The sequence below is a fragment of the Mobula birostris genome, chromosome 7 (genome assembly GCF_030028105.1).
Source record: "Mobula birostris isolate sMobBir1 chromosome 7, sMobBir1.hap1, whole genome shotgun sequence".
NCBI classification, from domain to species: domain Eukaryota; kingdom Metazoa; phylum Chordata; class Chondrichthyes; order Myliobatiformes; family Myliobatidae; genus Mobula; species Mobula birostris.
Window position 1 is genome coordinate 6,312,064 of NC_092376.1, and position 144,179 is coordinate 6,456,242.

General features: G+C 46.2%; 1 protein-coding gene across 2 annotated transcripts; it reads right to left on the reverse strand.

Annotated features, from left to right (window-relative positions):
• Positions 1–658: 658 nt before the first annotated feature.
• slco2b1 (solute carrier organic anion transporter family, member 2B1) lies at positions 659–97,121 on the reverse strand. Of its 2 annotated transcripts, XM_072262545.1 has the most exons (15): positions 96,950–97,121; positions 56,984–57,157; positions 55,204–55,341; positions 46,076–46,238; positions 43,098–43,319; positions 41,369–41,467; positions 38,948–39,078; positions 32,734–32,842; positions 24,305–24,469; positions 22,241–22,436; positions 21,079–21,229; positions 18,743–18,903; positions 12,767–12,831; positions 8,057–8,177; positions 659–5,509 (listed from the first exon to the last, which is right to left on the reverse strand). In XM_072262545.1, exons 2-15 carry the CDS (start codon positions 57,074–57,076, stop codon positions 5,308–5,310), a joined length of 2,016 nt encoding a protein of 671 aa, XP_072118646.1. In that variant the 5' UTR covers positions 57,077–57,157; positions 96,950–97,121; the 3' UTR covers positions 659–5,307. The 2 variants fall into 2 exon arrangements, with proteins under 2 accessions (XP_072118646.1, XP_072118647.1); XM_072262546.1 differs by lacking the exon at positions 8,057–8,177 and having other exon boundaries at positions 5,372–5,509.
• Positions 97,122–144,179: the final 47,058 nt, after the last annotated feature.

Consider the following 144,179-nt stretch of genomic DNA (forward strand, 5'->3'; position numbering starts at 1 on the left):
ACTCTCCCTCAGTACCACCCCTCCTGCAGTGTGACCATCCGTCAGTACCGCCCCTCCTGCAGTGTGACCCTCCCTCAGTACCACCCCTCCCACAGTGTGACCCTCTCTCAGTACCACCCCTCCCGCAGTGTGACTCTCCCTCAGTACCACCCCTCCCACAGTGTGACCCTCCCTCAGTACCACCCCTCCCACAGTGCCACCCCTCACATTGTGCAACACTCTCTCAGTATTGTCCTGTTTCACCAAATAATCTCTCCATGGGAGATTTGTCCTGAGAGCAACTCCTTGGAGAGAGGGTCCCAGCTGTGAAGCTAGAAAGAGGATCAGGAGTAACTCCCATTTTCACAATCCTACAAGGATATACCATCATCGAACTCCAAGGCTCAGTATAGCACAGACAAAAGAGTCAGTAACATCATAAAGGATCCACCCACCCTGCTCATGGACTGCTTGACAGGGAGGTTACGTAGCATCCACACCAGGACCACCGGACTCAAAAGCGGTTACTTTCCCCAAGCAGTAAGGTTGATCAACACCTCCGCCCACTAACCCACCCCTCCACACCCCCAACCACCACTACTTTATCATTACCTGTCAGAGTCACCTGATGTACAGACACTCCTGTACCTAGTGTCAATTTATAGACATACAATCAATGTACATAAACTAACATATATTTATTGTGATTTTTTTTTCAACTCAAGCTTGTAAAACCCGAGGTACGGGCATAGGCAAGCACACTCATTTCTCAATTGCTGGGAACTTTCAGAGTATTCTAGTGGTGTTTAGTATTGTGGCTTTCTGATCATTAACATAGACATTGTTTAATGCTATTGTGTAGTGACTTTAGGATGATACCAGTTGTAGATATTACTTGCAGGACAAAGTATACCCTGTTCATGTTTCATAGTCTTTCAATTTCTTCTTTTAATTCAGCATATATCTGGTGTTTCTCACTGATTGATTTCTGTGTGTTATATGTGTTTGGAATGGCTGTATCTATTAAATAAGTTGTTGCTTGTTTATCCTGAATTATTGTGTCCGGTTATTATGGATTGTCCTACTTGCAATGATGGAACGGTTGTAATATAATCTGTGGAACTCTGACTCTAAAACTGAACCAGGCTTGTATTTATAGTAAGGTACGGTTTCTTTTACGAGCTTGTATTTTAAAGCAAGAGTTTGGTGAATGATATTTGCACTTGATTGTGCCTGTGTAAGTAATTAGATTGAGTTAAACTGCTTCAGAATTCTGTAATGTGTTGGATTGCTTCTGGTTTCTCTTGGCATTTTCTGCCTTTAGCACCTTAAATTGTTGGTCTTTTATTTGTATTTTTAATTTTTTGTGTTAACCACCTGGTCCTTTGCTGCCACAAGGAACATTTCTGTTTCCAGAGGGCTGTACCCTCCAAATATCCGGACCAGCCTCTCGTTTTTTTTTGCACTACCTTACTTTCCATTTTCTATTTATGATTTACAATGTCAATTTTTAATATTTACTATCAATTTGTACTCCAGGGAGCAGGAAGCGCAGAATCAAATATCACTGTGATGATTGTACATTCTGGTATCAATTGTTTGGTGACAATAAAGTATAAAGTATAAAGGTCTCCAACTCTAAGCCAGGCATATGACGCTTCCTTATCAACATCTAGTCTGCTCAGATCATGGGGATGTCTTCCATTGGTTAACTTTTTCTTCTGCAGTGGTAATTTCTTCATTTGTCTAGGTTGTGGTTTTATTTAAATTCAATGGTGTGTACTTCTTATCAGAATTTTATATGCGCGTGGGACTGCTGAATCCTGTTGATTATTATTATTGTGTATTTTTTGTGCTGCATCAGATCCGGAGTAATAATGACTTTGTTTTCCTTTACAACTTGTGTACTAAAAATGACAGTAAACAATCTTGAATCTTGAGATCCTTATTCACATTTTGAACCCCCTTTCAAATGATAAATGTCAGAATTGAAAACGTCTCACAGTTTCATATCTCACAGTTGAATGATAAATGTACTAAAATACATCTGTAAGCAATACAGTTCATGAAAGTTTAAAAGAGGAATTAATGCTTTGCTGTGATCAACATGGTCTAAAGTTCACTGTGCTATATACAAAGGAAATTGAGTTTTAAATTCCAAGGCAGCATTCCAAGATTGGGGTTTGCAGCAGAAACACATAACATGTGGAGCAAAGATCTCTTGAAGGTCAGTAGCAGGCGGGTGGTGCACAGAACTATGATCTGAGACAGCAGGGTCCAGAGTTGGGGAGAACCTCTCCTCCGCCTCCCTCCCTAGCTCACTCAATAACATCCTCCATTTCTACCATCCCTTCTGTGTAGTTGGGTATTTATCAAGGTTCAAGGTAAATTTATTATCAAAGTACATATATATCACCATCCAGGGCATGCTCTCTTCTTGCAGCTGCCATCGGGGAGGAGGTACAGAACCCTCAGGACCCACACCACCAGGTTCAGGAACAGTTATTACCCTTCAAAAGTCTGGCTCCTGAACTTCAATCATCTCAATGCTAAACTGATTCTACAACCTACAGATTCATTTTCAAGGACTCTACTACTTATGCTCTCAGTATGATTTATTTAGTATTAGTCTTTTTTTTGTATTTACACAATTTGTCGACTGTTTATTCATTTCCATAAATGTTATCTGAGCTGCCGAGTTCCTTCAGCATTTTGTGTCTGCTGCCAAGTGTTCTACATAATACTGTTGAAGACATCACCTGATAGCTCAGTGGATGTGTGTGTGCGCAGAGAGGGAATGAGGAACTGCATTTCTATAGCATCATGCACATCTTCAGCCCATAAAATGCAGCAGCAAAGTGAAATCAGGCGATAAGCTGGCTCAATGGACAGGAATACAGGAATGAGATAGATCGGCTGGTCCAGTGGAGTCACAACAACCACCTTGTCAGTGAGACCAAGGAACCGATGGTGGACTTCAGGAAGTGGAGATTGAGGGTACACATGTAAGTCATCATTGAGGGGTCAGCAATGGAAAGAATGAGCAGATCCAAGCTCATCTCAGAAGATCCATTCTGGCATGTCCATGTCAACTCTCATCAATTTTTGTCAACGTCTCTGAAGGTCTATCCTGGGCCCAAAATATTGATGCAAACATGAAGAAGGCATACCAGCAGGGGGTTTGAGACTTGGTATGTCATGAAAGACTTGCAAATTTCTGTGGATGTTCTGTGGAGGGAATCCTGACTGGTTGCATCACTGTCTGGCATGGAGGCTCCAACGTGCGGGACCAAAAGAGGCTGCGGAGGGCTGTAGACTCAAGTCAGTTCCATCACGGCATGGGGGACATCTTCACGAGGCAATACCTCACTATCTGGGACATCTTCTTTCATTAGTACCATCAGGGAGGAGGTAAAGGAGCCTGAAGATTCACACTCAGTGATTGAGGAAGAGCTTCTTCACCTCTGTCATTAGATTTCTAAATGGTCCATAAACTCATGAAGACTACCTCTCTATTGCTTTCTTTCTTTAATGTTGGTTGTTGACACAAATGATGCATTTGACTGTATGTTTCAATGTACATGTGATAAATAAACCTGAATCCAAACACCCATGCACATGGATAAACCATGGGCAGGGAGACACGATGGTATAACTTCAATGAGGACAGTGTATACTTGAGTAATTTTGGAAAGCGTCCAGTGACAACTATAGGACCATGGGAGAGCACACTCTCCCCACTGCCCTGTCACAAATACCTTCACGGGTATCATGGCTCTGAGTGGCAATATTATATGACCAGCATTTCAGAAGCAATCCCATTTGAACTTTTGGAGGGATTTGAGGTTTGAGGATTTCGGTCAAGATGGCACCAAACTTTGGTCTCCATCAAGACTGTGGCTCAGTCCTATTTGCACTTTTAAGTTTGTATGGATAGTTTTGGGGACAGAGAGGAGAGTTGGGGTAAGATTAGGGATTAGTGAAGAGTTCAAAATCAGATTAGGTTTTAGGCACAGTGATGTGGACAGTTGATTAAGGACAACTGGGCTATAGGCCTCCGGTCCACAGTTGAAAGCTAGTGATGTGGTTGTGGGACGAAGAACATCTGGAGTCCAGGCTTCCGCCCCACAGTTGAAAGCTAGTGACATTGTTGTGTGACGAAGAACATCTGGAATCTAAGTCTCTGTTCCACGCTGAAGGCCAGCAATGTGGACATCTGTAGAAGTTGGGCTCTTTCAGTTCAGTGGGTCCTGGCATCAGATGCCTATTGCGAGCAGGAAGAACGAGGGCCGGTGAGCCGGCGGGCCCAGATTTCAAACCTGGAGTTCAGGGTCCCATCGTCAGCTGGTCCAGGGGTCAATACCGAAGGCTGAAGGGTGATCAGGAGAGTGGAAATTGAAACACAATGGCTGAAGCCTGGAGACTGGAGGCTGGAGGCCTGTCCTGGAGTTGGAGGACTGTCCCTGTGTGTGGGAGGGAGGAAAGGCACTCACTTTCCTGTTGTTTTGTTACTTGTTGTATTTTGTGTTTTTTTTCTCAATTTATTGTATTTAGAGTTGCAACGTGGAAGAAAGAGGCCTCTTCTGGCTCAATGAGTCGCACAACTCAGCAACCCACCTATTTAACTCTAGTCTAATCACGGAACGATTTCCAGTGATCAATTAACGCACTAACTGATACGTTGCCTTTGGACTGTGGAAGGAAACACTCACAGTTCACGGGGAGGAACGTACAAACTCCTTACAGATGGCGCCAGAATTGATCTCTGCACTCCGACAACCTGAGCTGTGATAGTATTGTGCTAACTGCAAGCATTGTGGGTTTGCCATACTGGTGCCAGAATATGTGGCAACACTTGCAGGCTGCTCCCAGCACATCCTTGGGATGTGTTGGCTGTTAGCGCAAACAGCGCATTTCACAGTATGTTTTGAAATAAATCTGTACTTTAACGGTGTCACTAACCATTGGTTGGAATTGTTTTCGGCATTTTCTTTCACTAACCAGGGTCAAGGCCTGTGTCAAACCCTGAATTCTTTTTTTTTTTGAGCCAGGATACTTTCTTGATGCACCCAGGAACTGTCGGGGAATTGCGCAGGGATAGAAACCCCTACCCAGCGTTGGACACGTGAACAAGAGGTGGTTTCCCTTTGTCTCCTCAGAGATTATCCTCACACAGTTCTCTCCCAAGATGGAACATTGGGGTAAATACCATATCACAGACTATTAGACAGTGGGGGCTGTCTGGGATTGACAGAAATTGAGCACCTCTTGCTGCTGGCACTGGAGATTATATACAGATTATATGACCAGCTGCGTCTGGATGTCCTCTCACACCTTCGGCTGGGAGATGGCGTTAGAGCCCTGATCCATCAGCGTCTCCCTCTCCTCCACCTCCTTTGGGTGAGGACGAATTTCAGTCAATGGCTTCTCTTGCTTCTCCTGTCTCAGTAAGTTCCTCTGGAGGAAGTAGTAGGCCATTAGGAAGAACAGGAAGCCAGCACACTGGAATAATATCTGGAGCCCGATGTACCTGGGTGGCCAAACAGAAAAGGGACAACGTTACTTTTAGCAGAATGTCACAGCTCACCTCACTGCCTTTGTAACGCAGGATGACATCATCAAAAACACATGAGATTCTGCAGAAGCTGGAATCTTTAGCAATACAGACACGAAGCCCTGGAGGAATGCTTGTACAATCAGATGGACCCTTAGCTTCTTTATGATATTGGACTTTTTACTGTTGGACTTCGGCCACATTCCACCTTGATACAACACTGGGTAGCACGGGAGGTCTTTCCTGCCTGTGGCCGTCGAACGTGCAGCTCCTCTCGTGGGGGGTCAGACACCCTGAGCCAATAGTCTGCTCCTGGACTTATTTTCCATCTGGCATAGTTTGCATTTTGTTGTTTGATTGTTTGTGGTTTTTGTATTGCTATATTTATGCTCTATTCTTGGTTGGTGAGGCTGTAACGAAACCAAATTTCCCTCGGGATTAATAAAGTATATCTATCTATCTATGATCTTGCACTTTTATCATTTACCTGCATAGCACTTTTTTTTTACTAGCTGTGACACTTTATTCTGCATTGTTATTGTTTTAGGGTGTATGGGATGTCCAGGGAGGGGCAGTACCTCCAGTGGTGGGCTTGTCGTGCTCTGCCCGGGGGTAGTTCACCCAGCTTTGGCCCCCACCTGCTCCCCAGCTCTCACCTGTGGCTCCAAGCGACTGTTTGCATACAACAGTGGCCACACTCCGGTACAGCACTTCAACAGGCGGGGTAAACCGGGTGAGGGTAGCCAGGAACCTCCAACCCCGGTGAGACAGGGAAAAGCCTACGAAACCTGTTCTGACAGACTGGGCAGACCTACTACAAGATCCAACAGCCAAGAAGGTGGTGCTGCCACGCTTCGTGGAGAGCGAAGGGTGCGACAAAGCACAGAAGGCGTCATAGCTATCCACTGCAGCTGAGGAGGTCTCCAGTCGTGACAATTTTTTGTACCATTGGACCAAGATTTTTGAGGCCGAAAGAGAGGAACTGGGCTTTTTCATTACAAAACTCCTCCCTCGCAGGTTACGTCACCATCGGTCATGAAAGGCAACCAACAGTTATTGTTCCATCTTGTTCTACCTCAATGCTATGTGTGATGCTATGTATAAACAGTGTGCAAGAGAAACTTGTCACTATTTCTTGGTACATGTGACAATAGTAAACCAAAGCAATTCCAAAAAGGCACTGGAGGAACTTGGTGGCTCAGTCAGCATCTTGGGAGGGAAACGGACCGTCGATGTTTCAAGTCTTTTAAAGATTAGCTTTATTTGTCACACGTATATCAACACATACAGTGAAATGCCGTTTGCATCAAATCAAATCACCCAGGATAATGCTGGGGGCAGCCAGCAAGTGCCGAAATGCTTCTGGAGCTAACATAGCATGCCCACAACTAACCCGGAAACCTATGGAATGTTGGAGGAAACCCACATGGTCACATGGAGAACGTACAAGCTCCTTACAGACGGTGGTGGGAATCGAACCCCAGTCAGTGATCACTGGCACCATAAAGCGATTACACTGATGGTTACACTACTGTAATCCTTCATCTGAAAATTCCAGATTCGTTAGTACAGACTAAGGGTCCCCACCTGAAACACTGACTACCGACTTTCCTCCCACGGATGCTGACTAACTTGCTGAGTCCATCTAGTGGCTTTGTGTGTCTCCTTTATTAGGCACGCCTGCTCATTAATGCAAATATCTAATCAGCCAATCATGTGGCAGCAACTCCATGCATTAAAGCATGCAGACGTGGTCAAGAGGTTCAGTTGTTGCTCAGACCAACATCAGAATGGGGAAGAAATGTGATCTAGGTGACTTTGACTATGGAATGACTGTTGGTGCCAGATGGGGTGAGTTGAGTGGCTCAGGAACTGCTGATCTCCTGGGATTTTCACGCACAACAGTCTCTAGAGTTTACAGGGAATGGTGTGAAAAAAAATCAAAAAACATCCAGTGAGTGGCAGTTCTGTGGGTGAAAACCACTTGTTAATGAGAGAGGTCAGAGGAGAACGGCCAGACTGGTTCAAGCTGACAGGAAGGTGACAGTAACTCAAATAACCACCCGTTACAACAGTGGTGTGCAGAAGGGCATCTCTGTAAGCATGAAATGTCAAACCTTGAAGTAAGAACATAAGAAATAGGAGCGGGAGTCGGCCATCTGACCAGTCGAGCCTGCTCTGCCATTCAATAAGATCTTGGCTGATCTGACCATGGACTCATCTCCACTTTTTCCCATAACCCTTAATTCCCCTACTATGCAAAAATCTATCCAACCGTGTCTTAAATATATTTACTGAGGTAGCCTCCACTGCCTCATTGAAGTAGATGGGTTAGATCAGCAGAAAACCATGAACATACACTGAGTGGACACTTTATTAGGAACAGGAGGTAGAGTGCAGCACTTGCTGTCTCCTGTGACTCTGGATCTGACGGGCTAAGGGAGTGGAGAGAGGGGCTCCCGGGAATCCCCAGCCAATCCCCAACCTATTCAACAAGGGGTTAATAAGGTGATGCATCTGTACCGAGTTCGGAAGAGATCAAGGTTGTAGTATCGACACGCTGCCTTGGTCTTGCATTTGCTCTCCCATCGGATACACGTGCTATCGATCGTGCTTCCATAGAGGACTGGTCCAGGCAACCAGGCTATGAGAGAACATGGGCAAGTGAGGGAGCGAGTTTGTCAAGAACAACGACTAGAGAACACCAATAAAGGCATTTCCTGCAACTCTCCCCCCACCCACCGAAACCCCTCCCGCAGCCCACAGCCGCTCTCCAGCATGGTTCATTGATGGTCTGAGTGGAAGTGATGAGAGTGTTTCTGTGGTGTGACTTCACTCACACAGCACTCCCTCCACACCGGACATTTCCAATACGTATGCTCTTCAGTGCACAACTTCCTCTGGGGAATTGTGGTCAGTGTGGTGACCCATTAGCTGTGGCCAGCCACAGTGTCCCATATAGACAAACTCCTGGTTTCAAAGTTCACAGCTCAAAGTAAATTTACTGTCAAAGCACCATATACAACCCTGAGAGTCATTACCTAGTGGGCATTCACAGTAGAACAAAGAATTACAATAGAATCAATGAAAATCTACACACAAAGGCAATCAATGTGCAAAAAAAAAGACAAACTCAGTAAATATAAAATCAATAATATTGAGAATGTGAGTTATGGAGTCATTGAAGACCAGGTGAGCGAGGGGTAGGTGAGAGAGGTCGAGTAATTCACAATGTCAAGTGCTGTAGGGAGACTGTGAGGCTGCACCAGTCACCATGTTTGGTATGTCACTCTTACATTGAGGAAATCTTCAAAAGGCGATGCCTCAGAAAGGTGGCATCCATCATTAAGGACACTCATCACCCAGGACATGCCCAGTTCTCATTGCTACCATCACAGAGGAGATACAGGAGCTGAGGACCCACACTCAATGATTCATCAGGAACAGCTCCTTCCCCCTCCACTGTCAGACTTCTAAATGGACAATGAACCCATGAACACTAACTCACTATTTTCACTTTCTTTTTACATTTCTTGTTGTAGTTGATAGTTTTGTTATGTGTTGCATTGTTCTATTACTGTAGAACAAATATCACAACGTACAGTATATGTGGGATTGTTAATAAACCTGAGTCTGATCCATATTATCAAGGATCACTTTTCTTCACCATATGCATTTACATGTACGGGGGATTTGCTGTGGTGTGTTGATCAGGGCATGGCATCCAACAAAAAAAAAACAACATTCAACAAGAGTAAAGAAAAAAGACATATAAAAATAAAGTTAGAGGTTAAACTACAGATAAGGAACAAAATGTGCATAAATACATAAAGACCAGCATGTATTTACAATGGAAACAGCATTATAGAAAGCATTACGATCAAGGAACGTGTCTGTAGCCCGGATATTGAACTTTTTGCTGTTGGACTCCGGCCATATTATTTGCCAAGGGAAATTTCACATTCAATTGTGGTTGTTGTGTACATCCCTTCCTCTGCCAACCCGACGTCGGCGTGTAACATCATCTACACCGCTGGGCACAGGAGTACATTCAGCCAGAGACTCATTCCACCGGGATGCAGCACTGAGCATCATGGGAAGTCATTCCTGCTAGTGGCCATCCAACCTTGCAGCTCCTCCCTTGGAGGGTCGGACACCCTGAGCCAATAGGCTGGTCCTGGACTTATTTTCATCTGGCATGGTTTACATATTATTATTTGATTGTTTGTGGTTTTGTATTGCTATGTTTCTACTCTGTTCTTGGTGGGTGCAGCTGTAACGAAACCCAATTAACCTCGGGATCAATAAAGTATATCTATCCATCTACTTACAGTGCACTGACAGGGGGGTAATAGATAGAGGGGGTGGGTGAGGGCTAACAAGAATGGCTGATCAGATTAATTGTCTGGGGGAAAAAACTTTTATATTGGTGTGAGGTTTTTGTTTTAATAGTCTGATAGATGAGGTGGTGTGAGGTTGGTGTGAGGTTTTTGTTTTAATAGTCTGGTTTGCAGATGAGAGCTTATGGGAAAAGAAATTTTCTGGGTGGATAGTGTCCACAATTTCAAGAGACCTAGAATATAAAAGCAAGGATTTAATGGTGAGGCTTTACGAGGTATTGGTCAGACCGCACTTGGGAGTACTGTGAGCAGTTTTGGGCCCCTTATTGAAGAAAGCTGAAAATATCACATACAGATAGAGTAACTAATGAGACAGTACTCCAACGTGCCCATACTAAAAGATCTTTAATGAGAACATTAAAAGGGAGGAAACTTAAATTCCTGGGCCATGTCATCAGAAAGGGAGAAATACGTTACAAGGCCGTATGCCCGGGAAACGCGAAAGAGGAAGGCAATGAAGAAAATATATGGACACTGTGAAAGAACTAACAGATCTAAGAGTGTGAGATATCATTGACACTGCGTGGGATCCTTCGATGTGGAAAGCCATGATTGCCGAAGCGTGTAACACACAAGGCACATGCAGAAGAAGATCTAAGGAAGAATGTGCTGCATTGGAGGAGGTTCAGAGAAGGCTCACAAGGATGATTCTCAGAGTGAAAGCGTTGACGTATGTGGAATACTTGCTGGCTGTCGATCCTGTACTCGCTGGAGTTTAGAAGAATGAGAGGGAGATCCCATTGAAGCATATCGAATGTTGAAAGGCAAAGACAGGGTGGATGTGGAGAAGACGTTTCCAATAGTGGGGGAGCTCAGGGCCAGTGGGCACAGCCTCAGAATACGAGGATGCCTCTTAGAACGGTTATGAGAAGGAACTTTGTCAGCCAGAGGGTGGTGAATCTGTGCAATTCATTGCCAGAAATGGCCGTGGAGGCCAAGTCATTGGGTATATTTAAGGTGCAGGTTGAAAGATTCTTGACCAGTCAGGGTGTCAAAGGATATGGGGAGAAGGCAGGAGAAAGGGGTTGAGAGGGATAATAAATCAGCCATGAAGGAATGGTGGAGCAGACTCATTCGGCTGAATGCCCAAATTGTGCTCCCATGCTTTATAGTCTTATGGTGTGCTTTTGCTTGCACTCCCCACCCTCGTTCTCCTCTCCCCACTCTCATTCTCCTCTCCCCACTCTCATCATTCCATCTAATATGGTCTTACTTTCTCCCTCCTTGCCTCAACTCATAAGAGCAGTCCGCCTCGTCTCACTCAACAGTGTTAAGATCAAGAGGGTTGAGAGCTGCGAGTTCCTAGGAGTGAACATTACCAGTAGCCCATCCTGGTCTAACCCCAGACACCACGACCAAGAAAGCTCACCACTGTCACCACCTTCTCCTGAGGCTGAAGTAATTCGGCACGTCCCTGTCGACCCTCACCAAATCTTGCTGATGCGCCATAGAAAACCATAGGTAAATTGTGGTTTGGTACGGGAAATGATCTGCCCAACTCCACAAGGAAGAGCAGAGAGTTGTGGAGAGAGCTCAGCACATCACAGAAACCAGCCTCCCCTCACAGACTCTGTCTAGACTGCTCACTGTCTCAGTAAAGCAGCCAAAATTATCAAAGACCACTCCCGAATCCCCAGACATTTTCTGTTCTCCTCCTTCCCATCAGGCAGAAGATACAATAGTCTGAAAGCCAGGCTCAAGGACAGCTTTATATAACCATATAACAATTACAGCACGGAAACAGGCCATCTCGGCCCTTCTAGTCTGTGCCGAACTCTTACCCTATCCTAGTCCCACCGAACTGCACTCAGCCCATAACCCTCCATTCCTTTCTTGTCCATATATCTATCCAATTTAACTTTAAACAACAACATCGAACCTGCCTCAACCACTTCTGCTGGAAGCTCGTTCCACACAGCTACCACTTGCTGAGTAAAGAAGTTCCCCCTCATGTTACCCCTAAACTTTTGTCCTTTAACTCTCAACTCATTAAAGCTTCAACCCCACTGAACTCAGACAATTTAAAATGTTACATACAAGCCACATGCACACTTTCCACGCTCTTGTAATCAATCTGAATAGTCCCCTAGTGTGATAAGATGGACTCTTGACCTCACAGTCTATCTCATCGTGGCCTTGCACCTTATTGTCTGCCCGCACTGCACTTTCTCTGCAACTGGAACGCTCGATTCTGAGTTCTGTAATCATTTTCCCTCGTGCTACCTCAATGTGAAATGAAATGATAAACACAGGACATCCGGAATCCCTCCGTTTGCTGAGCTCAACCGTGGGTGTTGTATCCTAGCTGCCTACATTCGACACACAAGCCAGGGCAGTGTGATATGGAGAGCAAGCTGTTGCCCATGCAGAAGGCTCCCCCTCTACACACAGATAATGAATCCACAGGAGCGGCAGAGACCTGTACAGTTTGGTTCCAGTGGTGACGCAGGAATTGCTAGTCAGTGTTGAACTCAATGTAGGACTACTACCTAATGGTTTCCAGCTCCAGATCCTTTCCCTCGGGGTTTACTCCCAAAGCCTTGCCCATGAGTGGGTATAGCCACAAGGCAGTGGAGTTTTGAGGTCAGAGTATTCCTTCTGGTTGAGCTGCCAAACAGGGCTGATAAGCCCCACCTATTCAGACGGTTTAAAGAATGGATATGAAAGTCACCAGTAAAACAGTCCGTTACCAGGCAGAAAGTCTGCGGGATGGATTGTTTGTGAGTATTCATTTTCCCCACATTTGATTCTCCCGCGTAGGTCAGTCAGTGCCTCACTGGGAAACATACACACACCCACTCTGTGCGTCACCCCAAAGCCACCTTGTACATACCTAGAACTCGGAATAACATGAATTGAATTCCTATTGCAAAGGACTTATCTTCAGGCTTCACCGACCTGCAAATCAACAGACAAGAATGGAATGTAAATGTGTGGATTATTTACAAACTGTGGGTTTGTTAATAACATTGTTTAATGTTATTTCCAGTCTTCATGGCGCATCGGATGACAACCTTGCTGTTTCTTTAGCATTTTTGCCTGAGGCCAAGTTGCTGGCTTGACTCTCAGCTCAACATCGATGGGAATCGTGCAAGGAGCCGGCCGGATTCGAACCCGGAACCACTCAGTGCTAATGCCACAAAACCAACAGCCAGCTATGTCATTTCCAGTACACAAGTGTAAAGAGGGGATGACGAGACGGCCTACAGGGACGAGGTCCAGCACCTGGCCGTGTGGTGTGCCAACAACAACCTGGCCCTCAACACCCAGAAGACCAAGGAGATCATTGTGAACTTCAGGCATGCTAGAAGCCACACTCACATCCCCATCTACATCAACGGAGCTGTCGTGGAGCGTGTATCAAGCTTCAAACTCCTTGGTGTCCACATTTCCAAGGATCTCACCTGGTCCCTGAACTCCTCCATCCTGATCAAAAAGGCGCAACATTCCTGTGGAGCATCAAGAAAGCTCACCTCTGTCCCAGGATACTGACAGACTTTTACCGCTATACTCATTGAGAGTATACTCAACTGCATCTCAGTGTGGCATGGCAATTGTCCCGTATCAGACCACAAAGCACTCCAGCATGTGGTGAAAACTGCCCAGCGGATTATCGGCACCCAATTGCCCACCATTGAGAACATCTACCATAAACGCTGCCTGGGCAGGGTGAAAAGCATTATCAAGGATGCATCTCACCCTAACCATGGACTTTTTACTCTCCTCCCATCCGGTAGGCGCTACAGGAGCCTCCGCTCCCGCACCAGCAGGCACAGGAAGAGCTTCTTCCCTGAGGCTGTGACCCTGCTGAACCTCACATCACAGCGCTAAGCAGTATTGCACCCATACTGTACTGTCTCAGTACTTTTATATTTGTGTGCTGTAGCACTTACTTTTTATTCGCAGTTATTTTGTAAATAACACTATTCTTTGCATTTCTGGTCAGATGCTAACTGCATTTCATTGGCTTTGTATCTGTACTCGGCACAATGCCAATAAAGTTGAATCTAATCGAATTTAATCTAAAGGAGAACAAAATAATTGTTACCCCAGATCCAATGCAGAATAAAAAAACTATGCAATAAGATAAAGAACAATAAATATAAATACATAAGATAGCTTGTATACACTGATTGTATGTCCATTAAGTGACGCTGGGCACAGGAATGTCTGCACACAAGGTGACTCTGACAGAAATTGATAAAGTAGTGGTGGTTGGGGGTGTGGAGGGGTGGGTTGGTGGGTGGAGGTGTTGATCAGCCTTACTGCTTGAGGAAAGTAACTGTTTTTGAGACTGGTGATCCTGGTGTGGACGCTACACACCTGATGGGAGTGGGACAAACAGTCCATGAGCAGGGTGGGTGGGATCCCTCATGAAGTTACTGGCCCTTTTCAGGCACTTTTCTGTATATACGTCCTTGATGGTGGATAGGCTGATGCTGGTGATGCATTGGGCAGTTTTGACTACCCATTGTCGAGCCTTCCTGTCTGCCCTAATGCAATTTCTGTACCATGCAGCCTCATTCACTGAATAACAAAGAAAGGTTCTACAGAATTGGGCTGTTTTGGAGTGTTGGATGCTGAGCAGCGATCTGATAAAAGTTTATGAAGTTATGGGGGGAATAGATATGACAGACAGTCAGGAACTTTCTCCCAGAGTAGAAATGTCAAGTCAGAATCAAAGTCGGAATCAAAATCAGGATCAGGTTTAATATCACCGGTATATGTCGTGAAATTTGTTGTCCTTGCGGCAGCAGTGGAATGCATTACATAATAATAGAGAAAAACGTGAATTACCGTACAGTATGTACATGTATATCAAAGAGTTAATAAGTAGTCCAAAAAAAGTAGAGAGGTTCTGTTCACGGGTTCAATGCCCATTCAGAAATCGGATGGCAGAGGGGAAGAAGCTGTTCCTGAATCGTTGAGTGTGTGCCTTCAGGCTCCTGTACCTCCTCCCTGTTGGCAGCAATGAGAAGAGGGCATGTCCTGGATGTTGGGGGTCCTTAAGGATGGACTCCGCCTTTTTGAGGCATCGCTCCTTGAAGATGTCCTGGATACTATGGAGGCTGGTGCCTGTGATGGAGCTGACTAAGTTTACAACTCTCTGCCGCTTAGTTCAATCGTGCAGTAGCCGCTCCCCCCACCCGTATACCAGCCTAGGAGAGATGCATTTAAGGTGAGAGGTGAAAGTTTAAAAGAGAGATGCATGGACTATTTGTTTTTTACCTACTAACCTGTACTTTGGAACGTGGGAGGAACCCGGAACAGCCACAGGAATGGGTGGAATGTGCAAACTCCTTACAGAGAGCGGTGGGATTGAACCTGTGTAACGGCGTTATGCTGACCGCAACGCTGCTGTGCCACTTCCTCTCTCCCAGAGTCGGGAAATCAAGAACGAGAGGGCGTGGGTTCAGGGTGACACGGAAAAGGATTAATAGGAACTTGAGGGGCAAATTCATTTTTCTAAACAAAGTAGGTGATGAACGTACGGAATAAGGGGCTAAATGAAGTGGTCAATGCAGGCACAAAACCAACTTTTAAAGGAGTATTGGGCAGGGGCAGGCACATGGAGACACAAGAGACGCTGCTGAAGGCAGAAATCTGGAGCAGAACACAAAACGCTGGAGGAACTCAGCAGGTCAGGCAGCATCTATGAAGGGAAATGAAAAGTCAATGTTCAGATGGGTCCAGGTGAAGGGTCTTGGCACAGTTCATTTCCCCCCCACCCCCCATAGGCCTGCCAAGTTCCTCCTGCATTATTTCTTTGTGTGGGCAGAAACATGGCTTGGAAAGGTTTACCGTGATCCCCAGCCATTTTTGTGCCAAGGAGCCCTGCTGTTAACTGAGGCGTCTGTGGATCCCAGGTTGGGAAACCCCAGTTTAGAGGGAAGTGGTTCAAACATGGGCAAATGTGACTAATTTAGATGGGTATATTGTTTGGCATGGACCAGTTGGGTCAAAGGGCCTGTTTCTATACAGTTGGACTCTATAACTGTGACTCTACAACCGGAGGAAAGAGAAGGGAGATGTCAAATGTGATTTTTGTTTACACAAAGTGGTGGGGGTAGTGGTACAAGAATCTTAAATAGGCACCCGGATGAAAGGAAAATGGCGGGCCATATGAGAGACAGGGGTTAGACTGATCCTGGAGTATGTTAAAAGGATGGCACAACAGCGCGGGCAGAAGGGCCTGTACTGTGTTGCAGTGTTCCATGTTAACAGGACCATGTGGGTTTCCTCTGGGTTCTCTGGTTTCCTCCCACAGTCCAAAGACGTACTGGTTAGTAGGTTAATTGATCATTATATAGTGTCCTGTGATCAGGCTAGAGTTAAATAGGTGGGTTGCTGGCCGTTACAGTTCATTGAGCTGGAAGGACCTGTTCTACACTATATCTCCAAATAAATACTTAAATAGATAGATATGTAGCTATTTAGACATCTTAGATAGATAGACAGAAAAAATAACTCCATAACTCACATATGCTACAGTTCCTTCTTACTGGGAAATGTTACATTTTTTTATATGGCATAGAAGTTCACACACATTTATACAAGGGTCACCAGTCCTAAAACTGGATGTGGCACCGATTTCTGGTTCCTACCCTGAAGACATGGAATTAGTGAGGCTTTAGAGCCTGAGGGTTGTTCATCTAAGTCCACATTGACAATCCATTTCCCATTTAAAGTTTAAAACGATTTGGGCCAAACATGGGCAAATGGACTAGCATGGACCAGATGGGCCAAAGGGCCTGTTTACATGCAATGAGATTCATAGAGTAACCGGGCCCGTTCACACAACGAGCATGGTGCCCACCAGCCTCTATCCTATTCCTGCATTTGGCAAGAACATTGCTCAGACTGCAATGAACTAATTCTCCGCTAACCCGCCCCACAGCAGCACAGCAGCTGGCGCGACACTCTTACAGCTGGGGGCGTTTGGAGTTTGGAGTTCAACTCTGGTGCTGTCTGTAAGGAGTGAACTGCATGGGTTTCCTCTGGGTGCTCTGGTTTTCTCCCATGGTCTAAAGATGTACCAGTTGGTAGGTTATAAACACAAAAAGAGTTTCAGCAGATGCTGGAAATCTGGAGCAACAGAAATACACAAAATGCTGGTGGAACTCAGCAGGACATGCAGCATCAAAGCAGGGGAATAAACAGTCGACATTTTGGACCAAGACCCTTCATCAGTTAGTAGGTTAATTGGTCGTTGTAAATTGTCCTCTAAAGGGTTAAATAGTTACATTGCTGCGCAATGCAGCTTGTTGGGTCGGTAGGGGCTATCCCACACTGTATCTCTAAAAAGAAAATCTATGTACTTATCAAAGTGAACTGAACGGTGAATTTACTACTGATTCTATTTTTCAGGTTCTTGCACTCCCGAACTTGATGTGAAGGGCAGCTGCAAGTGATCAAAAAAAGCTGCAGATCGTTGTAGACTTAGTTTGCACCAGATTCCCCAGCGTCCAGGACATCTTCGAAAGGTGATGCCTCAAAAAGGCAGCATCCACCATTAAGGACCCACAACATGCAGGGCGTGCCCTCTTCTCATTGCTACCATCAGGGAGGAGGTACAGGAGTCTGAAGACACACACACTCACTGATTCAACTACAGCTTCTTCCCCTCTGCCATCAGATTTCTGAACAGACATTGAACCCATTGACACCTCAATTTTTTTTCTCTCTTCTTGCACTAATTTAATTAAAAATATACACTTATTATAGTAATTAAGTTTTTTTATTATGTATTGCAACGTACTGGATTTAAGTTTCCATCAAACTCAATATACAAGTTCGCTGATGACACAACAATTGTAGGCTGTATCTCGGGTAATGATGAGTTTGAGTACAGAGAGGAAATTAAGAACCTGGTGGCATGGTGCGAAGACAATAACCTATCCCTCAACGTCAGCAAGACGAAGGAATTGGTTGTTGACTTCAGAAGGAGTAGTGGACCGCACGACCCAATTTACATCGGTGGTGTGCAAGTGGAGCAGGTCAAAAGCTTTAAGTTCCTCGGGGTCAATATTACAAATGACCTGACTTGGTCTAACCAAGCAGAGTTCACCGCCAAGAAGGCCCACCAGCACCTTCACTCCCTGAGAAAGCTAAAGAAATTTGGCCTGTCCCCTAAAACCCTCACTAATTTTTATAGATGCACCGTAGAAAGCATTCTTCTAGGGTGCATCACAACCTGGTATGGAAGTTGTCCTGTCCAAGACCGAAAGAAGCTGCAGAAGATCGTGAACACGGCGCAGGGCATCACACAAATCAATCTTCCGTCTTTGGACTCATTTTGCACCGCACGCTGTCGGAGCAGTGCTGCCAGGATAATCAAGGACACGATCCATCCAGCCAACACACTTTTCATCCCTCTTCCCTCCAGGAGAAGGCTCAGGAGCTTGAAGACTTGTATGGCCAGATTTGAGAACAGCTTCTTTCCAACTGTGATAAGAATGCTGAACAGATTCTGACCCGGATCTGGGCCGTACCCTCCAAATATCCGGACCTGCCTCTCGGTTTTTTTGCACTACCTTACTTTCCATTTTTCTATTTTCTATCTATGATTTATAATTTAAATTTTTAATATTTACTAATTTTTACTATTTTTAATATTCGTAATCCAGGGAGCAGGAAAGCGCAGAATCAAATATCGCTGTGATGATTGTACGTTCTAGTATCAATTGTTTGGCGACAATAAAGTATAAAGTACTGTTCCCACAAAGCAACAAATTTCATGACATGTGCAGGTGATATTAAAGTTGATTCTGATTCTGAGATCGAAGACGGGGCAGGGAGGTGGGCTTACCTTAGCACCAGCATGAATGATGGCGTCTGGCAAAGCGTGGCCACAAAACCGGTCAGCGTCAGGAAGAACATGAAGGGCGGGAGAAGGTGATAACACCCCGTACGACAGGTGCCCGGCAGTACCTGTAATTGGTCAGGAACACAACTGCAGTTGCTGTAAGCCTTCAGAGGGGAGACGGAGAAAAAAAGGGTTAAATTCCCTCCGGATGACCTGTGGTAATAAATTCCACAAACTCACCACCCTCTGGTTAAAGAAATTTCTTCGCTTCTCTGTCTTAAATGAATGCCCCTCTGTCCTGAGGCTGTGCCTTCTTGTCCTACACTCCCCCATCACGGGAAACATCCTTTCCACATCTACTCTGTCTAGGCCTTTCAACATTTGAATTGTTTCAATGAGATCCCCTCATCCTTCTGAATTCCAGTGAGTACAGACCCAGAGCCATCAAATGTTCTTCATTCCCAGCATCATCCTTGCAAAACCTTCTCCAATGCCAGCACATCTTTTCTAAGATGAGGAGCTCAAAACTGTTCACAATACTCAAGGTGAAGCCTCACCAGTGCCTTACAAAGCCTCAGCATCACACCCCTGCTCTTGTATTCTAGACCTCCTGAAATGAATGCTAACATTGCATTTGCCTTCCTCACCACCAACTCAACCTGCAAATTAACCTTTAGGGTGATCTGCTCAAGGACTCCCAAGTCCCTTTACATCTCAGATTTTTTGGATTTTCTCCCCGTTAAGAAAATAGTCCACACATTTATTTCTATTACTAAAGTGCATGACCATGCATTTTCCAACATTGTATTTCACTTGCCACTTCCTTGCCCATTCTCCTAATCTATCTAAGTCCTTCTGCATCCTACCTGATTCTTCAACACTACCTGCTCCTCCACCAATCTTTGTATCATCTGTAAACTTGGCAACAAAGCCATCTATTCTATCATCTAAATCATTTATATACAGCATAAAAAGAAGTGGTCCCAACACCGACCCTTGCAGAACAACACGAGTCACTGGCACCCAACCAGAGAAGGATCCTTTTATTCCTACTCGCTGCCTCCTACCTATCAGCCAATGCTCTAACCATCTTAGTAACTATCCTTAATACCATAGGCTCTTAACTTGGTAAGCAGCCTCATGTGTGGCACCTTGTCAAAGGCCCTCTGAAAGTCCAAAGAACTTCCTCTGCATTCCCTTTATCTATCCTACTTGTAATATCATCAAAGAATTCCAACAGGTTTGTCAGACAGGACTTTCCCTGAAGGGAACCATGTTGACTTTGTACTATCTTGTCCTGTGTCACCAAGTACTCCATCACTTCATCCTTAACAATTGATTCCAACATCTTCCCAACCTCTGAGGTTAGGCCAACTGGTCTATAATTTCCTTTCTGTTGCTTTCCTCCTTTCTTAAAGAGTGGAGTAACATTTGCAATTTTCCAGTCCTCTGGCACCATGCCAGAGTCCAATGATTTCTGAAAGATCATTTCTAATGCCACCACAATCTCTAACGCTACCTCTTTCAGAACCCTAGGGTGCAGTTCATCTGGTCCAGGTGACTTAGGTACCTTTAGGTCTTTCAGCTTTTTGAGCACCTTCTCCCTTGTAATAGTAACTGCACCCACTTCTCTTCCTTCACACACTACAACATCAGGCATACTGCTCGTGTCTTCAAGTGAAGACTGATGCAAAATACTCATTTAGTTCATCAGCCATCTCCTTGTCCCCCGTTATTATTCCTCCTGCCTCATTTTCTAGTGGTCCTATATCCACTCTCATTTCTCTAATGTGCGTTACTCTAATTAATGTCCATATCCCTCCAATCTCTGCAAGTTCAGACAGCTTCCTATGGTATCTGCCTCCACCACCACCTCTGATAGTATAAAAATTTTTACCCTGCACACCTCATTTGAACTTACTCTCTCTCACCTTAATTGCATGCCCATTAGTATTAGATACTTTGACCCAGGAAAAGTTCTGTCGGTCTCCTCTATCCGTACCTCTCATCATCTATCGGGTCTCCCCTCAGCCTCACCCATTCCAGAGAAAACAACCCAAGTTTGTCCAACCACTCCTTAACGCTCACACCCTCTAATGCAGGCAGTGTCATGGTGAACCTCTTCTGCATCCTCTCCAAGGCCTCTACATCCTTCCTACAGTGGGGTGACCAGAACTCGAAGCATTACACTAGATGCAGCCTAACCAGAACTCTCTCAATGCACGATTTCTGTATACATTGCAGCAGATTTGATGTGTCCAGTTTATCTGTGGGTACAACCTTCCAAACCGCTTGCTGCACCAGATCATCGCAATTCAGACCCATGAGTCCATGCTCACCGAAACACTTCTTTGACCGTCCAGCACAACGTTCTGACAACCAGCATGACACGGAGAGATGAACTCAATGTCATTGCCAGCACAGACGGGGTTGTAGACTTGATCCCGGCAAGAACATCCCTGATTACAGCTCATCCTAATGTCCAATGTGCTGGAAATTAGAGAGGAAAGGTTTTTAAGTGGATAATAATTATTTCCCTCTCTTAATCACCAAATGACACAGTGTAAGGTCAGTACTACTATGTCTCTTGGTTTACTCAGTGCTATTTGTGTTAATTACCTCCATCACACATAAGAGCAGAATTAGTCTATTTGGCCCATTGAGTCTGCTCCACCGTTTCATCACGGCTGATTTATTATCCCACTCAGTCCCATTCTCCTGCCTTCTCCCCATAATCTTTGATGTCCTTACTAATCAAGAACCTATCAACTTCAACTTTAAATATACCCAATGATTTGACCTCCACAGCCATCTGGCGCAATGAATTCCACAGATTCACCTCCCTTTGGCTAAAGAAATTCCTCCTCATCCCCATTCTAGATGGATGACCCTCTTTTCTGAGGCTGTGCCCTTTGGTCCTAGACTCCCCAACTATAGGAAACATCCTCTCCACATCCACCTTATCTTGGCTTTTCAATATTCAATAGGTTTCAGTGAGATCCCCACCCCCTCATTCTTTTAAAATCCAGTGAGTACAGGCCCAGATCTGTCACAAGTTCCTCATATGTTAACCCTTTCATTCTTGTGCTCATTCTCTTGAACCTTCTCTGGACCTTCTTCAATGAAAGCATATCCTTTCTTAGATAAGGGACCAAAACTGCTCACCACATTTCGTGCAGTCTGACCAATGCTTTTTAAAGCCTCAGCATTACATTCTAATCCTCTTGAGATGAATGCTAAAATTGCATTTGCCTTCCTTACCACTGACTCTAACTGTAAGTTAACCTTTAGGGAATCCCAAGTCCCAAGACCTTTAGGGATCTGTGTCACATTGGGGAGACTAACAATTATTGCCCACTGCCCGATAGTAGCGAGAAGAGGGTATGAGTTGTAGAGACCTTGAAAGTTTCCTTGGTACATGTGTGTGAAGACTAAGAATTTCAGGTTGTATACTGTGTACGTTCTCTGACAATAAATTGAATTTACCAATTTTTGCCGTACCTATTCAGAGGGTAGTTGACTCCTGCGACCGTCTGTGTGGCACATCCGAGGATGAGGAGTGGAGCAGCAGTACAGATGGACAGGAAGATGGCCAGGCAACACATTACAGCCGAGCCTCGGAGAGTGATGCTGAGCCTTCTCATGATCATCCCCCCCACGAGGATGCCCAGCACAGCCCCAGGGGCATGAACGCTTCCTTCAGACAGAACAGATCGACAGCCGTCAAACACTCCTCCACAGCACATAGTCTCATTTCCCCTCTTCCATCAGGCAAAAGATACAGAGCCCAAAAGCACATTCCACCCGGCTCAAGGCCAGCTTCTGCCCCACTGTTGTAAAACTCTTGAATGGACCTCTCGTAATTTCTCAATTGACCTCGTTATGGGCTTTGCACCTTATTGTCTACCTGACAGCGTCCACCCTGCTGTTAGAAGACTATTAAATAATTCTTTCATATGATAGCTGGACTCTTGTCCTAACAATCTACCTCGTTATGATCTTGCACCTTATTGTCTACCTGCACTGCACTTTCTCAGTAACCGTTACACTTCATTCTCCATTCTGTTATTGTTTTACCTTGTTCTACCTCAATGCTCTGTGTAACGATTTGATCAGTACGCAGGACAAGCTCTTTATTTGGTACATGTGACAAAATAAGGGAGGGACGGAGGGGAGGGGAGGGAACGTCGACTCAGACCATGAGAGGCCTGCGTCGGGCATTTTCGTGCCTTACGAGGCGCAGATTGGAAGTCTGTGTGGGGCGCCACGCCTCGCACAGACTAGAGCGATGTGTGGTTAAGTGCCTTGCTCAAAGGCACAAACACGCTGCCACAGCTGAGGCTCGAACTAGCGACCTTTAGAGAACTATAAACGTTTGTAGACGAACGCCTTAACCACTTAGCCATATGCCCAACACAAAATAAACAATTAGTTACCAATTACTTTCTCTGCAACTGTAACACTATTCCGCATTCCTGTTTTCCCTGTGTACCAGCCTGATGTAATTATGTATGAAATGATCTGTCTGGATGGTACACAAAAAAACCCACTACGTACACATAAGAGATTCTACAGTTGCTGGAAATCCAGAGCAACACACACAAACTACTGGAAGAACTCAGCAGGTCAGGCAGCATCTATGGAGATGAATAAACAGTGGGTGTTTCAGGCTGAGACCCTTCTTCTGGGGTCAGAATTAGGCCATTTGGTATGTCGTGTCTGCTCTGCCATTCAATCACGACTGAAATTGATCGTATCAACAACAGGATATTATTGCTAATATCATGGGACATCATTTTATGTTGGATGGAGGGATGTATAGGGGGATGTCGGAGGTGAGATATTTTTACACAGAGAGTGGTGGGTGTATGGACTGCCCTTCCTGGGCGGGGGGAGGTAGAGGCAGATACATTAGGGACATTTAAAAGACTCTTAGACACATGGATGATAGAAAAATGGAGGGCTATGTGGGAGGGAAGGGTGAGACTGATCTTAGAGCAGGTTAAAAGGTCAGCACAGCATTGTGGGCCGAAGGGCCTGTACTGTGTTGTACTATGTTCCAGTACGCAATACAAGCTTTTCACTGTGACTCATTACATGCGGCAATAATGAACCAAATAAAGCCAGTCGCTTCGAGCAGACGGGGCTCGTCAGCCGTGGCTGGCAGCTCATCTAGGAGAAGGAAAACTCTGATCTCAAGCCTTGTGGCTACACCCACTCATGAGAAAGGCTTTGGGAGTAAACCACAAGGGAAAAAATCAGTCCTACACTAAGTTCCACGTCAATTGTCAACTCCAACAATGCTGGTGCCAAACTCTAACAGTCTCTGTCATTCCTTTGGATTCATCAACTGTGTGGAGAGGGGGAGCTTGCACATGGACAGCAGCTTGCTCTCCACATTGTACTGCCCTGGTTTTGCCTGTCAATGGACGGTACAGCTAGGAAGCAGCGTCCATGGTCGATCCCAACCAGCGGAGGGCCCCACCTCTAAGACAAGCTTTTGACTGCATCTCGGAACGTGAGAACAATAAACTAACTCCAGTTCCGCTCCCCAAAGGCGCTCACCGATCAAGAGGTTTGCAAACGAGGCCGTCATGGAGAACTGCTGCTCCAGGAACTTGGAGATGAAGACACTGAGGCCAGACATCAGGGCCGACAGACACACCTGGGCCAAGACCACCATCAGGTAAACCTGGCTCCTCAGAGTCCGCACCAGGATACGGGGGAAGCCTGCCAGAGGGAAGAACGCAAGTTACCAACGTATATAGGGGGCAACTCGGCCCCTCAAGTCCACACTGTCGTTCAACAAAACCGCGGCTGATCAGGTTGTAAGTTCAACCAGCTTTGCCGCATTGACCCCCATTTGTGCATTTAACATTGTGGTTGTAGGTGCCACGTATCTATTTTCTGTCTGCCTGTATTATATTTTGTGTTGCGTGTTTATTGTGGGTAATTTGTCTAAATACAAGTCAATACTGTGTTAATCACTCTCTGGCAAACAATCATCACAAGCAAGAGTCTGTAACTTTCCTTTGGACTTGAAGGCAATTCAATGTGACAGGACCAAGGCGAGGCAGCGGGTCCGTCGCTTAGAGTGAGGAAGACTGGAGAGGTTCGATTGACAGCATCAGGCTGAATTTGAAAAGTTAGGTACAGGCTGAATCAAGGCAGTGGGGTCCAGGCCCTAGAGCATATTGAAGCGACTGAACCCAATATTTGGATGGCAACTTAGGCGCAGGGCTGGATTGGGAAAGTCAAGTACAGGCCGAATCGAGGCAGTGGGGTCCAGGCCCCAGAGTGTATCGATGGGGAAGGTCAGGGTGTCAGGGCCCAAGGCGATGGATGGGCCAGTACAGCTCGCTGCTCCACATCGTCTCCTCAGCTCAGTGCTGAACTAAGTGCCTGTGGACAAACTCTTTGTGCCCTTCAGTTCAGAATGTTGGTTGCCAGTGTTACTGTGTGCGGTTTTGTTTCTTCTGCACACTGGGTGTTTGATGATCTCATTTTTAATGGCTTGTTTTGGGTATCTTCGTCTTGTGGCTGTCTGCTACGAGAAGAATCTCAGGGTTGTATGATGTATGCATACTTTGATAATGAACGCACTTTGAACTTTGAACATGGACGGGGCATGGTAGAAGCAAATGTGTATAGTTACGCATTCTCACCTTATCTTAGTCAGTGACAGAGCGTGAGCCAGAAATTATACTTTTTGTTGATCGCTTAATTTTGCTTATATTGTTTATTTACGATCTTCGCTTATTTAGGTTAATTTGAACACTAACTACTCTTATTTTGCTTCATCGTTAATTTAGTTTTGTTAGTTTTTTTAAAATCGCTATAAGATAGTCTTTGCTAGTTTTGTACTAAAGGACCTAAGATATTTCTTTTGCCTTGGAACTCAGTATTTGGAAGCACGTCACACAGTGATAACTCTCATTCTCAGTGGCTCTGGTTTGTTTTCAGCTAACCCCGACAGAAGTCTTTACACCTCCTGCATAATTTTGAATCAGTAACGTTTCTTTTATGTTTCTCTTGTGATAGTTGTCCCTAATGACAAAGTCAAACTTTGTTCGTTATGTGCTGTGTTGTACAACATGGGCGATCGTGGTCTTTCCGTGACTGTGATTGATATTGGCAAATTTTTCCGCAGAAGTGGTTTGACATTGTCTTCTTCTGGGCAGTGTCTTTACAAGATGGGACACCCCAGCCATTATCAAAACTCTTCAGAGATTGTCTGCCTCCCGTCTAGGTGGTAAGGGTGAAGGTGTCTGGGTGGTGAGGGGCAGGGGAGAGCGTGTCTGGTGGTGAGGGCGAGGGGAGAGCGTGTCTGGGCGGTGAGGGTGAGGGGAGAGCATGTCCGGGTGGTGCGGGGAGAGCGTGTCTGGGCGGTGAGGGCAGAAGAGAGTGTGTCTGGGTGGTGAGGGTCCTCAATGATGAATGCTGATTTCATGTAGATGTGCTTAATGGTTGGGAGGTCTTTGCCTGTGATGGACTGCACTGTAACAACTACTTTTTGCAGACTTCTCCATTCTTGGGCATTGGTGCTTCCATACTAGGCCATGATGCAACCAGTCAGGAACCAAAATTAGGCCATTCGGTCCATCGATCACAGCTGATTAATTTATGCTTCTGGTGTGAGAGGTCTTCAATCTATAGCAAGTTAATGAGGAAAAGGCCAGAGAGTGGAGAGACCAGGCAAAGATTAACCATAATCCTATTGAAGAGTGCTGCAAGTTTGAGGACAGATGGCTTCCAGTTATGAGCACATCTACAAGGAGCACTGCCACAACTGAACGGTACCCATCATCAAAGACCCTCAGCATCCAGACCATGCTCTCTTCTGGGAAGAAGGTACAGCAGCTTTAGGTCCTACACTACTGGATACTGTACACAAAAAGCTGTTACTCTTCAATCATGCTGAAAATGTGTGGATAACTTCACTCACCTCAACTCTGGACTGATCCCATAACCTAGAGACTCATTCGTTTTTAGTCACAGAATGCTGCAAGCGCAGAAACAGGCCATTCGGCCCATCTAGTCTATGCTGAACTGTTATTTTGCCAAGTTCCATTGACCCACACCTGGACCATAGACCTCCCCCCCATACCCGTCCCAACCATGTACCTGTCCAAACTTCTCAAATCAAACCTGTACCCACCATTTCCACTGACAGCTCGTTCCACCCTCTCACCACCCTCTGAGTGAAGAAGTTCCCCTCAGAGTCTCCTTAACCTATGACCTTTAGCTCTTTTCACACCCAACCTCAGTGGAAAAGGCCTACTTGCATTTATCCTATATATACCCCTCATAATTTTGCATACCACTATCAAATCTCCCCTCATCTTCCAACGCTCCAGGGAGTACATTCCCAACCTATTCAACCTTTCCCTATAATAACTTTGTAACACGTTTTTTTTGCTTGTTTTGTCTTCTTTTGCACATTGGTTGATTGTCAGTCTTTATGTACAGCTTTTCATTGATTCTGTTATATTTCTGTAAATGCCTGCAAGAAAGTGAATCTCAGAATAGTATATGGCGACACACACTCAGTGGCCACTCTATTAGGTACACCTGTACACCTGCTCGTTAATGCAAACATCTAATCAGCCAATCACGTGGCAGCAACTCAATGCATAAAAGCATGCAGACATGGTCAAGAGGTTCAGTTGTTGTTCAGACCAAACATCAGAATGGGGAAGAAACGTGATCTAAAGTGACTTTGACCATGGCATGATTGTTAGTGTCAGACAGGTGGTTTGGAGTATCTCAGAAACTACTGATTTCCTGGAATTTTCACGTACAACAGTCGCTAGAGTTTACAGAGAATGGTGCAAAAAGCAACAAAAAAAAACATCCAGTGAATGGTAGTTCTGCAGGCAAAAGATGAATAGAGAGGTCAGAGGAAGATGTCCAGACTGGTTCAAGTTGACAGGAAGGCGACAGTAACTCAAATAACCACATATTACAACACGGATGTGCAGAAGAGCATCTCTGAATGCACACGTCGAACCTTCAAGTGGATGGGCTACAGCAGCAGAAGACCAGGCGGTCATCTGAAAAAGTGGCCACAGATACTGTACGTGCTTAGATAATAAGCTTGAACTTTAAACTTTGACCTTGCTTCTCATTTCTATGTACTTGTGAAAGAGGCTCAGAAATGTCACGCTTTCTGTGCTCTCATGTGAAGGGATATTTTGCACACTGGCTACTGAAAGGTATGAACATCTACAGTTGTTTGTTTGCCTGTGAAGGTGTTTTCATTCCAGACTGAATGGTCCATGTGTGGTAGCTTGATTTTATGAAGATAATGACAAGGCACTGACTGATCAAAGCAAGGATTCACTCCCAGTCTCTCAGCTGGACTACAGATATGCACCATATTATCAACATGCTGCCTGGTCTCTGTCACCCACTGCGACCCCTACACCCCTCCCTGTCTCTGTAACCCCTCCAGTCCCTACACCCCTCCCTGTCTCTGTAACCCCTCCAGTCTCTGCACCCCTCCCTGTCTCTGTAACCTCTCCAGTCTCTGCACCCCTCCCTATCTCTGTAAACCCCTGTGGCCCCGACACCCCTCCCTGTCTCTGTAACCCCTCCAGTCTCTGCACCCCTCCCTATCTCTGTAAACCCCTGTGGCCCCGACACCCCTCCCTGTCTCTGTAACCCCTCCAGTCTCTGCACCCCTCCCTATCTCTATAAACCCCTCCAGCCCCTACACCCCTCCCTGTCTCTGTAACCCCTCCAGCCCCTACACCCCTCCCTGTCTTTGTAACCCCCCCTCAGGTGCCCACCATCGAGAACATCTTTGAGAACTGGTGCCTTAAGAAGGCGGCATCATCACTAAGGACCTTTACCACCTGAGACATCCTCTCTTCCCATTGCTAACATCAGGGAGGATGTACAGGAGCCTGAAGACACACATTTAACCATTCAGGAATGGCTTCTTCCCCTCTGCCATCAGATTTCCGAATGGTCCATGAACACAAACATTAGTATGTTATCCCTTTTTTCAAACTATTTGCTTACTTTAGTAATTTAATGTCTTTACGGTCTTTGCACTGTCCTTCTTCAACATATTACCAGCTCCAGCCTACCCACCATCAAGTACGTATATACAGAAAAGGGCCAGTAACATCATGAAGGATCCTGCCCACCCTGCTCATGGACCGTTTGTCCCGCTCCCATCAGGGAGGGGGCTACATAGCATCCGCACACAGACTGAACAACAGTTATTTTCCCCAAGCAGTAAGGCTCCACCCACTAATCCACCCCTCCACACCCCCAACCACACCCCCATTTCCTGTCAGAGTCACCTTGCCTACAGACACTCCTGTGCCCAGCGTCACTTTATGGACGTACAATCTCTGCGCATAAACTAACTTTATTGTGTTCTTTATCTTATTGGGTTTTGTTTGTGCTGCATCAGATCCAGAATAACAATTATTTCATTCACTTGTGTACTGGAAAAGACATTAAACAATCTGGAACATGAACTCTCTCTTTGTGCTTCTGTACCTTTGCACTGAACTGCTGCCATAAAACAACAAAACTGGGCAATAACATATCTGATTCTGATGTCCAGGACCCAGAAGCCTGCACTTGCGTGTGTTAATTCTGAGATTGCTGCATGAACCTACGGAAACATCTGCTGAGTCCACGTTAGTCAACCATCTCACTCAGCAAGAATGGACATGTCTGGAAGGCTTTTCAGTGAAGCAGTAGTAAGCCAGCGTAGTTTCACAATAACACCCCTCAGGCTTCAGGCTGATGCAAAACCATTATCAGATTTCCTTTAGTTTCTGTCAAGAGATTCCCATTGGGTTTCAGCCTCAGGAAACCTACCTCATTCTATGATGTACTTCTTGGCAGGACATTCGGTTTAGTTTGTATAGAGGTATAGGGCACTTCGGCCCATCTATTCCATGCCAACCTGCTACTCTGCCTAGTCTTATTGATTCTACAGCCCTCCACACCATTCCCATTTACGCACTTACCCAAATTTCTCTTAAATTTCTGCATCTATTGTTTGCACCATCAGCTCGTCTTGCACTCTTACCACCCTCTGAGTGAAAAGTTTCCCCTCGGGTTCCCCTTAAACATTTCACCTTTCACTCTTAACTTAACCCATGACCCCTAGTTCTAATTTCAGCCATCCTCCGTGGCAGAAGTCCGTTTGCACTTTTTATACCCCTCATAATTTTGTATGCCTCTATCAAATCACCCCTCATTCTCCAGGGGATAAAGTCCAAACCTATTCAACCTTTCCTTAATAAGCAGGTCGTCAAGTCCCAGCAACATCCTTGTCAATTTCCTCTGTGCTCTTTCAAACTTAATGATATCTTTCCTGTAGGTACGTGACCAGGACTGCACAGAATACTCCGAATATGGCCTTACAAACAAATGTCTTGTACAACTTCAGCACAGAACTCAATACTCAGATTTATGAAGATCGTCATTTCTGAAACAGCAGACCCAAGGATGTCCTAATGGACAGCAACGGGTCAGAAAGGCTTGGAAGGTTATGGGCCAAATGTCGGAAACTGGTTCTAGTTAATGGACACCGTAGTCAGCATCAATGAGTTGGGCCGAAGGGCCTGTTTTTATTCTGCCTAACTCTAGAATAATACAGCATAGAAACAGGCCCTTCGGCCCAACAGGCCCATGCTGGGTACAGTGCCTGTGATGCTAGTCACACTTCCCTGTGCTTGGCCCATCTCACTCTAAACCACTCCTATCCATGTGTTTATCAAAAAGGCTCCTAATGTATCCATCTCTTAACTGGCTCCTCAACTCAGGGGGAATCCAGGACTGGACAACAGGTGGTAGCCTCTTCTGTCAGAGAGATGGGAAAACTAGTTTGTTGTCACTTTCAAAAAGCCACACAGAGATATGGCAATGCCTTCCATCCTAAATCCAACAGGGCTGAATCAGAGTTAAATTCACGGTCCTATGTGATGTGAAATTTGTTTTGCACCAAAAGATAAAGCTTTATTTGTCACATGTACATCTGGATCATACAGTGAGATGTGATGTTTGCATCCAGTCAAGACAACGAAGATTCTGCTGAGCGCAGCCCGTAAGTACCGCCACGTTTCCGGCGCCAACGTAACATGCTTAGAACTTATTCACCTTAATCAGTACGTCTTCGGTCTGTGGAAGGAAAACCAGAGCACCGAGGGGAAACCCACAGGGTCACAGGGAGAACGCACGAACTCCTTACGAAACCCACGCGGTCACAGGGAGAACGCACGAACTCCTTACGAAACCCAAGCGGTCACAGGGAGAACGCACGAACTCCTTACGAAACCCACGCGGTCACAGGAAGAACGCACAGACTCCTTACGAAACCCACGCGGTCACAGGGAGAACACACAGACTCCTTACGAAACCCACGCGGTCACAGGGAGAACACACAGACTCCTTACGAAACCCACGCGGTCACAAGGAGAACGCACAGACTCCTTACGAAACCCACGCGGTCACAAGGAGAACGCACAGACTCCTTACGAAACCCACGCGGTCACAGGGAGAACGCACGAACTCCTTACGAAACCCACGCGGTCACAGGAAGAACGCACAGACTCCTTACGAAACCCACGCGGTCACAGGGAGAACGCACAAACTCCTTACGAAACCCACGCGGTCACAGGAAGAACGCACAGACTCCTTACGAAACCCACGCGGTCACAGGGAGAACGCACAGACTCCTTACGAAACCCACGCGGTCACAGGGAGAACGCACAGACTCCTTACGAAACCCACGCGGTCACAGGGAGAACGCACGGACTCCTTACGAAACCCACGCGGTCACAGGGAGAACACACAGACTCCTTACGAAACCCACGCGGTCACAGGGAGAACGCACAGACTCCTTACGAAACCCACGCGGTCACAAGGAGAACGCACACAGACTCGTTACGAAACACACGCGGTCACAAGGAGAACGCACAGACTCCTTACGAAACACACGCGGTCACAGGGAGAACGCACAGACTCCTTACGAAACCCACGCGGTCACAGGGAGAACGCACGAACTCCTTACGAAACCCACGCGGTCACAGGGAGAACGCACGAACTCCTTACGAAACCCACGCGGTCACAGGGAGAACGCACAGACTCCTTACAAAACCCACGCGGTCACAGGGAGAACGCACAGACTCCTTACGAAACCCACGCGGTCACAGGGAGAACGCACGAACTCCTTACGAAACCCACGCGGTCACAGGGAGAACGCACGGACTCCTTACGAAACCCACGCGGTCACAGGGAGAACGCACGGACTCCTTACGAAACCCACGCGGTCACAGGGAGAACGCACGGACTCCTTACGAAACCCACGCGGTCACAGGGAGAACGCACGGACTCCTTACGAAACCCACGCGGTCACAGGGAGAACGCACGGACTCCTTACGAAACCCACGCGGTCACAGGGAGAACGCACGGACTCCTTACGAAACCCACGCGGTCACAGGGAGAACGCACAGACGCCTTTCGAAACCCACGCGGTCACAGGAAGAACGCACGAACTCCTTACGAAAGCCACGCGGTCACAGGGAGAGCGCACGGACTCCTTACGAAACCCACGCGGTCACCGGGAGAACGCACGAACTCCTTGCAGGTAGTGGCTGGGATCAAATCTTGTTCGGTGATCACTAGTGCTGTACAGCCATTGTGCTAACTGCTACTCTACCATGGTGACCTTACAATATAAAGACATAAAATTACTATAAATTATGTAAGTAAATAAATATTGGCGTTCATGGACTGTTGAGAAATCTGAAGGGAGAGGGTGGAAGCTAGTGCTGCATCATCAGGTTCCTGTACTTCCTCCTCAATGGTAGTAATGAGAAGAGGGCATGTCCCAGATGATGAGGGTCCTTAATCACGTTCGTTGCCTTCCTGAGGCAGTTGCTCTTGAAGGTCTCGATGGTGAAGAGGGTGGTGAGTGAGATGAGTCTGCAACTGTTTGCCGCCTGGGTATCAGGAACACTTACTTTTGATAAACTGCAACAATGACATATTCTCCATTGCACCTTTCTGCTTGGCTTTAGTCTCCTCCAATTTTTTTTCCATGTTGGCGTCACTTTGGTGATCCCTGGAGCCCTGAGGAAAAAGAATCAGTGAGAATTGAATTAGGTTTGCCCAGATTTATGCCATATCGACTCACAGTCTACCTCGTTATGACCTGGTACTATATTGTTTACTTGCACCACTGTTCTCTGTAACCGTTACACTTCATTCCATGTTATGCTACTGAAGTCCTGATTAAGGATCTCGGCCAAAATGACGATTCTATTTTCTGTGTGTTGATTTGGATTTCCAGCAACTGTAAGATCTCTTGTGTTTACAATATTCCAAATGCAGCTTTAATGACATCATCTTCCCTCAGCTGGATCCAACTGTCTCGCCTCTCTTACCTCTTTGTATCGCAAACCACCCCTCTACACCCTCAGTCTAGATGTACCTTATTTAACCTTTCCTCCTCCTCCACGGGTGCTGCCTGCACCTTATTGTACCTTCCCTGTAACCGCTACACTGTATTCCGCATTCTGTTATTGTTCTACCTCAATGCACTGGGAAACCATCTGATCTGTATGAACAGTCTGCAAGTCACGCTTTCCACTGTACGTGTGACAATTCTGGTAACAGGTAGCCAAAACTGCCCAACCCATCACCACCACCAGCCTACCCGCCATCAAGGACATAAACACAGAAAGGAGCCAGACTAGGGCCATTAACGTGGTGAAGGATCCCACCCACTCTGCTCCTGATGAAGGGTCTCGCCCGAAACGTCGACCATACCTCTTCCTATAGATGCTGCCTGGCCTGCTGCGTTCACCAGCATTTTTTGTGTGTGTTGCTGCTCCTGGGCTGTTTGTCCCACTCCTATTGGAGAGGAGGTTACATAGCTTCCACGTCAGGACCACTAGACTCAAAAACAGTTACTTTCCCCAAGCAGTGAGGCCAGCAACACCTCCACCCACTAACCCACCCCTCCACACCCCCAACCACCACTACTTTATCATTTCCTGTCAGAGTCACCTTGCGTGCAGACACTTCTGGGCCTAATGTCACTTTATGGACATACAATCAATCAGTGTATAGAAGCTATCTTATATATTTGTATCTATTGTGCTCCTTGCTGTGTTTTCTTTGTGTTGCATTGGATGTATTGATTGAGATACAGAGCGGAACAGACTCTTCCGGCCCTTCGAGCCACACCGCCCAGCAACCCCCCGATTTAATCCTAGCCTAATCACTGGACAATTAATAATGATAATCAAGGTGACTAAACGGTACATCTTGAGAATGTGGGAGGAAATTGGACCACCATGAGGAAACCCACATAGTCACGGGGAGAACGTACAAACTCCTTGAAGCAGTGGCGGGAACTGAAGCCTTCACTGGTACTGTAAGGCTTTCTGCTAACCACCACGCTGCTGTGCTGCCCCATACACTGCTGCACGAGATCCGGAGTAACAATTACTTGACACCCCTTTACACTAAACAATGACATTAAACAATTTTGAATCTTGAAACAGCGGGTTCAGAAAGAATGGAATACAACAAGAAATTCCACACAATATTCCCACACTAATTGACTGATTTTAAAAGCTTTGCAGCTGATAGAGAGGGCTTGCTATAAACAAGGGAATTTCCAATTCTGCATTTTTGCTTTGTTCATAGATAGGTAGATAGATGGATAGATATACTTTATTGATCCCGAGGGAAATTTGGTTTCATTACAGCCGCACCAACCAGGAATAGAGCGTAAATATAACAATACAAAAACCACAAACAATCAAACAACAAAATGCAAACTATGCCAGATGGAAATAAGTCCAGGACCAGTCTATTGGCTCAGGGTGTCTGACCCTCCACGGGAGGAGCTGTAAAGTTCGATGGCCACAGGCAGGAACAACCTCCCGTGACGCCCAGTGTTGTATCTCGGTGGAATATGGCCGGAGTCCAACAGCAAAAAGTTCAATATCCGGTCTACAAACACGTTCCTCGATCATAATATGACCCGGATTGCACCATCCATTGTTAACCAGAACAGCAAGCCCCCAACTCCTTTACGCTTATCGCTCTCAGTGCACTTCCGGTCAGCCGGAACGGTCTGGAAGCCGTCAATGGAAAAGTTTTGGTCGGGTATGTCCTCGTGCAGCCACGTTTCAGTAAAACACATAACACTGCACTCCCCAAGTGTTCTCTGACGCCTGGCTAGCGCTGTCAACTTGTCCATTTTATTACCCAGTGAACTCCTCTTCTCCATAAGTCTCTGTTGTCTCGACCCGGTCCTCTTTCCTCAACTTTGTGATCCCCCTCTGCATCCTCTGTGTGTTTTCCTCCAGATTTCAGCAGGGGAGTCCGCCACTCTGCTCGCCAAACCAGCCGGCATAAGCTCAGTCAGCTGGTCCCTGGAATAAACAATGCAACCATGCTTCTGCCCCGCTAATGAGACGTGTCGGAATGTAACTGTTTCCAGCGCTAAAAACCCAAATAAAACTCTCTCCACCAGCATGTTAGAGAGGGTGCAGCTTCAACGTGTTACCGAGAGAAAAAAAATAACGTAAGTTAAAAAAGTAAGGAGAAAAAAGTAAGAATACTGGCCGGAACGGCTGTAACAGGCTGCATGCACGACCAGCGCATGCGCACGTTTCATATTTCAATGTGTCGAAGAGAGTGGCCACCCAGCCCATCGAGTGTATGCCAGCTCTCGGAGCAATCACACCCCCTCTTCCTTTTCTTGCAACCTCTCGGCCACTAGCACACCCACTTTGCACCAGTGTCTGCTCGTCCACCAACCCACGCGTCTCTGGGAAGTGGGGATATGGGCTCAATGTGGCCAAGCGGGATCAGCACAGCATTGCAAGAGACCGCAGAGGGATGTCAACTCAGCCCACTCCACTGCAGGCACATCACACCCCACCATCGATCACGTATTCAGAAAGTGACGAGCAAGAAGGCGGCATTTGTCATGAAGGACCCAAATCTTGGTACACACATGCCCTCTTGTCATTACCACCATCAGCGAGGGGGTACAGGAGCCTTAAGATAGAAACTCATTGTTTTAGGAACAGCTTCTTCCCCTCGGCCATTAGATTTCTAAACAGACAATGAACCCATAAACATAAACACGTATCATAAACACAAGAGACTCTGCAGATGAAACAGACACAAAATGCTGGAGGAACTTAGCATTTATGGAGAGGAATAAACAACCAACATTTATACCTCTTTATTCCTTTTTCCTGCACTATCAACTTAATTTTGAGATTTATAGAAATTTAATGTCTTTGCACTGTACTGTCATTGCTAAAAACAAAAAAATTCACACCATCCAAGTCAGTGATGATAAATCCAATCCTGAATCAGAGCTTCAATGGGTGTCTTGGTCAGCACAAGACCAAAAGGGTAGAAGCAGAATTAGGCCATTCAGCCCATTGAGTCTGCTCTGCAAATCCATCATGGCTGATGTTTTATCCCTCTGAAAACCATTTTCTTGTCCCCTCCCCCATAACTTTTGATCCCATTATTAATCAAGGCACCCTTACGATACAGTTTGGTACCAGCAGCGTCACAGGAGTTGCCAGGCAGCATTGAACTCGATGTAGGACTGCCTTAGGCACTCCAGCTCCGGAATCTTCCCTTGGGCTTTACTTCCAGACCTTGCTCATGAGTGGGTTTAGCCGCAAGGTAGCAGAGGTTTGAGATCAGAGTTTTCCTTCTCCTAGATAAGCTGCCAACCACAGCTTTATTAGCTGCATCTGCCCATAGCGACTGAATTAGGGTGTCAGTAACCCACCTTTGCCCCTTCTCCTGTCAGTAGAAATGGTTCCACCAGGCTTAGTAACTAAGCCACGTGTGGAAGCCAGGAGCTGGACTTGGTAGTCAGAGACTGTTAGAGACACACACCACTACATTTAATAGGTAGTGGGAACTAATTTCCATTACCACCCCAGCTATGACAACCTTAAGGAACCACCATCATTAAACACCAAATGAGGTGACTCCCCCCCCACCCACCCCTTCAGGGATGTCCCCATCATTCCAATCACCTTCTCTAGACCTGGACTAACATACTTGGCTTTTCCCTCCAGTTCGGTTGTATCTGAAATGTTAACTGTTTCTCTCTCCACAGATGCTGCCAGGCCGACTGCATCATATAATATTCTGTCGTCTTATCAGATTTCCAGCACCTGCAATAATTTTGATTTTGATTTGCTGTGGATAGTTTTCCAGTGGTTATATTGCGGGAAACACATTGCAAATGGAGGTAATTAAAGATCAGTTCAAAGTAAGTTTACTATCAAAGCACATATACATCAACCTTGAGGTTCATTTTCTTACAGGTATTCACAGTAGTACATAGAAATAAAATAGATCTGGTTGCATCATTATAGGAAGGATGTGGAAGTTTTAGAGAGGGTGCAGAGGAGATGTACCAGGATGCTGCCTGGATTAGAGAGCATGTCTCATGAGGAAAGGTTGACGAGCTAGGGCTTTTCTCTTTGGATGAAGGAAGATGAGTGATGACTTGATAGAGTACAAGATGATGAGAGGCGTAGATCGAGTAGACAGCCAGAGACTTTTTCCCCGAGGCCTGAAATGGCTAATTGGTATTGCATAAATTGGGGGACCACTTCATCGAGCACCTCCGCACCACCCGCCACAGGCGGGACTTCCCAGTCGCCAAACATTTTAATTCCCATTGCCATTCTGAAGTGTCGATCTATGGCTTCCTCTTGTACCAAGATGAAGCTACCTTCAGGGTAGAGAATCAAAACCTTATAGTCCATCTGGGTACTCTCCAACTTAATAGCCTGAATGTCAATTTCTCCTTCCAGTGAACAAATTCACCCCCCAACCCCGATTCCGCACTCTGACCTTTTACTTCTTCTCACCTGCCTATTCTCCCCCCCGCCCCCCCCCCCCCGGGTGCCCTTCTCCTTTCTCCAGCCCTTGACCTTTCCCGCCCACCTGGCTTCACCTACCACCTTCCAGCTGGCCTCCTTCCCCTCCCCCACCTTTATATTCTGGCGTCTTCCACCTTCCTTCTCAGTCTTGATGAAGAGTCGTAGCCCAAAACGTTGACTGTTTATTCTTTAAATAGATGCTGCCCAACCTGAAGAGGTCCTCCGGCATTTTGTGGGTGTTACATGATTTTGAGATGATTGGAGGAAAGTATAGGGGAGATGTCAGACAGCATACACAAAATGCTGGTGGAACGCAGCAGGCCAGGCAGCATCTGCAGGAAGAAGTACAGTCGACGTTTTGGGCCGAGACCCTTCATCAGGACTAACTGAAAGAAAAGGTAGTAAGAGATTTGAAAGTGGGAGAGGGAGGGGGAGATCCAAAATGATAGGAGAAGACAGGAGGGGAGGGATGGAGCCAAGAGCTGGAAAGTTGATTGGCAAAAGGGATACGAGGCTGGAGAAGGGAGAGGATCATGGGACGGGAGGCCTAGGGAGAAAGAAAGGGGGCGGGGAGCACCAGAGGAAGATGGAGAGCAGGCAAGGAGTTATTGTGGGAGGGACAGAGAGAGAAAAAGGAATAATTAATTAATTAATTAATTAATTAATAAGGGATGGGGTAAGGGGGGCAGCGGCATTAACGGAAGTGAGAGAAGTCAATGTTCATGCCATCAGGTTGGAGGCTACCCAGACGGAATATAAGGTGTTGTTCCTCCAACCTGAGTGTGGCTTCATCTTGACAGTAGAGGAGGCCATGGATAGACATATCAGAATGGGAATGGGACGTGGAATTAAAACGTGTGGCCACTGGGAGATCCTGCTTTCTCTGGCGGATACAGCGTAGGTGCTCAGCGAAACGGTCTCCCAGTCTGCGTCGGGTCTCGCCAATGTATAGAAGAGATGTCAGAGGTAGTTTTTTCATCCACACTGAGAATGGTAGGTGCGTGGACGCTCTGCCAGGTGTGATGGTAGAAGCAGATACATTAGGGAGATTTAAGAAATTCTTAAGACCGACAAATGGATGATAGAAAAATGGAGGGCTTTGTGCGAGGGAAGGGTTAGATTGATCTTGGGGTAGATCATAATGCGCAGAAGGGCCTATGCTGTTCTAGGTTCTGTGTTGTATGTTCCACGTCCTATGTAAATGACTGCATTGGGCCATAGATTGGACACGGTCTCTCCTTGATTTCTGGCGCTTCCCTTGGACAGACACCTCAGCCAACAGACCTACCTCCTTGGGCATCTCCCTTGGGAAGAAGAAGTAAGGAAGGGAGAAGATGAGGACACAGCTGGCTGCCATGAGGAAGCCTATCCACCAGGCCCCCAACCAGTGAGGGTCTCCAAACTTCGGAACCATGTCCTCTGTAACAGAGAGAAAGCACAAAATAAGAATATAGAATGGAGAACAGTACAACACAGGAACAGGCCAAATTAAACTCAATCTCTTTGGACTGTACATGGTCTCTATCCATACTTCCCCTTCATATTCATGTGATTATGTAAAAGCCTTATAAATAGCACAATTGTATTGGCTTTCACCTTCTGTGCCTGAGACCATGTTCTCTTCTTGCTGCCATCAGGAAGAAAAGTACAGGAGCCAGTTCAGGAACAGTTATTACCCCTCAGCCATCAAGCTCCTGAACAAAGGTGATAACTTTACCCAGCTTTACTTGCCCCATCACTGAAATGTTCCCACAACCCATGGGCTCACTTTCAATGACACTTCATCTCATGTTCTTGATATTTATTGTTTATTTATTTTTATTATTTTTTTATTTTTCTCAGTTCAAGCTGGTAAAACCTGAGGTATGGGCATAGCCAAGTACACTTATTTGTCAATTGCTAGGAACTTTCGGACTATTCTAGTGGTGTTTGGTATTGTGGCTTTCTCAACATTAACATAGATATTACTGTGTAGCACTAGTTGTTTAATGCTATTGTGTAGTCCTTTGGGATGACACCAGTTGTAGATATTACTATTGGGACAATGTATACCCTGTTCATGTTCCAAAGTCTTTCGATTTCCTCTTTTAATTCAGCATATTTCTCGTGTCTTTCACTTACTGATTTCTGTAAGTTGTGTGTGTTTGGAATGGATAAATCTATTAAATAAGTTGTTCTTGCTTGTTTATCCTGTATTATTATATCTGAACGGATATTATAGATTGTCCTATCTGTAATGACTGATCATTATTATTATTTCTCTTTTTTTCTCTCTTTTTGTATCTTCACAGTGTGTTGTCTTATGTACATTGGTCATTGAGTGTCCTGTGTTGGGTGTGGTCCTTCATTGATTCTATTGTGCCTCTTCATATTTACCGTGAATGCCTGCAAGAAAATGAATCTCCGGGTTGTATATGGTGACATATATGACTTTGATAATAAATTTACTTTGAACTACTCATGGAATCCTGCTCCAGGCATCCACCCCTCTCCATGTAAACAAAAATTGCTCCATACATCTCCTTTAAACTGTCCCCTGGGCACAGGAGTTCCCAACATGTGGTCCATGGACCCCTCAGTTAGTGGTCAGTGTCCATGGCATAAAAAAGGTTGGGAACCTCTGACTCAGAGCCTCAGCCATGAGGTCATCTTGGACGCAGCGGCTTGTCGCAGCCTCGCGGGAGAGAGAGCAGGGGACTACACTGGGCACATTGGAATCGTGCTGGGTTGGGAGCTGGCCACTCCTGTCCAAGCTTCTCTCCAGTGTTCGCTCAACACACCAACTCAGCTAGTCAGGCTCAGGCAGCATCGACCGCCAGGAAGGGTGAAGAAGCCAGAATAAGAAGGTGGCCAGGTAGGAATACAAATTGGCAAATAACACACACAAAATGCTGGAGGAACCCAACTGATCAGGCAACAGCTCCTGAAGTGAATAAACCATCAACGTTTCGAGCTGAGACCCTTCATCAGGGCATGAAGTCAGAGCCTGGCCTGCTGAGTTCCTCCAGCATTTTGTGTGCATTGCTCTGGATGCCCGCATTTGCAGAATATCTTGTGTTTGAGATAGGTGAGACCAGGTGAGGGGGAAGATGGGTGGGTGGCGGGGAAAGGATGAAATAAGAGCCCAAAAGGTGATAGGCGGAAGGGGAAAAGAGCTGAAAAAGGAGGAATCTGATAGGAGAGACGAATGGACCATGGGAAGAAGGGAAACTCCATGGGAGGAGAGCCAGAAGGAGCTGTTGAGCAGGTGAGGAGAAGAGAAAGGGTGAGAGGGGAACGAGAATGGAGAATGGGGAAAAAGAGAATGACTGGGGAGGGAGAAATCACCGGAAGTTAGAGAAATCAATGTTCATGCCGTCAGGTTGGAAACTACTCCAGACGGAACATGAGGTGTTGCTCCTTCAACCGGAGAGTGGCCTCATCGTGGCAGCAGAGGCGGCAATGGACCAACATGCCGGAACGGGAATGGACAGTGGAGTTGAAATGCTGACCACCGGAAATCCTGCCTGTCATGGCGGACAGAGCGATGAATTCTTGAGAATGGCAGGAATGCAGATTTGAGATGTCAACACAACCTCGTCAAGTGGCTGTGCTGGCAAGGCATCCGCCTTTATCATTGAATCGGAGCCAGGGTGGGCTCAGTTGGGACTGAGCCAGCCTGAGTTCACCCCATTAGTTACAGGTGAAAGTGCTTGGCGGAAACACTCACCTGCTGATATCTTGTCAATGTCAATGAAGATGCGGAGAACAGATGCACCCAACACAAACCCAAAGGCAGGGCCCAGAACAGTCACGGCAAACAAAATCCCTGTGAATGGAAGAAGATTCAGAGTGAAGACACACACTGCCCAAAGGAGCCTCCTTCAAACAAGGTAAATGCAATGTTCGCATTTCCAGAGGACTGAAACATAAAAACAAAGATGTAATGCTGAGGCTTTATAAGGCACTGGAGAGTATTGTAAGCAGTTTTGGGTCCCTATCTAAGAAAGGATGTGCTGGTATTGGAGAGGGTCCAGAGGAGGTTCATGAGAGAGATCCCAGGAATGAAAGGATTAACATATGAGGGATGATTGATAGCTCTGGGCTTGTACTCACTGAAGTTTAGAAGAATGAAACCTAGCGAATGTTGAAAGGTCTAGATGAGTGGATGTGGAGAGGTTGTTTCCTATAGTGGAGGAGCCTAGGACTAGAGGGCACAGCCTCAAAATAGAGGGATGGTCATTTAGAAAAGAGATGAGGAAGAATTTCTTTAGCCAGAGGGTGGAAAGATTAGCCTGGCTTTGCCTTTATACCTTGGAGTAGGGGAATTCAAGATTCAAGATTGTTTAATGTCATTTCCTGTACACAAGTGTAAAGGAGAACAAAATAATTGTTACTCTGGATCCGATATAGCACAAAAAAAACACAATAAAATAAAGAACATAATAACTTTTAAAAACACAGTAAATACAAATACATAAGATAGCTTACACACACTGATTGATTGTATACCCAGTAAGTGATGCTAGGTACAGGAGTGTCAGTACATAAGGTGACTCTGACAGGAAATGATAAAGCAGTGGTGGTGGGGGTGTGGAGCGGTGGGTTAGTGGGTGGAGAAGTTGGTCTGTAATCTTGATGTGGGTGCTACGTAGCCTCCTCCCTGATGGGAGTGGGACAAACAGTCCATGAGCAGGGTGGGTGGGATCCTTCATGATGTTACTGGCCCTTTTCTGGCACCTTTCTGTATGTATGTCCTTGATGGCGGGTAGTCTGGTGCCAGTGATGAATTGGGCAGTTTGACTGCCCGTTGTCGAGCCTGTTGTCCATCGCAGAGGTGTTTCCGTACCATGCAGTGATGGATCTCTTTTTGACCCCTTCAGAAAAGCAGCAGCGTTGGTAAGCTTTCCTGATTATGCAGAATATGTCCTGGGACCATAAGAGGTCGTGTGAGATGTGCTCTCCCAGGAGTTTGAAACCGCTCGCAGTTTCCACTGCTTTGCTGTCAATGTAATGAGGGGTGTGAGTGGTGTGTTTTCTCCTGAAGTCAACAACCATCTCCTTTGCCTTGTTGACATTGAGGAAGAGCCAATGAGAGATGACCTTATGCTTAAAACTATGAGAGGCATAGATAAAGTGGACGGTGGCAGTCTCGTCCCCGGGGTAGGGGAGTCCAAAACCTGGGGAACTTAAGTTTAGAGTGAGAGGGGAAAGATTTAAAAGGGACCTGAGGGACAATATTTTCACACAGGGGGTGGTGAGTACATGGAATGAGCTGCCAGAGGAAGTGTTTGAGGCAGAGACAATAGCATCGTTTAAGAAGCTCTCGGAAACATGGAAGGAGGGGTGGATACAGGCCAAATGCAGGAAATCGGGTGGGCACTGTGGTTGGGCCAAATGGCCTGTGTCTGTGTGACGTTGCTCTGTGGAGAGGTGATATAGATCCTCCTTCGACTTACCAAGATACAGTGGAGAATTCCTGTTGCTGGCATAGTCATCCACGTACGATATCCCGAAGGGCTGGATGGGGACTCCACCAATGCCCAACAACAGCTGTCCGACCATCAGGAGGGACAACATGTAGTGGTCACTTTGAATACTGCCCGTCTCACAGGTCTCATTCTTCAGTTGCTGAGCCGTTGACGCCAACTGGCAGGTATCGTTAAAACCGTCATCGTGGTCTGGGGTAGAACAGGCAATTTATAGTAAACCAGATACCTCGAGTTCTCTCCACTCTGCTGCATATGGAGACTCTCACTCAACAGATATACAGATGTTGCCAGAGTTGGACTTATACAATGAGCAGTTCAGCTCTGAGGTGTGTGGTGCTACAAAAATATCTGAGAATACTGCTCCAAAATTCCTTGAAAGTGGCATCACAGGTAGCTAGAGTTGTAAAGAAAGCTTGTGGCACCTTGGCCTTCATAAATCACAGTGTTGAGTACAGGACTGGTGATGTTACGTTGAAGTTGTATGAAACATTGGTGAGGTCAAATTTTGAACCTTGAGAGTAGTTCTGGTCACCTCCTGACAGGAAATATATTAGTAAGAATGAGGAACACTCACAACATGCTGGAGAAACTCAGCAAGTCAGGCAGCATCACTGGATACGATGAGTCGATGTTTCCAGCCGGAATCCTTCGTCAGGACTGAAGAGGGAAGGGGCAGAGGCCCTATAAAGAAGGTGGGGGAGGGTTGGAAAGAGAAGGCTGGTAGGTTCAGTTGAAAAACCAGTAATTTGAAAGACAAAGGGGTGGGGGAGGGGAAGCAGGGAGGTGATAGGCGGGAAAACAATGGGTAGTAGAAGGAGGCTGAACCAATCCAATGAGAGGGATGTTGTTCTTTCTTGTGGGTCTGGGAGCAGGGATTTCACGGTCTTTTTTTGCTGGGGAGAGATGAGGAGAGAAGACGCGAATGGAGAGAGTTGGTAGACTGCTGGATGGGGTGGAATTGGAGCAAGGGTGCGAAGGTCAGCGATGCTCGGAGGAGGTCGATGATGGATAAACAGCCCTATCAGTGAGCTCCAACATTGCACATTAGAGTGTTTCATGAGAATGGGCCCTTTTCTTTTTTCTTTTACTAACCACATAGTCAAATTAAGAATTATAAAGCTCAATCGTTTAATTGCGTATTGCATACTGTTTGTCATTTCGTGGTTCTGATTTGTAACAGGGGACACATCACGCAGCATGTTTGGGTGGGTCGAGGGCTGTCTTCCTCTAGGTTAAGTCGCTAGCCGAACCAAGAGTTACATAGGTTAGGATTTTATTCCCCAGAGTGTAGGAGATTGTGAGGAGATTTGATAGAGGTATACAAAATTATGAGGGTTATAGATAGGGTGAATGTAACCAGGCTTTTTCCACTGAGATTTGGTGTCTATCAACTAGAGGTCATGGGTCAAGGGTGAAAGGTGAAATGTTTAAGGGGAACCTTGGGGGAGGGGGGACTTCTTCACTCAGAGGGTGGTGAGAGTGTGGAACAGAGGCTAAATCGCTGAATCTATTCAAGTCCAACGGCATGGTATGAAGCCAGCAGCTGGTCCCTCTGCATCGGCAAAACAAAAGCTGGTCATTGACCTCAGGAAGCAGTGAGGTGCAAATGCCCTTCTCTGAGGTGGAGAAAGATTCATAGAGACATAGAAAAGTACAGTAACATGCCCTTCAGCCCATCTAGATGGTTGTTAACTTCAAGTTCACGGATATAAAATGTCACTGGCATCTTGTTCTGGTCCAGCCACGTAGGTAATATGGCCAAGAGAGCACACCAGTGTCCCAGCTTCCTCAGAAAGCCACAGAAACTCGGCAGATCCCCATTAACCATCACCATCGGAGCATTACAGCATTGTAAGACCGCAGGGAAGCGCAGACAGCTGTGGACACAACTCAGCACATCACAGAAACCAGCCTCCCCTCCGTGGACTCTGTCCACAGTGCAGCATTCAACATAATCAAAGACCACACCACCTCAGATATCGTTGCTTCTCCCCCACACCACCCCTCCCATCGGGCAGAAGATGCAAAAGCCCGTAAGCACATATCTAAATTAATATGTCAGATCTACAATAACCCCAAGATCAAAATCTCCCCCATGCTTCTTTCTTGTTGCAGTCAACTGCTTCCCATAGGCCCTTTGGCCCACTGAAACTGTGATATCACCCACCCATTTACACTGACCCCATTTTATTCCTTCCCACATTCCTATCAGCACCCCCCCTCCAAGATTCTACCCCTCACACACACTCTAGAGGGGAATTAATAGCGGCCAATTAACCCACTGACTCCACATCACATCGGTATTTTCTGAGATAGAGATTCAGCACAGAATAGGCCCTTCCAACCCACTGAGCCATGCCACCCAACACCACCCCGATTTAACCCTACCCTAACCACGGGACAATTTACAATGACCCATTAACCTGCTAACTGGTATGTCCTTGGACTTGTGGGAGGAAACTGGAGCATCCCAAGGGAACCCACGCGCACACGGGAAGAAACGTACTTACAGAGGACACCGGAGCTGAACTCTGAACTCCAGCACCCCAAGCTGTAATTATGTCCATAAGACATAGGAGCAGAATTAGGCCATTCAGCCCATCGAGTCTGCTCCGCCATTCCATCATGGCTGATCCCAGATCCCACTCAACCCCATACACCTGCCTTCTCGCCATATCCTTTGATGCCCCGACCGGTCACGAAGCGATCAACTTCTAACCACTATGTTACCGTGGCAACCCATGGGATGTGGGAGGAAACTGGAGCACTGAGGAGAAGGCTGGGCGGTCACAGAGAAAGCGTGCAAACTCCACACACTAGCAGCGCCCAAGGTTGGGATCTGAACCCGAGCCACTGCTATAATTCCTCATTTTCCAATGGAATTCTGCCCAGTCATTGAATCCCTCTCCGGAAAACAAGTAAGTGCGGAAGGAGGAGGTACTCACCCGAGAAAGTGCTGTCGTACGTGTAGCGACCCATGAGGAAGTGGGGAAGGGCCATGGTGAAGGTAGCCACACTGACCACGATCCCTCCGCAGCCAATCAGCCGTGGCCGGTGAACCCGGCTCCCAAAGTAACTGATAAAGATGATGAACACTATGCTCCCAATCTGAAACAACAGAACAGAAAGAAAAAAAGGTGTTGAAAAGACTCGCAGGGACATTAGAGGGCTTGAGTCACAAGGACAGACTGGACAGGCCAGGACAGTATTCCCTGAAGTGAAGGAGGCCGAGGGACTTTATAGAATCAGGCAGAATGGATGAATAGATGAAAGATCACATTTAATGTGACAGGCACATCGCAACACATGGTGCACGGGATGTGCTGGGAGCAGCCTGCAAGTGTCACCACGCTTCCGGCGCCAACAAAGCATGCCCTCAACCCCCTAACCCTAACCCATACGTGTTTGGCCTGTGGGAGGAAACCTGAGCACTCGGAGGACTTTGACTTTTAAGGTGGGGAAGTTGCCTTCAAAGGTGACATATGTTTATTATTTATTTAGAGGGAGAGTGCAGACCAGACCCTTCCAGCCCAATGAACTTGACCGTCCAGCGTCCCCCGCTTTTTAACCCTAGCCTAATCATAGGACAATTTACAATGACCAACCAAGCTACTAAACGGTTTGTTTTCAGAATGTGGGAGGAAACCTGAGCTCCCAGAGGAATCCCATGTGCTCACGGGGAGGAACATACAAACTCCTTGTGGGTATCGTCGGAATTGAACTCCCAGCTCTGACACCTCGAGTTGTAATGGCGTGGCGCTAACTGTTATGCTACCGTGGCACCCAGGAGCGAACTTGTAGACCACAGAGCGTGTCCTGTGACGGCTCTCAGATGGCGACGGGATGGCATATGGGAGGAAGATAGATCAGCTGGTCGAGTGGTGCCGCGCCAACATCCTCGCACTCAATATTAACAGGACCAAGGGAGTGATTGTGAACTTCAGGAAAGGGAAGTCAGGAGGACACACACCAATCCTCATTGAGGGGTCAACAGTGGAAAAGGTGAACAGCTTCAACATCTCAGAGGATCTGTCCTGGGCCCAACATATTGATATAATCACAAAGAACGAACAACAGTGGCTATACTTCGTTAAGAGTTTCAGGTCACCAAAGACTCTAGCAAATTTCTACAGATGTACCAGGGAGAACACTCTGACTGTCTGGGATGGAGGCTCCAATGAAAGGATCACAAGAGGCTTCAAAGAGCTACAGACTCAGCTATCTCCATCACAGGCACAGCCCAGCCCATCATCACGGACACCTTCAACAGGTGATGCCTCAAGAAGACGGCATCCATTACAAAGGACCCTCACCACCCAAGACATGCCCTCTTCTCATTGTTAGCATCAGGGACGAGGTACAGGAGCCACGAGACACACGTCCAACGATTCAGGAACAGTTTCTTTCCCTCCGCCATCAGAATTCTGAATGGACAATGAACCCATGGACACTACCTCACAATTCCTCGTTTACCCTACTTATTTGTTCAGAAACCACACACAAGATGCAGGAGGAACTCAGCGAGTCAGGTAGCATCCATGGAGAGGAACACACAGTTGTTACGGGGTCCTGAATTACCAGAATGAACTGTGCTCGGTTATCCCCATGATCTGTGCTTTTGAAAAGAGAGAGAGTTATTTAACACCGACATCCTTGTTTTTAAGAGAGAGAGGTGAAGACTGCTCACAGTATGTTTACATTTCTATAAGGACACTGTCTGCTTGGAAATTCTTACAGACAGAGAAGGGAGGAGCTGTTTAAAAGACAGTTGGTACTCAGCACGGGGAGATAAATAGAAGGTCAGATGATAGACCTCAGACACATGGTTTTGGACACTGAATGAGCTTTGTTGTGCCCGCAGAAAAAGTGGGTTTTGGAGGATCGATCAGGCAGATCGATCAGTGGCTCTTGCAGTGTGAACAGGGCATGACCGGTGGGGAGTTATTTGTGTATCCAACCCTCGCCTGGGTTGATAGCTCCACACAGAAGAATGGTCCCCTTTTGTTGTGGTCACAGTCGGTGACTTCTAAAGCAAGGGTCCCCAAGCTTTTTTTGCACTATGGACCAGTTTAAAATTGACAATATTCTTGCGGACCGGCTGACCTGGGGCGGGGGGGTGGGGTAGGGTTGCCAACAGACAAGAGTAGCAGTCAAATACGTTGTGTTTACCCAGGGAAAGACTACAATGACCATGAAGCCTTGCGCGGGCACCAGTGCGCATGCGTGACCTGCGCGTGCGTGTACCTGCCGATTTTTTTTCTGCAAGTCGTTTTCGGTGATTCTGTTCGGGGGGGGTGTTAATCATGACCGGAATATAGGTGATAAGTGGCTAATACACTCAATTTCGTTTCTAAAAAGGGTTTATCTAACGAATTTAATATTAAACACACAACGCATATTTTCCTTGCATAGATATAGTGATAAGTCAATTATCAGGGGAGGACAGGGGAGCTTGAAGTAAGTATTGAACGAACTTCCAGTAGAAGTGGTAGAAGCAGAGATATTATCATTTAAAGAAAAATTGGATGGGTATATGGACAGGAAAGGAATGGAGGGTTATGGGCTGAGTGCAGGTCGGTGGGACTAGGTGAGAGTAGCGTTCGGCACGGACTAGAAGGGCAGAGATGGCCTATTTCCGTGCTGTAATTGTTATATGGTTATATAAGTCACTTATAAGTCAATAGCATCATAACATTTTATGTAATGTTTGGATATTAAACACACAGCACATATTTTCCCTGTATGAACATATAAAATCATTGCAACACACCAAGATCACTGAATCAGATGTGAATCAGTTTTCCTGCAACAACAGGGTCCTATCTAGGGATGATGGGAGACAGCGATACTCGAAGGGGGTTCCTTATGTCCAGTCTATTCCGCAATTTAATTTTCATTGCATTCATTGCAGAAAACTCCGCTTCACAGAAAAATGTTGGAAATGGAAGCAACGTTTTCAGTGCTTTCGTGACTATCTCAGGATAATTAGACTTGACTTTGATCCAGAATGCCGGCAGAGATGTTATGTCAAACATACTTCTCAGCCTGCAGTCATTTGCAAGCTCGAGGAGTTGATCTCCTTCCTGCGCTGATATGGATGACGCGCGGGTAATGACCTCGCGTGTGTTCAGGCTCAACAATGCGTGACAGGGAATGAGGAAAGGTGCAGCTGACTCATATTGCCAAATCATATCGTTTCCTCGTGGCCCGGTAGCACATGCTTTGCGGCCCAGTGGTTGGGGACCGCTGTAAAGGATTTCGGAGGACAATGGGAAGATCGACGGCGTCATCTCACCTGAAGACTCAAATCTCTCCCTCTCTCTCTCTCTCCATCACTATTCAACTCAATACCACAAACTGAACTGAACTTTACTCATCATCATGAGACTGTATTTATTTACCCCTAGACTTGAAGAAGCTTGGTTTTCATATATTTCCACACTTACTGATATACTTACTTATACATATTCATTGCTAATCTGTTTGACATATCTGCATTTATATTACTGTATTGAGTAGTTACTAATAAATATTATTAGTTAATAGCAATACCGGACTCCAAAGTGTTTTCCATCTCTGCTGGATCTTTAACCCGTCACGGGGTACGTAACACAGTCGACAACATTTTTTTTTGTTTGTTGTAACTTACAGTAATTTTGCTACACCTGCACTGTACCGCGACCAAAAAACGGCACATATCACAAACTAAGTCAAGTATAATGAAGCTGATCATGAGGGCCTTTAGTATGAGTGAGAACTTAAATCAGAGAACAAAAGCAGTACAACAGTCAACCCACAATTGCTGCTAATTTAAACTGCATGTTTAGACAGCCAGATAAAGGTGCTGAGAACAGAGAGAAATGGACAATACACAGGCAGAAGGGAATACTTTACTATGGCACCAATAGCTTATTTGTTCTGGCACAGTATTGTGGGAAACAGGCCTGTACAAGTGTGGTCAGGTTCCACCTGCCAGCACCTCACTGTGTCTCTCATTCTTGCCTGCTCACGTCTCTGTCATGGAGCCTCGTGAATTTAAAGGTCAGGATGAGCTTAATATATCACACCGAAACAGTCAGTGAAATGCGTCACAGTGCGTGAATGATGGAGACAGTCTACGGACTGACCCGGGGGCAGCCTGCAAGTATCGCCGTGTTTCAGGAGTCAGCAGAGCATGCCCACAACATGCTAATCAGTACTTCCTTGGAAAGTGGGAGGGAACCCAGCTCCTTTAGGAACCCACGTACAAACTCCTCAGCGGCAGGTGGGTGCAGTTGAACCCGATCGGTGATCAGTGGCACTGGAAGGCAGTTCACTTACCATTGTGTTAAGAGGGTTTATTTCTACTTCTATCACTTCCCCTGGGCCCTGTCAGCCAGGTCTAGGCACCCATCATTCTCTGTTCCCCGTCACCCAACTCTCCATGTTTCCCATCACCCACCCAACTCCCCGTGTTCCCCGTCACCCACCCACCACCTCGTGTTCCCTGTCACCCACCCAACTCCCCGTGTTCCCTGTCACCCTCCCAACTCTCCGCTTTCCCCGTCACCCACCTCTCCGTGTTCCCTGTCACCCACCCACCACCTCGTGTTCCCTGTCACCCACCCAACTCCCCGTGTTCCCTGTCACCCTCCCAACTCTCCGCTTTCCCCGTCACCCACCTCTCCGTGTTCCCTGTCACCCACCCACCACCTCGTGTTCCCTGTCACCCACCCAACTCCCCGTGTTCCCTGTCACCCTCCCAACTCTCCGCTTTCCCCGTCACCCACCTCTCCGTGTTCCCCGTCACCCACCCACCACCTCGTGTTCCCTGTCACCCACCCAACTCCCCGTGTTCCATCACCCTCCCAACTCTCCGCTTTCCCCGTCACCCACCTCTCCGTGTTCCCTGTCACCCACCCACCACCTCGTGTTCCCTGTCACCCACCCAACTCCCCGTGTTCCCTGTCACCCTCCCAACTCTCCGCTTTCCCCGTCACCCACCTCTCCGTGTTCCCTGTCACCCACCCACCACCTCGTGTTCCCTGTCACCCACCCAACTCCCCATGTTCCCTGTCACCCTCCCAACTCTCCGCTTTCCCCGTCACCCACCTCACCATGTTCCCTGTCACCCACCCACCACCTCATGTTCCCCGTCACCCACCCATCTCTCCACGTTCCCCGTCACCCTCCCAACTCTCCGCATTCCCCGTCACCCACCTCTCCGTGTTCCCCGTCACCCACCCAACTCTCCACGTTCCCCGTCACCCTCCCAACTCCCCGTGTTCTCTGTCACCCTCCCAAATCTCCACGTTCCCTGTCACCCACCTCTCCGTGTTCCCCGTCGTCCACCTCTCTGTATTCCCCATCACCCACCCACCGTCTCGTGTTCCCTGTCACCCACCCACCACCTCGTGTTCCCCATCACCCACCTCTCCGTGTTCCCCGTCAACCACCCACCGCCTCGTGTTCCCCGTCAACCACCCACCGCCTCGTGTTCCCCGTCACCTACCCAACTCTCCACGTTCGCTGTCACCCATCCACTGCCTCGTGTTCCCCATCACCCACCCACCTCTCCACGTTCCCCGTCACCCTCCCAAATCCCCGTGTTCTCTGTCACCTTCCCAAATCTCCACGTTCCCCGTCACCCACCTCTCCGTGTTCCCCGTCGCCCACCTCTCCGTATTCCCCATCACCCACCCACCGTCTCGTGCTCCCCGTCACCCACCCACCACCTTGTGTTCCCCATCACCCACCTCTCCGTGTTCCCCGTCAATCACCCACCACCTCGTGTTCCCCGTCACCCACCCACCTCTCCATGTTCTCTGTCACCCTCCCAACTCTCCGCGTTCCCCGTCACCCATCCACCTCTCCGTGTTCCCCGTCACCCATACAACTCTCCGCGTTCCCTGTCACCGACCGCCTCGTGTTCCCCATCACCCACCGCCTCGTGTTCCCCATCACCCATCCATCTCTCCGTATTCCCCGTCACCCACCCAACTCTCCGCGTTCCCCGTCACCCACCACCTCGTGTTCCCTGTCACCCATCCATCTCTCCGCGTTCCCCATCACCCACCCATCTCTCCGTGTTCCCCGTCACCCACCCATCTCTCCGCGTTCCTCGTCACCCACCCAACGCTCCGCGTTCCCCGTCACCCTCCCAACTCTCTGCATTCCCCATCACCCACCTCTCCGTGTTCCCCGTCACCCACCCACCGCCTCGTGTTCCACGTCACTCATCTCTCCGCGTTCCCCGTCACCCACCTCTCCGCGTTCTCCGTCACCCACCCATCGCCTCGTGTTCCCCATCACCCACCTCTCCGCGTTCTCCGTCACCCACCCATCTCTCCGTGTTCTCCGTCACCCACCCAACGCTCCGCGTTCCTTGTCACCCACCCAACTCTCCGCGTTCCCCATCACCCACCTCTCCGCGTTCTCTATCACCCACCCAACTCTCTGCGTTCCCCGTCACCCACCTCTCCGTGTTCTCCATCACCAACCCATTTCTCTGCATTCCCTGTCACCCACCCACCGCCTCGTGTTCCCCATCACCCATCTCTCCGCGTTCCCCATCACCCACCACACTCTCTTCCAGCCACCCACCGCTCTCTGCTCTCCACACCCACCACTCTTTGTTCTGGACACACACCACTCTCTGAGTAAAGAAGCCCCCATGTGAATCTTTTTCAAACTTTGCCCACTGCGTCCTCTGGTATTTGACATTCTCTCTCCTGGGAGGAAGATACTGTCTGTCCAGTCTACCTATGCCTATCATAACGTTAATCACTTCTCTCAGTCGTCCCCTCAGTCCCTGCTGCTCCAGAGAAAATAATTCCCAATCAGAATCATATCACTAACGTTGTGAAATTTGTTGTTTTGTAGGATAATACATTTCAATACTTAAAACATACTAGATTATAATAAGAAATGCAAAAAAATAAATAAGTAGTACCAAAAGGGAGCAGAAAATACCGAGGTAGTGCTCATGGGTTCAGAAATCTGATGGCGGAGGGGAAGGATCTGTTCCTAAGACGCTGAGTGTGAGTGTTCAGGCTCCTGTGCCTCCTCCCTGATGGTAGCAATGAGGAGAGTGCCCAGTATCCAAGTTTGTCACAAAAATACACCAAACACTTGAAAGGAAGTTGGACGGCAACACAGATAGGAAAAGTTTAGAGGGAATGGGACAGGCACTGTCCCTCTATCAGGGTAAGGGATTAGCCTGGATTAGTTTTCGATCAGCATGGATCAATTGGGCCGAATAGTCTTTTCCCATAGTGATTAAATTTACAGATTATCTTTATTTGTCCACATGTACATCGAAATATCAAAAGATAGAGAAACGTGTCTTTGTATCAACAACCAACACAGTCCAAGGATGTGCTGGGGGCAGCTCACAAGCATCGTGATTCCAGTGTCAACCCAGCACGCGCACAACTCACTAACACTAACCGGCACGTGTTTGGAAAGTGGAAGGAATCTGGAGCACACGGAGGAAACACACACAGTTAGGAGAACGTGCAAACGCCTTGCAGACAGTGGCAGGAATTGAACCCAGGTCGCTGGCACTCTTACAGCGTTACCTGAACCGCTACATTCCGGTGCTTCCCTATGAATCTGATGCGTGTCTGTTGCAGTTCCTTCTCCCACGAATGGTTTTACATGGCAGGAAGTTACTAGTCACCAGTCATACTTCAGATGGGTGTGGGTTTCTGATTTCCACACTGAATACACGGAATTAGGGTTTCAGTTACAGAGCCAAAATTAATCATCTGAGTCCAGATTAACTATCCATACCCTTTCAACGCCAAATCCTGCATCACTCCTACACAAATCCCATTTCACTCTCCCCATGTTCCCACCAACTGCAACCCCCACCCCAATTTCCACCACTTGCCCACGCGCTAGGGGCAATTTGCAGCGTCCAGTTAACCCACCGACTCTGCACGTCTTTGGGAGACACACGAGACCACAGACGCTGGAGTCTGGAGCAACGAGGCACAACCAGGGCAGCACAGCCGCATAGTAGTTAGCACAGCGCACCACAAAGCCTGCGACCCGGGTTCGATTCCCGCTGCTGTCTGTAAGGAGTTTGAACAATCTCCCCTGTGACCGTGCGGGTTTCCTCTGGGTGCTCAGGATTCCTCCCATAGTCCAACGGTTTACTGGTTAGTAGATTAATTGGTCACATTGGTGTAATCGGCTCGTTGGGCCAGAAGGGCCTGTTGCAATTCTGTACTCCAAAATTACAAAAAGTAAAAAGCCATCTGCTGGGGAACTCAACGGGTCGAGCAGCATCTGTGGGAGGTGTGGGGGGGGGGGAAGAACTATTGATGTTTCAGGTTGAAACCTTGCATCAGGATTAATGGGAAAGGGAGAGGGGAGATGGCCAGCACACAGGCACCTCCTGTACCTAATAAAGTGGCCATTGAGTGAATGTTTCTGCTGCTGAAGCCCATCCACTTCAAGGATTGATGTGTTAAGCACACCATTGCTGTAACAGTGAGTATTTCAGTTACTATCGCCTTCCTGTCAGCTTGAACCAATATGGCCATTCTCCTCTGACCTCCCTCATTAACAAGGCATTTTCACCCACAGAACTGCGCACAGGAAAAAAACACTAGATTTTTTTTTGGCTTTCATAGCATTCTCTGTAAACTCTACAGACTGTTTTGCGTGAAAATCCCAGGAGATCAGCTGTTTCTGAGATACTCAAACCACCCCGTCTGGCACCAAGAATCATTCCACAGTCACTTTGATCACATTTCTTCCCCATTCTGATGTTGGTTTGAACAACAACTGAACCTCTTGACCACGTCTGCATGCGCTTATGCATTGAGTAGCTGCCACGTGATTGGCTGATTTGATATTTGCATTAATGAGCAGGTGTACAAGTGCACTTAATAAAGTGGCCACTGCGGGTACATTCCACAAGGGTCTTTTGAACTTCAGAAATCATTGGAGAAGTCCTCTGGATCTCCAGCTTGGTAAAGTAGCGACACCAAGGATGGGTCAGGGTGCAGGAGTGTCCTGGAATTTTGTTATGATTCTACAGCCTGCCGCCCACCTCCCCCACCACTCAGCCTCTGACAGATACCTCATTGAGGGAGGAGAGCATCCCCGAGTTCTGGCTGGTCATCCCAAATCGCTTCTCAACGGTAGAGATGATGCTCTTCATGTACCCAGACACCAGGAGCTGGGAGAGCTGCAGGAGTCCGTGACACAGAACGAAAAACTGGAGCAGGAAGAAAGATAAGAGAGAGGTCATTCTGAGTTAGAAATATCCTGCTGTCCCTGGCAGATCAAGTTTTAAAAGTATTTATTTATTGATTTAGAGATACAGTGCGTAACAGGCCCCTCCAACCCAACAGGCCACACTGCCCAGCAACCCACCTATTTGACCCTAACCTAATCACATGACCAATTAATCTGCTAACCGACTCTTGTTTGGACTGTGGGAAGAAACCAGAGAACCCAGAGGAAGCCCGTGATAAGGAACCTACAAACTTGCTTACAGAGGACAACGGAATTGAGCTCCGAACTCCGATGCCCGAAGCCGCAATACTGCGCTAACCGCTAGGCTACCATCACGCCCCCCGCAGAGTGTTCCGCAATGCCTGAGAAAGTCCATGAGGTGACTTGCCTTTATAGTCAATGGAGGGGCAAGGTGAGGCTATAGAGAGCAGGATATCAAGGACTGTGCTGGGGGCAGCCTGTTCCGACGGCCACACTGCATGGCCACAACTCAGTAACCCTAGCCCGTACCATCTTTGGACTATGGGAGGAAACCCACGTGGTCACTGGAAGAACGTATAATCTCCTTACAGACGGCAGCAGGGATCCTGCTGTGGGGTGAGTGAAGAGCACAGCTCTTGGTGTGCACATAATGGACGATCTAACCTGGATCCATAGCTCCTCCTCATTAGTCAAGAAGGCACAGCAGCGACTACACTTTCTGAGGAGATGGAGGCTCTCCCGCCCCCTTCTAACAAACTTCCACAGAGGCACCATCAAGAGTACCCTGTCTGGCTGCATCACTGTGTGGAAGGGAAGCAGCAAGGCATCGGATCGCAAGACCGTACAGAGGACAGTATAAACTGCCGTGAGGATCACCGGGGTCTTGTCTCACAGTTGTGACATTTAACCCAGGCAATGTTCCTGGGTTAATACAGATAGCAGGGTGCTATTAGCCAATGGGTATTCATGTTATCGTTTTTTTCGGGTGATAATGCTGTATCATATGACTGGGGACGGGGTTTTTGGCGGAGAGTCGGCGGAGAGTTGGAGGAGAGACGGGGAGTTGGAGGAGAGACGGGGAGGACGGCGGACATGCGGAAAGGCTCCGGTTGATCACTCCGGGTGGTCCTGAGCCGTGAGTCGACAGGATCCGGGTGGTCATCAGGAATTGATTGAGTTCCAACGGATGTGCACGAAGAACTTGGACTTTGATAAGTCTGGCCCCTTTTTTTTTCCATTACTTCCTTTCCTGTATTGAATTTATATTAATTTCATAGACTTAGTAATATCTACAAAGTGTACTTGGTAAAACGTACTGGGTGTACTGGCTGATTGATGTTTGGGATTGATTCCAGTGGCAGTGATGCAGCAACCGACTCCGTGGGAAGCATTGAGGCAGGTGCTGGGTGGGATTTCCCCTAGACATATACGAGCCAATATAGCTGAGCGTTACATGTATTTATGTACAGTCAGATGAGAATAAATTGCCTTCTTCAATGTCTGAGAAAATCCGCAAGAGGACCTTCTTTCATATTCAATGGAGGGGTGAGGTGAAGTTATAGAACATAAAAGGTAACAGGGAGCAAAACCTGGGAGGTGTGAAGCCCAGGGCAGTTATGTTCTACGGACTCTGCACTCACCTTTATGCTGTTGAAAGGGTTGACACTGCATCTTCTGGGCCTCTTCTCCTGGCTGGACTTGGACACAACAGGTGGATGTCCCGTAATCCCCATCCTGACAAAAGGTGTCACTCCGTCACCTGAGAGAGAGAGAGATAGAGAGAGAGAGACGAGAGGGAGAGAGAGACTGAGAGACTGAGGGGAGAGTTGGTGGAGAGAAACAGAGACCGAAGAGAGTGTAGAGAGAATGTGGGAGAGAGAGAGACGGGGCAGCGACAGACAGAGTGCGAGAGGGAGTGTGAACAAGAGAGGGTGCGAGGGGGGAGGGAGCGAAGGGGTGGGAGAAAGAGAGAGAAAGAGAGAAAGAGAAAAAGAGGATTGGGGTGAGAATAGTTATTTTAGTTGTAGTTTAACTTTATGCTTGTATTTTTATAAATCACTTATATACATGTAATTGTTCTATAATTTTTCCCGTAATTATGATACAGATGCTTTTTTTAAAAAACTTCTTAGTTTTCAGTAGCAGGTGTCACTCAACATGATTCTGGCCATGTCACAGGATAATTGTTATCATTGGAAATATTTGTTAAATCTAATCTGAGATTGAGATAACCACCACTCCTTTTTCCTTTGTCTTTTCTTGTGCTCTCAGCTCCTCCCCCTCGTTTGTTCTCCTTTCCCGTTACATTTCTTAAAACGTAGACAAGCAACAAGTTTGGGTGGCACGGTAGCGTCAGAGTTCAACCCCGGCATCCTCTGTCAGCAGTATGAACATTCAGCCATGAGCACATGGGTTCTTTCCCAGGTGATCTGGATTCATCTCACATTCCTCTGACTAGTCTAGGGTTAAATCGGCAGGTATCGGACAGAGTGGCTTGAAGGGCCAATTCCACGTTGTATCCGAATAATAAATATATAAATGCATTCCAAAGATGTACCAGTCAGCAGGTTAATTGGTCATTGTAAATTGTCCTGTAATTAGGCCAGGGTACCCCATCCGTTATTTATTTATATACACACTTTCTTTTTCTCTCTCTCCTTTTTCTCCCTCTGTCCCTCTGACTATACCCCTTGCCCATCCTCTGGGTTCCCCCCTCCCCCTTTTCCTTCTCCCTGGGCCTCCTGTCCCATGATCCTCTCATATCCCTTTTGCCAATCACCTGTCCAGCTCTTGGCTCCATCCCTCCCCCTCCTGTCTTCTCCTATCATTTTGGATCTCCCCCTCCCCCTCCCACTTTCAAATCTCTTACTAGCTCTTCCTTCAGTTAGTCCTGACAAAGGGTCTCGGCCCGAAATGTCGACTGTACCTCTTCCTAGAGATGCTGCCTGGCCTGCTGCGTTCACCAGCAACTTTGATATGTGTGGCTTGAATTTCCAGCAGCCGTGGATTTCCTCGCGTCAGGGTTAAATAGGTGGCTTGCTGGGTATGTGTCTCACTGGGCTGGAAGGGCCTGTTCTACACTGTATCTCCAAACAAAAAGTAAAAATAATGGTCATAACGACCCAAGACACAGGAGAAAAATAAGGAACTGGCAGTGAATTCTGGAAAATAGGAAGAAAGAAAAATTCAGAAAGAGCTACTGATGTCATCATGTGATGATTATGTGAAGCAAAGAGGTGTAGTCAGAGTGGACAGCCAGTATCCTTTCCCCAGAGCAGTAATATCATATATGAGCAGGCACAATTTTAAAGTGGTGAGAGGAAAGAGGGCCCGTACCCACAGCACCGGGGGGGGGTCCTGTACCAATGTGCACCTGGAGGGCCCGTACCCACAGCACCGGATGGGTCTATACCGACCGCACCAGACACGTCTGTACTGAGCTGTCCTATGTACACCCGTGCCAGAATTTTTGCCACTGCCCCAGATCTCCTGAAGACATATCACTTGCCACAGTAATGTGGGAGTGGGAAGGAGATTTGAAGAAAAATGTAATGAAAAATGTGACAGAGACTTCAAAAATGGCCAGTAATTGACCAAAGAACGTGCTATAAAATCAGCACAACATCACCGGCTGAAGGGCCTGGACTGCACTGTACTGCAATATGTTCCACACTCAGTTGCCACTTCATTAGGTACACCCTGCATGCCTGCTCATTAATGCAAATATCTAATCAGCCAATCATGTGGCAGCCACTCAATCCATAAAAGCATGCAGACATGGTCAAGAGGTTCAGTTGTTGTTCAGACCAAACATCAGAACGGGGAGGAAATGTGATCTAAGTGACTTTGTCTGTGGAATGATTGCTGGTGCCAGACAGGGTGGTTTGAGTATCTCAGAAACTGCTGATCTGGGATTTTCATGCACAACAGTCTGCACAAAACTATCCAGTGAGCTGCAGCTCTATGGGCAAAAACGCCTTGTTAATGAGAGAGGTCAGAGGAGAATGGCCAGACTGGTTCACACTGACAGGAAGGTGACGGTAACTCAAATAAACACCCGTTACAGAACAGAATCTTTGAATGCACAACGTGTCGAACCTTGAAGTGGACAGGCTACAACAACAGAAGGCCATGATCATACACTCTGCATCCACTTTATTAGGTACAGGAGATACACAATGGAGTGGCAATTGAGTGTAGGTTCACTGCATTCCTTCATGGGAAATACATCCTTACATGGATTAGGAGATGGCAACAGTACACTATACCTCAGGCGCTCTCTCACCGAGCCCTGTGTAATTGTGCATCAACATTTCACAGTTTACTACCATTCAAGCAACTCTCTTCCAATATTTCTTCACTATGTCAGAATTTGATTCATCGTCGACAGATACTAAGCCAAGTGTTAATCACTACCTGCATTACACAACTCCGCGGTGAAGAACAGGTCAAAATCAGAATCAGATTTATTAACGCTGGCCTCTGTCATGAAATTTGCGGATTTGCAGCAGCAGTACAATCTTGGTGGCTGCCCAGCGTGGCCATCAATGACAGGTGTCACGTGACTGGCAACAATGAATATAGAATAGAGTCAGGCTTTATAAAACCAATCAAACATTTATTAAACTCTGCTCAATATAAAAAATAAACAAACGAAAATCTTAACCGGAAGTAAACTGCTATGCGGCCATTTAACAAACCGCTAAACTCAGTACTAGTTCTTAAAGCGATAAATGCGAAAACAGTTCTTAAAGTGGTAAATTCAAAAACAGTTCCTAGAATGGTAAATTCGAAAGTCCAAGAGATTTATACAGTCAATTAGGAGAGACATTCCTGAAGTAAAGAATTCCTCAAAGACACGATGTCACTGCCAATCCCAGTCGGATCCTGCCTTGTCCGTAGGATTCATGATGGCAGAAGTAAAACAGTTTAAAGGCACTGACCTTTCCCTCTGGACACTAGATACCGCACAACCTTTCTGCTACTTTTAGCAGAGGCTATCTCATGCAGATCACTCTTTCTTGAATGAATTCAATAATGGTCGATCCTTTCAAGCATCGAACGACTCCTTCAGGTTCCCATCTTCACTCTCCAATACTACTGAAAAGGTACATCAACAAATCTGGCAGCTGTTGGTTAAACTGCTGGCCCAACACTCTTGTACCTAACAATAGAATGTAAAACTCCGTTTTAAATCGAAACTGTGTCATAAGGCAAAGACGCGGCGGAGCGGAGTCTCTGGCTAACGCTCTAACCGGAAAACTAACTGCGTCACCAGGGATCTACACTTATATACCTGGTGAGAACAAGTCATCACGTGACCTCACATCGGCGGGAAAATTACATTATGTGACCTCCACAAGACCATTACATCATCCTCACAAGACAGTCACATGATATCCATGAGGTATGTAACACAGGACACCCCTGCAGGAGAGCCTTTCAAATGGAAAAGGCCATTGCACTGGGGCAGTTCCAGTCGCACGACCTCAGACGTCCGAGTCCAGTGCTACAAACAAGTATCACAAACCTGGGACGTCCTTGGTTGCAGTGGATGACCATGATGTCTTCTATATCCTGTCATGCCCTTCGCTCTCCACGAAGCATTGTGGAACCGCCGTCCTGGCCGTTGGATCTCACTGTAGATCTCATCTGCCCAGTCCGCCAGAGCTGACTTTACGCACCAGGACAGGGATGTCCTTACCTCACTGGTGCAAGGCCTGTCGGCTATCCTCACCTGCTTTAGCCCACCGGTCGAAGCGGTGTACCGGGGTGGGGTGGCTGTCGCATGCAAACAGCTACTTCGAGCCACAGGTGAGAGCCGAGTGTCCAGTGGGGCCCAAAGGTGAAAGAGCTGCCCCTTCACCAGAGGTGCTACCCCTCCCTGGACACCCCACACACTACAGCAGTACAGCGCAACACAAAAATAACTAAAAATTACAATAAGAAATATATATGTAGAACAGAGACTAGTACAGCACAGAAACAGATCCTTCAGCCCACAATATTCTGTCAAATCAATTAAATAAGTAATCAAAATACACAATTTAATTTTTTTATATCAGTATGCAGGTGTCCCCCGCTTTTCAAACTTTCGCTTTACGAAACCTCACTGTTACGAAAGACCTACATTAGTACCCTGTTTTCGCTTTCAGAAGGTGTTTTCACTGTTATGAAGAAAGGCAGCGCGTGATAAAAAATCAGCGTGTGCCCCGAGCAGCCGCTCTGCCCCGGATTCGGAACAGCAATGCTTTAACACGGTGCATTGAGCAGCCATTAGCAAGATGAGTTCTAAGGTGTCGGAAAAGCCTGAAAGAGTGAGGGTGTTACACTTCGCGTAAAACTAGACATAATTAAGCATTTCAATCGTGGTGAACGAAGCAAGGACAAAGTGAGTTTGGCTTGTGGAAGTTGACGAAGATGATGTTGGATGCAATTTTAACCAATTTCCCCCGGGATCAATAAAGTATGACTATGACTATGATCTGCGCCGACATTTACGCACCGGGCAGCACCTAATTAATTAGCATGTTTATTTCGGCTTTTTTCTTAAAGGTGTGCTGTGTGCCTCCCGGCTACCGCTGCGTTCTTCGCAGCAATGTATCGGGTCGGCGGCCCGGAGAGTGGGGGCCACTGCACCACCCAGCCTGCGATGACTCAGTCTAACGCACCATCATCAGTGTGCTCGGCGCTGTTTCCCCAATTCCGGTAAGTGATACTACACTGTACATACATTATTTCTACTTTATATAGGCTGTGTATTTTTACGTGTTGTTTGGTAGATTTGGCAACTTCATAGTTTAAAGGTTACTGGAGAGCGCGTTTATGCCAACAGCGCTTGCGTGAGATTTTCACTACGGAGATCTGTGCAGGCAATCGTTGTAGAGAAGTATTTCTACTTTATATAGGCTGTGTATTTATCATATCATTCCCGCTTTTACTATATGTTACTGTTATTTTAGGTTTTATGTGTTATTTGGCATGATTTGATAGGTTATCTTTGGGTCTGCGAACGCTCACAAAATTTTCCCATATAAATAAATGGTAATTGCTCCTTCGCTTTACGACATTTCGGCTTACGAACCGTTTCATAGGAACGCTGTACCTTCGGATGGCAGAGGAAACCTGTATAAATTTGATTAAATAAGTAGTGCCAAAAAAAAGTCAAAAATAGTGAGGTAGTGCCCTTGGGTTCATTGTCCATTGAGAAATCTGACAGTGGAGAGGAAGAAGCTGGTCCTGAAACATTGAGCGTAGGTCTTCGGGCTCCGGTACCTCCTCCTTGATGGTAGTAATAAAATGAGGGCACAGTCCGCACGGTGGGTACGTAAATCATCAAATGTTGCAAGTCAAACCGGTCAAGCAGCTGAAACTGGTTTCTCCACCCGGAGGTACTAACTAATCTGATGAGATTTCTAGCATTTCCCGTATTTGTTTCAGATTTCCATCATCTACAGAATTATCCTATTCAGCAATTAGTTTCTCTTTCTACAGACCTGAGTTCCTTCGGTATTCAGGATCCACGTCATTATATTAAAAGGTTATTCAGTCTCTGGAACTGATTTTAAAAGATTAAAGATCAAAGCATAAGGTGAAATGCATCGTTTGCATCAACATCCAACACAGTCCGAGGATTGTTTTGGGTAGGGGCAGCTGGCAAGTATCGTCACGCTTCTGCCGCCAACATATCACACCCACAACTCACTAACCCTAACCTATTCATCTTTAGAATGTGGCAGGTATTTGGAGAACCCAGAGGAAATCCACGTGGTCACGGGGAGAGTGTGCAAACAGGCAGTGATGGGAATTGAACCCTGACCACTGTGCTGTAAAGCCATTACACTAAACACAGCTTTACCGTGCAAAGAGCAAACATCGGCCCAGATTTAGATTCACTTCTTTCTCACACGTACATCGAAACACACAGTGAAACGCATCATTTGCATCAATGACCAACACAGCCCGAGTATCAGGTGGGGGCAGCCTGCAGGTGTCAGCACACACCTGGTGCAAACATAGCTCTCCCACAACCACGCCAACCTGTATGTCTTTGGACTGTGGGAGGAAACCAGGGCACGTGGAGAAAACCCACGCGGTCACGGGGAGAACGTACAAACTCTGTACAGGCAGTGCCAGGAATTGAAACCCCATTGGAGATTGCTGGTGCGGTCAAGGGACTGCGCTAACCGCTATGATGCTGTGACAACCCTTAAATAATCTGCCTCTGCTTTCAGGCAGCAAGATGCAAGAGATTGCAGATACTGGAATCCAGAGCAAGAAAAAAAGGCTGGAGGAACTCAATGGACCTGCTGCATCTGTAGGGTACAGAGTGAGAGTCCACACCCTCAGTACTGATGCGGAGTCTTCACCCAAAATGCTAACCATCTCTTTGCCTCCACAGATCCTGCCTAACCTGCCGAGTTCTTCCAGCAAAAGTTCAAAGTAACGTCCTTATCAAAGTATGTATGTCACCATATATAATCTGGAGATCCATTTTCTTGCGAGCATTCACAGTAACACGACACGCAACAGAGTCAATGAAAAGACTGCACACGAGATGGACACACAACCAGTATGCCAAAAACAACAAAATGAAAAAAAAAACAAAATAATAATAATAAATGGGGAACGTTGACTCAGACCATGACAGGCCTGCGTCGGGCATTTTCATGCCTTACAAGGCGCAGATTGGAAGTCTGTGTGGGGCGCCACTCCTCGCACAGACACTAGAGCAATGTGTGATTAAATACCTTGCTCAAGGACACAAACACACTGCCACAGCTGAGGCTCGAACTAGCAACCTTCAGATCACTAAATGAATGCCTTAACCATTTGGCCACGCGCCCAACACTATGAATAATATAGAAATGAGTAATTAATATCAGGAACATGAGATGAAGAGCCCTTGAAAGTGAGTCCATAGGTTATGGGAACAGTTTAGTGATGGGGTGAGTGAATTTGAGTGATGTTATCCCCTCTGGTCCGGGAGCTTGATGATTGAGGGGCAATAACTGTTCCTAAACCTGGTGGTGTGGGTCCTGAGGCTTCTGTACCTTCTTCCTGATGGCAGCAGCGAGAAAAGAACTTTGCCTGGGTGGTGGGGGTCCCTGATGATGGATGTTGCTTTCCTGCGACAGTGTTTCATGCAGATGTGCTCAATGGTGGGGAGGGCTTTACCTGTGATGGACTGGGCCCTATCCACTACCTTTTCCATTCAATCTGCATCAGTGTTTCCATACCAGGCTGTGATGCAACTAGTCAAAAATGATTGCTACTGCAGATCAGATGCAGCACAAAAAAAAACACGATAAGATAAAGACACAATAACTGAAGAACCCACAATAAATATAAATACATAAGTTAAGCTTACGTACACCAATTGATTGTAAGTCCATAAAGTGACGCTAGGCACAGGAGTGTCTGTACAGAAAGTGACTGACAGGAAATGATAAGATAGTGGTGTTTGAGGGTGTAGAGAGGTAGGTTAGTGTCCTTTATTTTTATTGAGACACAGTGTGGAATAGGCCCTTCTGCCCCTTCGAGCCATACCGTCCCAAAACCCTCGATTTGACCCTGATCACAGGACAACTTACAACGACCAATTAACCAACCAACCGGTACATCTTTGGACTGTGGGAGGAAACCAGAGCACCAGGAGAAAACCCACACGGTTAGAGTCCTGAGGGGCAACTTCTTCAGACAGAGGGTGATGGGTGTGTTAAAGGAGTTCTTATTACCATGACCATAGAGTGTTATCATCTACTAGTGTCTGGCCAATCCTGGTTGTAGAGATTTGGTTTCCCACTTTTCCCTTCCAACCCCTGGCAAGACACAATCACAGCTGGATGACATTCCAAAAAAAAAAATCCCCTTTTCCTTAAAATCTCTTGAGGGATCATTTTGTTTTCTTTGGTCTGAAAAACTGGGAGAATTTAAGATACAAAATCCAAATAAATTTATGATCAAAGTATGCATACGTTACCATATACTACCTTCAGATTCATTTGCTCCAGGCATTTACAGGAAAAATAGAGGAATACAATAGAATTTATGAAAAACTACCCATGTCCCAAAGACAAACTGAAAGAAAAAAGAAACAAATAATAATAATAATAATAGGGTGATAGGGTGGAGGTACATCTCCACCAAAGGAGGTGTAAGCCACTCCTTCCCTCCACTAGCCTGCAGGTCACCCTTGGGCAAGGTGTCGCACCTGCTTAGCCCCCCCAAATCAGGGTCACGTGAAACCATGGGAACAGGTGGTGGATGGTCGTATGAGCAACTGGTACATATCACAAGTCCTGGTTATGCGACCACTGACACCAGACAATCTCTGAAGAGTATTGACAATGGCTGGGGTCACTCATCTTGCAAAGACACTGCCCAGGAGAAGGCAACAGCAAACCACTTCTGTAGAAAAATTTGCCCCAAGAACATTCATGGTCAAAAGACCATGATCGTCAACGTCATATGACATGGCATATAATGGTGATGATATTTATGAATATTTAATTAATTAATTAATATTGAGAACACTTGAGTTGTAGGGTCCTAGTGAGTCCACAGGTTGTGGGATCAGTTCAGAGTTCAGGTGAGTGAAGTTATCCATGCTGGCTCAGGAGCTTGATAGTAGAAGAGTAAAAGCTGTTCCTGAATCTGGCTTTGTGAGACCTAAGGTTCTTGTAACTCTTGCTCGATGGCAGTAGTGAGAAGAGAGCATGGCCTGGACGGTAAGGACCCCTGACGAAGGATGCTGCTTTCCTGTGGTTTAGAGGCATATGGGCTAAATATGGGCAAATAGGAATGCGCATCTTGGTCAGAATGACCAAGTTGGGCTGAAGGGCCTGTTTCTGTGCTCCATCACTTTATGCCTGGGGCTCCGATCCGTGAACTGCGCTCCGTGGAATCTGAGCTGCCAGAAGCCCTGACCCATGGACTTTGAGCATTTCCTTATCATCGAAACACTTCAATGGAATATGTTTGAGAGGTAATCTTTCATCGCAATCTCACACCGCGTTGAATTTGAGTGCGGATACAAGATTTATTTCACATTATCTGTTTACCAAAACACCACCCAACCATTGTTAATATTATGGTCTAAACAAAGATCTCCCTGTGTGCCAGCTCAGGCTAATTACTCATTAACCTGGAAACCGTACAGATCGGGCCAGAGTAACACACACACACACACACACACACAACATGCTGGAGGAACTCAGCAGGTCAGGCAGCATTTGTGGAAAGGAATAAAGAGTAACATTTCGTGCCAAAGTCCTTCATCAGGACTGGGCCCAGACCTTAATGGTGGGGAAGGATGTGCTGGCTGAGTCTACAAAGCTCTGCAGCTTTTCTCTGATCCTGCGCATTTGAGACTCTGTACCAGACGATGGTGCAACCAGTCGGAACACATCTGTAGAAATTGCAAGTGTCTGGTGACATACCAAATCTCTACAAACTCCTAATGAAACAGAGCCATGGTTATAACTTTTCCAACAGACATTTAATTTTAATTTTATTTAGAGATACAGCGTGGAGTGGGACCTTCAGGCCCTTCGAGGCACGCTGCCCCAGCAACCCCACAACCCAGTTACCCCTAACCTAATCACGGGACAATTTACAATGACCTTCTTGGTACATCTTTGGTGGGAGGGAACTGGAGCACCCATGTGTTCCACAGGGAGGAGGTACAAGCTCCATACAAAGGTTGCTGGGACTGAACTGGATTGGAAAAGGTAGAGGCAGGAAGCATGTTCCCAATGTTGGAGGAGTCCAGAACCAGAGGCCACAGTTTAAGAATAAGGGGTAGGCCATTTAGAACGGAGTTGAGGAAAACTTTTTCACCCAGAGAGTTGTGGATCTGTGGAATGCTCTGCCTCAGAAGGCAGTGGAGGCCAATTCTCTGGATTTTTTCAAGAAAGAGTTAGATAGAGCTCTTAATGATAGCGGAGTCAGGGGATATGGGGAGAAGGCAGGAACTGGATACTGTGGATGATTAGCCATGATCACAGTGAATGGCGGTGCTGGCTCAAAGGGCTGAATGGCCTACTCCTTCACCTATTGTCTATTGAACTCTGAACTCCAATCACTAAACTACCATGGCGCCGTAATACACTGGGATTACACCATCATTTATCCATCTTGCTGGCATTCAAAGTAAATACGAAGAAACACAATAGAATCAATGAATAACTGCACACAAAGACTGATAATCAACCAGTGACATCTTCTACGGTGAGCTGCCTTCAGGCATGAGAAGCACTGGCCACCCACAACTGCTCTACAAGGATGTCTGCAAGCAGGACAGGGAGGTGCTGGACATCAACAATGAGCCCTGGGAGGAACGAGCAGCCGACCACACCAGATGGAGAAGCACCCTCAAACAACACCTTCAGTCAGGAGAGGAGAAATTTCTGAAAGCGGCAGAACACAAACGGGCCCATAGAAAGGAATGCTGCATCTCCAGCAGAGCTGAGATGGGAATGATTCCAGGAATGAAAGGTTTATTGTATGAGGAGCATTTGATGGCTCTGGGCCTTTACTTACTGTAGCTTAGAAGAATGAGGGGAGATCTTATCGAAACCTATCAAATGTTGGAAAGGTCTATTTAGAGTGAATGTGGAGAGGATGTTTCCTATGGTGGGTGAGTCTAGGACCGGGGGGCACAGCCTCATAATAGACACATAGAAACCTACAGCACAGTACAGGCCCTTCAGCCCACAATGTTGTGCCGACCATGTAACCTACTCTAGAAACTGCCTAGAATTATCCTACCGCATAGCCCTCTATTTTTCTAAGCTCCATGGCCCTATCTAACAGTCCCTTAAAATACCCTATTGTATCTGACTTTACCACCTTCACTGGCAATGCATTCCACACACCCAGCACTCTCTGTGTGAAAAACTTTACTGTATTGTCACCAAACTATTGATACTAGAGCGTACAATCATCACAGCGATATTTGATTCTGCACATACTTATCTCTGACATCTCCCTTGTACCTACTTCTAAGCACCTTAAAACTATGTCCCCTCATGTGAGCTATTCCAGCCCTGGGAAAAAGCCTCTCACTATCCACACGATTAATGCCTCTTATCTTCAAATACACCTCTATCAGGTCACCTCTCATTCCCCGTCACTCCCAGGAGAAAAGGCCAAGTTCACTCAACCTACTATCATAAAGCGTGCTCCCCAATCCAGGCAACATCCTTTTAGAACAGAGATGAGGAGGAATTTCTTTAGCCAGAGGCTGGTGAATCTGTGGAATTCGTTGCCACAGGCGGATGTGGAGGCCAAGTCACTGGGTGTACTTAGGGCAGATTGGTTGGAAAAGGCGTGAAAGGTTATTGGGAGAAGGCAGGAGATTGGGGCTGAGAGAGATATGGATCAGCCATGATGAAATGGCGGAGCACTGTCGATGAGCTGAACAGTCCAACCCTGCTCCTATGTCTTATGGAGGTAACTTATTGATGTCAATCTCACATTAGTCTCGTCAGCCACAGACGGCACTGCACTAACATAGATACTGTAGCTAGGACGCAACATCCATAGTTGACCTCGACCAACGGTGGGCCACTGTATTATATTACTCTATGAGTACATCCTGGACAAAGATTATTATAGAAACATAGAAAAACCTACAGCACAATACATGCCCTTTGGTCCACAAAGCTGTGCCGAACATGTCCTTACCTCAGAAATTACCTAGGGTTACCCATAGCCCTCTATTTTACGAAGCTCCATGTACCTCTCCAGGAGTCTCTTAAAAGACCCTGTCGTATCCGCCTCCACCACCATCGCTGGCAGCCCATTCCACGCACTCACCACTCTCTGCATAAAAACTTACCCCTGACATCTCCTCTGTACCTACTTTCAAGCACCTTAAAACTATGGTCTCTCATGCTAGCCATTTCAGTGCTGGGAAAAAGCCTCTGACTATTCACATGATCAATGCCTCTCATCATCTTATACACCTCTGTCCTCCGTCGTTCCAAGGAGAAAAGGCCAAATTCACTTGACCTATTCTCATAAAGCATGCTCCCCAATCCAGGCAACATCCCTGTAAATCTCCTCTGCACCCTTTCTATGGTTTCCACATCCTTCCTGTAGTGAGGCAACCAGAACTGAGCACAGTACTCCAAGTGGGGTCTGACCAGGATCCTATATAGCTGCAACATTACCTCTCGGCTCTTAAACTCAATCCCATGATTGATGAAGGCCAATGCACCGTACGCCTTCTTAACCACAGAGTGAACCTGCGCAGCAGCTTTGAGTGTCCTATGGATTCGGACCTCAAGATCCCTCTGATCCTCAACACTGCCAAGAGTCTTACCATTAATATTATATTCTGCCATCATATTTGACCTACCAAAATGAACCACCTCACCCTTATCTGGGTTGAACTCCATCTACCACTTCTCAGCCCAGTTTTGCATCCTATCAATGTCCCGCTGTAACCTCTGACAGCCCTCCACACTATCCACAACACCCCCAACCTTTGTGTCATCAGCAAATTTACTAACCTATCCCTCCACTTCTTCATCCAGGTCATTTATAAAAATCACGAAGAGTAAGTGTCCCAGAACAGATCCCCGAGGCTCACCACTGGTCACCGACCTCCATGCAGAATATGACCCGTCTACAACCACTCTTTGTCTTTTGTGGGCAAGCCAGTTCAGGATCCACAAGGCAATTTCCCCTTGAATCCCATGCCTCCTTACTTTCTCAATAAGCCTGGCATGGGGTACCTTGTCAAATGCCTTCCTGAAATCCATATACAGTACATCTACTGCTCTACCTTCATCAATATGTTGAGTCACATCCTCAAAAAATTAAAATGAGGCTCGTAAGGCATGACCTGCCTTTGACAAAGCCATGCTGACTATTCTTAATCATATTATGCCTCTCCAAATGTTCATAAATCCTGCCTCTCAGGATCTTCTCCATCAACTTACCAACCACTGAAGTAAGACTCACTGGTCTATAATTTCCTGGGCTACCCCTACTCCCTTTCTTGAATAAGGGAACAACATCCACAACCCTCCAATCCTCCGGAACCTCTCCCGTCCCCATTGATGATGCAAAGATCATCACCAGAGGTTCAGCAATCTCCTCCCTCGCCTCCCACAGTAGCCTGGGGTACATCCCATCCGGTCCCGGCGACTTATCCAACTTGATGCTTTCCAAAAGCTCCAGCACATCCTCTTCCTTAATATCTACATGCTCAAGCTTTTCAGTTCGTTGTAAGTCATCCCTACAATCGCCAAGATCCTTTTCCGTAGTGAATACTGAAGCAAAGTATTCATTAAGTATCTCTGCTATCTCTGTTATTATGTTTTAATCAGATGACTATTTATCTGCACAGAATTGAGAATAATGTAAATAGTGTAAATATGTTAATAAATCTTAACTTAAAATAGACTCAAAGGGCAGGATTAAACTGCAATAGTGAGCTAGCAGTTCTATTAAATATGTCATCATGCTGATGATGATTAATTTAAAATGCTGTAAATATGAAAATATAGTTAAAAATAAGAAGCAAAAATAATAAAGTTGAAAATAAAACCAGAAGTCATAAACAGAGATGTATTGCACTAGAAACACAAGGGAATCTGCAGATGAAAGATCTTGGCCCAAAACCTTAACAGTTCAATCATTTCCATAGCTGCTGCTGGGCCTACTGAGTCCCTCCGGCATTTTGTGTGTGTTGCAATGCATTGCAGTATACTGCTACCACAAAGCAACAAATTTAAATTTCACAACATAGGGGAAATCAAGGACTTGGGCTATTCTGTATTTAATATTTAAGTAATATTTGAGTGATCCTCTGAGTGTGTGTACTATATTATATAGTAAGTATTCTAGTTTGTTTATGTAATTCATTAGAGACTATATGTAAAAATACGTTAATTGCATATATCATCACTCTACCACGTAACACGTCCACGCCTCGCTTAAAGTAAACTCAAAGATAAACATGCATTCCGGACTCCCGTGTCTTCCTTTGAATTAGTTTAATGTTTACAAGTTACAAAACAGAATATATATTCTGATTCTGATGGGACTTGTTACTGTGGGCTGACATAGGAAGAGTGGGATTTTCCTAGAATTCATTCGTAAATTCCACCTCCTTCTTGTGAATTGGGACAGGATTCCACATGAAGGGGCAGAAAGGGGAAGAGATCATTGGCAGGCAATGGTAAATCAATTCTGATGTCGCTTCACAAGAAGGCAGAGAGCCCAGACGCAAAGTGCCAGAGCAACAGTCTCAATATCAGCAAAAGAAAAGAACTGGTTATTGACACAAGAGATTCTGCAGAAGCTGGAAATCCAGAGGAACATACACACAATGCTGGAGGAACTCAGCAGGTCAGGTAGTATCTATAGAAATAAATAAACAGTCGATGTTTCGGGCCAACTACTGTTGAAAGGTTTCGGCCCAAAACATCGATAGTTTATTCCTTTCCAGTCCTGATGAAGTGTCTCCACATGAAATGTCAACTGTTTATTCTTCTCAAATCCAGATCAAGGGTCTTGCCTGAAACATCGACTATTTATTTATTTCTGTAGATGCTGCCTGACCTTCTCAGTTCTTCCAGCATTTTGTCTGTGATAAGCTGAGTATTTGCTTTAGGAAGCAGGACAGTGTACATCCCCTATCCCCACCCCGTGCTGACGGTTGACAGCTTTGTGGCCCCAGGTAAAAACTTCTTATTTATTTAGAGATACAGCACGGTAACATGTCCTAAGGCCCAACAATCATGCGCAGCCCAATCACACCCATGTGACCAATTGATTTACTAACTCAAACCTCCTTGGACTGTGAGAGGAAACCAGAGCACCTGGAGGAAACTAACATGGTCATGTGGAGACCATACAAACTCCTTACAGACAGCAGAATGAATTGAACCCAGGTCTTTGGCCTGTAATCGTGTTACGCCAACCACTACACCACTGTGCCATCTATTGTACTCCCCTTGGGAAGGGAGAGCCATTAAGTCAGCAGAAGTGGTGGATGCAGGTTCAATTGCAACATTAAGTTCTAATAAAATCACAGAGCGCAACAGCACAAAGACACAGGCCCTTTAGCACATCTAGTCCATGACAAACTATTATTCTGACTAATCCTGTTGACATGCACCTGAACCATAGCCTCCATAGCCCTCCCATCCATGTACATATCCAAACTTATCTTGAATGTTGAAATCAAACCCAGTTCCACTTCCACTGGCAGCTCGCTTCACAGTCTCACCACCCTCTGAATGAGGAAGTTCCCCTTCATGTTCCCTTTAAATATTTCACCTTTCACCCTTAACCCATGAACTCTAGCTCTAGTTTCACCCAATCTGATTGGGGAAAAGCCTGTTTGCATTTACCCTATCTGTACCCCTCATAATTTTGTATACCTCTGTCAAATCTCCTCTCAATCTCCTATGCTAAGGAGTAAAGTCCTAACCTATTCAACTTTTCACTATAACTTGGGCCCTCCAGTCCCAATAGCATCATTAATTTTTTTTCTCTGTATTCATTCAATCTTACTGATATTTTTTCTGTAGGTAAGTGACATTGTTTGAGTGTGTCATGACACACTAAATGCTGGAGGAGCCCAACAGGTCAGGCAGCATCTATGGAGGGGATTAAATAGTTGACGTATCAGGCCAAGACCCTTCATCAGGGCTGGAAAGGAAGGGAAGAAGGTGGGAGGAAAGTTTTAGGTGAGACCAGGTGGGGGGGGGGGGGAAGGTGGGTGGGGGAGGGGAGGGGAGGATGAGGTAAGAAGCTGGGAGGTGATAGATGGAAAAGGTAAAGGGCTGAAGAGGGAATCTGAAAGGAGAGTGGGAGAAAGAGAAGAGGTGGGGGGAATCAGAGGGCAGGTGAAGAGGTTCTCAGAGGTCCAGAAGAAGGGTCATGGCCCAAAGCGTCGACTGTTGATTCATTTCCATAGATGCTGCCTGACCTGCTGAGTTCCTCCAGCATTTTAAGTGCGCTGCTCTGAGAGTACACACTTGGCTCAGATGTTACAAGTTTACTGCAGTCAGTTTGAACATAGATGGAGTAGATTTTGATCATCTTACAGAGCAAGATGTAATATGGCTTTGTATCCAAACCATTTTCCCTGCAACTGTTTGCCCAGCTCTGTCTCTCTCGAGGTGTTTATTCCTTGTCAAATTATACATCGTGTGTCAGAACCTGGATGGTGTAATAGTGTCAACTCTGGTTTATTTTCTACGGGTAGTTTACCAGGATTAGGGAGCATGTCTGAGTGAGCTAGGGTTTTCTCTTTGGGGGGAAAGGAGGTTGAGAGGTGACTTGATAGAGGTGTACAAGACAAGAGGCATAGATCCTGTTATCCCATGGTGGAAATGACTAATACAAAAAGGCATAACTTTAAGATGATTGGAGGAGAGTATACGGGAGATATCAGATGAAGACAGCTTTTTCCAGAATGAGTGTGGGTGAGTGGAATGCATAGTCATGGGTAGTAACAGAGGCAGATACATTAGCAATTATATAAGAGAGTTAGGTTATTTATTTATTAGAGACAGCATGGAACAGGCCTTTCTGGTCCTTCAAGCCACACTGCCAAAAAAAACACCTACTTAACCCTAGGCTAAAGACAGGGAAATTCACAATGAACTATCAACCTACTAACCAATACATCTTTGGACTGTGGGAGGAAACTGGAGCACCCAGAGGAAACCCACACATTCCACGGCGAGGACGTAGAAAGAAGACACGGGGATTGAACCCCGAGCTCTGACGCCCGAAGCTGTAACAGCGGCGGCACGGTACTGTAGCGGTGAGCACAGCACTTTACGGTACCAGTGACCCAGGTTCAATTCCCACCGCTGCCTGTAACGAGTTTGTACGTTCTCCCTGTGACCACGTGGGTTTCCTCAGGGTGCTCTGCTTTCCTCACACAGTCCAAAAACATACCAGTGAGTGGGTTAACTGATCAGCGTAAATTGTCCTGTGATTAGGCTAGGATTGTTGGGCAGAGTGGCTTAAAAGCAGGAAGGGCCTATTCCACGCTGTAAATTATGAGGAGCACAGATCACATGGACAGCCAGAGACTTTTCCCCATTATTTTCCTGCACTGTATTAACATAAAGTCAACACTACGCTTTTTGACTTGATGGAGGTGTATAGCGGCTGTTGGGACGGAGATACATCTCTACCAAAGGAGGTGCAGTGCGCTCCTTCCCTCCGCTTCACCTTTGGGCAAGGTGTAGCACCCTGCTTAGCAAACCCAACCCCTCCCCCCCCCGGCACCCCTGGATCAGGGTCAGGTGAAGCCACGGGAGCAGGTGGCGGATGGTTGTATGAACAGCCGGTGCAGACCACAAGTCCTGGTTCTGTGACCGCTGACACCAGGCAGACAATCTCTGAAGAGTGTTGATAATGGCCGGTGTCACCCGCCTTGTAAAGACACTGTCCAGGGGAAGGCAATGGCAAAGCACTGGTTCACGTTGTGAAATGTGTTGTTTTGTGGCAGCAGTACAGTGCAAGACATAAAAAACTATCAATTACAAAAATAGATGAGTGGAAAGGAGGAATAGCACGATCATGTTCATGGGTTTATGGACCATTCAGAAATCAGAGGTATCTGTTCCTGTCTTCAGGCTCTTATACAGGTCGCCTTCGTTTTCCGAACGTTCGCTTTACAACAGCTCACTGTTACGAAAGACCTACGTTAGTTGCCTGTTTTCGCTAACCGGTGCTTTCGCTTTTACGAAAAAAGGCAGCGCACGCACGCCCTGAGCAGCCAAGCTCCTCCCCCGGAACTGCATTCTAGCCGCCATAGCTTAAACACGTGTCTGTGAGCATCTGTGCTTTATCTGGATTTATTTTGTGCCTCCGTTAGCAAGATGAGTCCTAAGGTACAGTACCTCCTTCCTGATGGTAGCAATGGCAAGAGGGCATGTCCTAGATGGTGAAGCTCTCCGATGATGGATGCCGTCTTCTCGCAGCACCCTCTTTTTGAAGATGTCCTCAATGGTGGGGAGGCTTGTGGCTGTGATGGAGCTGTGGCCCACTCTACAACCCTCTGCAGCCACCTATGTATCGGAGACTCCGTACTAGATGGTAATGCAACCAGTTAGACTGTGTATCAATGGAAACGCGCAAGAGTTGTTGGCGCCATACCGGATCTCCTCAAACTGCTAGTGAAGTTGAGCCGCAGGCGTGCCCTTGTATGGGAATTGGGGACGGAGGGAGGGTGATGGAAACGTGTGGGAGGTAACTGTTATGTGATAATAAATGCTAGCATGCAGCCAAGAAGCCAAATGGCCTCAACTTTGCTGTAACCTCTGATGATAAATCCACAAAATATTGCTGGGGAAAAAAAACCTCCTAAAGTAGAGTTTTCTTTCCCACCACTGACATATCTTGGCCCGTTCCAGATCTCTGCATAATGGGAGTATTTTAAACTGTTCTTTCCAAAGCAATCTAGCCCACGAATCCAACGTCATAGAAATGTGATTGAGAAACCACCCCTGAAGCAATACAGAGCAATCCTTTTGGCCATTCTCTACTCCTTCCCATTCTCCCATGGTCCACCATCAGGAAGGTGTTACAGGCTTGTCTATCACGTAGACAGCTAGGCCACAACATCAATGGTCAACCCAGTCCAACAGACAGACATCCCACCTCTCCCGGAACTTCCGGGAGTCTCCCACATAATAATAGTGGCTCCCTGATGCCCGCAAATTATACACAATGTCCTGGAAATTGATTTTTTTTGAAAGCGAGCGTGAGAGAACACGCGAGAAAGAGCGAGAGAGCGAGCGCAAGAGCAAGAAAGCAAACGCGAGTGAGAGCGACCGCGAGAGAGCGAGAGCAAGAGCGAGAGAGAGAGAGCGAAAGCAAGAGCGAAAGAGCGAGCACGAGAGAGAGAGAGCGAGAGCAAGAGCGAGACCGAGTGCGAGAGCGACCGTGAGAGAGAGCGAGAGCAAGAGCCTGAAAGCAAGAGAGAGCGAGCGTGAGTGAGAGCGACCGCGAGAGAGAGTGAGAGTGAGAGAGTTCCAAAAAAAGTCAGAGTAGCAGAGTGCTCCAAAAAAAAATATAAAACGTACGTCACCCCAGACTACACTAAAGTTTACCCCTGCCTAATAGGGGTCAAAAATAATGACAGTGTTGCTCGCTGCACTGTTTGCAACAGTGACTTTTCTATTGCCCATGGTGGGTTAAGACTGTAAAGGACATGTTGAGGTGAGTTTAACAGGTGTCATTCGTTCATTAGCATAGCTAACGTTATTTAAACTAGCTGGCTAGCTGCTAAGGAGCTACTGTATTGCAGACATCCCACCTCTCCCGGAAGTCTCCCACAAATTGATGGTGCTACCTCCCTGAAATGAGTTTTTGCAGGGTGGGATGTCTGAACAGAAGCCTTAATCTGATAATTCTGATAATAAATTCACTTAGAACTCTGACTTGATAATGGCCACCCAGTGTATATTGTGTGTGCGAGTCCGTGTGATTGCATTTCTTGTTGTAATTTATAGTATGTTTTATGTATTACAATGTACTGCAGTGCAAAACTACAAATTTCATGATATATTTCACTGATATTAAATCTGATATTGATACACTGGCCAATTTCCCTCTCCCCTTCCGGTCCTGGTGCTGGGTTTCAACAATTCTCTTTCCCCCAGCTCCACCAGCAGACTGTGAATTGCTCCACATGCCAGTGTCTGCAGTCACTGTATCTCCAAGTTCCCCCAGTCACACATACACTCAGTGGCCACTCTATCAGGTACACCTGCTCGTTAATGCAAATATCTCATCAGCCAATCACGTGACAGCAACTCAATGCATAAAAGCATGCAGACATGGTCAAGAGGTTCAGTTGCTGTTCAGACCAAACATCAGAATGGGGAAGAAATGTGATCTAACTGGTTTTGACTGTAGAATAATTGTTGGTGCCATTCAGGGTGGTTTGCGTATCTGAGAAACTGCTGATCTCTTGGGATTTTCACACATAAGTTTCTAGGATTAACAGGGAATGGTGCGAAAAACAAAAAAAAACCCAGTGGGTGGCAGTTCTGTTGGCAAAAATATCTTCATAACGAGAGAAGTCAGAGGATAATATCTAAACTGTGGAGTGATTGTTGACGCCAGACAGCACTCGTCCACTCACTCACAATAGTTAATTAACTCCCAGCTGGGCATCTTCGGGATGAGGAAGAAGGCCAAGAACCCGTTTTCCCGGCTCTGTTCCTCCAGAGTTCTTTCCCATACCATTCAGTTCTGGTCACCCCCATTACAAGAACAATGTGGAGGCTTTGCAGAGGGAGCAGCGGAGGCTGACCGGGACGTTGTCTGGGTTACAGAGTATGAGGTACAAGGACAGGTTGGACAATCTTGAGTTGCTTTCTCAGGAGCAGCGGAGGCAGGGAGAAGACCTGACCATAAAAGCATAACACATACGAGCAGAATAAAACTCGATTCAGGCCGAGTCCACTCTGTTATGTAACCATGGATGATATATTTTCCCTCTCAACCCCATTCTCCTGCCTTTTCCCCGTAACCTTTAACATCCTTACTAATCAAGACCTATCAAACTATGACAGGGTGGCGAAGCACAGCCCCAATGCCTTATTCAAGTTTGCTGATGATACCACTGTTGGCGGCCAAATCATATGGCGTATAGCTCCAGGTTTGTGCTCCAAATGTTTTTTTTTCTCTTTTTTTTTGTTTGTTAGCTGGGTTTTTTTTGTTTTAGTTAGTAGGGGTTCTTTTTCCCTTCTTTCTTTTTTCAAAATTATTTAAAATTATTATTATTGATATATTGCTTAGCTTGGTTAATAGTTTGACTCTTATACATATTGATATATTGACTTGATTATTTTAATGTATTTTTTTTGTTGTCAATTTTCAACAATAATTAATAAAAAGATTTAAAAATGGAGGCCAAATCAAAGGTGATGATGAATCAGCACCCAGGAGGGAGATTAAAAATCTGGCTGAGTGGTGTAATAACAACCACCTCTCACTCAACGTCAGCAAGACCAAGGAACTGATTAGAGGGAAACCAGGTCTTCATCGGAGGATCAGAAGTGGAGAGGGTTAGTAACTTTAAATTCTTGGGTGTTATAATTGTAATTGAGAAGAAAGCACGCCAATGCATCTAGTTCCTAGGGAGTCCATAGAGATTCGGCATGACATCTAAAACTTTGACAAACCTCTATAGGTGTGTAGCGAAGAGTGTTTTGAATGGCTGCATTATGGCCTGGTATTGAAAGGTAGTGGATTTGGCCCAGTACCTCATGGGTAAAGCCCTCCCAACCATTGAGCGCATCTACATGAAATGCTCTCGTAGGAAAGCAACATCCATCACCAGGTATCCCCACCACCCAGGCCATGCTCTCTTCTCACTGCTCCCATCAGATAGAAGGTACAAGAGCCTCAGGACTTGCACCACCAGCTTCAAAAACAGTTCCCACCCTTCAACCACCAGGCTCTTGAATAAAAGGGGATAACTACACTACCTGCCTCATCATTGAAATGTTCCCACAGCCAATGATCTCACTTTAAGAACTCTTTATCTCATTACCTCATGTTCTCGATATATATTGCTATTTACTTATATTTGCAATTGCAGAGTTTGTTGTCTTCTGCACTCTGCTTGATCTTTCATTGACCCTGTTATGGTTACTATTCTATAGATTTGCTTAGTATGCCTACAGAAAAACGAATCTCAGGGTTGTATAGTGACATATATGTACTTTGATAATAAAATTCACTTTGAACTTTAAATGTACCCAGTGACTCAGCCTTCACAGCTATCTGTGACAATGAATTCCACAGATTCACTATCTTTTGGCTAAAGAAATTGTTCCTCATCTCTGTTCTAAAGGGACATCCCTCTGGTCTTAGACTCCCCCACTATAGGAAATATCCTCTCTATCTATCTATTCAATATTTGATAGGTTTCAATGAGATTTCCCCCCCCCATTCTTCTGAACTCAAGTGAGGACACGCCCAGAGCCAACACTTCCATTCTTGAGATTATTCTTGTAAACCTCCTCTCGACTCTCTCCGATGCCAACATATCCTTTCTTAGTTAACTGCTTACAACACACATCAGCCTCCAGCTTTCAGTGATACCATCCACCCTTGCTAGCATTATGTGGAGACTGTGATCATTCACCTTTCTACAACCCTCCTGCCTTTATAAACCTCGAAGGTCACCCCTCAGTCTCCTAGACTCCATGGAAACAGTCCCAGCCTATCACAGCTCTCATTACTCAGGCTCTCCAGTCTCTTGTGAATCCTTTCCAGCTTAATTACATCCTTCCTCTAGTTGGACAACTAGAAATGCACACAATGCACCAATGGCTTATACGGTCACCACATGGCATCCCACATTTTGTACTCACTGTGCTGATTGATGAAGGCAAGTGTACCAAATGTCTTCTTCACCAGCTCATTATTGGCCAGAAAGAATTAAAATCAGCGAACAGGATTGAGGCAAGGGCAGTGGAATCAAACAATGGAAATATCTTCATTCTTGCCAAATGGTCGAAGGAATAGAAGTGGCCATTTTGTGAACTGTTCTTTCAAACGCCATTTTGTGAACTGATTTTTGCTCAGAGATAGTCTAATCCGAACAATTAACAGTAGACACAATGAATTTCTTGCTAATGATCTGCTGAACCTGAGACCATTTCCGGGTGAGAAGTTCATTTAGTTACGGGGAAATTGCAGGCTTGTAGAAAGTTTAGCCTGTAATCTGAATAATCCTGAGCCCAGTGTTTGGCTGACCTAACTGAACTGGTTTGAATGGCCTGATTTGATAAAGAAGAAAGGAAATTGCTTAAGGCACAATATACTGCTGTGGCTTTGGGCCAGGTCCAAGCAGAAGCTGACACCGGTCAAACGAGCTTGAGCCAACAAAATTAAAACATAATGGATTGATCTAATAAGGAAAAGAATGAGAATGGAGGAACTTGGGAGCAGAGGCAGTGTCAGTGTCAATTCTGTAGAGACCAACAAGCATGGAAGTGACATCAGAAACATGGAGATTATAATGGAATCAAGAGGAAAGTCTGGTCAGCGTTGACTGATAGCACACAGGAAGGATTTGGACATGGTATCTCCAGAAGAGATTAGTTAGCCTCAAGAGCATAAGACATAGGAGCAGAATTAGGCCATTCAGCCCATCGAGTCTGCTCTGCCATTCCATCACAGCTGATCCCGGATCCCACTCAACCCCATATATCTGCCTTCTCGCCATATCCTTTAATGTCCTGACTGGTCAGGAAATTATCAAAGTCCGCTTTGAATATACCCATGGACATGGCCTCCACTGCAGTCTGTGGCAGAGCATTCCACAGATTCACTACTCTCTGGCTAAAAAAATTCCTCTTTACCTCCGTTCTAAAAGGTCACCCCTCAAGTTTGAGTTGTGCCCTCTAGTTCTGGCTACCTCCACCATAGGAAACATCCTCTCCAGTCCTTTCAACATTCGGTAGGTTTCAATGAGATCACCCCACATTCTTCTAAATTCCAGTCAGTACAGGCCCAAAGCTGCCAAACGCTCCTCATATGTTAACCCCTTCATTTCTGGAATCATTGTGAACCTCCTCTGGACTCTCTCCAAGGACAATACATCCTTTCTGAGAAATGGAGCCCAAAACTGTTGACAATACTCCAAGTGTGGCCTAACTAGTGCCTCATAAAACCTCGAGATTATCTCTTTGCTTTTATATTCTAAATAATGCTATTTGATTACTAATTTAATTTGTTCGGCATAACATTGTGGGCCAAAAGGCCTGTTATTATGCTGTACTGTTCCATGTCCTAATAGTTTAACCAAACATACCGTTTACTTGGATCATTTGATTAGCTGCCCTGCTGCGCGAGAAACTGGTTTGATCCCAACACCCAACGCTGTCTCTCCGGGTGGTGTGTGTGTGTGTGTGTGTGTGTGTAGTAGAATCCAGGTGAGTTTGATGACCATCAAATGTGATCGGCATAAGTGTGAGATTGATAGTCACCACGAGCTAGGAGAGCTGAAGAGCCTGCTGCTGTTGGGATGGTATGTTGAAATTGTAAACTTAGTCCGGAAATTTGTGGATGACACCAAGACTGGGGGTGTAGTGGACAGCGAGAAAGACCATCATAGCTTGCAGCAGGATCTGGACCAGCTGGAAAAGTGGGCTGAAAAATGGCAGATAGAATTTAATGTAGACAAGTGTGAGGTGTTGCACTTTGGAAGGACCAACCAGGGCAGGACTTACACCATGAACAAAAGGGCACCGAAGAGTGTGGTAGAACGGATTATACAGATCCATTAATTCCTTGAAAGTAGCGTCACAAATAGACAGGGGTGTAAAGAGAGTCTTTGGCACATTTGTCTTCATAAATCAAAGTACTGAGTACAGGAGTTGGGATGTTATGCTGAAGTTGTATAAGACGTTGGTGAGGCCAAATTTGGAGTATTGTGTACAGTTCTGGTCACCTACCTACAGGAAAGACGTCAATAAGATTCCAAAGAGTATAGAGAAAACTTACAAGGATGTTATAGGTATTCAATGACTCTATACAATTTGAATAAAAAGGACATGGTAATATTTTTCATACATTTCCTATCTTCATGGAGTTATAAAATAAAGAAACAGGCCATTCAGCCTATTACAACCAGACTGACCAATTAATCCCAACTACCAGCTCATAGCGTCACAGAGGAAGACAGCACAGATACAGGCCCTGCCTGTTCATTCTGCTGTGTTGTGGCAGTACTCCATGTAGATTGTGCTCAATGGTGGGGAGTGCTTCGCCTTTGATGAACTGGGCCGTATCCGCCGCCTTTGAACACAGAACAGTATTCACAGAAACAGGTCCTTTGTCCCACTTTGTGCTCAAGCAACTAGTAATCAAATGGCCAATTAAACTAATCTCTTCTGTCCACACAATGTCCACATCCTTCCATTTTCCTCACACTCATGTGCCCTTCTAAACGTCTCTTTAAAAATACCTTATGTACCTGCCTCTACCACCACCCCAGGCAGTGTATTCCTGGCACCCACCACTCTCTGGGTAAAGAAGCTTGCCACTCACATCTTCTTTGAAATTACCCTGTCATGTTAAATGCACGCCCTCTGCTATTAGACATTACAATCCTGGGAAAAAGACACTGTTAACTTTATCTATGCCTCTCATAATGTTACAAAACTCTATCAGATCTCCCCTCAGTCAGTGAAAACAACCCAAGTTTGTCCAACCTCTTGTGATGGCACATGCCTCCTAATCCAGGCAGCAGCTTGGTATACCTCCTCCGCACCCTCTCCAAAGCCTCGACAACCTTCCCATAATGGGGCACACAGAACTGAATACAATTCTCCAGCTGTGGCCTAACCAGAGTTTTATAAATTTGCAACTTCCTTCCTTGTTGCTAAGTTAGCAAGGAGCACATTGTACCACCCAGTAATTCCTGAGATGTTTCATGCTCTACAAAATATTTATACTGCATGGTTTTTGCAAAGTATCTTGGCCCACAAATTCTTATATTCCATCTGGGTAGCCTCCAACCTGATGGCATGAACATCGACTTCTCTAACTTCCGCTAGGCCCCACCTCCCCCTCGTACCCCATCTGTTACTTATTTTTATGCACACATTCTTTCTCTCACTCTCCTTTTTCTCCCTCTATCCCTCTGAATATACCTCTTGCCCATCCTCTGGGTCCCCCCCCCCTTGTCTTTCTTCCCGGACCTCCTGTCCCATGATCCTCTCGTATCCCCTTTTGCCAATCACCTGTCCAGCTCTTGGCTCCATCCCTCCCTCTCTTGTCTTCTCCTATCATTTTGGATCTCCCCCTCCCCCTCCAACTTTCAAATCCCTTACTCACTCTTCCTTCAGTTAGTCCTGATGAAGGGTCTCGGCCTGAAACGTCGACTGCACCTCTTCCTACAGATGTTGCCTGGCCTGCTGCGTTCACCAGCAACTTTGATGTGTGTTGCTTGAATTTCCAGCATCTGCAGAATTCCTGTTGTTGGCCCACAAATGTTTTCTTACTTTATGTGGCTGTAGACCACCAACTTCAAACAACACACTATCCCAATTTGGGAATATAGTCAACATATCTTCACCATCACCAGGTCTAAATCAGATTTAGTGTTCAGAATCAGATTTAGTGTTGCTGACTAATGTCATGACATTTGTTGTTTTGTGGCAGCAGTACACTGTAACACATTAAATTTTCTATAAATTACAATCATAAGTACACCATCATTATGTAGTGTGTCATATGATATGGGTGATCATGCACTACATGACAATGATTGTTCTTGACAAATTTTTCTTCAGAAGTGGTTTGCCATCGTCTCCTTCTGGGCAGTGTCTTTACAAGACGAGTGACCCCAGCCATTATCAATAGTCTTCAGAAATTGTCTGCCTGGCGTCAGTGGTTGCAGAACCAGGACTTGTGACATGCACCAGTTGCTCGTACGACCATCCACCACGCCTGCTCCCAAGGCTTCACGTGCTACACCTTGCCTAAAGGTGACCCGCAGGCCAGCGGAGTGAAAGAGTAACCTACACCTCCTTTGGTAGAGATCTATCTCCACCTCGCCACCTAATTAAGTACTTACATAAAGTAAGTTTTGCAAAAGGAGAGCAAATTTAGTGAGGTAATGTTCATGGGTTCAATGTCCATTCAGAAGTCAGATGGCAGAGGGGAAGAAGCTGTTCCTGAAGTATTGAGATTGTAGTAATGAGAGGAGGGCATGATGTGGGTAATGAGGGTCCTTAATGATGGGTGCCACCTTCTTGAGGCATCACTTTTTGAAGATGTCCTCAATGCTGGGGAGGCCAGTGCCCATGATGGAGCTGGCTGAGCTTACACATTTCTGCAGTTTTTCTTTTATCCTGTGCAGTGGCCCGTCCCCCATACCAGACGGCGATGCAACCAACTGGAAAGCTCTCCATGGTACATCTGTGGAAAGATAGTGGATACGGCCCAGTGCATCACCGATCAAGCCCTCCCCACCACTGAGCAAATCTACATGAAACACTTTCTCAGGAAAGAGCATCCATCATCAGGGACCCCCACCACCCAGTCACGCTTTCTTCTCGCTGCTGCCATCAACATGGTACAGGAGCCTCAGAACTCACGCCAACAGGTCCAGGAACAGCAGGCTCCTGAACCAGAGGGAATAACTTCACTCAACTTCACTCGCCCTGTCACTGAATTGTTACCACAAACTAAGGACTCACTTTCAAAGACTCTTCACCTCATGCTCTCAATATTTATTGTTTATTCATTTATTATAATTATTTCTTTTTTGTATTTGTGCAGTTTGTTGTCTTCTGCACTGGTTGAACATCTTTCAATGATTCTGTTATAGTTATTATTCTATGAAATTATTGAGTATGCCCACACGAAAATGAATCTCAGGGTTGTATATGGTGACATATATGTACTTGATAATAAATTTGCTTTGAACTTAAAGTTATATGACCTGCAAGAATAGCATGAAAGACATGCTTTTTGCTACATCTCGGAATGTGTAACAATAATATGCAAGGGGACATAATTTGAAGGTGATTGGAGGAAAGTATAGAGGGGATGTCAGAGGTATAGTAAGCTTTTTTTTACACAGTGGGTGGATGGAACATGCTGCTAGGGTGGTGCTAGAGGCAGATACATTAAGCACATTTAAGAGAACCTTAGACAGGTACATGTATGATAGAAAAATGGAGGGTTATGTAGGAGGAAGGGGTTAGATTGATCTTGGAGTGCGTTAAAATGTTGGCACATCATCATGAGCTGAAGGGTCAGGGTGCCCAAGACCTTTCCACAGCTCCAAAAACCTCATCCCTCATTTAACTTCGTTATTAGGAGCTCCTTTACCTGTACAATTAGCCAAAATTTCTATTCTAAATATAAATCCTATGATTAATCAATCATTACGAATCTGGTACCAGTTTTGTAAGTTTTTTAATCTTAAAAAATTTAACCTTTTTAGTTTAATTTATCAAAACTATTTATTTAAACCTTCACTTAGTGATCCTACCTTTTCCCTTTGGAGGAATAAAGGAATTTTTTCCTTTATGGACTTGTTTCAAGAAGGCCGATTGATGTCCTTTGAGAAATTAGTAACTAAATACTCTCTCTCATATTCACATTTTTTGCAATATCTTGGATAGCTTGGAAGAGGCCTTTGAAAGGAAGCTCTCCAAGTACGCAGGTCTGGTCAGCAACTGTCAGCAGGCTGGATGGAGAGCGAGGTGTCTCCCAGTGGAGGTTGGTTGTAGGGGATTCGCAGCCCGTTCCTCAGTTAGAGCCTTCAGCATTTTGGGCATCGAGGGAGAGAGGAAGAGGAGAGCCATCCGCAGTACCACCGATGCGGCAGGGAGGGCCTCAAGATGGCTGTGGCTCAAAAGAGGGGAGCCATGGAGTCGTAAGTAGCTAGCCATCTGGACACAAGCTGGGGTCTGATCAGCCCCGGCTGGGTCACCTGGAGGAGGGTGTATGATGTTGAAAGACCCGAAACACCCGATGATTCCAGGAACATCACTGAAGATGTGTCCAGAAGTATCAATAGATGTATGTACACAGCAGGTCAGACATTTCTTACAAGAAAATTTAAGTAATTTTCCATATATATAAGACTCTGACCTGTTAGACATTATTTTAAAAATGAACCCTTCAGTGAAAGGTTTCACTGGGAAAATTTATAATTTACTATTACAACAGGAAAAACCTCATTCCTGAGAGAGATAAGATTTTCGCCTACAGGACGTACGAAGTTGTGTGGTGAAACAGAAACTACAGGGCCAATCAACTTTCTACCCGCCCAGGACAGAGGACTCTGGTGAGCTGCTGTCGGCAGCCTACACCCCAGTGGGGGTGATGGGCCCAAGAAGAAGAACCCCTTTGACTGTGAGTGTACTCCATTAATTGTGCTGTATCCCACGAGTGTCATAGATTCATACAGCACAGAAACAGGCCCTTTGGCCCACTTGCTTCATGCTGCCCAAGATTGGTCCATAGCCCCCTAAACCTTTCTTATTCACAAACCTATCCAACTGTCTTTCAGGTGCTGCTAATGCCCCCTAGCAGTTCATTCTGTATACAAACTACTCTCTAGAGCAGGAGTTCCCAACTTTTTTTATGCCATGGACCCCTACCATTAACCGAGGGGTCTGTGGGCCCCAGGTTCGGAACCACTGCTCTAAGGAAACACAGTACCATAGCGGTTGGCACAAGGCTTTGCAGCGCCAGCCGTAAGATGAGGGTTCAATTCCCGCCACTGACCGTAAGAAACATAGAAACATAGAAACATAGATAATAGGTGCAGGAGTAGGCCATTCGGCCCTTCAAGCCTGCACTGCCATTTATTATGATCATGGCTGATCATCCAACTCAGAACCCCGCCCCAGCCTTCCCTCCATACCCCCTGATCCCCGTAGCCACAAGGGCCATATCTAACTCCCTCTTAAATATAGCCAATGAACTGGCCTCAACTGTTTCCTGTGGCAGAGAATTCCACAGATTCACCACTCTCTGTGTGAAGAAGTTTTTCCTAATCTCGGTCCTAAAAGGTTTCCCTTTTATCCTCAAACTGTGACCCCTTGTTCTGGACTTCCCCAACATCGGGAACAATCTTCCTGCATCTAGCCTGTCCAATCCCTTTAGGATTTTATAGGTTTCAATCAGATCCCCCCTCAATCGTCTAAATTCCAAAGAGTACAAGCCCAGTTCATCCAGTCTTTCTTCATATGAAAGTCCTGCCATCCCAGGAATCAATCTGGTGAACCTTCTTTGTACTCCCTCTATGGCAAGGATGTCTTTCCTCAGATTAGGGGACCAAAACTGCACACAATACTCCAGGTGTGGTCTCACCAAGGCCTTGTACAACTGCAGTAGTACCTCCCTGCTCCTGTACTCGAATCCTCTCGCTATAAATGCCAGCATACCATTCACCTTTTTCACCGCCTGCTGTACCTGCATGCCCACTTTCAATGACTGGTGTATAATGACACCCAGGTCTCGTTGCACCTCCCCTTTTCCTAATCGGCCACCATTCAGATAATAATCTGTTTTCCTATTTTTGCCACCAAAGTGGATAACTTCACATTTATCCACATTAAATTGCATCTGCCATGAATTTGCCCACTCACCCAACCTATCCAAGTCACTCTGCATCCTCTTAGCATCCTCCTCACAGCTAACACTGCCACCCAGCTTCGTGTCATCCGCAAACTTGGAGATGCTGCATTTAATTCCCTCATCCAAGTCATTAATATATATTGTAAACAACTGGGGTCCCAGCACTGAGCCTTGCGGTACCCCACTAGTCACCACCTGCCATTCTGAAAAGGTCCCGTTTATTCTCACTCTTTGCTTCCTGTCTGCTAACCAATTCTCCATCCACATCAATACCTTACCCCCAATACCGTGTGCTTTAAGTTTGCACACTAATCTCCTGTGTGGGACCTTGTCAAAAGCCTTTTGAAAATCCAAATATACCACATCCACTGGTTCTCCCCTATCCACTCTACTAGTTACATCCTCAAAAAATTCTCTGAGATTCGTCAGACATGATTTTCCTTTCACAAATCCATGCTGACTTTGTCCGATGATTTTACCGCTTTCCAAATGTGCTGTTACCACATCATTGATAACTGACTCCAACAGTTTCTCCACCACTGAAGTTAGGCTAACCGGTCTATAATTCCCTGGTTTCTCTCTCCCTCCTTTTTTAAAAAGTGGGGTTACATTAGCCGCCCTCCAATCCTCAGGAACTAGTCCAGAATCTAACGAGTTTTGAAAAATTATCACTAATGCATCCACTATTTCTTGGGCTACTTCCTTAAGCACTCTAGGATGCAGACCATCTGGCCCTGGGGATTTATCTGCCTTCAATCCCTTCAATTTACCTAACACCACTTCCCTACTAACATGTATTTCGCTCAGTTCCTCCATCTCACTGGACCCTCTGTCCCCTACTATTTCTGGAAGATTATTTATGTCCTCCTTAGTGAAGACAGAACCAAAGTAATTATTCAATTGGTCTGCCATGTCCTTGCTCCCCATAATCAATTCACCTGTTTCTGTCTGTAGGGGACCTACATTTGTCTTTACCAGTCTTTTCCTTTTTACATATCTATAAAAGCTTTTACAGTCAGTTTTTATGTTCCCTGACAGTTTTCTCTCATAATCTTTTTTCCCCTTCCTAATTAAGCCCTTTGTCCTCCTCTGCTGAACTCTGACTTTCTCCCAGTCCTCACTTTCTCCTTGTAACTACGTGGGTTTCCTCCAGGTGCTCTGGTTTCCTCCCACATTGCAAATATAAACGGATGAGGGCTAGTGAGCTTTGGGTATACTGGAAGCGTGGCGACACTTTCGAGCTGCCCCCCCCCCAACACATCCCCACGGATTTGTTTTGATGCAAATGACACATTTCACTGCATACACAAGAGGTACTGCAGATGCTGAAAACCTAGAGCAATGCACACAATGTGCTGGGGGAGCTCAGCAGGTCGGACAGCGTCTATGGATGAGAATAAACAGTCGATGTTTCAGGCTGAGACCCTTCATCAGTCATTTTAGACAATGTTTGCTGGCGGGTGGAGATACGTCTCTACCAAGGGGGTGTAAGGCACTCCTTCCCTCCACTAGCCTATAGGTCACCCTTGAGCAAAATGTAGCACCTGCTTAACCCCCCCCCCCAACCAATCAGGGTCACGTGAAGCCATGGGAGCAGGTGGTGGATGGTCGTATGAGCGGTTGGCGCATATCATAAACGCTGGTTATGCGACCACTGACACCAGGCAGTCAATCTCTGAACAGCACTGATAATGACTTGCAAAGGCACTGCCTAGAAGGCAGCGATGGCAAACCGCTTTTGTCGAAAAGTTTGCCAAGAACAATCATGGTCATGGAAGGACCATGATCGCCCACCTCATGCATCACAGCACATAATGAACGAGGGGAGACTAAAACTAGAAACTAGAGCACATGGATTAAAGGTGAAAGGGGAAAGGTTTCAAAGGGAGCTGAGGGGGTAACTTTTGCACACAGAAGAGTGAAGCTGAAGATGATATTCTAAGTACGGCCTCACCACAGCATCTCAACTCTAACATTCAAAGCCCTAACTGATGACGGCCAGAGCTCCAAACCCCTTCTTCACCACCCTGTTTACCTGTGAAGCTCATTTTCAGGGAATTGGGCAATCACACTCCTACGCCCCTCTATTGAAGAACATTCTCTAAGGCCCTGCCACTCACTGTGACTATCCACCCTGATTCATCGACCAAAAATGCAACATCACAAACCTGTTTAACTAAACACCATTTGCTATTCCCCAGCATGGTTCCTCAGCCAATCTGAACAAGTTTCACGTCAAATCAGAATCAGTTCAAAGTAAATTTATTTACAAAGTACATATATGTCACCATATACATACTAGCCTGAGATTAATTTTCTTGCAGACATTTACAGGAAAATAAAGAAATACCATTGAATTTATGAAAATCTATATATAAAAAGACGGATGACGAACCAGTGCACAAAAGATGGCAAATTATGCAAATATTTTTTTAAAAATAAATAATACTGAGAACATGACCCTTGAAAGTGAGTCTACATGTTGTACACTCAGTTCAGAGTTGTGGTGAGTGAAGTTATCCCAACTGGTCCAATAGTCTAATGGCTGAGGGGCAATAACAGTTCCGAAACCTGGTGCTGTGGGACCAGAGACTCCTGTACCTCCTTCCCCACAGCAGCCGTGAGAGGACAGCACGGCCCGGATGATGGACGCTGCTCTCTTGTGGCAGTGCTCCTTGCAAATATGCTCAACGATGGGGAGGGCTTTGCCTGTGACGGACCGGGCCGTATCCATCACTCTCTGCAGATCTTCCCATTCCTGGGTATTGGTGTTTTACGAATTGAAAAGTGAAGTTTTGCAGCGGCAGTACAGTGGAAAAAAGTTATTAAAAACTACAAACATAAATAAATAGTGTTCATAGGTTAACAGGCTGTTCAGAAATCTGATAGTGGAGGGGAAGAAGTTGTTCCTGAATTGTCGAATGTGGGGCTTCAGGCTCAGGTACTACCTCCCTGATGGTAAGTAACGAGAAGACAGTATGTTCCAGATGGTGGGAGTCCTTCGCCATGGACGCTGCCTTCTTAAGGCACAGCCTCAAGAAAGCAGCATCAATCACTAAGATTAATGAAGATTATCTTTAAAATTATTGAGGTCCAATAATTTAGTGACAATATGGAGATACAAGAGATTCTGCAGGTGCTGGAAGTCTTGAGGAACACACATTAGAAGCTAGAGGAACTCAGAAAGTTAGGCAGCATCTATGGAGGAGGATAAGTAGACCTCTCTCTCAGCTTGGAATGTTGACTGCTTATTTCCCAAAAACACAAAAGGTTCTGCAGGTAGATGCTGGAAATCCAGAGCAACACACACAAAATGCTGGAGGAACCCAGCAGGCCGAGCAGCCTCCATGCATATACCTATCCAAACTTCTCTGAAATGTTGAAATCAAGTTCACATACACCACTTGCACTGGCAGCTCGATCCACACTCTCGCTCTCATGATGAATAAATCTGATTCTGAGTGGAAAAGGATCCAGCGCTTTCCTGGCATATATGACAAATAACCTCTCTCGGGCTTCCAGCTGGCTATCCAACCAAAAGTCCGAGAAGAGTTTATTCCTGATTCTGAATCATTACTGCAAACATCTACACTGAAACAGTTGCTATGTTTCTTCACCAAAAGTAAGGCTGAACACTCGGACAGAAATTTGAGGTGTTACACTATCTGCCGCACTATGGTGCTGCCCAACATTTGAAAAGCACCTTATGTTATGTTATATGAGAGTAGAGGGAATTTATCTTTGCAAATAAATCAAGAGTTAAAGATTGGGTAACAAGTATGCACATGTTCAAGTATAATATGGAACATACAGCACCATCACAGGAAGAGAGCATTAGATAAACAGAGTTCACAGGAAAAACAAACAGGGGTTATACTATTTTTTTTACAAGACCACAATTAAAACAAAAAAAAAATCCATTTCCCTGCAGTGATCAGAGATCATAGTGTTGCTAAACTGCAGAGATTAAGATTTAAGAGCCACAGAGGAGTCCCACATAGGAAATTAGTGGGCAAAATTAGGGTACATGGTATTGGGGGCAGAGTACTGACATAGATTGAAAATTGGCTGGCTGACAGCAAACAAAGAGTAGCGATTAACGGGTCCCTTGCAGAATGGCAGGTGGTGACCAGTGGGGTACCGCAGGGTTCAGTGCTGGGACCACAGCTGTTTACAATATATATTAATGATTTAGATGAAGGGATTAAAAGTAACATTAGCAAATTTGCAGATGACACAAAGCTGGGTGGCAGTGTGAAATGTGAGGAAGATGTTATGATAATGCAGGGTGACTTGGACAGGCTGGGTGAGTGGGCGGATGCATGGCAGATGCAGTTTAATGTGGATAAATGTGAGGTTATCCACTTTGGTGGTAAGAACGGGAAGGCAGATTATTACCTAAATGGAATCAAGTTAGGAAAAGGGGAAGCACATTGAGATATAGGTGTTCTTGTACATCAGTCACTGAAAGCAAGCATGCAAGTACAGCAGGCAGTGAAGAAAGCTAACGGCATGCTGGCCTTCATAACAAGGGGAATTGAGTATAGGAGCAAAGAGGTCCTTCTGCAGTTGTACAGGACTCTGGTGAGACCACACCTGGAGTACTGTGTGCAGTTTTGGTCTCCAAATTTGAGGAAGGACATTCTTGCTATTGAGGGAGTGCAGCGTAGGTTCACAAGGTTAATTCCCAGGACGGAGGGACTGTCATATGTTGAAAGATTGGAACGACCGGGCTTGTATACACTGGAATTTAGAAGGATGAGGAGAGCTTATTGAAACATATAAGATTATTAAGGGATTGGACATGCTGGAGGCAGGAAGCATGTTCCCGCTGATGGGTGAGTCCAGAACCAGAGGCCACAATTTAAGAATAAGGGGTAGGTCATTTAGAATGGAGCTGAGGAAAAAACTTTTTCACCCAGAGAGTGGTGGATATGTGGAATGTTCTGCCCCAGAAGGCAGTGGAGGCCAAGTCTCTGGATGCTTTCAAGAAAGAGATGGATAGAGCTCTTAAAGATAGTGGAATCAAAGGTTATGGGGATAAGGCAGGAACTGGATATTGATTGTGGATGATCAGCCATGATCACAGTGAATGGCAGTGCTGGCTCGAAGGGCCGAATGGCCTACTCCTGCACCTATTGTCTATAGAACACTACAGCACACAAAACAGGCCCTTCGACCCATCTGTGTCGAACTAATATGCCCAGTCTCATCGTCCTGCATCCAGATCACAGCCCTCCATGCCCCTCCCATCCAGGTACCTATTCGTGTTCAGATCAAACCCACATCCATCACTTCCGCTGGCAGATCAATCCACATTCTCACCACCCTCTGAGTGAAGAAGTTCCTTCTTCGTGTTCCCCTGAAACATTTCACCGTCCACCCTTAACCCACGAGCTCTAGTTCTAGTTTCACCCACTCGACATGGAGAAAGCTTGCTTGTATTTACCCTATCTGCCGTGGCCGCTCCTCTCCGTGTCTTGTGGCGCATCTTGCCACTTCTTTAGCATTTATCTGTTCCTTACGAGGCCGAGTTGCTAGCTCAACGCTCAGCCCAGCACGGATGGAAAGTGTGCAAGGAGCCGGCCGGATTTGAACCCAGGACCACTTGCTTCGAAGTCGGGTACGGATGCTATGATACCACCGGCTGGCGATTTAACCTATCTATGCCCTCCTAATTATAGTATACCTCTACCAAACATCCACTCCCTCTTCTACGCTCTGGGGAGTAAAGTCCTGACACATCTGGCCTCCCCCTATAACTCCGCTTTGCTGGCTGGTGCAGGAACCGAATGGTAGAAGGGAAGTTGCTGCTCCTGAACCTGGTGGTGTGGGACTTCAGGCTTCTGTACCTCCTGCCCGATGGAAGCTGTGAGAAGATGACACGGCCCGGATGGTGGGGGATCTTTGATGACAGGTGTTGTCTCCATGAGGAAGAACTTCCTATTAAATACCACCAAAGGTGAGGAGGGATTCTGATGTTCCGTGCAGAATCCACTGTGGTGTATTACTCCCTGGAGCGTAGGAGACTGAGGTTTGATCACACAGAGGTTTATAAAACCATGAGGGGCATAGAAAGGATGTGATTTTTCAATTTATTTATTGAGATACAGCACAGAATAGGCCCTCCTGCCCCTTCGAGCCACACCGCCAAGCAACCCATAATTTAACCCTAGCCTAATGATGGCCAACTAACCTACCAACCAGAATGGCTTTGGAACACAGGAGGAAAATGGAGCACCTGGAGGAAGCCCACACGTCACGGGGAGATTATACAAACGCATTACAGACAGCTGTGGCAATTAAACCCGGCTCGCTGCTGTCGTAAAGCATTACACTACCGTGCTGCCCCTTTTTCCAGGATTCGGAAATCAAAAACTAGAGGACATATTGTAGTTTCAAGGTTAGAGGTGAGCGGTGTAACAAGAACCAGAAGAAGGTGGCGCCAGCAAACAACAGTAACGCAAGCAACACTCTCCAGATGGTCCACAAAATTGTTTCTTTCGCTTCTTTCACATCTTCTTTTACCGTTAAGTGTGGTTCTGGTACTGTTGGAGCCGGCAATCTACAGTTTATGGAGTGTTCTCGGGCCGATTGAGCAATCTGACCTCTCTGCTGTCTCCAAGAATGTTCCGAGAGACACGCAACTTTGAGGGCAAGAAGCTTAGAGACCGAGAAGCTTAGACGACCCCACCTCTCGCCTGTTGTAGCGTGGATGAAATCACCAGAGAGACAGAGTCACTGGTAGATACAAAGCAGCTTCTTTATTCGACACAAGAAGGTACAGTAGGCATCATACGGATGGAGACGCTTTCGGTAGAAAGGTCTGCTAGCCCAATGTGGGCTTGATATTTATGTGCTAAATACAAAGGCAATCGCTACTTAAAAAGTTATAGACAATGCTCCCTATTGAAGCTACATACAAAATATCACACCACCTAACTCCATCCTTTCCTTTCGACACCAACATGTCTGGGTTGGTATCCACAGCCTTTAGGAATGCAATTAAATCCACAATACATTTATTTGGCATTTTACGTGCTAACATAGAAGATGATTAATATTTATAATGTTTAGATAATACTGTCTTCCAAACTACAGCATCTGGTCAAACTACTGTGCCAGAAGCATCTGGTATTCACACATTCCTTAGGAAGCGCATTGTTGTGGACTCAATCCACAGTACTTCAAATAGTCAAATAGAAGTCTGGTGGCCAAAGTCATTTAAGTGTAAACAAATCATCTACCCAAAAAAACTCACTCTAACATCGCCGATCTTGCCAATTAAAGCATCAAGGCAAAAAGGGAATATATAGGTTAAATTAAATAAGTAGTACAAAAAAGGGGGATAAAAAGTAGTGATGTAGTGACCATGGGTTCAATGTCCGTTCAGAGATCGGCTGGCAGAGGGGAAGAAGCTTTTCCTGAATCGTTGAGTTTGAGCCTTCGGGCTCCTCTACCTCCTTCCTGATGGTAACAATGAGAGACTGGTGGGACTCCTTAATGATGGACACTAACTTTCTGAGGCATCGCTCCTTGAAGATGTCCAGGATACTATGGAGACTAGTGCCCATGATGGAGCTGACCAAGTTTACAACTCTCTGCAGCTTACTTCGATCCTGTGCTGTAGCCCCCTCCCACCCCATTCCAGATAGTGAAGCAGCCAGTTCGAATGCTGTCCGTGATACATTTGTAGAAATTTGCAAGTGTTTTTTTTTGTGACATAGCAAACCTCAGCAAACTCCTTATGAAATATAGCCGCTGTCTTGCCTTCTTTATAACTGCACCAGTATGTTGTGTCCAGGTTAGATCCTCAGAGATCTTGACACCCAGGAACTTGAAACTGCTCACTCTCTCCACTTCTGATCCCTCTATGATGACTGGTGTGTGTTCCCTCATCTTGCCCTTTCTGAGGTCCACAATCAGTTCTTCTGGTCTGACTGACGTTGAATATAAAGTCATTGCTGTGTCACCACTCAACCAGCCATAGTCCACATATAACAGTAGCAGTAAACATACAGTCACAAAACACTATGTATTAGGAATATTCTCCTTTTCTCAGTCTGTCAGTGGGCACATGGCCAAGTGGTTAAGGCTTTGGACTAGCGACCTGAAGGCTGTGAGTTCCAGCCCCAGCTGAGGCAACGTGTTGTGTTCACACAGTGCTCTGCGACGACACCGGTGCCAAGCAAGGACACCTTGCCCTTCCCTTGGACAACATCGGTGTCGTGGAGAGGGGAGACTTGCAGCATGGGCAACCGCTGGTCTTCCATACAACCCTGCCCAGGCCTGCGCCCTGGAGAGTGAAGACTTTCCAGGCGCAGATCCATGGTCTCGCAAGACTAACGGATGCCTTTGTAGTCTTGTCACCTCAACTGCGGCAAAGACTATGAACAGCTGTTCGCCAGAGTCCTCTGTCCTACACCTGGACTAAGATGTTAACCGTCCTGTGCTATCACCAGTGGGATCATCAATTGATCTGCCATCTGTCTTCAGGAATTTCTGCCCACCTCCCACTGGTGAGCTTAAAAGCTTGGCGTCTGCCTGTATATAAATAATAGAATAATCATTTTAACCCTGTCAATCCCGGTTAAGCGGAAGACGGGGTCTCCAACTAAAGCAACATTTCCTCAATCATACTTCCCTACTGCCCATTACACTGCTGGTGTTCAGGGCAGCAATGAAGGTCCCTCCATCTCTGGCGGTGTTCAGGGTGTCCCTAGCTGTTTTCACTACTGTCAGTCGTGCCCCAGGTGGAGACTCAGGAATGCCTACGCATTCAGATGTAGAATGCATCTGTTTCCATAACGATTTTGTTTTACTAGTCAGGGTTGTTAGCCCTGAGCTGGAGGACAGGTGAATCACTCTTAGTCTGGTCTTTATCTTTTGACTTGTCTGGCATGGGTGACCCTACCAAGAGCCAAAGCACCGACCAACTCAGCCCTCCCGGGCCACTGAGGCACGCAAGCCTCCAAACCGTCGGAAAAGGCTGTCGCCTTCTAAAAGGCTAAACCACACTGGGAGACCCGGAATGTCCAAGACCCCAGCTCAGCAGACTCAACAGACTATTTCAAGTATGCTCGGCGCTCTTTTCTGCCTTCGAACAGCAAATTGAGCTTTAAACTCGGAATTTCTCCTTCTCTGCGTCACTCTTAAGGTAAAAAAAAACACGCGCAGACAAGATGCTGGAAAACCTCAGCAGGTCAGGCAGCATCTATGGAAAGGGATAAGGTACAAACTAGTATTTCAAAAAAGAGTTCCTCGGAAATGTCTACAGTATCGCTTCGCAACACCTCGGAGGAAGTTTCAATTTATCGATACTTTTGCTTTGGAAGTGGAGTACTGGAAATGTAAACTATAAAGTTGAATGATATCAACAACTCCACAACTTCGATACTCCGAAAAAGAGCCTTATCTAGTCCTTGCAAAGTTTAGTTTCTTCAGATTTGTGTAATAAATAATCTTGGATATTAAACACCAGAATAACTTACATGTCCCACGCTCGACTTTCTCTTTCTCTCTCGCTCGGGAGCTGTAGACTCTACGGCTGATATGAGAAAGGTTCAGCGGGAGTTTGGTGAAAGCCGCTGACGGTTCATCCCGAGACAAGCAACCGCCAGCATGAACCTACCCCTGGTGAATCGGAAATGCGGACGGGGGGGGGGGGGGAGGAAGAGGGAGACGGAGTGGGAGGGAAGAAGGCGGGAGGGGAAATGGCAGGAGAGGGAAGGTGGAGTGGGAGGGGAGGGAAGGTAGTGGAGAGGAGGAGGGGGAAGAGCAGGGGGAGTGGGGGGAGTGGGGAGGGGAGGGGGAAGAGGAGAAGAGGTGGGAAGGGGAGGGGGAAGAAGAGAAGAGGTGGGAAGGGGAGGGGGAAGAGAGGAGGTGGGGAGAGAGGAGAGGAGGGGAAGAAAGGAGGGGAGAGGGGAGAGAGAGAGAGGGGAGAGGGGAGAGAGGGAGGGGAGGGGGGAGGGGGAGGGAGAGGGGAGAGGGAGGGAGGAGAGGGGGAGGGGAGGGGAGAGGGGAGAGGAGAGGGGGGAGGGAGAGGGGGGAGGGGGAGGGGAGAGGGAGGGAGGGGGGAGAGGGGGAGGGGAGGGGAGAGGGAGGGAGGGGGGAGGGGGGAGAGGGGGAGGGGAGGGGAGGGGGGAGAGGGGGAGGGGAGAGGGAGGGAGAGGGGGGAGGGGAGAGGGAGGGAGGGGGAGGGAGGAGAGAGAGGGAGGGGAGGGAGAGGGAGAGGGGGAGGGAGGGGGATCAGAGGGAGGAGGAGGGGGAGGAAGAGGAGGAGGGATGGGGAGGTGGAGGGGGAGCGTGAGGGGGAGAAGGAGGGAGGGTGAGGTGGAGGGAGGGGAGTTGGAGGGGAGGAGGAGGGAGAGGAGGTGGAGGGAGGGTTGGAGGGGGAGGGGACAGGGGAGGAAAGGAGGGAAGGAGAGGGAGGAGGGAGGGAAGGGGAGGGGAGAGGAGGGAGGGGAAGGAAGGTGGAGGAGGAGGGGGAGGAAGGGAGGGGAGGGACAGGAAGGGGAGGGAGAAAGGGAGGGGTGGGGGCAGGGAAGGAGGATTGGGAGGGAGGGAAGGAGAGAAGGAGAGGGAGAGAGGTGTGAAAGGGGGAGGGAGAGGCGGGAATTACAGAACACAGCGATACAACTAATCTAATGGGCTATCCCACACTTTCTTTCCATTCGCCCACACAGTTCTGTGGCGTGAAACGACTGAGAGTACAAGACTCCCCCGCCATCCCCCGATAGGATGCCAGTCTATTGCGAGGTTAACCCCCAGAATTTTGCCGGTACCCATTCTCAGCTGAGTGGACAGGAGCATTGTGTGGTTAAGTGCCTTGCTGAAGGACACAACACACTGCCTCAGCTGGGGCTCAAACTCACGAACTTCAGATCGCTAGTCCAACGCCTTAACCACTTGGCCACAAGCCACACATCTGTGAATACAGGTCCATAATTCCTTGGACACAGGTAGATGGGGTCATAAAGAGAACTTTTGGCACATTGGCCTTCATAAATCAAAGTGTTGAGTACAGGAATTGGGATATTATGTTGAAGTTGTACAAGGCTTGTTGAGGCCTAAATTGGAGAATTGTGCGCTGTTCTGCTCACACACATATGTACAGAAAGATTGAAAGAGTGTAGACAAAATTTACAAAGATGTTGCAAGGATTTGAGCACCTGAGTTATGCGAAAGGTTGAATAGTTTAGGACTAGGAAAATGAGAGGAGATTTGATAGAGGTATACAAAATTATGAGGGGAGCAGTATAGATCAGGTAAATACAAGCAGGCGTTTTCCACTGAGGTTGGGTGAGACTAGAACTAGAGGTCATGGGTTAAGGGTGAAAGGTGAGATGTTTAGGGAGAACCTGAGGGGAAGCTTCTTCTCTCAGAGTGTGGCGTGAGTGTGGAACGAGCTGAGAGCACAAGTAGTGGACGTGGGTTCGAATGCAACATGTAAGAGAAGTTTGGATGAGTACTGTATGTGGATGGGAGGGGAAAGGAGGGATAGGGTCCTGCTGTGGGTTGATGGAAACTGCGCAGATTAACAGTTTGATGGTCCGAAGGGTCTGTTTCTATTCTGTAGTGCCTGTGACTCTCCAACATTACTTGAATTACTAGTTTCAGGGAGCAATGCTGTTAGGGGTCCCACAGGAGTCTGCAGAGATCCAGCATGTCATCAAAAACCCTGGCGGACTTCCGTAGATGTGTGGTGGGAAGTGTGCTTACAGCCTGGTACAGGAACACCAACAACTTGGAGCGGGAAATCCCTCAAAAGGCGGTGGATTCTGCCCAGTACATCATGGGTAAAGCCCTCCAAACCGTTCAGGGCGTCTACACGAAACTTTACCTTAGAAAAGCAGCACCCATCATCAAAGGTCCTCACAACCCAGGCCATTCTCTTTACTCGCTGCCGCCAAAGTACAATAGCCTCAGGACTCACAACACCAGGTTCAAGAACAGTTACTATGCCTCTTGTACAAAAGGGAATAAGTACACTCTTTCATCTTGTTCTTTCATGCTCATTATTTATTATCTGCATTTGCAATTTGTTTACAGTTTACAGTTCATGATGTTTACAGTTTACAGATCCTGTTTACAGTTACTGTTCTATAGATTTACTAAGTCCACCCGGACCAAACCTGTGCTGTACCGGGCAGGAAGATCTCAGACAGCCTCGCGCTGCTGAGGGACACCATCGCCTACGTGCAGGACAGGGGGGTGAACGCCTGCCTGGTCAGCTTGGACCAGGAGAAAGCCTTCGACAGGATATCCCACACGTACATGGTGGACGTGCTCTGCAAAATGGGATTTAGGGAGGGAATCTGGAATTGGATCAGACTGCTCTACACAGACATCCGTAGTGCAGTCCAGGTCAATGGGTGGGAAACAGACAGCTTCCCCATCAGGTCTGGAGTCAGGCAGGGCTGTCCCCTCTCCCCTGTCTTGTTTGTCTGCTGCATTGAACCCTTTGCGGAAGCCATCAGGAGGGATGGGGGCATAAGAGGGGTGACGCTGCCAGGCAGTGGAGGGACCCAAGTGAAAACCTCCCTGTACATGGATGATGTCACCATCTTCTGCTCTGATCCGAGGTGAGTTTGCAGGTTGATTGCGAACAGATCGACCTAGCGTCGGGAGCCAGGGTCAACCGCGTGAAGAGCGAAGCTATGCTCTTCGGCAACTGGCCCGACCGATCCAGCGTCCCCTTCACCATCAGGTCTGACCACGTGAAGGTGTTGGGGATCTGGTTCGGAGGGGCTGAGGCGTGCAACAAGAACTGGCAGGAGCAGACTGCCAAGGTAAAACAGAAACTGGGACTGTGGGGAGGGCGCTCCCTATCGATAACGGGCAAGAACCTGGTCATCAGGTGTGAGGTGCTCTCAGGGCTGCTGTACTTGGCACAGGTGTGGCCCGTCCCCCGCTCCTACAGCTCGGAAATCACCCGAGCTGGCTTCAGATTCGTCTGGGGATCCAAGATGGAGCGGGTCAGATGGACCGTCATGCAGAAGTCCCTGGAATATCCCCAATGTCACCCTCACTCTGATGGCCAGCTTCGTGTGTGGCTGCATCAGGTTGTGTGTAGAATCCAGGTATGTGGGCACCAAGTACCACTATGTGCCCAGGTTCTACCTGTCGCCCTGGCTACGAAGGATGGGTCTGGCCCCACTCCCGCGCAACGCCCCTGTCAGCTGGTTGTTGCCACCATACCTGTCCTTTGTAGAAAAGTTCTTCCAGGAGAACGCCTTTGACCACAGGGCCATCAGACAGTGGTCGGCACGTAGTGTCCTGCAGGCACTGCAGGAGAAGGACGTGATGGACACAGTGGGGTGGTTCCCTGAGCAGACCATCCAGTTCATCTGGCAAAATGCCTCATCGCCAGATCTCAGCAACAGGCACCAGGACCTCGCCTGGCTGCCGGTGAGAGGGGCCATCCTGTACGCCTGGAATGTTATCTCCACACCCCATTGCCCACGGGAGGACTGCAATGAGGAGGAATCTGTGACCCACCTCTTTGCACACTGTCAGTTCGCAAAGAGGGTGTGGAGGAGGATGGACGGGCTAGTGTCACGTTTCATCCCCAGCAGCTGCGTAACAGAGGACTCTCTGATCTACGGGCTATTCCCAGCGACGTACATGGAGACCAACATCCGGTGCTGCTGGCAGATCATCAACTCGGTGAAAGATGCTCTTTGGTTGGCCCGAAACTTGATTTGGACTATGGAATTAATGGATTTGTGGCTAAATTTGCTGATGGTACAAAGGTACGTGGAGGAGCAGGTAGTGTTGAGGAAACAGAGAGCCTGCAGAGAGACTTTAGGGGAATGGGCAAAGAAGTGGCAAATGAAATACAATGTGGGAAAGTGTATGGTCATGCACTTTGGTGGAAGAAATAAACGGGCAGACTATTATTTAGATGGGGAGAGAATTCAAAATGCAGAGACGCAAAGGGACTTGGGGGTCCTTGTGCAGGATACTCTAAAGATTAACCTCCAGGTTGAGTCGGTGGTGAAGAAGGCAAGTGCAATGTTGGCATTCATTTCTAGAAGTATAGAATATAAGAGCAGGGATGTGATGTTAAGGCTCTATAAGGCACTTGTGAGACCACACTTGGTGTATTGTGTGCAGTTTTGGGTTCCTTATTTTAGAAAGGATATACTGACATTGTAAAGGGTTCAGAGAAGATTTTCGAGAATGATTCCAGGAATGAGAGGGTTACCGTGTGAGGAACGTCTGGTAGCTCTTGGGCTGTATTCCCTGGAGTTCAGGAGAATGAGGTGGGATCTCATAGAAACATTCCAAATGTTAAAAGGCCTGAACAGATTAGACATGGCAAAGTTATTTCCCATGTTAGGGGAGTCTTCGACCAGAGGACACAACTTCAGGATTGAAGGACGTCATTTAGAACAGGGATGTGGAGAAACTACTTTAATCAGAGGGTGGTAAATCTATGGAATCTGTTGCCACGAGCAGCTGTGGAGGCCAAGTCATTGGGCGTATTTAAGGCTGAGAAAGATAGGTTCTTGATTAGCCAGAGGATCGAAGGGTATGGAGAGAAGGTAGGGGAGAAGGGATGACTAGAAGAATTGGATCAGCCCATGATCGAATGGCGGAGCAGACTCGATGGGCCAAATGGCCTATTTCTGCTCCTATATCTTATGGTCTTATATGCACAAGTCCATGTTGTAGACTCATAGAAAAGTACAGCACAGAATTAGGCTGTTCAGTTCATCTAGTCCATGCCAAAACATATAAACTGCCTACCCCCATCAAACTGTACCCAGACCATAGACCACCGTACCCCTCCCATCCATGTGCCATCAAACTTCTCTTAAACTTTGAAATCGAGCTTGCATTCACCCCTTATGCTGGCAGCTCGTTCCACACTCTCACGCCCATATGAGTGAAGAGGTTTCTCCTCATGTTCCCCTTAAGCTCTTCACCTTTCACCATTAACCCATGACCTCTGGTTGTAGTCCCACTCAGCCTCAGTGGAAAAAGCCTGCTTGCATTTGTCTTATCTATACCCTCATAATTTTGTATACAGTACCTCTATCAAATCCCCCTCAGTCTTCTATATTCTAAGGAACAAAGTCAAATATGTTCACTCTTTCCTTATACCTCAGGTCCGCCAGACCTGGCAACATCTTTGTAATTTTTCTCTGTACTCTTTCAACCTTGTTTACATCTTTCCTGTACATAGGTGATCAAAACTGCACACAATACCCCAAATTAGACCTCACCAATGTCATATACAACTTCAACATAATATCAATCTCCTGTACTCAGTACTTTGATTTATGAAGACCAATGTGCCAAAAGCTTTCTTGCAGCAACATCACAGGCGCAAAGCCATAAGACCATAAGATATAGGAGCAGGAGCAGGCCATTCGACCCATCGAGTTTGCTTGCTCCAGCACTTCTTCATGGTTGAACTATTTTCCCTCTCGACTCCATTCTCTTGCCTTCTCTCCATAACCTAGCATCAGATAAGCAGCACTCAGAAGAAAATATGAATTAAACATAAATCATGCACAATTCTTATTAGAAAGAACACAATTAGAACGAAACAAAAATAATGACTATTGTTGTGCAAAGTGGTCACAGTGTTGCTGTACTGAGGTAGTGATTAGGATTGTGTGTTCAAGAACTGAACGGTTGAAGGGAAGTAGCTGTTCTTGTATCTGATGGTGTGAAACTTCAGGCTTCTGTACCTCCTGCCCAAAAATAACTGTCAGAAGATGGCACAGGCAGGAAGGTGGGGATCTTTGATGCTGGATGCAGTCTTCCTGAGGCAGCACTTCCTATAGGTACAACTGATGGTGGGGAGGGATGTGTCCGTGAGGTACTGGGGAGAGTCCACTCCTCAGAATCACAGTCAGGTTTAATATCACCAGCATATGTCATGAAATTTGTTGTTTTGCGGCAGCAGTACAATGTAATACGTAATTTTTTTTTGGATTAGATTAGATTATGAGGATGCTCAGTCCTCGTTTATTGTCATTTAGAAATGCATGCATTAAAAAATGATACAATGTTCCTCCAGTATGATCTCACAGAAACACAGGACAGACCAAGACTAAAACTGACAAAAAACACATAATTATAACATACAGTTACAACAGTGCAAAGCAATACCGTAATTTGATAAAGAGCAGACCATGGGCACGGTAAAAAGAAAGGTCTCAAAGTCCCGATAGCCCATCATCTCACGCAGATGGTAGAAGGGAGAAACTCTCTCTGCCATGAACCTCCAGCGCTGCAAACTTGCTGATGCAGCACCCTGGAAGCACCCGACCACAGCCGACTCTGAGTCCATCCGAAAACTTCGAGCCTCCGACCAGCCCTCCGACACTGAGCATCATCCTCTGCCGAGCGCTTTGAACCTGCCCCGGCCGCCGAGCAACAAGCAAAGCCGAGGACTCAGGGCCTTCCCCTCTGGAGATTCTGGATCACACAGTAGCAGCGGCAGCGAACAGACATTTCAGAAGTTTCTCCAGATGTTCCTCCCTGCTCTCACGTCTGTCTCCATCAAATCAGGATTGTACACGGTCCCCTACTTGACAGATAACAGATATTCATCACCGAAGTGGCCACTGCGCGCTGCATCGCGCCACCATCTTCTCCTCTCTCCTAGAGGCACCAATGTAATAATGTAAAAGATATAAATCACAATTGAAATATATTAAAATTTTAAAAATACGTAAGGTGTGCAAATAGAGAGAGAGAGAGAGAAGAGAAAAGATAGTGAGGTATTGTACATGTTCATTGTCTGTTCAACAATCTAGGTTTCATGTACTTTGTATAGGTACACCAATGGCTGTTAACTGACTGGCTAAATGCCACAGAAAATTAACAACATTCACCCTCTACAGAGCCCTGATTCTTGTTGATGCTTTTTGAATATTTATCCAATTCAAACTTTTTTTTTAAATGATCATTGCATTGTAAAATTTAAACTTCAAGGTACATACATGTCACCATCTATAACCTTGAGATTCATTTTCTTGTGGGTATTCAGAGTAAATACAAAGAAACACAATAGAATTAACACACACATACACAACACAGAACCAGTGTGCAAAAGAAAACAAACTGTGCAAATACAAAAAGAAAAAAAGACTAATAATAATAAATAAATATGCAATTAATATTGAGAACATGAGATGAAGTGTCTGTGAAAGTGAGTCTGTAGGTTGTGGGAACAGTTCAATGATGGGGCAAGTGAAGCTGAGTGAAGATTTCCTCTTTGGTTCAAGAGCCTGATGGTTGAGGGTAATAACTGTGCCTGATCCTGGTGGTGAGACTCCTGAGGCTCCTGTACCTTCTTCTTGAAGGCAGCAACAAAAAGAGAGCGTGACCTGGGTAGTGGAGGTCTCCAATGGATGCTGCTTTCCTGTGACAATGCTCTGTGTAGGTGTGCTCAATGGTGGGGAGGGCTTTACACGTGATGGACTGGGCCATATCCACTTCTATTTGTAGGATTTTCCATTCAAAGGCATTGGCGTTTCCATACCAGGCTGTGATGTAACCAGTCAATATACTCCCCATCACAACATCTGTAGAAGTTTGTCAAGGTTTAGATGTCATGCAGAAACTTTGCAAGCTCCTGAGGAAGTAGGGGTGCTGTTGTGCCTTTCTTCATAATTGTATTTACATTCTGGATCCAGGACAGGTCCTCGGGAATTAAAGTTGCTGACCCTCTCCAGCTCTGATCCCCCTATGAGGACTGGCTCATGGACCTCCTGAAATCAATAATCAGCTCGTGGTGGAATAATGACTGTCCTCGTCCAAACACGTAGATGCCACGGCCAAGAAAGCTCACCACCATCTCTACTCCCCTGGAGCTGAAGAAATTCGGCATGACCCACACTGATTTTTATCAATGCACCACTCAAAGCTTCCTATCTTGGTGTCTCACAGTTTGATATCTTAACTGCTCTGCCTGTGACCATAGAGAATTGTGGATACAGCTTGAATGTGTGTTTCCCTTTCAGCCTTCATGTCTTACAACAAGCTGGAGGAACTCAGCAGGTCGGGCAGCATCCGTCAGTGTTGCTTTGACCCCAGCATCTGCAGAGTATTTTGTGTTAGCCTTCACCTCTTGCACTGTGGGCAATAGTCTGTAACAACAAACTGTTAAATATATTATCAACAAGATGTGGCCATGTTCCAAGGCAGCAATTTACTGGAAACTCCCCTTCACACAAAATCTGTACTGGCTCAGGGTCACTAGAGTACATGTAGGAGTCTTTTATCTATGGTTTTGGAATGGCTACAACAGAAAAGAGCTGGTTATTGACTCCAGGAAGAGGGATAACGCAAACATTCATGTCTACGTCAACACAGCACTGAGGTCAAGAGAATTGAAAACTTCAAGTTCCTAAAAGTGGATATCACCAATAGCCTGCTCTGGCCCAGCCACTTTGACACTATGGCCAAAAAATCAAAACAACATCTTTAGTTTCTCGGGAACTAATAACTTTGGCATATTCCCTTGGACACTCCCTCCTCCATTATTCACAATCGAAACCAATCCCATCCTGATGCATCACAGCTTGATAGGCCAACTGCTCTGCCTGTGACCGCAGAGAATTGTGGACACGGCTCAGCACATCCCAGAAACCCGTCTCCCCTCCATGGACTCTGCCTACACTTCTCGCTGCCTCAGTGAAGCAGCCAGCATAATGGAAGACCCCACCCACCCCGAACATTCTCTCTTCTCATCTGCAATTGGGCAGACGATACAAAGGTCTGAAAGCACGGACCACCAGGCAGCTTCAAGGACCCTTGTATGAACAGATGGACTCTTGACCTCACAGTCTACCTCACTCTGACCTTGCATCTTATTGTCTACCCGCATTGCACTTTCTCTGTAACTAACATTTTACTCTCCATCACACAGAAAATGCTGGAGGAACTCAGCTGGTCAGGCTGAATCAATAGAGAGGAAGCAACAGTATGAAAATGAAGTACATCCTCCAAGAGGACCACAAACTTGTCGGAGGGTTTGGAGACTTATGTGCCTCAGTGATCAGGAGAACTATGTTGGCTGGAGTCAGGGCATTATGCTTTGGCTCTTGGTAGGGTCACCCATGCCAAAAAGGTCAAAGGGCAGAGGCCAGACTAAGAGTGATTCACCAGTCCTCCAGGTTCGGAGGTTCAGCCCTGACTGGTCAATTAAAGCTGTTACAGAAACAGCAATGAAGAGTCCTTCTACACCTGAGTGCGACTGTATTCCTAAGTCTCCACCGGTGACTTGCATGACTGACAGTAGTGAAAAGTGAGCTACTGACACGATGATGGAAGCCCTGAACACCACCAGAGTTGGAGGACCTTCATGGCTGCCCTAAACACTGGTGGCATTGTGGGCAGTAGGTAGGTAGGTGAAGTACACCACCTCATTTAATTGGCCTCAGCAATATTAGCCAATATTTTATTCTACAATCTGTTATTGTTTTCCCTCGTACTACCTCAATGCACTCATGATGAAGTGAAATGGGAGTCTCTGTTTCCAATACACTCTTCAATTTCAGATTCCAACCTTCCTCTAGGAGAACAAAAGTTCTTCCTCAATTGTCCTGGAAACCCTCCTTCTCCTTATATAGAACCTATTACTCTCAGGATTAGAGGGTAGTATTTAGGATGTAGGGGGAGTACATTTGGGACTCCATGAGGAGAAGTTTCCTGCTGTCTACCCAATCTATGTTCTTCATAATTTTCAACTCTAAGAACTCTAGAAAACTCCCATCCACTACCACGAAACTCATAGTTCCCTTACCCCACACTTCTGTCTCCTACCCAAGGTCCATAAACTTGACTGTCCATGTAGGCTCATTGTCTCTGCTCCACATACCTCAACTTCATTTTATCCCCCGTTGCTCAGTCCCTTCCCTCCTACATCCGTGACACATCACATGCTCTTAATCTCCTCAACAACTTTCAATTCCCTGGCCCTAACCACCTCATTTTCCCCATGGATGTCCGGTCCCTATATATTTCTATCCCCTATCAAGGAGGTCTTAAAGTTCTTCCTGTCTTTCTCAACAAAAGACCCAACCATTTCCCTTCCACCAACTCTCTCTTCCTTCTGGCAGAATGTCCTCACCAACAATTTCTCCTTTGGCTTTCTCTGAACCCTGGGTGTAGCCGTGGGCCCCAGCCATGCTGGCCACTTGGTTGGCTATGCAGAACTGATGCGGAAAAGACTACTCGGACCCGAAGGGAGACAATAGACAATAGACAACAGATAATAGGTGCAGGAGTAGGCCATTCGGCCCTTCGAGCCAGCACTGCCATTCACTGCGATCTTGGCTGATCATCCACAATCAGTACCCTGTTCCTGCCTTCTCCCCTTCACTCTGCTATCTTTAAGAGCTCTATCTAACCCTTTCTTGAAAGAATCCAGAGAACTGGCCTCCACTGCCTTCTGAGGCAGAGCATCCACAGATCCACAAACCTCTGTATGAAAAAGTTTTTCCTCAACTCCATTCTAAATGGTCTACCCCTTATTCTTAAACTGTGGCCTCTGATTCTGGACTCCCCCAACATCAGGAACATGTTTCCTGCCTCTAGCGTGTCCAATCCCTTAATAATCTTATATGTTTCAATCAGATTCCCTCTCATCCTTCTAAATTCCAGTGTATACAGGCCCAGTCACTCCAATCTTTCAACATATGACATTCCCGCCATCCCTGGAACTAACCCAGTGAACCTATGCTGTACTCCCTCCATAACAAGAATGTCCTTCCTCAAATTTGGAGACCAAAACTGCACACAATACACCAGGTGTGGTCTCACCAGGGTCCTGTACAACTGCAGAAGGACCTCTTTGCTCCTATACTCAACTCCCCTTGTTATGAAGGCAAACATGCCATTAGCTTTCTTCACTGCCTGCTGTACCTGCATGCTTGCTTTCAGTGACTGATGTACAAGGGCGCCCAGAGAGCGCGATAGAAAGTCCTTTATTTATCACATGATATCACGGAGAGCCCGAGCACCTAAAGGCGGGGTCTTGGAGCTCTGCTTAACAATAGAGTACTCCCTTATTTATACAAACGTATGTGACAAGAAGCACTCAAAGCTGTAAGGAGGAATCTAAACTACAATTCTACAGACTAGCAAAGCTGCACAATATGCCCTTGAGAGATTATACATTTTCTTAAGTGTTAGTTCTCAGGATAGTATATCAGGTTTCCCCAGGCACAGACATGTGATGATTCTTAGAACAAGGAAGCACAGACATTGTTGTTTTCCCACCCTGCCTACAAAGCACATTTCAGTCACACAGTGTACATTAGTCACAGGTAAGTGATTACAGACTTCGAATTCACATACTAGAAAAAAGGTCATTAACCCCTTAACGTTCGTCACAATGTCTTACTATTTTTCTTCCACAGTTCCCTCCTTGTTAATCTTCTAGATTAACATTTCTTACTGTGGTATTTCCTCCTCTTCCTCATAAGGGAGCTCATATCCATAGGGGAAGGGTATTTCCTTGCCCGGGTACGCCTCTTCACCCCACCAGTGCTCCTCGCTAGCTTTACCTTTTACCATCTGGGATATCATTGGGACACCCTCGGGGCCGGACAAAGTCCTCTTTATCAACTGATAACAGCACAACATCAGCGCTCTACATACACAGCACCCTAAAACACATACCATTACCACTATAACTATTCCATGTCCAGCTTCCCCAGCCAGAAAACCATCCCCATATTCCTTCCCACCAAGATCCTCCACTGTTAAAGTTTTCCAGCTGTTCTCCCACCTTCCTAATCTCCTTAACCTTCTCCATAATGTGCTGACCTAAGTCAATTATATTCTCCGAGGCATCAAGAGTATAGGTACAACATTCCTTCCCTGTCGTAGCATAGGTTCCCCCTTTTTCGGCTAATATAAAGTCAAGGGCCATCCGATTTTGCAAGACAGTCTGTCGTATAGCAATCATTTCAGTCGTTATACTGTATACTTGAGACTGAGTTTCTTCAAAAGCTTCTGCAGTGCTATTGGCTAATTCTTCTAATGCTGCAGCCAATTTAATTATTTCTGTGGCAGTCTAACCTACCCCATACATAGGGAACGTTATTATCCCAAATCGTTCCGCCCCGATATGCCCCTTCTGGTTTTAGTCCAGTGGGGGTGTTCCTTGGGGTGATTCATAACCCTTAAGTGGGGCACTAAGTATGGTAAATAGCAGCACCCACTCCATCCTTTATCCTCTTGGTGGGTTACCGTTCTACCTGTCCCATCAGGATCTGGCCACTCCCCTGGTAACCACGGGGAGGCTCAATTTCCACCTACCCAATAGGTCCCATTCACGGGGCCTGAGTCCTCCATTGGGAAAATTCACATTGTCTGCCTGCCGGCTACAGATGCTATTCCCCAGCTGATAAGGAGCACTAGAGTTGTGGTTACGTCCAAGTGACATCCACTGGTTCGGGGGAAGGGTAAACTTTAAATTCTAGGTTTCAATTTTGATTAATCCTTTGGGGGTGGCTGGAGATACCATCCCTCAAAGCAACACTGATCTCTATCCTGGCTCCTAGTACAATTATCATCCTTTCTGGTTCCATTCCTCCTCCTCATGTACCACCTAATAGACCTGGTTTCATTTTGGGTGAGGGGAACCATAGACACAGGTATCATGGTTTTACTGTGCTGCGGGATCTCAGCACATATCCAGAAGTCTCCCCGCCGTACCTGCCTAGCATAAGTAGAGCATAAGGAGATAAAGGTATTAGGGTGGCTACCACCCACAACCTGAATTAACCCTCCCATGAACACCAACCCTCCCAACCAGTGCATCTTTGGCTCTTTCCGACTTTGCCGGTTATTAACCACTTGTCGACTCAATTGCCCCGTTCACTTCCGGCGGGCGATATTTTTTGCATCTAGCTGCATGAATCCAACCTTCTTTTCCGTCAACTTTCAGGGCCATCTGGGTTGTTAGCAGCACAGTGTAGGGCCCCTTCCACCTAGGAGAGAGAGAGTCTTTGTTTAAATTTTTTGCATACACCTGGTCTCCCGGTTGGAATGGGTGTACGGGGGCATCTCTAACAGAGGCCTGTGCCTGCCTCATCCTCTCGTGCAGTTCAGCCGCCGCTTTACATATGGCCTGTGCGTAGGCCGGAGTCTGCTCATCATCCCATACCAGAGCCAATTGTTCAGCACACACTGGAGGCCAGGCCCCTGTGATCATTGGGCCTCCCATGAGGTGTCACTTCTGTAGCTCTATTCTTCCTATTTCGCATAGCGTATAACACTATGGGGAGAGCTTCTGGCCATGACAAGCCATTGTCCTGACACACTTTGGATAGGACATTCTCCAACTCCCCATTCACCCTTTCCACTATCCCCGACGACTGAGGCTGCCCATGGCCTGCACTAAATCTTTCACTATCCTGCCGGTAAAGTGAGTACCTCGGTCACTGTTTATTCCCATGGGTGTTCCAAATCAAGGTATTATTTCCTTCCACAATATTTTTACCACCGTCCGATCATCACCTTTTCGTGTGGGGTAGGCTTCCACCCATCGGGTGAACAGGTCTACAATAACCAACGTTTACTTATACCCCGAGGCCGGGGGCATATGTACAAAATCAATTTGCAAATTTTTAAAGGGCATTTGGGGCACTGGAAGGTGATCATACTTGGCTGCCTCGGGTTGTTTTGCTGACAATTCAGACAGGATCGAGTGATTTCTGTATGGTTGGGGTTATGCCGGGTGCATACCGGTGCTGATCAATTGCATGTTGCATTCCCTTTCTTGTAAAAAAAAGCCGAAGATGAAAAGAGGATGGCTTCTACAACAGGATAATGAACCTAAACACACCTCAAAATCCACAATGGACTACCTCAAGAGGTGCAAGCTGAAGGTTTTGCCATGGCCCTCACAGTCCCCTGAAAATCTGTGGATAGACCTCAAAAGAGCAGTGCATGCAAGACGGCCCAAGAATCTCACAGAACTGGAAGGCTTTTGCAAGGAAGAATGGGTGAAAATCCCCCAAATAAGAATTGGAAGACTCTCAGCTGGCTACAGAAAGTGTTTACAAGCTGTGACACTTTCCAAAGGGGGGGTTACTAAGTACTGACCATGCAGGGTGCCCAAACTTTTGCTTCAGGCCCTTTACCTTTTTTGTTATTTTGAAACTGTAAAAGATGGAAATAAAAAAGTTTTCTTGCTTAAAATGTTAAAGAAATGTGTCATCATTAACTTTCTGCCTTTTGGAAATCAGGTCATCTTTTACTCGCCTAGCTATTCACAGTAACAGAAATTTTGACTAGGGGTGCCCAAACTTTTGCATGCCACGGTAGTTATTTTCCCATTTAGTTATTTTCACATTTCAGTCAAACAGTGTACATTAGTCGCAGATAAGTGATTACAGACCTTGAGTTCGCATACTAGAAAAAGGTCATTATCCCCTTAACGTTCGTCACAATGTCTTACTATTTTTCTCCCACAAGAACAATCCATGTTCCAAGCCGTCACTGGCAGTGCTCCCCGCCTCTTCTGGCACTATATTGACTGCATTGGTGCGGCTTCATGGACCCATGCTCGGCTCATCAATTTCATCAACTTTGTCTCCAACTTCCACCCTGCCTTTAAGTTCACTTGGTCCATTTCTGATACCTCTTTCCCTTTCTTGAGCTCTCTGCCTCCATCACTGGAGACAAACTGTCTACCAAAATCTTCTATATACCTACCGATTCCCACAGCTATTCTGACTATACCTCTTCTCACCCTGTCTCTTGTAAAAATGCTATTCTCTTTTCTCAGTTCCTTCATCTCCGCCGCATCTGTTCCCAGGATGAGGCTTTCCTTTCCAGAACATCAGAGATGTCATTCTTCAAAGAAAAAGAGTTTCCCTTCCTCCACTATTGCTACTACCCTCATCCGGACCTCTTCCATTTCCTGAATATCCACGCTCACCTCACCTTCCCACCACTTTGACACTCATGGAGTTCGTCTTGTCCTCACCTATCACCCCCAAGCCTTCACAGCAATTTCTGCCATCTTCAGTGGGATCCAACCACCAAAGATCTCTACCTCTCTCCACTCTCTGCCTTCCGCAGGGATTTCTCCCTCTGTGATTCCCTTATCCGTTCGTCCCTCCCCGCTAATCTCCCTCCTGGCTCTTATCCCTGCAAGCAGCCAAAGTGCCCATTCACCTCCTCCCTCACCTCCATTCTGGGCCCCAAACTGTCCTTCCACGTGAGGCAACACTTTTCACCCGCGAATCTGCTGGAGTCGTCTATTGTATCCGATGCTCTCTATACAGCCTCCTCTACATTGGCAATACCTGTTGTAAGTTGGGGGACCACTTTGCTAAACTCCTCCACTCCATCTGCAGAAACTGGAATTACCTGGTTGCCGACCATTTTAATTCCTATCTCCATCCCCGTTCCGACATGTCGGTCCATGGCCTCATCTTTTGCCATGATGAAGCCACTCTAGGAAGGAGAGGTAACACCTCATATTCCGTCTGGGTAGCCTCCAACTGATTTCTCCTTCCAGTAATTTTCCCCTCCCCCTCTCTTTTAGATTATGAGGACACGCAGTCCTCTTTTATTGTCATTTAGTAATGCATGCATTAAGAAATGATACAATGTTCCTCCAGTGTGATATCACAGAAACACAAGACAGACCAAGACTGAAAAACTGACAAAAACCACATAATTATAACATATAGATACAACAGTGCAAAGCAATACCGTAATTTGATAAAGAACAGACCATGGACATGGTAAAAAAAAGTCTCAAAGTCTCTTGGAAGTCCCATCATCTCACGCAGACGGGAGAAGGAAGAAAACTCTCCCTGCCATGAGCTTCCAGCGCCGCAAACTTGCTGATGCAGCACCCTGGAAGCACCCGACCACAGTCCGACTCTGAGTCCGTCCGAAAACTTTGAGCCCCCGACAAGCCCTCTGGAGCACCGAGCACTATCTCTGCCGAGCGCTTCGACCCCAGCCCCGGCCGCCAGCAACAGGCAAAGCCGAGGATTTGGGGCCTTCCCCTCCGGAGATTCTTGATCGCACAGCAGCAGCGGCAGCGAGCCGGGAATTTCAGAAGTTTCTCCGGATGTTCCTCCGTGCTTCCCACATCTGTCTCCATCAAGTCCGAATTGTGCACGGCATCCTACTTACAAATACCGATATCATTCACCGGAGAGGCCGCGCGCCTCTTTCATTCCTCACCCTGGCTTCTTACCTCCTCTCCTCAACTGCCTATCACCTGTCCCTGGTGTCCCTCCTTCCCTTTCTCCGATGGTCTACTCTCTTCTCCTATCAGGTTCAGCCCTCTCCAGCCCTTTACCTTTCTCACCCACCTGGCTTCACCTGTCACCCAACTAGCCTTCCCCTTCCCCCACCTTTTTATTCTGGCATCTTCCCCCTTCTTTCTTAGTCCTGAAGAAGGGCCTCGACCTGAAACATTGACTGTTTGTTCATTTCCAAAGATGATGCCTGACCTGCTGAATTCCCCCAGCATTTTGTGCAGGAAATCATCTCTGAATGCACAACACGCCGAACCTTGAAGATAACGAGCTACAGCAGCAGAAGACCACAAACATACACTCAGTGACCACTTTATCTTTCCTACCCACCTGGCTTCTCCTATCGCCCTCTGGTTTGTCCGTCATCTCCTCCCCCTACCTTTTAGAACCATAGAACCATAGAACATTACAGCACAGAAACAGGCCTTTTGGCCATTCTTGGCTGTGCCAAACCATTTTTCTGCCTAGTCCCACTGACCTGCACCTGGACCATATCCCTCCATACACCTCTCATCCATGTACCTGTCCAAGTTTTTCTTAAATGTTAAAAGTGAGCCCGCACTTACCACTTCATCTGGCAGCTCATTCCACACTCCCACCACTCTCTGTGTGAAGAAGCCCCCCCTAATGTTCCCTTTAAACTTTTCCCCCTTCACCCTTAACCCATATCCTCTGGTTTTTTTCTCCCCTAACCTCAGTGGAAAAAGCCTGCTTGCATCCACTCTATCTATACCCATCATAATTTTATATACCTCTATCAAATCTCCCCTCATTCTTCTACACTCCAGGGAATGAAGTCCTAACCTGTTCAACCTTTCTCTGTAACTGAGTTTCTCAAGTCCCGGCAACATCCTTGTAAACCTTCTCTGCACTCTTTCAACCTTCTTAATATCCTTCCTGTAATTTGGTGACCAAAACTGCACACAATACTCCAAATTCGGCCTCACCAATCCATTATACAACCTCACCATAACATTCCAACTCTTATACTCAATACTTTGCTCTATAAAGGTCAATGTACCAAAAGCTCTCTTTATAACCCTATCTACCTGTGACGCCACTTTTAGGGAATTTTGTATCTGTATTCCCAGATCCCTCTGTTCTACTGCACTCCTCAGTGCCCTACCATTTACCTTGTATGTTCTACATTGGTTTGTCCTTCCAAAGTGCAATACCTCACACTTGTCTGTATTAAACTCCATCTGCCATTTTTCAGCCCATTTTTCCAGCTGGTCCAAATCCCTCTACAGGCTTTGAAAACCTTCCTCACTGTCCACTACACCTCCAATCTTTGTATCATCAGCAAATTTGCTGATCCAATTTACCACATTATCATCCAGAGCATTGATATAGATGACAAATAACAATGGACCCAGCACTGATCCCTGTGGCACACCACTAGTCACAGGCCTCCACTCAGAGAAGCAATCCTCCACTACTACTCTCTGGCTTCTTCCGTTGGGCCAATGTCTAATCCAATTTATTACCTCTCCATGTATACCTAGCAACTGAATCTTCCCAACTAACCTCCCATGTGGGGCCTTGTCAAAGGACTTACTGAAGTCCATGTAGACAACATCCACTGCCTTCCCTTCATCCACTTTCCTGGTAAAATCCTCGAAAAACTCTAATAGATTGGTTAAATATGACCTACCACACACAAAGCCATGTTGACTCTCCCTAATAAGCCCCTGTCTATCCAAATACTTGTAGATCCTATCTCTTAGTACTCCTTCCAATAATTTACCTACTACCGACATCAAACTTACCAGCCTATAAATTCCCGGATTACTTTTAGAGCCTTTTTTAAACAACTGGACAACATGAGCCACTCTCCAATCCTCCGGCACCTCACCTGTAGATACCAACATTTTAAATATATCTGCCAGGGTCCCTGCAATTTCAACACTCGTCTCCTTCAAGGTCCGAGGGAATACCCTATCAGGTCCTGGGGATTTATCTATTCTGATTTGCCTCAAGATAGCAAGCACCTCCTCCTCTTCAATCTGTATAGGTTCCATGACCTCACTTCTTGTTTGCCTTATTTCCACAGACTCCATGCCTGTTTCCTTAGTAATACAGATGCAAAAAAACCCATTTAAGATCCCCCCCCATTTCTTTTGGTTCCGCACATAGCCGACCACTCTGATCTTCAAGAGGACCAATTTTATCCCTTACTATCCTTTTGCTCTTAATATACCTGTAGAAGCTCTTTGGATTATCTTTCACCTTGACTGCCAAAGCAATCTCATGTCTTCTTTTAGCCCTCCTGATTTCTTTCTTAAGTACTTTTTTGCACTTTTTATATTCCTCAAGCACCTTATTTGCTCCCTGTTTCCTATACATGTCATACATCTCTCTCTTCTTCTTTACCAGAGTTCCAATATCCCTTGAGAACCAAGGTTCCTTATTCCTATTCACTTTGCCTTTAATCCTGACAGCAACATACAAGCTCTGCACTCTCAAAATTTCTCCTTTGAAGGCCTCCCACTTACCAACCACACCCTTGCCAGAGAACAACCTGTCCCAATCCACGCTTTTTAGATCCTTTCTCATTTCTTCAAATTTGGCCTTTTTCCAGTTTAGAACCTCAACCCGAGGACCAGATCTATCTTTATCCATGATCAAGTTGAAACTAACAGTGTCATGATCACTGGAACCAAAGTGTTCCCCTACACACACTTCCGTCACCTGTCCTAACTCGTTTCCTAATAGGAGAACTAATATTGCCTCCTCTCTAGCTGGTACCTCTATATATTGATTTAGAAAACTTTCCTGAACATATTTTACAAACTCTAACCTGTCTAGACCTTTAACAGTATGGGAATCCCAATGAATATGTGGAAAATTAAAATCCCCTACTATCACAACTTTATGTTTCCTGCAGTTGTCTGCTATCTCTCTGCAGGTTTGCTCCTCCAATTCTCGCTGACTATTGGGTGGTCTGTAATACAACCCCATTAACGTAGTCATACCTTTCCTGTTTCTCAGCTGCACCCATATGGCCTCGGTAGACAAGCCCTCTAATCTGTCCTGCCTGAGCACTGCTGTAACATTTTCCCTGACTAGCAATGCCACACCTCCCCCCCCCCCACCCTTTATTCCTCTGCCTCTATCACATCTGAAGCATCAGAACTCTGGAACATTAAGCTGCCAGTCCTGCCCCTCCTGTAGCCAAGTTTCACTAATGGCTATAATATCATAATTCCACGTGTCAATCCACACCCTCAGCTCGTCTGCCTTCCCCACAACACTCCTTGCATTGAAATAGACACACCTCAGAAGATTATTACCACCACACACAACCCTTCTGTTTGTGACTTAGCATGAAATCATTTTAAAATCATTTATTTTCAACCCCGCTCCACTATCTGCTCTGGCACTCTGGTTCCCATCCCCCTGCAAATCTAGTTTAAACCCTCCCCAATAGCACTAACAAACCTCCCTGCAAGGATATTGGTCCCCTTGTAGTTCAGGTGTAACTTGTGTCTCTTGTACAGGTCCCACCTGCCCCAGAATTCTGGCTTCTTCCCCCTCCCTTTCCTGCCCTGATGAAGGGTCTCAGCCAGAAACACTGACTGTTAATTCATTTCCAGCATTTTGTGTGTTGCTGTAGATTTCCAGCATCTGCAGAATTTCTTGTGTTCATCAAGTTTGTGGTTATTTAAGCGTTCACATGTATACCACCAAATGGAACAGTGTCCCTCTGGACCAAAGTGCACAACACTGTGCGTATAACTCACTCACAAATCCAAGGTAATATTGCCACAAATAAATTAATAAATAACAAGATGCATTTACAACACAGCTCACAAAGTAAACAGTAGCTCGCAAGACAATCCGGGTATTCCCCCGGGATCAATAAAACCAATTTCCCCTGGGATCAATAAAGTATGACTAACCAAAAACCTTGGATGAATTATGAGGTCAAGTCCCTTTTAAAGGCGGGAGCTGCGGCTTTTAGGTCCGGGGATACCAGTCACTACACGGAATCCAGATGTGAACTCCGGAAAGCCATTAAGGGCACCAAGAGACAATATCAAGCCAAGTTGGAAGCCCAGGCTAACCAGAGGGATGCCAGTAGACTATGGCAGGGTCTAAATGAGATCACTGGGCGCAAAGAAAAGGCTGGGAATATCAATAACTGTGGCGCTTCTTTTCCTGACGAACTTAACGTATTCTACACAAGATTCGAACAGAAGAGGAGCGTCCCGCTCCCTCCAGGTGAACCGGACCTGGTGGTATCGAGATTCATCGTCACCGAGGAGGACCAAGGAAGATAAATCCAAGGAAGGCGATGGGCCCAGATGGCGTCCCAGGATGGGTTCTCCGGGCTTGTGCAAGCGAGCTAGCTGGAGTGTTTGCTGACATCTTCAACTGCTCCTTGCTTCAGTCTAAGATCCCCTTGTGTTTTAAGAAGGCAATGATAATCCCAGTGCCAAAGAAGAGCAAGGTGGCATGCCTGAATGATTATCGACCTGTGGCTCTGACATCAATTGCTATGAAGTGCTTCGAGAGATTGGTTTTGGCAGACATCAACCACAGCCTACCGGTCAACCTCGATGCTTTGCAATTTGCCTACCGGAGCAACAGGTCAACGGCAGGTGCCATCTCTCTGGCCCTACATTCCTCCTTAGAACACCTGGAGAATAAAGATGCATATGTAAGGTTCCTTTTCATTGACTACAGCTCTGCCTTTAATACCATCATTCCAAATAAACTGATTCCTAAGCTCTGGAACCTGGGCCTTAGCACTCAGATCTGCAGCTGGATCTTCAACTTCCTCACAGACAGGACCCAGGCTGTAAAAGTAGGGGACAAGCTCTCCTCTACAATCACTCTGAGCACCGGTGCCCCACAAGGCTGTGTACTCAGCCCCCTGCTGTACTCACTGTACACTCATGATTGTGTAGCCAAGTTTCCATCAAACGCAATATATAAGTTTGCTGATGACACAACAATTATACGCCCTATCTCGGGTAATGATGAGTTTGAGTACAGAAAGGAAGTTAAGAACCTGGTGACATGGTGCAAAGACAATAACCTATCCCTCAACATCAGCAAGACGAAGGAATTGGTTGTTGACTTCAGAAGGAGTAGCGGACCGCACGACTCAACTTACATCAGTGGTGCGCAAGTGGAACAGGTCAAAAGCTTTAAGTTCCTCGGGGTCAGTATCACAAATGACCTGACTTGGTCCAACCAAGCAGAGTTCACTGCCAAGAAGGCCCACCAGCACCTTTACTTCCTGAGAAAACTAAAGAAATTTGGCCTGTCCCCTTAAACCCTCACTAATTTTTATAGATGCACCGTAGAAAGCATTCTTCTAGGGTGCATCACAACGTGGTATGGAAGTTGTCCTGTCCAAGACCGAAAGAAGCTGCAGAAGATCGTGAACACGGCGCAGCACATCACACAAACCAATCTTCCGTCCGTGGACTCACTTTACACCGCACGCTGTCGGAGCAGTGCTGCCAGGATAATCAAGGACACAACCCACCCAGCCAACACACCTTTCGTCCCTCTTCCCTCCGGGAGAAGGCTCAGGAGCTTGAAGACTTGTACGGCCAGATTTGGGAACAGCTTCTTTCTAACTGTGATAAGACTGCTGAACGGATTCTGACCTGGATCTAGACCGTGCCCTCCAAATATCCGGACCTGCCTCTCGGTTTTTTTGCTCTCCATTTTTCTATTTTCTATTTATGATTTATAATTTAAATATTTAATATTTACTAATTTTTACTATTTTTAATATTTAATATTTGTACTCCAGGGAGCGGGAAGCGCAGAATCAAATATCGCTGTGACGATTGTACGTTCTAGTATCAATTGTTTGGCGACAATAAAGTACAAAGTATAAAAGTATAACGCCACTGGTGATGAGACCTGGGTGGTGGCAGGGAGTTTGGTAGCTTCACAGTCTGGGGGCAAGAAGCTGTTAAGGTACCTCCTGCACATGGGGGGAGGTCAAAGAGGCTGTTGGACGGATGGAGCTTTCTGTAGTGCTTTGGACTCCTGGGTTTCTTGAGTATCTGTATTCACTAATTGTTCAAGCTATTAAACCCAGGTGCTTTCTGTTTGGTTTTGATGGGTTGATTGCTACCTGCATGTGTTTCCCATGTTCTAAGATTATTTAAAAGGTCACTTATGGTGCTCTGTATGTGGAGTCCTCCAGTGCTTGTGGAGAATTTGTCTCGCGGTGTTTCCCAGTCGTGCCTCCAATGCTCTGTTGGTATTCCCATGTCCAACCTTTTGTTTCCGTCTCTTCTTGGGGAGTCTGCTGTTCCTCCACTCCTGGGATGAGTCGTTGTCAGCACTTACTGTGACTGAGGCTCCTGGGTCATGTCAGTGCCAGTGACCGCCGTGACAGAGAGAATCTGGCATTCCTCCGCACTTGGGTCCAGTCCAGCGAGCGTACACCGTGGCACCTCGCGGTGTCACTTTACGGGCATACAGTCAAGCTATGTACATAGGCTATGTGCATCATCATTATGTGCCACGTCATGGTGTTTCTACAGAAGTGGTTTGCCCTCGCCTTCTTCTGGGCAGTGTCCTTACAAGACGGATGACCCCAGCCATTATCAATACTCTTCAGAGACTGTCTGCCTGGTGTCAGTGGTCACATAACCAGGACTTGTGATCTGCACCGGCTGCTCGTACAGCTATCCACCACCTGTTCCCATGGCTTCACGTGACCCTGATCGGGGGGCTAAACAGGTGCTACACCTTGCCCAAGGGTGACCTGCGGGCTAGTGGAGGGAAGGAGCACCTTACACCTCCTTTGGTAGAGATGTATCTCCACCCTATCACCCCATAGTGATCTTATGTATTTATATTTATTGTGTTTTTTTTGTTATTATCGTGTTCTTTACCTTATTGTGTTTTTTTTGTGCTGCATCGGATCTGGAGTAACAGTTATTTTGTTCTCCTTTACATTAAACAATCTGGGATCTTGAATCTTTAATCCAGTACATACACATCTGTGTTTTGACCAAAACTGCACATAATTCTCCAGCTGTGGCCGAATTAATATTTGATATCTACTCCGTAATGAAGTTGAGTGTCCTGGATGCCTTTACACCACCTTGTCTGCCTGTGCTGCCACCTTCTGGATCCTCGGGGAACACCCTGAAGTCCCTCTGTTGTCCAGTCCGCGGCAGTCACCATGTGCATCCCAACCTTATTAACCTTCTTGAAGTGCATCACCCCACATTTTTCAGGACATCACCCACCTTGCCAGCTGATCAGTATCATTTCAGGCACCCGGAAGTTTTTGCTGATGTACCGTGGAGAGCATTCAGAACTCCAGGCTGCGTGACCGGCTGGTGTAGAGTGGGGAACAGCAGGAGGAGCAAACAAGCTGCAGAAAGTTGTGAACTCAGTCGGCTCTATCTTGGGCACTCCCCAGCATCCAGGACATCTTCAACAAGTGATGCCCCAAAGCGGCGGAATCCACATTTAAGGACCTTGTTCTCATTGCTACCATCAGGGAGAAGGTACAAAAGCCAGAAGACGCAAAATCCACGATTCAGGAACAGCTTCTTCCCCTCTGCCATCCGATTTCTGAAGGAACATTGACCCCATAAACTCTACCTCACTATTTCTTTTTCTTTTTGCATTATTTATATAAACTTTTTAAATATATATGGTTACTGTAATTTACAGTTTTATTATGTACTGCTGCTGCATAACAACACATTTCATGATATATGCCAGTGATATTAAATCTGATTCTGATCCTTTGGCCAAAGGCTGCCTCCTCTCTCTTCGAGTCGCGTAGTGGTTAGCGCAACACTGTTACAGCTCAGGGCACTGGAGTTCAGAGTTCAATTCTGGCGTCCTCTGTAAGAGAGTTTGTACTGTAACGATGTGGGTTTCCTCCGGGTACTCCAGTTTCCTCCCACATTCCAAAGACATAGTGGCTAGTTGGTTACCTGGTCATTGTAAATTGTCCTATGATTAGGCGTGGGTTAAACTGGGGGTTTCTGGGCATTGTGGCTCATAGGGTAGGAAGGGTGTGTATCGCTAAATAAATAAATAAAACAATGTCCCTCCCCCAGTCTCCTCAAAATTATGCTCCTTCATATCAGTAATACTCTGGGTATGTGCTGCCAATGCAACATTCCTTTGCTTGTTCGTTAAATGTGCCATGTGTTATGATGTGTGACGTGAGTGATAATGGTCTCATGACCATGACTGCTCTTGGCAAATTTTCTACAGAAGTGGTTTGCCACTTCCATCTTCTGGGCAGTGTCTTTACAAGACGGGTGACCCCAGTCATTACCAATGCTCTTCAAAGATTGGTCTGCCTGGTGTCAGTGGTCGCATAACCAGGACTTGTGATCTGCACCGGCTGCTCGTACGACCATCCACCTCCTGCCCCCATGGCTTCACACGACCCTGATCGAGGGGCTAAGCAGGTGCTACACCTTGCCCAAGGGTGACCTGCAGGCTAGCGGAGGAGAGGAGTGCCTTACACCTCCTTTGGTAGAGACGTATCTCCACCCGCCACCCAACGACAACATTGACCTTGAAATTGATTCATCCTCATTTGCAGTGGTAAGGAAAGAGTTAAGCCAGAAATCGTATTTGATTCCTCCTTGGTATGTACCAAAATATGTAACGCAAACTTCAGCCTGTGAAACAAAATGGTGCTAGTCAGGTGGAACGTAGCAAGTCTGGCAACATCTATGGAGAAAAATAGAGTCGATGTCTCAGCCGAAAACCTCGACTGTTTATTCCACGCCAGAGAAGTTGCCTGACTTGCTAAGTTCCTCCAGCATTTTGTGTGTGTCCCTGCATCTGAAGAATCTCTGTGTTTCTGGCATCAGCCTGGAAAGTGGAAATGTTTACAAAAAGTGAAAGGGAGCCAGTCCACAGTGAATGTTTTGAAAAATAACGTGAAATATGTTAACTTTACAGCAGCAGTACAATGAAATACATGATAAATAAATATAGAGCAAGAAAACTGAGTGAGATTAAGTATATATATATCCATTAAATAGTTAAGTTAAAACAAGTAGTGCAAAAAATCAGAAATCAGTGAGGTGGTGTTCATGAGTTCAATGTTGATTTAGGAATCGGATGGCAGAGGGGAAGAAGCTGTTCCCGAATCGCTGAGTGTGTGCCTTCAGGCTTCTGTACCTCCTCCCTGATGGTAACCGTGAGAAAAGGTCATGCCCAGGGTGCTGGGGATTCTGAATGATGTCTTGGATACCACAGTGATAGAGAAAATACATTGAGAAAGAGAGGAAGAGGGAAAAGAGAGGGAGAAAGAGAAGGGAAAGAGAGAGAGTGATAGAGAAAAAGAGAGAGAGAGGGGTGAGACAGAGATAGGGCAGGGGCATATAGGGAGGAAAGGGGAGAGAGAGCAAAAGAGAGAAAGTAAAAGAGCAAGAGAAAGCAAAAAAGACCATAAGATACAGGAGCAGAATTAGGCCATTTGGCCCATTGTGTCTGCTCTGCCATTTCATCATGGCTGATCCAATTTTCCTCTCAGCCCCAATCTCCTGCCTTCTCCCCATATCCCTTCATGCCCTGACCAATCAAAAATCTATCAACCTCTGCCTTAAATATACATAAAGACTTGGCCTCCACATCTGCCTGTGGCAATGAATTCCACAGATTCACCACTCTCTGTCTAAAGAAATTACTCCTCATCTCCATTCTAAAAGGATGCCTCTCTATTCTGAGGCTGTGCCCTCTGGTCCTAGACACTCCCATCCATAGGAAACATCCTCTCCACATCCACTCTATCAAGGCCTTTCACCATTCAATAGGTCTCAAAGAGGTTGCCTCTCATTCTTCTGAATTCGGGTGAATACAGGATCAGAGCAATCAAACACTCTTCATATAACAAGCTGTTCAATCCAGGAATCATTTCCCACCATCTATTGCCACGCTTCAGCTTCTCCTGCAAGGCCAATATCTAATCCAATTTACTACATCGTCCTGAATGCCGAGTGACTAAACCTTCTTGACCAACCTCCCTTGCAGGACCTTGTCAAATGCCTTGCTAAAGTCCATATTGACAACATCCACTGCTTTACCTTCATCAACTTTCCTGGTAACTTCCTTGACCTACCACACACAAAGTCATGCTGGTTATCTTTAACCAGTCCACGTTTATCCAGATATTCCCTTAGAATACCTTCCAATATCTTTCCTGCAACTGACCTCACTAAACTCAGCAGTTTATCATTTCTTGGTTTGTGTTTGGAGCCTTTCTCAATCAGTGGAACAGCATGGGTTATCCTCCAATCATCTGTCTCTCACCAGTCGCTAAGGAAAATTTAAATATCTCGGCTAGTAGCTCGGCAGTTTCTGTACTTGCCTCCTACAGGGCCTGAGGGAGTACCTTGTTGGGTCCTGGGTAGTTATCCACTCTGATTTGCCTCAGGACAGCAAACACCTCCTTCTCTGTCATCTGTATATTGCCCATGAAGCTGATGCCACTTTGCCTCACTTCTACAGACTCCATGTTCATCTCCTGAGTAAATATAGATGCAAATTAATTTGTTTAAGATCTCCCCCATCGGCTTTGGCTCCACACATGAATTGCCGCTCTGATCTTCCAGATAGTCCTGGGTATGACTTTAAACTGCAACCAGTGATGAGGCTCTGACTGGGGACTTTCAGAGCTTTGGGGAAAGTGGAGTTACCCCTTAGTCATTCATTGCTCCCAGGGCCGCTCTGACCCAGAACGGTAGCACCTGCAAGGGTTCCTGCTCAGGATACGAGCGAAGGCCAACGGCAGATCCGGCAGGTTCAGTAACTGAACTTATGACGGAGAAGGCGGATGAGCTAGGACCATCATTATCATGGAAAAAGATGAGATTATGAACAGATGAACTGAGTGTATTCAGGAATTGTTTGAAGACGATCGAGGTGAAAAACCAGAAATTAAGAAAAACATTGAAGGTCCAAGTAATTTAAAATCTGAAGTTCGTAATGCAATAAATAAGATGAAGAAAGGAAAGGCAGCAGGTCCTGATGAATCAGTAATAGAACAAATTATCGCCCTTGAAGATTATGGGATTGGAAAAACTTACTGATTTAATCAATGACATTTATGAGACTGGAATAATACCAGAAGAGTTGAAAAAATCAGTATTTATCCCTCTTCCTAAGAAAGCTGGAGCAATAGAATGTGAATTACATAGGACCATAAGTTTAATGAATCATATCACCAAGATACTCCTAAGAATTTTGATGACAAGAGCTAAAAGTAAGATGAAATAGGCAAAGAACAATGTGGTTTTGTGAAAGACAAAGGTACAAGAAACACAATATTGATGTTAAGGATGCTGTCAGAACAAGCTATTCAAGTGCAAAAAGATTTGTTTGTTTTATCAACTACACAAAATCATTTGATAAAGTGAAGCACAATAAGTTATTAGAAATATTACAGAAAACTCTAGATCTAGATTTGAAAGACCTCCGCCTAATCAGAAATCTGTACTGGGAGCAAACTGCCGCTGTAAGAATAGATGGAGAAGTGAGTCAGTTTATGAAAATCAAGAGAGGCGTTAGACAAGGGTGTGTTTTCTCCCCTGATTTATTTAATGTGTACAGTGAAACAATATCACAAAAAATAAGAGACATCTTGGGAATCAAAGTTGGCGGTGAAAACATCAATAATTTTAGATATGCAGATAACACTGTGTTAATTGCAAGTACAGAGGAAGAACTACAAAGCTTAATTGATATAATTGTTGAAGAAAGTGCAAAAATAGGTCTATCTACCAATTGCAAAAAGACGGAATGTATGGTGATATCCAAAAAGAAGGAGAATTCTATCTGCAGACTGAGAATAAACAGGGAAGACATAAAACAAGTACAGAACTTTTGCTACTTAGGAAGCTGGGTGACATCAGACGGCAGATGCAACTTGGACATCAAAAGAAGAGTAGGGATAGCAAAAGACACCTTTACGAGAATCAAGAGTATACTGACCAATACTAAACTAGGCATGACAACCCACCTCAGAGTACTGAAATGTTACATTTATGCAGCTATGTTATATGGCTCAGAATGTTGGACAATAGCTAGTAACATGAGGAAATGAATTGTAGCAGCAGAGATGTGGTTTTTGAGGAGGATGCAAAGAATATCATGGACGAAACAAATATCTAACGAGTATGTCATGAACAGAGCAAACACAAAAAGAGAAATAATGTATGAGATCATGAAAAGGCAATGTAACTTCATTGGACATGCGATTAGGAAAGAGGAGTTAGAATGCACGGTAATTATGGGAAAGATTGAAGGGAAGAAAGCAAGAGGAAGACAAAGACAAATGATGATGGAGACAGCAGCCAGAGAACTGGAAATGAATACCAATGAATTGATCCACTTGACCCGAAACAGGAGTATGTGGGCCATGGCAGTCAAAGCTCAAACTGGGCATGGTACCTGATGATGATGATGATGATGATGGTGATCTTCCAGAGGACCAATTTTACCCCTTGTAATCCTTAAGAGAAAGTCAGAGAGACAGAGCAAGAATGAGAGAAAGAGAGAGAGAAGTTGAAGGAGAGAGAGAGGGAGGAAGAAGAAGGGATAGAGAAAGGAATAGGGTGAGAGAGGGCAGGAGACTAAGAGAACGTATTAAAGCCTGTGAGATGCTTCCGGTTCCCTCCAGCTTTGTACAGATTTGCTCAGTGATTGGCTGAGTATTATTCTGTTTCTCAAATTAATAATTTTCCTTAGTAATCATTGAGGATAAGTATTATTAGTTTTATCAAAAATTATTTTATCTTTCTTCCCGTACCTTATTCTTTATATTAATCAAATAAAGTAATCTCCTGTAACCTTGAATATACGTACAATGCCTCCTTTGTTTTTGGATACCTCTTGCTGCCAAATTAGGAAAGAACAAAGAATGAACTTTGAAATTTTTTTTAAAGTGATGGGTATTATCATAGATGCAGAGGGGGGATTTTTATATCAATCCTACGTGTTTTTCTTGACCAGTGTTGCACCCATTTACAGCCAACCATAATCACGTCAGGCCGTTAACAACCAAGAACACTGAAGGTTCTGAAGCCAGACCCAGCAACCAGAGCTGGTTTCGTCCCCTAACAACATGTGTTCCCCAGATGAGCTTGAAGGCAGATACAGGGTTAATGGCAGGATTCTTCGCTGTGTGGAGGAACAGTGGGATCTTAGGGTTCATATCCATTGATCCCTCAGAGTTGCCACTTAATTTGATGGGTTGGTTAAGAATGTGCACGGTGTGTTGGTCTTCATTAGTCGGGGGATTGAGTTCAAGAACTGCGAGGTAATATTGCAGCTCTGTAAAACCCTGGTTAGACCTGTGAAGGATTGTGTTCAGTTCTGGTCATCTTATTATAGAAAGGATGTAGAAGCTTTCGAGAGGGTGCAGAGGTGATTTACCAGGATGCTGCCTCCATTAGAGAGCATGTTTTACGAAGATAGATTGAGTAAGCTAGGGCTTTTTTCTTTGGAACGAAGGAGGATGAGAGATGACTTGATAGAGGAGTACAAGATGATCAGAGGCATAGATAGAGTGGACAGCCAGAGTCATTTTCCTAGGGTGGAAATGCCTAATAAGATGGGGCATAATTTTAAGGTGATTGGAGGAATGTATAGGGGGTATGTCACAGGCAGGTTTTTAACACAGAGAGTGGTGACATTTAAGATACTCTTAGATAAGCACGTGGATGAAGGAAAAATAAGACAATAAAACAACAAGGCATTCAACCCATCAGGTCTTCCCTGCCGTTCCATCATGGCTGATTTATTATCCCTCTCAACCCCGTTCTCCTGTTTTCTCCCCATAACCCTTTCTAATCAAGAACATATCATACCCGCTTTAAAGTATCTATACAGTAATCAACCCTGAGATTTGTCTTCCACACAGACAGCCACAAAAACAAAGAAACACCAAGGAACCCGTTCAAAGAAAGCATCAAACACCCAACATGCAAAAATAAGAACAAATCGCAGAAATAGCAAAAAAGGAGTGAAAACACAGAATATAAAACATCAAGCCACAGAGACATCTACGAATGTTAAAGAAAAAGATAAAGATAAAAAGGGAGAACGAAGGATCTCAACCCGAAACCCGATCTCGACTATACTTTTTTCCATAGATGCTTCCTGGCCTGCTGAGTTCCTCCAGCATTTTGTGTGTGTTGCTTGGACTTCCAGCATCTGCAGATTCTCCCTTGACAGTGTGTGTAAAAGGCCGCCAGATACTCGAGGTTCCCTCCAACATTGAGCCCTACAGCCACTGGGCTTCACTCGGCTCTGTGCTGAACTGACTCCGCAGCGGTTTCTCCGTAACTCCCTCCGTCTCCAACGGGATCCCACCACCAAGCACATCTTTCCCTCCCCCACCCCCACTCTACACTTTCTTCAGGGATCACTCCCTGCACGACTCCCTTGTGCACTCATCCCTCCCTCCTGGCACTTACCCTTGCAAACGGAACAAGTGCTACACCTGCCCCTACACCTCCTCCTTCACCACCATTCAGGGCCATAAACAGTCCTTCCAGGTGAGGTAACACTTCACCTGTGAGTCTGTTGGGCTCATATACTGTATCCGGTGCTCCCAATGTGGCCTCTTGTATATCAGTGAGACCTGATGTAGATTGGGAGACCGCTTCATCGAGTACCTTTGCTCCATCCGCCAGAAAAAGTGGGATCTCCTCATTGCCACCCATTTCAATTCTACTTCCCATTCCAATTCCGACATGTCAGTCCATGACTTCCTTTACACGTGATGAGGCTACGCTCAGGATGGAGGAGCAACACGTTATATTCCATCTGGGTAGCCTCCAACATGATGGCATGAACATCAATTACTTGAACTAGCGGTAATTACCACCTTCTCGTCCTCTCCTTCACCTTTCCCCATTCCTGTTTCCCCCTCTCACATTATCTTCCTACCTGGCCATCACCTCCCTCTGTTGGTCCTCCCCCTTCCCTTTCTTCCATGGTCCTCTGTCCTCCCCTATCAGATTCCCTCTTTTCCAGCCCTATATCTCTTTCACCAATCACCTTCCCAGCTCTTTACTTCACCCCTCCTTCTCTCCTGGTTTCACCTATCACCTGCCACCTTGCACTTCTTCCTCCCCTCCCCCACCTTCTTACTCTTCTGTTCCAGTCCTGATGGGGGGTCTCGGCCCAATACATCAACTGTTTATCCTTTTCCATAGATGCTGCCTGACCTGCTGAGGTCCTCCAGCATTCTGTGTGCGTTGCTTTGGACTTCCAGCATCTGCAGATTTTCTCAAGGAAACGCCTCGTCGGGCCCTGGGGGTTTATCCGCTCTAATTTGCCTCAAGACAGCAACCACCTCCTCCTCTGTAATCTGTCCATAACCTGACTGCTGCTTTGCCTCACATCTGTTGATTCTGTGTCCCTCACCTGAGTAGATACAGATGCAATGAGTCCATCTATGATCTCCCCATCTCTTTTGTCTCCATGCATAGATGACCACTCTGATCTTCCAGAGGACCAGTTTGTACCTTGCTATCCTTTTACTCTTAACGTGTCTGTAGAAGCCCTTGGGATTCTTCTTCACCTTGTCTGCTGGAGCAACCTCATGCCTTCCTTTAGACCTCCTGAGTGCTCTCCTGCATTTCTTGTACTCCATAACTACGTCATTTGCTCCTGCTTGCCTGTACCTGCAACGCATTTCCTTCTTCTTCTTAACCAGGGCCTCCAAACCTATTGAAAACTAAGCTGGTTGTAAGCCTAAACCTGTTAAACTTGTATGTGTCTTTTATTCTGACAGGCACATACAAGTCTGTACTCTCAAAATTTCACTTTTGAAGGCCTCTCACTTACCAAGTACACCCTGTGCCAGAACACAGCCTGTCCCAAATCACACTTATCAGATCCTTTCTAATACCCTCAAAATTGACCTTTCTCCAATTCAGAATCTCAAATTGAGGACCAGACCTATCCTCTTCCACAATTACCTTGAAACTAATGGCATTATGGTCAATAGATGCAAAGTGTTTCCCTGTGCACTTCTCTAACCTGCCCTGTCTCATTCCCTGATAGGGATTCAGTATAATACTCTCTCTAGTTAGGACTTGTATGTGCTGATTAAGGAAACTTTCCTGAACATATTTGACAAACTCTTTCCCATCCAGCCTTTTTACAGTATGGGAGACCCAGTCAGTATGAGGAAAGTCAAAATCATTTACTATCACAAGCTTATGGCAAAAGTATGCGATCTCTCTACAAACTTGTAGAAAGATGTGAAATCCGCTCTTTCACATCTAAAAGAACGGAACCCCAGAACATTCAGCTGCCCTCCTGCAATGTCATAATTCCTCGTGCTGCTCCATCCCCTAAGCTCATTCACCTTCCCTGCAATACTTCTTGCAATGAAATATACGCAGCATTGGTCCCACCAATGCTCAACCTTTTGATTCCTGACCTTTTCTGAGGTCTGTCTCCACATTATCTGCTTTGGAGCTCTGATTCCCATTCCCTGCAACTCTAGTTTAAACCTCGCCGTGCAGCACTAGCAAACCTTCCCACTCGGATGTTAGTCTCCTTCCAGTTCAGGTGCAAACCGTCCCTTTTGTACAGGTCCCACCTTCCCTTGAAGAGAGCCCAGTGATCCAAAAATCCTATGCCCTCTCTCCAACACCAACTCCTTAGGCATGTGTTAAACTGTATGATCTTCCTATTTCTGGCCTCACTGGCACATGGAACGGGTAGCAATCCTGAGATCAAAACCCTGGAGGTCCTGTTCTTTAACTTCGCACCTAGCTCCCTGAACTCGCTTTGGAGGGACCTCGTCACCTGTTCTACCCATGTCGTTGGTACTGGCGTAGACCATGACCTCTGACCGCTCACCCTCCCACTTAAGAATGCTGAGGACTCAGTCCAAGCTGTCTCTGAACCCTGGCACATGTGACAATAATAAACCAGTTCCCTCAATTAGAGGTGGAATAAACACACACACGCTTCTACCTGCCTGCAAGAAGATTAATCTCAACGTAGTATATGTTAACAAACACCTCAATGTTCACTTTATCAACTTCCGGTCAAGACAGCCCCAGCGAACAACAATTCCTCGGGTGATGTCTTCCAGATAGGCAAGCTCTTCAATTATTTCACTTGTTTTATGCCTTCTGCTTGTCCTCTTTGTCTTGATTGTGTTTGGGAAACTGGTGAAGCCATGACGTGCAGTTTGGCGTGCTAAAGACCAGAGGTAGGGAGGAGGGCCATGATCAACTCCATTTAAGAAGCGTTGAGGAAGATTGAAGCATCGAGGTGAATGCAGAGCAAGTCAGTGGACACTCTCCACAAAGGCCACAGGTCAATGGTGGCTGGTAACTGGGTCAGCGGCGCGATAGTGTGGCTGTCACCCTTCACAGAAGAACTGAGTTTGAGTGGCCGTTACTCTCAATTCTGACAGGAGGATGTTTTTTGAAATTCTAAGATTTACGTGAATATTAGACTGTAATTTATGTTCCTCTCCATCAGCTTTTTGTGTTTACTTTTTTGTGCCAATTGGCAGGTTGAGGCTCCGGGTGGGCGATATGTTAGTTTTTGGGTGAGGGAGGGGGCTGGGGATTTGGGATTGGATATTCTCGTTGGTTTTTCTGTGTGGGCGATCTGGTAGGTTTTGTGTGTGTGAGAGAGGGGGTTGGGGTATTGATGCTATTGTCACTGGTCTTTTCTGTGACATGTGGCCAAGTGGTTAAGGCGTTCGTCTAGTGACCTGAAGGTCGCTAGTTCGAGCCTCAGCTGTGGCAGCATGTTTGTGTCCTTGAGCAAGGCACTTAACCACACATTGCTCTGGTGTCTGTGCGAGGAGTGGTGCCCCACACAGACTTCCAATCTGCACCTTGTAGGGCATGAAAATGCCCGACGCAGGCCTCTCATGGTCTGAGTCGACGTTCCCCCCTTTTCTGTGAGGGAGGGGTTACAGGGTTTGGGGTCTGATGTCCCAGCTGCCATTTCTCATGTAGGCAACCTATTAGCTTTTTTGTGCGAGGGACTGGGTGGGGGGAGTTTGCAGTTTGTGAGCTTTGTTTCTTTTTCCTTTTCGTGCGGGGAAAAGGTTGATGTATTTTCTTTCAACAACTTGTGTTTTTTTCTGTATTTCATGGCTATCTGGAGAATATGAATCTCAGAGTTTTATTGTACATGCACACTTGGACAATAAAATGAGTCCTTGAACCTTAGAATGAGGTACCTCCCGTATGTAATAAAGTGGTCACTGTGTGTGTGCTTGCGGTCTTCTGCTGCTGTAGCTCATCCTCATCATGGTTCGACATTTCACACATTCAAAGATGCTCTTCTACACACTCTTCTTGTAATGCATGGTTACTTGAGTTACTGTCACCTTCCTATCAGCTTGAACCAGTCTGGCCTTTCTCCTCTGACCTCTCTCACTAACAAGGCATTTTCACAAACAGAACTAGATACTTTTTGTTTGATTTTTGTTGCACCATTTGCTGTGAACTCTAGAAACTGTTATGTGTAAAAATCCCAAGGGATCAGCAGTGTCTGAGATACTCGAACCACCCCATCTGGCACCAACGATCATGCCATGGTCAAAGTCACTTAGATCACATTTCTGCCCCATTCTGATGATTCGTCTGAAGAACAACTGAACCTTTTGACCATGTCTGCATGCTTTCACGCATTGAGTTGTTGCTCAATAATTTACTGATTAGAGATTTGGATTAACGAGCAGGTGTACAGGTGTACCTAATAAAGTGACCACTGAGTGTAGATGTACTTTGATAATGAATTTGAAAGCCTTGAATGAACAAGTCAGACAAATCCACTGGGTAGTGAGGACCTCTGCTGGCAGGGAGCAAGTGGAGCACATGTATAAGGCAAGAGTTATATCACAGACATCCCACCCTGCAAAAACTCATTTCAGGGGGGTAGCACCATCAATTTGTGGGAGACTCCCGGGAGAGGTGGAACGTCTGCAATGGAGTAGCTCCTCAGCAGCTAGCCAGCTAGTTTAAATAACGTTAGCTATGCTAATGAAGGAATGACACCTGTTAAACTCTTTTACAGTCTTAACCCACCACGGGCAATAGAAAAGTCACTGTTGCAACAGTGCAGCGAGCAACACTGTCATTATTTTTGACCCCTATTAGGCAGGGGTACACTTTAGTGTAGTCTGGGGTGATGTACGTTTAATATTTTTTTCTGGAACACTCTGCCATGGTGCGCTCTCGCTCGCTCTCTCTCTCTCTCTCTCGTGGTCGCTCGCGCGCTCTCACTTGCTTTCTCTCTTACTTGCTCTCTCGCGCGCGCTCTCTCTCGCAGTTGCTCTCGTGCTCTCTTTTGCTTTTCTCTCGCTTGCTCTCAAAAAAATTGATTTCCGTGATATTGTATATAATTTGCGGACATCAGGGAGCTACTATTAATATGCGGGAGACTCCCGGAACTTCCGGGGGAGGTGGGATGTCTGATATCTGTCTGAGCTACTTAAATACAGTGCAGGAAAATGAGAGAGAAATTCAGTTCTAATGGAAGGTCATCACTCTGAAATGGCATATGTCCCACACTGCACTTGAGATCACCAACACAGACTGGGTGAGCATGTTGCAGAACACTTCCACCAACCAGGCAAAGGCAGCCCTGAGCTCATACTGCCTAGTCCATCACGGGTAAAAGCCAGGCCCACTATTGAACACATCTGCAAGAGGCGCTAGCAGCATCCATCATCAGGGACCCCTACCACCCAGGCCGTGCTCTCTTCTCGCTGCTGCCATCAGGCAGAAGGTACAGGAGCCTCAGGACTCACACCACCAGGTTCAGGAACAGTTACTACCCCTCAACCATCAGGCTCTTGCGCCAAAGGGGATAATATCACTCAACTTCACTCATTGCAGTACTGAACTGTTCCCACAACATACGGATGCACTTTCAAAGAATCTTCATCTCATGTTCTCAATATTTGTTATTATTACTATTTTTTTGTTTTTTCCCCTTTTTGTATTTGCACAATTTGTTGTCATTTGCACACTGGTCCCAAATCAGGTTTAATATCACTGGCGTGCGCTGTGAAATTTGGTGTTTCGTGGCAGTACATAATAATTAAAACTGTAAATTACTCTGAGAAGTCTCTATAAAAAACAAAATTAAATTAAATAAGCCATGAAAAATGACAAGGAAAAATGTACTGAGGCAATGTTCACGGGTTCGTTGTCTATTCAGAAATCCGATAGCAATGAGCTCCTGGTTAATGGGTGTCCTTACTGCTGGATGCTGGCTTTTCGAGGCATTGCTCCCTGAAGGTGTCCTCGATGCTGGAGAGGCCAATGCTCACGATGGAGCCGAGTTTACAAGTTTTTGCAGCTTTTTACAATCCCTGTCCAGTTAGCAAGCTGTCCATGGTACATCCGTAGAAATCTGATTGACTCGTGCATGACATATCGAATCTCCTCAAACTCCTAATAAATATAGCTGCTATCATCCAGGACGTGCCCTCTTCTCATTGCTACCATCCAGGAAAGGTACAGGAGCCTGAAAACACACACTCAATGATTCAGGGACAGGTTCTTCCCCTCTGCCATCAGATTTCTGAATGGGCAAGAAATCATGAACACAGCCTCATTATTTGCACTACCTATGTAATTTATTTATCTATATATAAATACTTCTTATCGCAACTTATAGTCTTTATTGTTATGTATTTCACCGTACAGCTGCTGCAAAACATCATATCTCATGATATATGCCAGTGATATTAAACTTGATTCTGATGTTCATTTAGAACCATACAACCATAGAACACTACAGCACAGAAAACAGGCCATTCGGCCCTTCTAGTCTGTGCTGAAACTTTATTCCGCTAGTCCCATTGACCTGCACCCAGTCCATAACCCTCCAGACCTCTCCCATTCATGTGTCTATCCAATTTGTTCTTAAAACTTAAGAGTGAGCCCACATTCACCACGTCAGATGGCAGCTCGTTCCACACTCCCACCACTCTCTGAGTGAAGAAGTTCCCCCTAATGTTCCCCCCAAACTTTTCCCCTTTCACCCTAAAGCCACGTCCTCTCGTATTTATCTCTCCTAATCTAAGTGGAAAGAGCCTATTTGCATTTACTCTGTCTATACCCCTCATAATTTTGTAAACCTCTATCAAATCTCCCCTCATTCTTCTACGCTCCAAGGAATAAGGTCCTAACCTGTTCAATCTTTCCCTGTAACTCAACTCCTGAAGACCCGGCAACATCCTAGTAAATCTTCTCTGCACTCTTTCAATCTTACTGACATCCTTCCTATAGTTAGGTGACCAGAACTGCACACAATACTCCAAATTTGGCCTCACCAATGTTATATACAACCTCCCCATAACATCCCAACTCCTATATTCAATACTTTGATTTATGAATGCCAGGATGCCAAAAGTCTTCTTTACAACCCTGTCTACCTGTGACGCCACTTTCAGGGAATTATGTATCTGAACTCCCAGATCCCTTTGTTCCTCCGAACTCCTCAGTGCCCTACCATTTACTGTGTATGTCCTACCCTGATTTGTCCTTCCAAAATGCAACACCTCACACTTGTCTGCATTAAGTTCCATCTGACATTTTCTGGCCCATTTTTCCAGTTGGTCCAGATCCCTCTGCAAGCTTTGAAAGCCTCCCTCGCAGTTCTGATAGAAGGCCATCACTCTGAAATCATATGTCCCACTCTGAACTCAAGAACACAAACACAGATGGGCTGAGCACATTAGAACATCTCCACTCACCCAGCAAAGGTAACCCTGAGCTCTCTGGCAAATGGAACTTAACCTGGACAAGGCTCTCGGCCCAAAATGTCAACTGTTCATTCCACTCCATAGATGCTGCCTAACCTGCTGAGATCCTGCAGCATTTTGTCTGTGTGTTGGTTTCAGATTTCCTGCCACGGCAGAACCTGTTGTGTTGAGACATTACAAGTCCTTTGGGCTTGCAAGTCGGGAGGGAATACTGTTGTGTAGAAAACACAAGATGGAGCTATTGAGCCAAAAAGCCTTCACTTCCCCAGCTCAGTACAAATTCAAGGTTCCCTGACAACCAGGAACCAGTCGGTCTCTCTGAGACTAACTTCCTTGCATCTGAGATTGAGACAGAACATCAAACACAGAACAATACAGCTCTGTACAGGCCATTTGGCCCACGATTTTTGTGCTGACTTTTTAACCCACTCATAAGATCAGTCTCACGCTTCCCTCCCAGGTGACTCTGCATTTTCCTTTCATCCATGTGCCTATCTAAGAGCCCCTTAAATGTCCCTCGTGCACTTGCCTCTACCACCACCCCTGACAGGGGGCTCCACACCTACCACCCTCTTTTTATTAGAACCTTCTGCTGACATTTTCACTAAACTTCCCTCCACTCACCTTTAATGGACGTCCTCTGTTATTAGACCAAGACCATTCAACATAGGAGCAGAATCACCTGGGTTAGTCTGCCTGTCGAAACAGTGTGCCGGGGTGTGGCCGCTGTCGCAGCAAACATGCTTAGATGTACATGTGACAATTAAAGCTAATCTCTTCTGAATCAGTTTAATATCACCAGCAGATGTTGTGAAATTTGTTAACTTTGTGGCAGTGGTACAATAGAAACATAGAAAACCTACAGCATAATACAGGCCCTTTGGCCCACAGAGTTGTGCCGAACATGGCCTTACCTTAGAAATTACTAGGCTTACCTATAGCCCTCTATTTTACTAAGCTCCATGTACCTATCTAAAAGTCTCTTAAAAGACCCTATCGTATCCGCCTCCACCACTGTTGCCAGCAGCACATTCCACACGCTCACCACTCCCTGAGTAAAAAACAGACCTCTGACATCTCTGTACCAACTCCCCAGCACCTTAAACCTGTGTCCTCTTGTGGCAACCATTTCAGCGCTGGAAAAGAGCCCCTGACTATCCACACAATCAATGCCTCTCATCATCTCATACACCTCTATCAGGTCACCTCTCATCCTCCGTCGCTCCAAGGAGAAGAGGCCGAGTTCACTCAACCTGTTCTCATAAGGCATGCTCCCCACTCCAGGACTTACATCCTTGTAAGTCTCCTCTGCACCCTTTCTATGGTTTCCACATCCTTCCTGTAGTGAGGCAACAAGAATTGAGCACAGTACTCCAAGTGGGGTATGACCAGGGTCCTATATAGCTGCAACATTACCTCTCGGCTCCTAAATTCAATTCCACAATTGATGAAGGCCAATACACCGTATGCCTTCTTAACCACAGAGTCAACCTGCGCAGCTGCTTTGAGTGTCCTATGGACTCGGACCCCAAGATCCCTCTGATCCTCCACACTGCCAAGAGTCTTACCATTAATACTATATTCTGCCATCACATCTGAAGGTCATGAGTTCGAGCCCCAGCAGAGGGAAAGTGTTGTGTCCTTGAGCAAGGCACTTAGTCACACATTGCTCTGCGACAACACTGGTGCCAAGCTGTATGGGTCCTAATGCCCTTCCCTTGGACAACATCGGTGTCATGGAGAGAGGAGACTTGCAGCATGGGCAACTGCTGGTCTTCCATACAACCTTGCCCAGGCCTGTGCCCTGGAGAGTGAAGACGTTCCAGGTGCAGATCCATGGTCTCACAAGACTAACAGATGCCTTTACTATTTGACCTACCAAAATGTACCACCTCACACTTAACTGGGTTGACTCCATCTGCCACTTCTCAGCCCAGTTTTGCATCCTATCAATGTCTCACTGTAACCTTTGACAGTCCTCCACACTATTCACAACACCTCCAACCTTTGTGTCATCAGCAGACTTACTAACCCATCCCTCCACTTCCCCATCCAGGTCATTTATAAAAATCACAAAGAGTAAGGGTTCCAGAACAGGTCCTGAGGCACTCCACTGGTGACCAACCCCCATGCAGAATATGACCCGTCTACAACCACTCTTTGCCTTCTGTGGGCAAGCCAGTTCTGGATCCACAAAACAATGTCTCCTTGGATCCCATGCCTCCTTACTTTCTCAATAAGCCTTGCATGGGGTACCTTATCAAATGCCTTGCTGAAATCCATATACACTGCACCAATTGCTCTTCCTTCATTAATGTGTTTGGTCACATCCTCAAAAAATTCAATCAGGCTCGTAAGGCATGACCTGCCTTTGACAAAGCCATGCTGACCATTTCTAATCATATTATACCTCTCCAAATATTCATTAATCCTGCCTCTGAGGACCTTCTCCATCAACTTACCAACCACTGAGGCAAGACCCACTGGTCTAAAATTTCCTGGGCTATCTCTACTCCCTTTCTTGAATAAAGGAACATCATCCGCAACCCTCCAATCCTCCAGAACCTCTCCCGTCCCCATTGACGATGCAAAGATCATCACCAGAGGCTCAGCAATCTCCTCCCTCGCCTCCCACAATAGCCTGGGGTACATCCCATCCAGTCCCGGCGACTTATCCAACTTGATGCTTTCCAAAAGCTCCAGCACATCCTCTTTCTTAAATTCTGCATGCTCAAGCTTTTCAGTCTGCTGCAAGTCATCACTATAATCACCAAGATCCTTTTCCATAGTGAATACTGAAGTAAAGTATTCATTAATCACCTCTGCTGTTTCCTCCGGTTCCATACACACCTTTCCACTGTCACACTTGATAGGTCCTATTCTTTCACGTCTTATCCTCTTGCTCTTCACATACTTGTAGAATGCCTTGGGGTTTTCCTTAATCCTGCCCGCCGAGGCTTCTCATGGCCCCTTCTGGCTTTCTTAATTTCCTTCGTAAACTCCTTCCTATTAGCCTTATAATCTTCTAGATCTCTAACATTACCTAGCTCTCTGAACCTTTTGTAAACTTTTCTTTTCTTCTTGACTAGATTTATTACAGCCTTTGTACACCACAGTTCCTGTACCCTACCATAACTTCCCTGTCTCATTGGAACGTACCTGTGCAGAACTCCACGCAAATATCCCCTAAACATTTGCCACATTTCTTCCGTACATTTCCCTGAAAACATCTGTTCCCAATTTAAGCCTCCAATTTCCTACCTGATAGCCTCATAATTCCACTTACTCCAATTAAACGCTTTTCTAACCTGTCTGTTCCTTTCTCTCTCCAAAGCTATTGTAAAGGAGATAGAATTATGATCACTATCTCCAAAGTGCTCTCCCACTGAGAGATCTGACACCTGACCAGGTTCATTTCCCAATACCAAATCAAGTACAGTCTCTCCTCTTGTAGGCTTATCTACATATTGTGTCAAGAAACCTTCCTGAACACACCTAACAAACTCCACCCCATCTAAACCCCTTGCTCTAGGGAGATGCCAATCGATATTTGGGAAATTAAAATCTCCCATCACGACAATTCTGTTATTATTACACCTTACCAGGACATGTTTCCCTATCTGCTCCTCGATATCCCTGTTACTATTGGTCGGCCTATAAAACACACCCAGTAAAGTTATTGACCCCTCCCTGTTCCTAACCTCCACCCACAGAGACTCTGTAGACAATCCCTCCATGACGTCCACCTTTTCTGCAGCCGTGACACTATCCCTGATCAACAGTGCCACGCCCCCACCTCTTTTGCCTCCCTCCCTGTCCTTTCTGAAACATCTAAAACCCGGCACTTGAAGTAACCATTCCTGTTCCTGAGCCATCCAAGTCTCTGTAATGGCCACCACATCATATTTCCAAGTACTGATCCACGCTTTAAGCTCATCCGCTTTGTTCACAACACTCCTTGCGTTAAAATAGACACATCTCAAACCATCGGTCTGAGTGTGTCCCTTCTCTATCACCTGCCTATCCTCCCTCACACCCTGTCTCCAAGCTTTCTCTATTTGTGAGCCAACAGCCTGTTTCCCAGTCTCTTCAGTTCGGTTCCCACCCCCCAACAATTCTAGTTTAAACTCTCCCCAGTAGCCTTAGCAAACCTCCCCGCCAGGATATTGGTCCCCCTGGGATTCAGGTGCAACCCGTCCTTTTTGTACAGGTCACACCTGCCCCAAGAGAGGTCCCAATGATCCAGAAATCTGAATCCCTGCCCCCTGCTCCAATCCCTCAGCCACGCATTTATCCTCCACCTCATTCTATTTCTATACTCACTGTCGCGTGGCACAGGCAGTAATCCTGAGATTACTACCTTTGTGGTCCTGCTTCTCAACTTCCTTCCTAACTCTCTGTTGTCTTTTTTCAGGACCTCTTCCCTTTTCCTGCCTATGTCATTGGTACCAATATGTACCATGATCTCTGGCTGTGATATCTGCAGTACATAATAATAGAAAAAAAACGGTGAAATACAGTAAATATATAAAGTAATTAAATTAAATAGAAGTTCAAAAATAGAAATAAAAAGTAGTGAGGTAGTGTTCACAGGTTCAATGCCCTTTCAGAAATCGGATGGCAGAGGGGAAGAAGCTGTTCCTGAATCGTTGAGTGTGTGTCTTCAGGCTCCTGTACCTCCTCCCTGGTGATAACAGTGAAATGAGGACATGTCCTGGATGATGGGGGGTCCTTAATGATGGGAAGTCACTTTTAGAGTCGTCGCCTTTTGAAGGTGTCCTTGATGCTGGCAAGGCTCGAGCCCATGATGGAGTTAGCTGACCTCACAGCCCTCTGCGACTTTTTCTGATCCTGTGCAATGGCCTCTCCATATCAGATGGTGATGAAACCAGTTAGAATGCTCTCCATGGTACCCCTGTCCAACATACCAAATCTCTATGTCACGTTATGAGTGGCAGAACTCCTAATTAGTGTGTTAGTGTGGCAGTAATTGCTCAGGGTCCCTCTTAAGCACAAAGAACTAATTATGTTCAACAGTTTTGATATATAGTTCTATCTGTAAACAGGGGACTAGTGTCAATCACACCTGTTGTTTTTTAATTTTCCACACGAGAATTGCCAAAGCCATGTTAATCCAAGCAACTTACTGTTTCTTTCTCAGTTTGTGACCTCAACGTCGGCACGTTTCACCACAAGGTTCCAAGTGTAGCCTGTGACAGACCGGACACTCAAGAAGTAAGCTCACTAACACATTTACTGTCAGGAAATGTGGAGGAGGGTTGACCCAAATGGAGAGCAGCAGAGACAGTTTAGCAGTAAACAATATTTATCAGATACCGATATTCAATCAGACTTAACATCACTGGCATATAACTTTGAAATTTGTCAACCTTGCAACAACAGTACAATGCATGATGATACAACAGCATGATAATATGAAAACTGTAAACACAATACATACATATTTAATAAGTTAAATAAGTAATGCAAAAAATAGGAAATTTAAAAAAAAGTGGTGAGGTAGTGTTCATGGGTTCAATTTCCGTTCAGAAATCAGATGGCAGAGGGCAAGAAGCTGTTCCTGAATCATTGAGTGTGTGCCTTCAGGCTCCTGTACCTCCTTCCTGTTGAGAAGAGGACCTGTCCTGGGTGGTGGGAATTCTGAATGATGGACACTGCCTTTTTGAAGCTCCAGTCCTTGAAGATGTGCTGGATACTGCAGAGGCTAGTGTCCATGATGGAGCTGGCTAAGTTTACAGCTCTCTGCAGCTTCCTTCGATCCTGTGCAGTAGCCCTCTCCCATACCAGACGGAGATGCAGCCAGTTAGAATGCGCTCCACAGTACATCTGTAGAAACTTCAAATGTTGAAATATAGTTCCTAATGAAATATAGCTGCTGTCTTGCCTTCTTTATAGCTGCATTGATATGCTGGGACCAGGTTAGATCATCAGAGATATTGACACCCAGGAACTTGAAACTGTTCACTCTCTCCACTTCTGACCTTTCTATGAGGAATGGTTTGTGTTCCCTTGTCCTACCCTTCCTGAAGTCCTAAGACAGTCAGTTCTTTGATCTTACTAACATTGAGTGCTAGTTTATTTACTGCAAAATAAGAAGCCACAAGGAGACACAAAACAAGAGAGAACAGATACTTAACACAATGAGGTAACTGAAGGCTAGGTGTCACGGTGAGGGCTGGCAAAGACTGAGCCCAGGTGCGTAAGAATGACAGAATTCCCTTGTTGACCTAGAGAACCTTGGAAAAAGCCCTGGACATAGACTGGAGAAGCTCAGAATTTTTGGTCGGAACATAGACTCGGAACGTAGGCTTGGGACATGAACTGAGTATAGAAGACACCCTCACCTCCAGCCGACCGATGTACAAGTCGCTGTTGAACCTCTGCTGGGTCCACTGATGGTGGGGTCCTCCTGTCACGGTGAGCACCGGCAACGACTGAACCCAGGAGCGGAGGAACGACAGACTCCCATGTAGAGACAGAAACAAAAGTTTGTACAGAGGAATCCCAACAGAGCATAGCTGGCTCAACCAAGAAACACCACGAGACAAATTCTCAGAACAAGGACCCCGCAATAAACACTAGTCGGGAGTCCACTTTAAATAACCACAGTATACGGAAAACCCATGCCAGTCAAAATAAACATAACAAGCTTAAACAGAAAGCACAAGGGCTTAATGATTATAGTTAAGACAACAATTAACAAATATAGGCGCTCTAGAAATCTTGGAGCCCACACTCTACGGCTCACCACACAGTCCCGCAGGGCTTATAACATTCAGAGCAACCTTTGAGGCTGGCTGCTTCAATGGGTGAACAGACTGTGAACAAGAACGAGGTTTAAATAGGCTGCAATTGATGAGTTAGACTGAGAGGTACCTGCCTTTGCAGGCCTGGCATATACTTCCTCAGGAGGCTAAAGAAATTCAGCATGTCCCCAGTGACCCGTAACAATGTTTGTCCATGCTCCACAGAAAGCATCCTATCCGGATACATTGCAGCTTGGTACGGCAACTGCTCTGCCTCAGACTGCAAGAAACCACAGGGAATTGTCACAGCTCTGCACACCACAGAAACCAGCCCCCCCTCCCTGGGCTCTGTCTATACCTTTACACCTTCCACTGCTCGGTAAAGCGGCCAGCATAATCAAGGCCATCTCCCACACAGGACTTCAAGAGGAAATGCAGCTGTACAGCCAACGTTGCCGCCTCGCTCCCGGACGAGCAAAATGTTTTTTTATGCTCAGTTTGAGGTTGACAGACCAAACCCCTGAGGAGAGCTGCCGACGAGACCTGCTCCTTGGTCATCTCTGAGTTGAGGTATGTAGAACATTCCAACGTGTCAACAGCCACACAGCAGCGGGGCCGGAGGGCATCCCAGGGCACGTCCCCGAAGTGTGTGCAGAACAGCTGGCTCGTGTGTTTATGGACACTTCTCGTCTCTCCCTCTCCCAGTGCGTAGTGACCTCCTGTTTCAAATTGTCCATCATTGTCCCTGTACCCAAGAAAACCAAGGTTGGACGATTGGCGAGGGAACCCAAACGATTGGCGGCCTGTCGCACTCACTTCAATTATAAGCAAATGCTTGGAGAGGCTGGTTAAAGACTACATCTGCAGAATGGTACCACCCACACTGGACCCCCTACAATTTGCCTACTGAGAGAACCAGTCTACTGATGACGCCATAGCCAAAGCATTATGCACTGTGCTCACTCACCTGGAGAAGAGGGGTGCATACATTAGCATGCTGTTCCTGGACTACAGTTCAGTGTTCAACACCATAATTCCCTCCAGACTTGACAGGAAGCTCAGAGACACCAGTTTGCACCCTACCTTGTGCAGCTGAATCCTAGACTTCCTATCGAATTGTCGATGGGTGGTAAGGATGGGCTCCCTCATCTCTGCCCCCTGACTCTCAACAGAGGTGCCCCTCAGAGTTGTGTCCTGAGTCCCCTCCTGTACTCCCTTTACAACCACAACTGTACTGCCACACACAGCTCCAATCTGCTGATCAAATTCACAGATGACACAACGCTAAATGGCCTTATATCTAGCTGTGACGAGACAGCCGACAGAGGAGAGGTTGACACCCTGACACAGTGGTGACAAGATAACGACCTCTCCCTCAATGTCCAAAAAACAAAAGAGCTGATCATGGATTACCAGAGGAACGGAGACAGGCTAGCTCCAATCAACATCAATGGGACTGCAGTTAAGAGGGTGAGTAGTTTCATGTTCCTCAGTATACACATCACCGATGATTTCACCTGGACTGTTACACCGGCTTTGTGTGCAAAAAAGCACAACAGCATCTTTCCCACTTCTGGCAACTGAAGAAGTTCACCATGAGCCCCCAAATCCTCAAGACCTTCTGCAGGGGCATCATTGAGAACATCCTGACTGACTGTATCACCACCGGGTATGGGAGCTGCACCAACCTTGATCGCCGGGCACTGCAGAGAGTGGTACGGACAGCCCAGCACATCTGTGGATGCGAACTTCCCTCCATTGAGGACATTTACAGCAGCAGGTGTGTAAAGAAGGCCTGGAAGATCATCAGGGACACCGGTCACCCCAACCATAAACTGTTCCAGCTGCTTCCGTCTGGCAAATGGTACTGCAGCATAAAAGCCAGAATCAGCAGGCTACGGGAAAGCTTCTTTCTACAGGCCATTGGACTTCTAAGTTGACATGTCTCAGCAATGCG

Bases quoted from the DNA above. Each gene is read 5' to 3' on its own strand.
- slco2b1 (XM_072262545.1), bottom strand. From the start codon at position 57,076: ATGGGGATTACGGGACATCCACCTGTTGTGTCCAAGTCCAGCCAGGAG. The intron at 46,239-55,203 runs GTATCTGTCAGA...CTGTTGTTTCAG, and splicing joins TGCTCTCCTCCCTCAATGAG to ATTGGGAGCATAGTGTTCAT. The intron at 5,510-8,056 runs GTACAGATGCAT...TTGGCCACCCAG, and splicing joins CTTGATCTCTTCCGAACTCG to GTACATCGGGCTCCAGATAT.